Source organism: Aethalodelphis obliquidens, unplaced genomic scaffold, assembly GCF_003676395.1.
Source record: "Aethalodelphis obliquidens isolate GAN/ISIS:26980383/991018 unplaced genomic scaffold, ASM367639v1 scaffold78, whole genome shotgun sequence".
NCBI classification, from domain to species: Eukaryota; Metazoa; Chordata; class Mammalia; order Artiodactyla; family Delphinidae; genus Aethalodelphis; species Aethalodelphis obliquidens.
The window spans coordinates 7,927,771-8,060,071 of record NW_020838022.1 but is presented as its reverse complement, the minus strand read 5'-3'; the positions used below and the strand labels follow the sequence as shown (position 1 = coordinate 8,060,071).

The 132,301-nt window shown below is 43.5% G+C and overlaps 1 protein-coding gene across 1 annotated transcript; it reads right to left on the bottom strand.

Moving 5' to 3' along the window:
• Positions 1 to 11,218: 11,218 nt before the first annotated feature.
• Positions 11,219 to 121,251, bottom strand: GPC4 (glypican 4). The gene is made up of 9 exons (XM_027092422.1): positions 120,517 to 121,251; positions 48,483 to 48,641; positions 33,870 to 34,261; positions 21,014 to 21,179; positions 15,703 to 15,833; positions 15,463 to 15,609; positions 14,735 to 14,871; positions 13,898 to 14,073; positions 11,219 to 13,794 (listed from the first exon to the last, which is right to left on the bottom strand). The coding sequence occupies exons 1-9, from the start codon at positions 120,674 to 120,676 to the stop codon at positions 13,592 to 13,594; spliced, it is 1,671 nt and encodes a 556-aa protein (XP_026948223.1). The 5' UTR covers positions 120,677 to 121,251; the 3' UTR covers positions 11,219 to 13,591.
• Between the last annotated feature and the right edge of the window lie 11,050 nt (positions 121,252 to 132,301).

The window sequence follows — 132,301 nt, the reverse complement described above, 5'->3', positions numbered from 1 at the left end:
CACACACACACACACACACACACACACACACACACACACACACACACTGACCCCTCTCTCCATGGAAGAAGTTTCTGGAATGAATAAATAAACGCATCAAGGAATGCACCAACGAATCAACCCTACTTATGAAATACCTCCAATGCACTATAGTAAGCTTTGAGAGAACAGTCTGGAAAACCCTAGTCCGTACTGCTTGGTTGGCAGTTGCGTTACCTTCTACGTTTGTCATTTTCTGTGTATGTTATGCCTTGTACTAGCATGTCAGCTGCAGCTTTCTCTCTCCCATGTGCTTACATGATGCCTTGGACCAGCAGCCTTCATTTTTTCCCCTGCTCTTCATTGTGAGGCAAGGTCTGCAACTCAACGACAACCCCATATCCTTGTTGACCTTCAAGGAGCCCCCTTCAGAACAGAGGTTCAAGCAGGCCTCATCCTTAGCGGAGCTCCAAACCCACAACGGGCTGAGACTTTGGAGCCAGAAAAGCACTGTGGGCCTCAGACAATCCATTTTCGAGAGTAGGCAAAAACCCAAACACCACCTGTTTTCAATATGAGCGTCTCCATTACCAAACACACATTTTTACTTAGGTCTCAAATTAGGTGGACTGCTGAACCAGCCTCCAGTTCCCCAACAGCCCAGCCCTCTCCAGAGTAGGGATCCGCCTGTATAATCAGCTTGCCTGCGCCGTGGTGGTCTGTCTGGCATCCACTCATGGTGCCTTCCACCCTGAGTCGTCACTCAGCTTATCTGCAATCCACGTAGCCACCCGACAAGTTTGGCCGCATTGCCAGAGAGGCTCCTGCCTGTTATAAAAACAGTGAGTAGGATGGGCCCGGCCTTCCCTCGGGGAAGCAGCCGAAAGTATAGACTAAATGGAAACCATCTTCCTCTTGGCCAGTCATGACAAGGTTCTGGAGACCATCTTGGTGGCACGTTCTCTGGAGGATGTGAAACAGTCGAGTGGCTGGTGTTTTTCGGAGCTAATGAGTGATTTGGGAAACTTGGAAGCAGCCTCCCACGCCCTGCCCTTCCGCACCGCCCTCTCCTCAAATCCCTCAATGATGATGTCATTGCTTCGGCTGAAGACGTTGCTCCCTGTCAAACTGCAGATGCTCCAGGAGGGAAAGCACACCATCCGAGTCTCTAGGGTAGGAAGAGACTGCTACCTGGGAGGCTGAGGGGGCCCGGGACAAACCTGGCCTTCCTTAGTTTTTTTTTCCAGTTTCAGAATTTGTCTGTGAGAGATTGAGGCTCCGATGGGTCTGAGCACTGATCACGCCAGCGATGACGGCTGGAGAAGCAGGTCATGGGTGACAAGACGACAAAGGCCAATGTTGAAGGAAGCTGGATAAGACCACCAAGCTGATAGGACCTCCTGATGCAGCCTCACACCAGCCCACCATGAGTCCATGCAGTCATGAAATCGGTGACTTTTAACGACAGAGCAGGACTTGCAGTTCCAAGCATGCTGCTTCCTCCTCCCAAGTACGGATGTGAAGCACTGTTCACGTGACCTGCCTTCGGAAGCCACTTCTGAGTCGAGCGAGAAAATCTCTCTCCTTTCATAATCACATCTCATTTTCGAGCAAAATTACTTACCTTGAGACTGAGGGCACCCCACGAGAACCTGGCTTCCTTGGCATCTATGTAATATGCAGAAGGATCTGGTTAGTGACAGAACGCTGTGTCCAGTGCATCAGACTTGGCCTTTACTAACTTCTGGCTATTCAAAAAATTATATCCATCTTCAGAGTCAGGAGATGTGCCCCAAAGTGGGGGGGACTCCAAGTGTGCCACAGGCTGGGACAACACTCCCTACCGAGTAACAGGAGCAGTGAGTAGCTGACCTCTTGAGGGAACAGGAGACACCACTGGAAAAATGAGGGCACATCTGTTAAAGGAGAAGAATGGCCAAGTATGACTATTGGGAATTGGGAACAGTTTTCTGAAGGTTGGTTCCACAGGCTATGTCAGACTCTTGGCCACTGTTAGAGAAGAATGAATCTGCCTTAACCATATTTCCACAAAGCCAAAACCAAATCCAAAAGGGAGGAGTAGGGCTGCTGCAAGGATAGTGGCTTCAGGGTTGGTGGTGGAGGGAAGGAACATGAATCAGGAGGATGGTGAAAAGAGGGGGTAACATATAGATGGAATCAACTCTAATTTGAAAAGATACATGCAACCCAATGTTCATAGCAGCATTATTTACAATAGCCAAGACATGGAAACAACCTAAGTGTCCATCAACAGATGACTGGATAAAGATGTGGTACACACACACACACACACACACACACACACACACACACACACAGTGGAATACTACTAAGCCATGAAAAAGAATGGAATTTTGCCATTTGCAACAACATGGATAGACTGGGAGGGCATTATGCTAAGTGAAATAAGTCAGACAGAGAAAGACAAATACTGTATCTCACTTATATGTGAGATCTGAAAAATACTACAAACTAGTGAATATAATAAAAAAAGAAGAAGACTCACAGATACAGAGAACACACTAGTGGTGACCAGTGGGGTGAGGAAGGGGGGAGGGGCAAAAAACAGGTAGGGGATAAAGAGGTACAAACTATTAGGTATAAAATAAGCTACAAGGGCTTCCCTGGTGGTGTAGTCGTTGGGAGTCCGCCTGCCAATGCAGGGGACACGAGTTCGATCCCTGGTCCGGGAGGATCCCACGTGCCGCGGAGCGGCTGAGCCCGTGCGCCACAACTTCTGAGCCTGTGCTCGAGAGCCCGTGAGACACAACTATTGAGCCCGCGCACTTCGAAGCCACCGCGGCGAGAGGCCTGCGCACCGCAACGAAGAGTGGCCTCCGCTCGCCGCAGCCGGAGAGAGCCCGTGTGCAGCAACGAGGACCCAACACAGCCAAAAATAAATAAAACAAAATAAATAACTTTATTAAAAAAAAAAAAGCTACAAGTATATATTGCACAACATGGGGAATATAGCCAATATTTTATAATAACTATAAATGGAGTATAACTTTAAAAAATTGTAAACCACTATATTGTACACCTGTAACATAATATTACAGTACGTCAACTATACTTCAGTTCAAAAAAATGTGATATCATGTCTCTGACAATGCAAGCATATTTATGGGCAGTCTTCCCAGCTGGACATAGAGAAAATCTTTCCATAGCATCATACTGAGATTCGAGAACAATTGACTAGAATCCATTATTCTGGTGAGCCTGGACAACTACTTTTGGTCTGGTTAGGCAGTGGTGATCCATGTAGTCAGAGAAGAACAGTCACTGGGGGACAAAAGGTCCCTTAATCTCTACCCTAGACTCTCCCTGGGACATTGTCCCCAACCCCTACCCACTGCAGCCCAGCAATCAATGCTACCAAGCCCTTGAACTGTCATGGCCAAGGCGGGAGCCATTGTTATTCCCCATTCATCTGGATTCACGTGAACACAGCAAATACACCGCCCTACACTGCGTGAAGGTGGCGCCAATGGAAATGATCTCCTCTTCCCACAGGGACAACCAGTTCAGCTAGGCTTCTCCAATCTAACCTGGGAAGGAGCAATGTGGGACTCACATACAATGACTACTTTCAAAGCTAATGCTGCAATGCATTTCCTTAAAACATTTTCCCCCAAAATGTTAGTTATTAGGATATGCTATGGTCTAATCTCTTGTTAAAATTTAAACCAGTCAAACCCAAAATGGGTTTGAATTATGAAAAATATTTACAGATCTTAATGAAGACAAGCCAAAAATTTCCCAGAGTTATTTGGTTGTTTATTTTTTTAAGTATCTCTTGGCAACACATATGAAGTTGCAAGGAAATTTTAGTTAGAAACATCTGAAAACTTCCATTTCCAGTAAACACTGACAGCAAGCAACTTCAAAGGCTCTGTCACCTAATCACTGAGCAAACAGTACGTGTGTGGACACTTTGGAGTCGGCAGAAAACGCTTTCTAATATTTAGAGCTCCCTAGAGATAACATGGCTTGTTAAGTGGTGAGATCCCTGCCACTGGAGGTGTTCAAGCAGTGTTTGGGCAACCACTTGGCAGGACTACTGTAGAGGACAACCAATCACTAAAGATTCAAGATTGACCTGGATGTCCTTGAAGAGACCGTGGGAATTGAGTTGAGCTGGTATGTCCAGAAGGTGATGAATTTCTTTCTTTGTAGCTCTACACTCTGGAATCCCTGAAGCTCAATGAAGCTGTCTATCCCCGCCAAAGTTGCTGATGCCTAATGCACTTCCCCACCCCAGATGCATCAAGAGTGCCCTATAGGCCTACTGGTGTTGCCCTCTGGTAGTGCACAGGTGTAGTCAACCCAGTTGTTCACCTACCCAATAGATGTTCCTCCCTTCTTCCTTGCCGATCATCCCCTAATTTATTCAGGGTAGTGTTCATCCCCCTCCCTGTAGCCACGTCTTTCAGGTAAAACTGGCCTCCGACCAGGGCATGAATCTCGGTTAGCCTTCATACTCAACAGCTCAGGGCATGTGAGCTGATTCTAGGCAATGAGAGGTGAGGGGATGTCTGCTGGACGAGGGTATTAGCTCTTCAAAGGAGACTTGAGAATGAAAAAAAGAGTCTCATTGCTACCAGCAGGAAGTTGCGTGTGAAGATGTATTATTACTACAACTGTGACAGCTATCTTTTTTTTTCAGCTTTATTGAAGTTTTACAACCATCTTTCAACCATGAGCAAAGCTATCCAACATGCTGAAGTTGGCAAAGTTGAAAGATGGAAAGGCTCTGGATCCTTCATAATGACGTTGAGACGCAACCATCCCTGGAGCTTCCCTACATCGCGGCGTCTTGTTATGCGAGATGATAAATCCCTTGTTGTTTAAATCATTTTGAGTTGGATTTATCCTAACTTGTAGCCACGAGCGTCTTAACTAATACCACAATCTTCGATCGGATCTCGTCCTCTCAATGTCTTATAGAGATTTGGCGAAACCACTCTTTTAATCCATGTGGTCTGGGCCAGAAGATTACAGGAAAGACAGACAAGGGGATTACTCAGAATCACCCGTTCACTCCAATAATGGTCTTCCAAGACCACTTCGGATTCTTTGGGGAGATACAGGTGGGAATTTGATCCTGGGAAACACTTCTGCATAGCTTTCTCCTTTCTCCCTGGCAACTCTGGAATCAGAGGAGCCGGTGCAGCTTCCTTATGTGACCCGGAGAGAAAAACCTTTCTTTACAAAGCAGATGGCAACTCCCCAGGAACTCAGAGTCTGGCGGGAAATGTGGGAGAATGGTGGAGAGAGGTGGGGTGGGGATGGGTGGTCAAGAGGCTGAAGAGGTGCTCACCTGAGTGTCCTGCTTGCCTGCCTCCTGGGTAAAAGGCTTAGTGTGTGGAATTCTCCTCTAGGGGCTCTGGTAGAGACGAGTAGAAAGACGTGTATTTTAGGGATGGAGAACAGTGAAAGGTCAGGGTGGAGGGGTAAAGGGACCCTTTGGAGCTTCTCCTGTTTTGAACCCTCAAATCAGAATATGTCATCATTAGAGAGTTAGAATATTTTCTTGCCAGCAAGAAGCAGGTTTCACACTCCCATCTGCTCATTTTCTAGAAAACCTCACTCTTTGATGTAAATGCAGCTTTCCTGCTATCACTCGGCAATAGTCGGTGTCCAGGCTAGCTCCATTCTAAATGTGGACAGTTCCCAGCCCACAGAGAGGGCGCCAAGAGGGCAGATGGGGCCACGATCTTAGAGTCCCTGCAGCTGGAGCTCCTTCCTGTCCAGGCCCCAACCTGTTTCTCAGCTCCTGAAGTCTAAAAGAGAAAAGCCCAGCAAGAAGTCAAGCTTTGCAGTTTTCAAACTGTGATCACCCAAGGGGCAAAATGACACAAGCCACCTGGGACCGCAGGAGGCAAGCAGGCAGGGATTCTCCTTAACCTGATGGTTATTTGGCCCGTTCATCCCTCAAGCTGGCCGTCTAATGCTTGCAGAGGTTTCCCCACTCCCTTGCAATCCCAAGGTCCCTGCAGGACGGTGTCTGGGGAACCAGACTCCAAGGATCCTTCTCTGTGTTTCTCTGCAGAGCCAGGAGGCCAGAGCAGAAGGGTGTGGCCTAAGATGCCTTGGAGCTCTGGAGGGCCTGTGTGGGCAGAGGCATGCAGGTGAGCTGGAAGCAGTGCCCAAAGAAATGGAGATGTGTGCGTGTGCATGGCTGGCATGCAAGGGTGTGATGCGCTGGGAGGCCAGGAGGAGCGCTTTTAATGTGTCTGACTGCATTCTGAGTCTGGACGTCCAAAAAGTACTCCTTGGGTGGAACTGGGTTGTCTTCACCAGTAAGTTCCAAGTCAAGATCGTCTGGGAGAGGCTAGAGTGTACGGGGCTATGAAGGGAGCTGAGCCTTTAGGCTGTAGAGTAGTGTTGAGCACGTTGTCAAGCCCAAGGACGACCCCATACTTAGTTCATCTTCTTTATACACCCTGGGCATCAGGTCAAATCCTATTCAATTACTTGCGTTAGCTTGTGCCCCCCTTGAATTTTCAATTCCCTTGCCTGGTTTTTGAGAGCTTCGTATTGACCGCCCCCCCCCCCCGCCCCGCTTCCTTAGTCCCATACTAGCAAACGCATCGCCTCTGCATTTTACGCACATTTCCTTTCTGCCGCCTCACTACGCATACCTATCACACTACCATCCCCAGACCAGTTAGTCCCACATCCCCGTTTCTCCCCAGTGGCTTCCTGACGATAAGGACCCCATCTGACTTACATGCTCCCTCGTCCTCCCATCCTCCCTCGTCCTCCGCTGCAGAAACCAAGGCCAGACGTGTCATAGATCAGATTACTGCCCCAAATCCCATGTGATGTTGGAGGCCCACATATCCAGAGCCATTAGAGACCTCTGCTCACCAATAGCTGGCCTCTCTAGGTAGTTCATCTTTGGAGTCTGTTTCAATATGACAAGGACGTGCAAATTCGTTTGCTTGTACATTTCTCCAAATGGGAACTTAGCAGACAAATCACACAATGTGAGGCACAAAAGGATCCAGCGAGCCCTGACTTGTGTGGAGGCCAGTGGCCCAAGGGGCAAGTTGCAGAACACCAGTCCCTCACAGCAACCTCGGACGCTGCCTTCCTCCCCCATACCACCCTGATCCACCTCTTGGATCCAGGGATTTCTTTCATCATCAGCGTACAGCATCTTTGGTTTATCCAGTTATATAACTCACTACTCATTGAGTAAGGGAAGAAACCCTCTTTGTTCAAAATGGACCATTTACACATTCTAAGAAGGCAGTTGGCTAAACTTTAGTTATAGAAATTCACCCTTCCCACAACTCCCGATTCTAGAGGTGTGATTCTCCTCAGACTAGTGAGGCCAACACTTGCCTTTCATTTGGAGGCAAAGTCCTCAGTCCCTGCCGATCTTAAATTACATCTCTCTGGACCTTGTAACAAGGTCTGAATACCTCTAGTCAAGGACCTTGCAAATCTTTCTAGCACACACTGTCTGATGGGCATGCTAGGACATATGTTCAGGAAACAACCAACAAAAGCTCCAGGGTTCTCTCCCCTCCGCCCCCTTGTCCGAGGCAGGAAATGGCAAGTCAAACTCTCTTGACCCTAAAGCACACATTTTGTCTTCAGATGTTGTCCTTTCTAAGATGAACTGAGACCAGCCCAGCAGGAGGAACCTATTGTTACACTCCCCAGGCTAGAGCAGCCCCTGTTATCTCGGATCTTTGTGTCCAATCTCTGACCCAGGTGTAACTTTCAAGGTGGAATCTTGTCAAGGGCTCTTTAAGAAGCCCAGATACTATTCACTGGGCTCCATTTATCCCATCTGTTCTCACAAAGCTCCGGCTGATTAAGCAGGTGTGAACGTTCCCAACGTAAACCATGGTATTCTTCTCAACAGATCAAGGCAGCTGTCCGGGCACCCCCAGAGCCCATTCACACAGGGTCACGTGAGGCTGTCCTGCAGAGGACAGACAGGTTCACTTGACTTAATCCCAGTTCTTCAAGAACCAGCAAGTAGAGACCACATGGTCCCTTGCACTATCATCCGAGCTCTTTCTGTTTTGAAATCGGGCTGAGCAAAGAGCCACTGCCACTGCGGTTAGAAAACCTCGGCATCATCAAGATTTGTCTCCAGGTGGTCCTGGACTCCTTGCCCTGAACTCGGGTCAGCCAAGTCAACCAGTGTCTGCCATGACCCTTACCCTGGCCCTTCCACAGGACCAGGACAGCTCTACGTGCAGCAAGCCTGACAAGCCCCGTCCCCCTTCCTGATGATTCAGGGAGGTGGAATAAGGGGAAAAGGGTAATCAGAGGAAAAATACCACTTGAGATAAACAGGCTTTTGTGGCAGACCAACCTCGGTTCCAGACCTGGTTCTTGCATTTCTTACCTGTCACCCCTTGGACAAGTTACCCAGCTTCTTCCAGTCATTTGACACATCTGCAAAATGGAGGGATTTCTACTCTGCCGGATCGTGTGAGATCATTGCCGTGGCCCAGCTTTTGTGCCAGGCACACAGGTTCATCCCACCTCGCTGCTCAGTCGAGAGGTTACAGGTGAATTAACGGCAAGGAACTGCTTTCCCTTTTACAGTAAACATGCCCAAATAACTGTTCCTTGCTGCTGCCAGAGCTCGTTCCAAAGTACTCAGAACTCCAACAGAATAACAACAATTTTTCCTTACACTTGAGAGACATGAGAGCAGGGGCACTAAAGACCTTGAAAGGCAAATGTAGTGAAAGAGGATTGAGATCCTACTGCATGTTCAGAAAATCATCCACTGACCATGATTATTTCTTTCTGGCCAACCTGACACCAACTGCCCATGCCGTGAGCCACCAAGAACAGTGGGTTACAGGCAGCTTGAGGCTGTCCATGGTGATGCAGAAAAGCAAATCCCAGGCAGTGGTAAATCTAAGAAGTTCTATCTGGAATGCATTTTATATGTGCATGTGTGTATATATTTTTTTCTTGGCAGGAGACTTACCTTCCAAATTATGTTTCCCTTAGGCTATTATTAAAATAGTGTGCATTTCCCAAACACACACCACTACCAGCAGGGCAGCCCATAAGTGACCGGGATAGTCTAACTGGGTAGAGTCTAACTGGGATTAAGTGTTTGAAAATACACAAATACACCTCTGTGTGTAGATATGATTGTGTGTATACACACACAAACACACAGGACTTCCAACTCTGTCTGCTAAGAAACACAAGTGCAGAGAACTTTGATCAAAGTCCATAAGACCTTTAGAAAAGCATGTTGGGTCAACACACATGTGCTGTTTTTTCAATTCTTTAACCACACCTGTCACCTTTCATCAGCTTTAACCTGACAGGATTGACACATGAAAACCTTATTCTTTACAATGATCCCGTATTATTTTTTCAGAATTCCCAACATTTAAATGTCAAAAGTAGAGTAAAATGGGCATTTAATTCCGCACATGGACACTCATGCTGAGAAATGGATTTCTGTAGTTTTTACTGATTAATTCCGAATTTAGAAATCACTTCAAACATTGATGAGTAAAACTTTAATCTTACATGAAAACTGAATGTGGACATTTGCATATCCTAATGATTCCTCTACCGCCGGACGGATAAATCACGCAGTAACCCAGACGATCTAGTTACACGTTTTCCTAACACTCTCACCTCCATCCTGTGTGGCAGCTGATGGTGCTTCCAGGCATTTGGGCGTGAGGAAACATTAAGAGTACTTCATTCTATTAAATATGAGTCGATTCCAGAGCACATTTCATTTCTGAACCATTTCCAAGCATTGAGAGTGGTATTAATGTGCTGTGTTCTAAGAGGATCTTCCCAATCGCTTTTGCCAATGTCTTCTTCACTGGTGATGATATGGAAATAAAGCGCCAAAAATGAAGCTCAATGAACCACAGGCAGCATCCTAATTGTGCACTCCAGGATGATAGCACTACAACGCCCAACTGCTCCTCGTCAATTCCATGTTTGTTTCTTGAAAAATTACCTAAATTAATCTGGGCCAAAATGCAGTAAAAATCCCAACTGTGGTAGCATGGAGAAGCCATGCCTTTAGAACAGGAATCCATGATCTTTAGGGACCCCTCTTCCTCCTCTCAATACTTTTTAAAGTTAATCTAAAAAATATGAGATGATTGGGTATAATATGCTACCTTTCATGTAAAGAGGCAAAAAAGAAAAATCTATTCATATTTGCTTCTATTTGTATAAAGGAACTTCAATTAATAAGTTTATCTAATGTGTGGGAGGTAACTGGGCAGATGGATGCAGGAACAGGACAGAAACTTGCGCTTTGCACCTTTATAGTACGTGTTTTGGTTTTTAAACCCTGTCTATATATTACCTACGTAAAAACTAAATTAGACAAATAAATATTATATGGCATTTGCCTTACTGATGGACTCAAAACTCCTATGTTACCAGGTTATCTTTCAGGTATTTTGCACATATATAAAAAGGATTTTTACAAGAAAATAATAAGGAGTTTAAAAGTGGAAACTGAACTTTTAAAGTATAATGTATCACGGAATGCCGAATTATATTTTTCCCACTAAGCTTTAAGTTGGAAGAAACTTCTCAGTGCTTTTTTATTTCAAAAAAGAAAGTTGTATTTGGTAGTCTGGTATTTGCTTGAGAGTGAGTGCACACACACACACACACACACACACACACAGAGGCTTCCTGTAGTAGTTATTAACATACTACCTTTTAGCTATGCAAATGGACATAGTCTGCCAACACAAAAGGGCAAGTAGAATTTTGTGTAGCACCATCTATACCTATTTTTATTCTGGTCTGTCATCACACATGATACATTTTACTTCAAAAATTTAACTGTTAATTTTCGTAAAAAATTACCCGCAAACTGTTAGGTTTCTAACACTCAGGAACTAAAGTTCAAAAATTTAAGTCAATCGTTTGTATGGTTTTATCAAAATCATAGGTGCTAATTACTGACTTTTTGAAATAAAGTACAAATCTAAGTGTCGTAAAATGTTGTTTCTTAAGGTACAGATGAGAAACGACTTTGTAAAGCACGAACCCTTCACGTGCTATTAACTGAGGCTTTGGAAAAGTAAGGTCTCCTCACAAAGCTTTTTTTCTACCTCATATGCTAAACTCTTAGGTTTTAAAATATTCAACTTGCCTTTATTCCTGTTTTGGGGAGGGTGTGGGGGTGTGAGCCTGCCAGCTGGTTAGAAGCCAAGAGTTATCCAGTCAGACCTGAGTGGAAAAGTCTAGGATTTGTTTATTTCATATTCAAGTTCAAAAGCAAGAGACAATTTAAATAATAACAGAGTAACAGGAAAAGAAATGCAAAGAAAGAAAACAAATCAGTTAGACTCCAGAAGAACCTTCAAGAATATTTAATTCGGAAAATGTTATTGGTTTCGAGAACTTGACTGAAAGAAAACAGCTGGGCAGAGTTCAAGGTTTTAAATTAAAAAACAATCTAACAAAGTCTATGGGGATAACTCTTTGAGCCACATTTTGGAGACCAGATTCATTTCTACCAAGTAAAAATAATAGCAGTCTAAGCTAAAAAGGAAATTCCTCACAACTGAGGTAGTTACTAAGTATCAGCACATTTTCCAAGTTCTCACAAGGCAGCTTAGCTATTTACAATCAATTTTTCCTCATACATAAATGGAGCGCCTTTTCAATTTTATGTCTTCTGTGATTTGTTTAAAAAATAAAAGAACAAAACACTTATACACACCAGCCAGAATATGCCTATTTTATTAACATCATGCTTTAATAAATAACTGGCTACTTCTAATAAAATTAAGCCTCTGTTGACAACAGCCCCCAATATTCCATTTTGTCCATTCTACAGAATTTGGTGTAAAAAGTTGAAGGAAATGTAGACCCTGAGCTATCAAGTAATTATGTTTCAATATAAAAATAGAGAATTACTCTTACAACTGAAGATTAAACAATAACACAAACAACCTCTCTGTGGGTTTCAGCTTCCGTGGAATTGGTTGGGATCTTAATGGCCGTCTAAAGCAGGAAGAGACTTGCAGAGCGTGATTCTTTCTGAAGACTTCTGGGAACTCTTTTTAACGTGGTTTTGTTACGTTCTCATAGTTTTATGGGCTGTCATTTGGTAAGGACTCAAGGAGAGAAAGGGCTCCAAAGGGGCCAAGGCAGTGCTTACTTACTCTTTGGCCTGGGACAAGAGAGAATGGCCTTTGCCCGTTCACCCGAGCGGCTAAAGGTCATCACTAAGATGTGGTCTTCTCAGCTCTACCTACTCCGACTCCTTCCCCGCCCCCCGCCAAATCCTGCCAACACATGAAAAACAATCTGGACACTCAGATCTCCCCAAGTGGGCTGCTTGGCTCACAGGGTAGCACACAGCTGTGAACCATGCATGGCAAGACCCTTGCCTTTCCGATCAGACGGGGCTGGGAGAGAAAAAGACTCAAATAAGACATCTTAAATCTCTTTTAAAAAAAAAAACAACCCTGGGATCCAAAAACAAACACAAATACACCTGCTCGGACGAAAACGTTGCTTGAGTGTTGATAGTTACTCCCTGAGCCCAGGCTGTACCCCAGTTCTGGCTAGCCCCCAGACAGCTCCCTCTATATGACCGGGGTTGAAATCTGCAACAAGAAGGACCAAATGAGATTGTTGGGATATCAATTCAAGGAGGGTCAAGTGTGGACATGAAGACCAGCAAACGGTGGGCGTGCTCACTTGCCTGGATAAAAAAACCAAACCAAACCAAACCCACCCCCAAACTAAGTGTGAACAGGTGATAACTACGATATCCTGCATGCCTTATATCTTTCGAGGGAGAATGCAACAGGAATCTTCTAGATGGACTACACTTTAAGCGGCTTCAAGAAATGGACCTGTGATCTTAGTTTATACAATCCAACTCAACCAAAATGGGTAGTCTGCAGTCTCTTCCAGTCACCAGCTATAAATGAAGTATAACCTTCTTCTTGTACTGATGTTTGAATACAACCTGACAAGTGACTCAGAAGCCCCCTTGCGCCTTCACATTCTGTCCTAACTTAATAAACATTTTTAAAATGACCTCCTCTTCTCTCCAGATAAGGCAACTAAAAACAACAGGGATAAATGGCAATTTTACTGCTTGTTGGGCTTTTTCTTTTAATAAGGTAACATGATAAATAAAACCTGCTTCTGTACAGCTATTTAATATTTCAGAGATACGTACACGTTACATGCCAAGAAAGGACCCTGGTTTTCTTGTAAGAAACAAGGTGAGACCGTATTGAAGAAGAAAAAAAAAAACCCACAAACAAACAGAACAAAAACAAAAAAAAACAAACAAACAGAGTGATAAAAATCACAAATGCACAACTAACTACAGTTCTGTACCTACACTGTTAGCCACATTTAACATGATTCTGAGGAATCAGGACCGACCTTACGTACAAATCCCCTTTTCCCGCAGAACTGAATGAAAAAACAAAGTCAGCATCTTTTAAACCAGTGGCCACATAGTAAAAACTGTACATTGTTGTCCATTCATTTAAAAAGCAAAGTCACTAGGATGGTATAAAAGTGATAACCGGTGCCTTTTTGATGATGAACACTTCTTCTCTAAGGTTGAGAATTATCTCCATTCTCCCTGCATAACCAGGGACAAGATGCAGAAGACAGTGAGGAGGTAGGGCTGGGCCCCAGCGGGGACCCCAGCGCTGCTGGCTTTATCGCTGACGCTCTTCCCAGAGTGGTCAGTTGCGTTATACTCAAACTCCGAAGGGCACTGCTGATACTCACATCCGCTTCCACTTCCTTCTCCACTGCTCTCATCACCTATTTTTGAAAAAAAAAAAAAACAATGGAATAGAGATTTCACTCTGCTGCTTCTCATCACAAGGTATATAACAATTTGTCCTTTAGAAGCACAAATGCTTACTGATATCAAAGAAGTCCACATCATTCCCATTATAAGCATTCTTCATTTTACTGGTCATAACTCGAAGAGCCATGATTTGACGAAGGATCAGTATGTCCGGTTTGCTGGTGTCAACCTGGACCTCCGGATTATTGCCCTGGTTGGCTAATCCGTTTCCTGTCACTGCAAACAGGTACCTGCAATGAGGAATGACCCCATTCACATGATCAGTAAAACAAAAAGTTACAGAAGACAGTCAAAGATTCCTGCCTAGGTTCTAGCATTTTCCACGGAGTGCAATGAAATGCAAGTGCTTGCCTTTCGAATAACTTGAATCTCTCCTTTTCCTGGGTATACATTATGTTTCTCCAATCTGACTGTGACCTTTTTGAAAACTACCCATTTCGTGGAGGTTGGTGGGTCAGAGTGAAGTGGGTACTTGTCTAACTTACTGAGTATGTAGGGGAGGGACACAGAGCATCGTCAAGTAAGAGAATGAGACCCTTGGAGAACTGGTACTTTATGAGGCCAGGCCGTCAAGCACAGGACCACAGGTATAAAACATTAAAAATAATGACACTATTAAAACCGCTCAATCCCTCATTGCAGCTGTAACACCAGCTTATAACCACTGTCACAAACCTTTGACCCAGAACTCTTTGCAAGTAGCTGGGGGCCTTCCTGACACTTCTACAGCAGAGCCAATTCCTAAGAATGTCTAGAAGCCTTCCATGTTGTTGCCACCTACTTGTGAAATGCTTCATGCTGCCTCGACTAAACAACTGAGCAAACCTTCTCTGAAAGGTCTCCGGGCATCTAGGAAGGGAGAGATTGCACACCCGTTCGATGGAGGCTAACCTGCTTTTGCCTTTTCCATTCCAGCAGTCATCCTCATTGCCGTTTCCTGCAGCCATCCTCTCATCGTTGCAGACGTTACTAGGAAGAGAGGACCAGAACTTCTTGGCCTGCTTCAGTTTCTCCTTGACATCAGTAACCTCATTAAGAAAGAGAGAAAAAGAGACCTCTGTAAAACCCCAAAACCACCTCCACATGTGCCCTTTTCATCACTGTAAAGTATCTCAGAGTCTCTCCGTAGTCAGAGGAGAAAAATGCAGATCACACTGATATGTAAAATGTATAAAATCACCCAAAGAATTAACAGGTGAAATAGAAGCTCTGTGAAAACAATGTTGCCTAGTGCCTAGATCCACCGTCCATTCTCGCTCTCCATTAGAACCGCCATCTGAGGCCCACGGGGTCTCACACCCCGGAGATACACTGATACGACACAGTCTCTTCTCGCGGGCTTTTATAACTCAGGATCCAACCTATGTGTTACCCACACTGTGAAACAAAAGGCAGGTGTTCAGATATGCCTCGGCACACCCCATTTGTTAGCCTACGGATGAAATTTCTGAGCTAGGGAATCAAAGAGGCAGATTCACTGACATCCCTGTGCAAAGTTGCTGGAAAACTTTCACTTGAAAAGACCCAACAGTTGGAAGCGTCCCAAATAAAGATGCATTTGGAGCAAATGTTTTCAGTTCTTTGTCATTAAACACGGCCATTCCTGCCAAAGTGCTCACCAGTCGGTCCAAACTAGTGCCAGCTGCTGTGGTTGGGCGCTCCTCGGGGTGAAAGGGTCTGAAGCGGGCACTGAAGGCACTTTCAGAGATGGAACGGGAAATCCGACCAGCTGGGAGAGGCTTAGGGGGTCCACATCCCTGGAAAACCTGTATTGGCATAAGTGTCGTCATGTGATGGAAGTGACATCGCAGGCTGGAGCGGGCCCCGTCCTCTCCTTTCCAGGACCCGGCCTTCCTTACCTTCTGAGACACCTGCACGCTGTTCTCCTGCATGTTCATAATAGCATCCGAAATCTTCACATCGATGGGATCCATGACCGATTCAATGTTGAAAGGACCCTCTAACCTCTCGGCCACCATCAGCATAGCATCTAACATGAGGTTTGGGGCAGAACAATACAGCATACAAAGGAAATCATTAGCTTGGCCTTGAGTGATCAGTCTGATTACTTTACTGTCTTTGATTCCCTTGGGTGGGGTGGGGGGGGGGGGGGGGGGGGGAGGGCGAGGCATGATCATCATTAATTCATGCTTTTAGATCTATTTCTATGACACAGAACTTCATTCAGTCAGTATGTACCACTAGCTCTCTAGAGTGTGAAGTGACCAGACGAAGGCTTTATTCCACAGCAAGGAAACCCAATCGGGAACCTTCTAACACACTGATTATTCATCCCTCCACGTGTCAGTGGCTGTCGTTGTACGGCTCTGAGCTAGCTCCCAGCTGACAAACCTAAGGCTGGAAGCAGAATAACATTCCCGTTCTCCCAGAGACCTCCACGGATCTTCTCATTTCATGTTCCATTTACAAGCGTCAAAAACATAAATCAGTTTGAATCCCGGCATACCAATTCTTTTCATTTTTTAAATGAAACCCTCTCAGATCCTTGAGTGCACAGTTAGAAAATACAAATGAAAGTGCTCCTAGGAACTCTAATGATCTTTCAAATAATGACATTTTGAGAAATGCAATTTTTGTATTAAGATAAACTTCCCATTTCAAATACAAGGGCCTTGAGTTATTTTAAAGCAAAAACATGTACCTTTTTTTTTTTTTTTTTTTGGTGGTCGGCGGGCCGCTCCCCCTCTGCTGTGGCCTCTCCCGTTGCGGAACACAGGCTCCGGACGCGCAGGCTCAGCGGCCATGGCTCATGGGCCCAGCCTCTCCGTGGCATGTGGGATCCTCCCGGACCGGGGCACGAACCCGTGTCCCCTGCATCGGCAGGCGGACTCTCAACCACTGCGCCACCAGGGAAGCCCTGTACCTCTTTTTATTCAAATGAAAAGACAACCCAAGACAGGGCACAAAATCCATGTGTTCACAATACGAGTCTTCACTAATTACTCTGGAAATCACTTTTTCATTTTGGAGGAGTCTAGAATTTTTTAGGACACATTGAATCTCTTAAATGAAAAGCACTGTATGGGTTTTCTTGTCATCCATGGTTCTTGGGATTATGCGATTTAGTATTTTTCCCTGATACTTATTGTGTAAAATTAGAAGAAATTGGAAAGGTAATCTCCAAATGAGAAAAAGGATGCCTCATTCATGACACGCAGTGAACTTTTAAACTTGTTCTTTCCCCTTAAAGGAGAGTTAGGCTCACATTCTCCACAGCCTTCAGGTAGTCCAAGGACAGCTGCCAGAAAGAAGGGCGAGTTTCTAGAAGATGGTGTGTCTCTCTCAAAGCGCAGGCCACAGCTGAACTTCTACCCGAGCTCGCTGATGGAAAGGAGTTCTGGCATCAGCAGATCAGTGAACCCAAATCTGGTCAGCGACCTTTCCCCTTCCCCCGAGAACAAATGCAACCCAACATTTTAAAGCACGGGCTCATTTCTTTCAACTACAGTTCCGATGTCACAAACCACGAATAGATGTCCGTGCAATGCAATATTTTTGAAAGTCATAACAAATGAAGTTTCAGGTTGCATTGTGGCAAGCGCCAATAAACTGACACTTCCAACCTCTAAGGAAAGGCTGCCAGCATGAATATACCATTGTGCTCGAGGAGAGGAAAAATGCGTTTGATGTGCTAGCAAAAGGGGACTTTTGTAAACAAGTGGCGCACAACCTAACCGTGTTCATCGTTGTCGAAGCATCAGGGCTGCCACGTCCAGAGAGCACATGCCTTCAGAGCCGAGAAGGAGTTGCTGGCTCCAGAGAAAAATATTATGAAGGGACAGACTATAAACATCTCAAACACAGAGGTTTCAACAGGAAGGAAACGGCGCACCTCGTCACTACTTATTCCCCTAGTGGCAAGGAAAGGCCAGATCGTGAACGTGTTCACGTGTTTGTGAAAGGGAACATAAACCCCAATTCTTCTGGCTGTTTGGTGTCTTTGTCAACTTCAGGCCTGCCGGCTGTGCACAAGACCCTGGGAAGGGAGAGGGGCCGGGCCCTTGTCGCGCCGCTGCCATGGCGTTGCGTGTCCCCGAGACTGAAGAATGCGAGTGAGGCTGTGGTCCGCCTGGAGGCTGCAACCCGGGAGCCAAAGCCGCCCCTCAGCCCCAGGGCGAGTCCTGCCTGGCTATCCACGGGGCGCCTCCATAGAAGCGGACGGCCCTGATGAGAAGCCCCAAGAGGAGTCCCACGATGGCTGGTCCGGTGTTGTTGCTTCTGATGGATCTAGGCTGCAGGTCTCCCTTTGCGGGGTATCTGACCGGCTCCTGCCTCTTGCCAGGAACTGGCTGACGTCCCAGCCGGCAATCCCGACCCCCTCATACTAAATTCCCAGTGGCAGCAAACATGGGACGTTCATAAGGGTGGCTAGGAGCCAGATGAATGTTACCACGACGGCAGTATGCGACGGACAGCAAGTTGCACCTACCCGTAATTTATGATTTCCCAGAAACTGACTTTCGTGGTGGTGGTGGTGGTGGGAGTATTTTTCAAAAAGAAGGTTTCCTGTAACCAACCTCTTACGAAGCCAAGTCCAAGGTGTTTTGACTATTCGGATCCACCTTGATAAAGCTCGACGACAGTTTAATAGGTACAGTTCAAGAGAGGGACACGAGGGCTCGGCAGCAAGAAGGCAGAGTTGGAAAACTCATCCTTAGTCTCTTCAAAGGGTCTAGTCCAACTGCAGGAGTTTAGTGCTCAGGACACGCCCCCCGCCACCCGGGCAACAAAGCAGCCCCTTCTCACTAGGGAAAGTGATTCCTCTTGCACTGTGCCGCCGATAATCAGAAACCCAATCTTCAGCCTCGCGACCCGACTGGATGAACAAAAGGCAGTTTCCCGACTTAACCCCAACATCTGATGTAAAGAAGTGGGGAAAAAATCCCTTGCCCATTCATTAACTGCAGTCATTTTAAGGGGGGGGGGGGGAATTCCTTGCAAAGAAAAAAAAAAAGAACTTATGGTAAAGGTATGTAAATTGGGACTGAATTCTATAACCACAGAGCAAATTAAACCCTTGTGAAAATCCATGAAAAAGCACTGGAGATTAACAATGTCTATTACTCCTGGCCTTTTATATCAGCTTATTAGAAATAAATAATAAAACACCCATTAAAAATGAAGCTTAGATATAATTATATTCCTCCTCCCTCCAGAAAGCATCACTTAAAATAACTGAAGAAAATTGATTCCGAAATCCTACCAATTTCCACTTGGGTTGAATTTTTGTTTCATCAAAGATAACAAATGTAATTTGTAAAACACACAGCGAGAATAGTGGCAGCAAGGGAAGTCCTCCTTGATTCACAGTACCTGGTTGAAGACGTTAACTAAGCAAGCCAGAGTATGGTTTTAATATGGACCTGCAGACTCTCGGAAAAAATATGTAGAAGAATTTGTATTTTAAGACGAGTTTCTGAGTTATGGTTTCTGTCAGACACATTAGAAGAACAGACTAGTGTACCTCATTCCTGATGTGCCTGCAGAAAAGTTACCCAAACTAGATCATCGTCACCAGACACTGTTGCTACTGTATAGCAAACGCTACAGCTCTGCCCAGAGAACTAGTGCATTAGATGTTACAGGGGAAAGCGAAAAGGCAAACCATCTTGTTGTTTAAAAATGAATTTAGCAAAAGTGAGCTGCAAACTTGACATTTGGGGTGGGGGTGAGAGTGGGATTAAAAAAGAGAGGAAGAAAGAACTTTTCAACTTTAGATCTAGAAATGCCATGGGCTTTTATTTCCATGGGAAATATTTTCCAGCAACAATTTCTCCCATGGCTTCTTTCTGGGCGTGATGGGCCATTTGTGCGTGTGTGTGTTGACTGGTCTTATGCCTTCCCTTTCATGGGATTCGGCTTTTCTGTGTGTGGAAGATTTTTTCAGGTCTTCTAGCTTTGAGCTATTTAGGCTACAATTGTGCCGAAGCGTTTGATATTCACATCTTTTTTTTTCCCTTGTGTCAGTGTTCTCAAGAATCTGTTGGAGCCAATTTATTGATGCACTTTCAGAGTTAATATGGTAATCAGCTCTCATGCAGACTAAACAGCATTCCCCGGCTCCAATCCCCGCATTCCCCTCCCCCCAAAAACCCTCAGCAAATTGCGTACATGTTCCCATGATGTGGACAAGTAAGTGAAAAATAGGTGCTTACAAAGACACTCAAATTCTACAATTACGTAAATGTGGCTGGGTATGGGAGAAAAACCTGAGTTTGTTTTGGGGTGCTGATAGTATGTGGGTGAAGCCCCACCACCACTAGCAGCTTCAACAACTGCGACTAACATTCCGGGATTCCCATATGCATTAAGCAGGCATCGAGGGAGTCGATGACTGGATATTTCAATCATCCATAATTTGTCCCTTCCCACATAATTAACATTCTTAGAAACAGGCCACTTTACTTCCATTGGTGTCTGGGTTCCCAGTAATGGTTTTCTAAGTTTGAGGTGTAGATGAGAACACTGACCTCTAAAATTATCAGGACAAAAGTCCTTCCATTCTCACCAGAGCAGTCTGTGATTGTTAAATCTCTACAGAAACATAACCCTTACATTTCCACAATCAGATTGCACCTGATCCAAATACCCAATGGGTATCTGGCCATTTGCAGAAGATTTGGTTGCAATGTAACAGATATAACATTTGAAAAGCCGCTTTCACAGCTCAGTGATGGCTGTACTCCAGCATTTACATGGATACCAGCCTATGATGCAGAACTAAAACTGACCTTTAGGGGGAAAATGTCAAAAAATCACTTTCTTGTTATTAAAAGTTGGTATTCGCTGCGTCTAACGTCTGTCTAATGTCTTCGGAAATGCCACCATTAGTTCAAGGGAACATTTACCTGTAGAGTGGTGTGAACTTTGAGTACAGTTAGAACTCTGGCAAACACTACATAACGAACAGAAATTTCATCGCTGACAATTAAAACATTCCTTAGGGAATTCCCTGGCGGTCCGGTGGTTAGGACTCTGTGCTTTCATTGCCAGGGCCTGCGTTCAATCCCTGGTCGGGGAACTAAGATCCCGCAAGCCACGTGGCGTGGCCAAAAACAAAATTTTTTTAATTAAAAAATAAATAAAACATTCCTTGTGGCAGAAGCTTAGCAATCAATAGCAACAGAAATACATTAATCGCCTGCTCACCTATGAAATTGTTCCACTCGAAATCAAGATCCCCTTGGTTGGCCAAACAACCTCTCATGATGTTGGAGCAGTAGTTGTAACAGGGTTTCACAGTCACGAGACCTTGGCAGTGGGAGCAGTAGATCATCTTCAACAGGGCATGGGTACACTGGGCTGTGGGATTTACCTAATTGGGAGAAGAAAAAGACAACGGTGGGGCAAAGATAGACACAGCAATTGCAAGTCTATCAAGTTGACTTTGAAGGCTTGGCCATGAACTTCCCTTAAGAATGAGTCGTGATGGGTCACATTTAGCAGGCCTGGCTTGCTTCTTGAAGAGCAAAATTAGATAAAGAAAAGGGATATGCTGGGAAGAAGGTGGAGGTAGGGATGAACACTGAATTACCTTAAACAACAAAGTTGCATATCACACACAGACTCAACTACTCGCACTCATTTTAAACGGCTCAACGATTTCAAAGTCCTTTTACGAATAAATTTCCAGGATCACCGTAAGACGCAGTAGTAGAGGTGGTCTTTACCTGCCCGCCATCCATGGCCAGCTGTGGCCTCTCGCATCACCGTGTTTGCCTTCCCAGACTGGAACTCAAGCACATCTTCTCTTCAGACACATCGACTACAAGACTGCCCTTTCACACGTAAGCCCCCAGTCGTTTAGAAGGGTACCTCGTGTGTACTCCCTTCTGTGCCAATAGCTGCACAGAAGACAAAATTAATGTATCCTACAGGGAAGAATGTGAATAAATTTGAACCTGGGGTTCTGTGAAGGCCGTCCAAGGCTTGGGGGCAGTATAGCATAGAGTGCTCGGGGAACACTTGATGAAGAGGTGGGACTTCAGTTAAATTCTGAAGAAGGGGTTGGATTTATTTATTTATTTTTAAAATTTTTATTGAAGTAGAGTTGGTTTACAATGTTGTGTTTAATTTCTGCTGTACAGCAAAGTGACTCATATTTATATTCTTTTTCCTATTCTTTTCCATTATGATTTATCACAGGACATTGACTATAGTTCCCTGTGCTGTACAATAGGATCCTATTGCTTATCCATCCTACATATAATAGTTTGCATCCACTAATCAGAAGGGGTTGGATTTCAATGATCAAATGAAGGGAGAACATCGCAGTTAGGAAGAATGAAATGAACAAAAGCATACATGGTACTGAGCAGACCGTGGAATCTTAGAACGGGGTTGAGGAATTATGGGAAATAAGGTTGGCTGAGTACAGGAAGGGCTGTGTATGTGACCGGACAGTAAAGGGGATTGAAAACCAGGCAGAAATCAAGACACCATATGGCAGGACACAGGGAGCTACTGAAAGTTCATGAGCAAAGGAAGAGGCAAGGATGAAGGTGGCACCGAAGACGGATTGGGCTAGGCGTCCTCTATAGAGAAATGAGACTTGGTTTCATCTTTCTTCAATTGTTTGGCCTTTCAATTGCACTTCTATAGGGTGCAATTGTCTTGGGCATAGAAGAGCCGATCCCATCCTGTCACTCATTTCCATCAATGCTTAGAAAGGATCATGGCCAGGATCACAAGCTGGCAGCTCCCCAAGAGTTCCTGTGTTGTCATTCTCTCTGCGCCACCCTCCCCTTTTGGAGTCAATATCAGGGGATTAGTACATTCCTCTCTATCAGTACCAACCAGCTCTGCAAACAGAGACTTCTGAAAGCAGATACCACCGCAGGGAACAGATGCTGGGATGCAGGGCAGTCCAGCAGTGCACTTCACCTGCTCTGGAGCGTAACTTTGGATACCACTTATCAACAGTAGCCTTAGGGACAGGAATGGGAGATTAGCACCATCAGAAGAAAAACTTCACACTGTTAGGCTCCTATCTGATGTACACACACACACCCTCTTATCTCAAACAGAACTCTAGCCTAAAAGGGGGAGGTACATCCAACAGGACGGTAGTTGTATACACCGAAGTCAGGGTTCCCTGCGAACAATTAGGACTTTTCCACAGTTTTAACCAGTGCCAAATGTTTTCCTAGGCAGTAAATTAGTCCTTTTAACTATGTATTAACGTACAGTAAAATCTTGGCTAAACAATGCCCTGGAGGAATAGCCAATCTGGATAGCTAGGTTTCCTGGACAGCAACAAGAGCATGCCTTTAAAGTCACAGAGAGTTAGGACTTTGATACTTTCCCACCCCCTCACTGGACAGAGGAACAAACAGGCCTGGAGAGAGGAGGTGGCCAGACATTCATAGAAGTTGGAAGGGGCCCTAGAGATCACGGAGTACAGCTCTCACATTTGAGGGATGAGAAGACCAAGGCCAAAGAGAATAACTGACTTGTGGGCAGCCACCTCACTGCATGTGACTCCAGCACTGCACCTTAGCCAACACTGAAACGATTTCCCACATATATCATGTGTCCCAGCCTCTTTAAACTGAATTTATGAAACTCGAATCTTAAGCATCAGTAGTTTTCTGCTTTATCTTAAATAAAGCAGAGGTTCCACATTGGTGAGATTGCCAAAAATGGCTGGATTCTGGAGAGGTAAAGAGTTATTATGAAAATGCCTGTGAAAACCAGGTTAGCGCATGGCATTTTTTTATTATGATGCTTATCAGGAAACAATGACTCGTGCGAGAAAACAATGTAAAAAGTTAACATGTCAGCAAGCAGTTACTGAGCACCTACTATGTGCCAGGGATTATTCTGGAATGCATTTGTGATTAGGTAGCAAGGCAAGTAGGAATTTCTAGACTATGGGACCTGTCCTAGAAAACACAAAGAAATTTCCAAATGGTGTAGACCTTTTGGAAATAAGCAAAAATTTTAAACTCCACAATTGTGCTCGAGAAACACTTTTGGCCAAAGAAGTCCTTTCCCTTTCTTTCTCTTTTTTAACTCTACGATGGGGTTCACTACATCCTTGGTTCAACTGTAAGTCAAATCATTTATGCAGTAGGCCTTACAGGAGTATCCTAAAATAGGTTGCTGGAGCCTCAAGTTTTAAAAGAGAGACCAAACCAAATGACACAGTAGAGTTTTATTAAAGGAAGATTATGAAGCTGGGTTTGGCGGAGTTTTTCCATTTCATTCTTTGGCTAACTACGGGCTCATGTTCTGCACATGATTTGTTGTGTAACTACTAAAAATGATCACAAGGAACTCAGCAATAACATGCTATGGAAACACTAAATAATACCAGAACCGGGGAAGTTATAAGAAAACTGGGATGAGAAAGGACATATGAAATACCAAAGTTAGAGAAAATCTGTCTTTCGTCTCACAACCACTGATCAGACTACCATGCAGTGTTTTTTACATGAAGGGAATTCAGAACCTGGGAAATAAACCCCTTGTGTGGGATAAAGTAGAAAGACAAAGGCTTTTAAAACAGTCATGAGAACTAAAGAAATAGAGGTCCCCTGCAATGCTCACTCCCCCAGAAGAAGTGATGAGACTACCCCCCAGGTCTTGGGTCCCCATTCTCACTGACCTGACCAAGTTCAGGATGGTGAACACAGAGTACTAAGGCCCAGCTCTCCTTTCTGACTCTGGACTACCCCAGTGGGCAAACAAAATGGCTGTCTCTCTTTTGGAATCGTCTATGGCCTCTCGGTAAAGAGCAATGTAGGTTGGTCAACAAGCCAAAGGAACACTATTGCACTGGGAAGAAAAAGCCTAATAGTATACAGTACTTCAATTTAAATTCTCCTGTGGAGTTTCTGGTAAAATCTAGCATCTCCTTGATCCAGTGATGGCTCTCGCCGTCATGTCATGATATACCAGGCCCTCAAGGGTACTCCATTACAAGCTCTCAACGGTCTCTCCACCATGCCAGGGGCAAACCTTTCACCCGAAAGCAGATATAATAGTAGACGAAGTCATACTGTGTTCTGGGGATTTAATAATTTTGAATATAAATTCAACTTCACTCACATTCTACTCCCTTGTAACACTCAAAATCAATCACTTCTCTCAAGTCCCCAAATAACTTAGTTACTGAAATAATTTATACCAGAAGACCCAAGACTCAGTGGTAGATCATGCCACATGGGGATTAACAAAATGGGCAACCATGTTCTAAGATCTTGCTTTAATCCTCAGTTACGTACTGATTCTCTATGGCATGCCGTGCCACTTAAAATGATCAATCTGATTATTCCTTTGGGTCACAGGTCTTGACTAATGTTTGATATGTTTTCCTTTCATTTAGAAGGGTCTGTTGAGCCCAGATGTGACTTCCAGAATCCTTGGGGCTGGGGGAGGAGTCGGGTAGGGGTTAATTATGGTTGCTTTTATAAAAGGCAGATTTTTCGGACCTCACTTAGCAATTCAAAAGTTATTTCTCAAAATGATATTTAGAAAAGACAGGAAAAGGAAAACTGTACACACTTCCCTTCCTCCTTTGAACCACTGACATAAAGAATGGGTTAATGGTCTCAGACAGAAAATGCTTATTCAGTTTCTATGGTTTCATGATCATGAAGGTCATGATGTTAATACTGAAGAGAAAAATATTCTGTTCGATGTCAGAATTAATTTTCTACTGACAGCTTTTATTGGACTTTATTGCTTTATATGATATAGAGTACTTACTATGTGCCAGGCTCCGTTCTAAGTACTTTATATGTATTAAATCATTTAAGCTTCAAAATAATCATAGGAGATGAGTATTATTATTTTGTTTCACAGATGAGGAAACAGAGGCCTAAAGAGATTAAGGGACAAACACAACATCTTCCAGTAGATGGCCAAGATTTGAAATGGGGTAGTTTTGTCCTAGAGCAGGTACACTCAATTTCCTTGATGTATATCTTTTGAGTGCCAGACTATCGGAACCTTAAGGGCAGCACATGGGGCTGGTCCTCCTGCATAGCTCGCAGATCTAACATAGGGTATCCACACACAGTGAATACCTCAGCTCTGGGGTTGGATATTTTCTAGTGAGAATTTGCAGGTTTCAAATTTATTGACCAAATGAATCAGTTTTTATGTTGATGGGCAAGTTAGGATGCAACTCTTCTACATGGAATGATATCTGACTGGACAACTATGGATGAGATGACGGATTTTTAAATAATTTTTAATAATAATTTTAATAATTTTTAATAATGACTTATGCACTCAATGCACTCAGCCACAACTACTGAGCCTGTGTGCCACAAGTACTGAAACCCATGCTACAGGGATGAGAAAAAAAAATATTCACCAGAGGTAGACACAAAGAACTCAAAAGCTCAAGTAAACACTGCTGGACACGAAGAGAAAAGAGGTTACTGGAACAAAACAGGAAACTGTATATTTTGCCAAAGTTTTAACAGTTTGAAAAACTTGCAGCTAAATGTAGCAGAGATGATCAATTTCTACTAGAACGTGGCATATTATTTATATAAGGAAAAGGTTTTGACATTAATTACAGAAGAATGAGATGGCTTCATTTGTTTACTTTGGGGGACCAGTATGATAGAAAGGGAACATCGTCTGGACTCAATATTCCTTTATTAACTCAAATCAAAATCAATCTGAGTTATTGAGCATAATGACAATACATTAATAGTCAACTTCCAAGCCTTATGAAATCCTTCAAGACTGACTAAGGTGTTTCTAAATGGTAAGGTAACAAAGAATTTAGATCTTAGGAGCTAGTCTATGTTTCATGGTAAAAGTCAGTGGAGGGGGAGGGGTCCTCATTTCCTTTTTAACTTATTAAGACTCTTTTAAAAATACTCATTCCTGCGTTCCTCAGGGTATACATTTAACGTGACATCTGCACTCCATTTCTGCTATAAAATGCCTTTGCAGAAAAGTCCTTTTCTCTGCAAAGACTCTCTTAATATAGATTGGGACTTTCTACCAAATAACCTGCATTTTCCAAACACCACATTAAAAACTACTGCAAGCCGCCTGAAAAAAGAGAAATCCTGGAACAGAACTCTTCACACAGCCTGGATCTCATTTCAGTAATTCAGAATGAGCCTTCAGCCACATTACACAGTGATGGCAGTCAACATGCGGCACTCAAGTTAGAAACACGTTTCCTTCTAGTTTCTTCCAGTTCCTAACATACATTCACTACAACATTTTTCCCCTGCACTGCCAATAGTACCAAACAAACAGAAAGGGTCTAGATTTTTATCTGTTCTTGGTAACATAAGTACCCAACAAAAATAACAGGAAATTGTTCCCCAAATTATGGTCAAAGAAAGAGATAGGGGGACTATCAAAGAAAGAGATAGGGGACTTCCCTGGTGGTGCAGTGGTTAAGAATCCACCTGCCAATGCAGGGGACACAGGTTCGATCCCTGGTCTGGGAAGATCCCACATGCCGCAGAGCAACTAAGCCCGTGCACCACAACTACTGAGGCTGTGCTCTAGAGCCTGTGAGCCACAACTACTGAGCCTGTGTGCCACAACTACTGAAACCCATGCGCCTAGAGCCCGTGCTCTTCAACAAGAGAGGCCACCGCTCGCTGCAACCGGAGAAAGCCTGCGCACAGCAATGAAGACGCAACACGGCCAGAAATAAAGAAAATTTTAAAAAGAAAAAAAAAAAAAAAGAAAAATATAGGGAACCCAAACATGCTGTGAGATGTGAAGGGTTTATTCAACAACTTCCCAACTCGGTTTGATTTCAATACACAAACGTGCTAAGAAAGAAGGTGGAGATTCTCCTATGTCCCTGATAATAGGATTTTAAACACATAACAAAAGATATAAAATAAGCTAGGATTCATTCAGGAATATTTGGAGCCACACTGTAGCTGAAACTGCATAAATGCTTGAAAATAAGTCTTGTATTTTAAATTAGACTCAGTTATGATAAGTTGAAGCATCACTGTATCCGCCCCCTTGTAGAGGGCTCTATTATTGTTTTGAGAGTATTCAGTCCTTGACATTTCCCACACCCCTACCTTCCCCATGTCTCCACCCCTGTATGTATTATAGTGTACAGAATATATATATATACATACATATATATATATATATCCCACCTTCCTCTTTGCAATTCTAGTCTTTAAGGTTGTGTGTGAAAAAGAATATTAAATGTTGAATACATATCTACACTTAAAAGCTTTTTGTATTGCTCATTTTTAAAAATAGACATAATGATTTGGGGAAATGGTAAGCTAATTTGTGTAGTACTCTTGTAGGTGTCGGGGCATTGCGAATAGACAACAATGAAGGGGGATCAACGGAAATCGTTTTCAAGGCAGGACAGTCATTTAGACATCACAAGGCTAAGGCACCGATTTCTAATTACAGTCCCCGGAGTTTGGGGTTGGGGTATAGACACAGCCCCATTATGTCAGTGTTAATTGAAACCATGAGAATGCAACTCTCTTTGGCATAGGAGCTATTAATTTTCACGGTGCATGTAACCACTTGTGCATTTTTGAAAGACCACAACAGACTTCACCCTTCCAGGCAAAACTGCTGCTGCTAGCAGGTAAATAAGAAATGTATCATGAACCATGACAAGTAAAGATGGAATAAGTAATACAAAGATGTGTAGCACCAGGGTATTCGTGAACCATCTGTTCCTAATTAAAGGGACTTTTCTGAAGTTTGAATTGCAAAGCTCAATGGAGTAAGCTGAAATCACTGGATGTCTGCGCCCAGAAAAACTGAAGCAAGGCAAGCATACTTCAAGTAAGAAGCGAGTTTCTCCTGAAGTCAGTTAAGCTTGCTGGTGCTAATAGCCTTTAAAAGGTTTAGTGATAATCAAATCATTGCTCAGCAAATAACAGCAACCCTTTTGTTGCAAAAGTAAACTGGAGAAGCAGGGCATCTGCTCATGAAAAGAAAGTGTGAACATCTCTGAGTTAAGTATGCATAACTAGTCCCAAGACCACAATGGTTTTCATAGTTGACTTTAAAGCCTTCTTTGTAGATGAAGTGGGTGAGGTTCTCCACCCTGAAGGGTCTTTTTCAGGCCCAAGGTAATTAATTCTACTGGACACCAAAAGAAGGAATGTATTTCTTGGGTTGCTCCAGTTCCACCCGTCAACTACATTTGGCCAACAGTTCCTACATGAAAAAACATTGTTTGGGTCCCCACACTGTTAGAGCTTACTAATTTTTCTCAATCAGATGTAGATTATTTTCAACATGTTCAATTTGAAATATGCTTTTCATAGCCAGATCATTTACTGTCTTCCCCATACCACTATACCTTAAATTAAAATCTCTGTTGAGCTGGTACTCATACTCCAAAAACGAATGTAATGAATATTTTTTCAAAGGTGCAAGTATTCCTTTCCAGCCTTCTAAAAAGAAACATTACAGTGATGATAGATTTTTACATAATTTGTGCTTTGGCATCTTTAGAAACTGATTTGATGCTTGAGTGTCTTATTATTATGTAATTTAGATATAACTCAACCTAGTGGAAGGGTTTGATTTCAAGTCAGTCCTGAAGTCAAGAAGATGCTCAGTGGTAAAGCAAAACATTATTTTTTTTTTTTTTTTTTTTTTTTTTTGGCGGTACGTGGGCCTCTCACTGTTGTGGCCTCTCCCGTTGCGGAGCACAGGCTCCGGACGCGCAGGCTCAGCGGCCATGGCTCACGGGCCCAGCTGCTCCGCGGCATGTGGGATCTTCCCGGACCGGGGCACGATCCCGTGTCCCCTGCATCGGCAGGCGGACTCTCAACCACTGCGCCACCAGGGAAGCCCAAAACATTATTTTTTAAAGTTATCAATTACAAACACAACATTTAAAAGTCATATTTCTCCAAAAAAGATATACAGATGGCCAATAGGCACATGAAAAGATGCTCAACATCACTAATTATTAGAGAAATGCAAATCAAAACTACAATGAGGCATCACCTCACACAAGTCAGAATGGCCATCATTAGAAAGTCTACAAATAAAAAATGCTGGAGGGGGTGTGGAGAAAAGGGAACCCTCCTACACTGTTGGTGGGAATGTAAATTAGTGCAGCCACTATGGAAAACAGTATGGAGGTTCGTCAAAAAAAAAAAAAAACAACCTAAAAATAGTTACCATATGATCCAAAAATCCCACTCCTGGGCATATATCCAGAAAAACATTCTAATTCAAAAAGATACAGGCAACCCAATGTTCATAGCAGCACTATTTACAATAGCCGGGACGTGGAAGCAACCTAAATGTTCATCAACAGACAAATGGCTTAAGAACATGTGGTACGTATATACAATGGAACACTACTCAGCCATAAAAAGAGAATGAAATAATGCCATTTAGAGCAACATGGATGGACCTAGAGATTATCATATTAAGTCAAGTATGTCAGACAGAGAAAGACAAATAGCATATGATAGCATTTTTATACGTAATCTAAAAGATGACACAAATGAACTTATTTACAAAGCAGAAACAGACTCACAGACGTAGAAAACAAAATTATGGTTACCAAAGGGGAACGGGGTGGGGGAGGGATAAATTAGGGGTTTGGGATTAAAAGATACACACTACTATATGTAATATAGATAAATAACAAGGTCCTACTGTAGAGCACAGGGAACTATATTCAAATCCTGTGATAAACCATAATGGAAAAGAATATGAAAAAGTGTGTGTGTGGGTGTGTGTAACGAGAAACCGTACACGAGAAACTAACACAACATTGTAAATCAGCTATAATAAAAAAATTTAAGTCATAACAGTATTTTCCACTAAACAATTGGCAAGTAATGTTTTACTGAAAGTAAATTGAGCCCTACAGCTTGTATTCATTGTATTCTCATATAACGATGCTAACAACTCTTAGGCAGACATGAGAATACAATGAATATAGAATAGGGATCAATTCTCCAAAAATTTAGGGTCATATTTGGAAATTAACTTTCTCAAACAACTTGACAAAACTAAGGTACACAGAAATTTCTTTCTTGCTTTAAAAAAATTCATACCAGGGCTTCCCTGGTGACGCAGTGGTTCAGAGTCCGCCTGCCGATGCAGGGGACACGGGTTTGTGCCCCGGTCCGGGAAGATCCCACATGCCGCGGAGCGGCTGGGCCCGTGAGCCATGGCCGCTGAGCCTGCGCATCCGGAGCCTGTGCTCCGCAACGGGAGAGGCCACAACAGTGAGAGGCCCACGTACCGCAAAAAAAAAAAAAAAAAATTCATACCAAAAGCAACATTGGAAATTGTGATTATTTCCTTATGGGTCACATACTCTTTATTGCACAGGTAAGTAAGGGTGAACAGTCAATCTTATTGATTTCCCACCAATCTTATTGGTGGTGAACCAATCTTATTGGTTCTCAGTTAATTCTGGGAACCATGTCAAGAAGAATGCGATACTGGGAAGCCTCGAGTGTTTATTTACCCTGGGAGGTGGCATAACGTGGACTAGACTTCTAGCCCTCAATCTTTTAACCTGCTTCCTTGGTTCGACCACCACCTTCCCCCTCAAGTTAGGGGTTCTGGAATCTCAGTTCTCTAAAGGGGCCCCAACGGGGCTAAGGGAGGCTAACACCGTGGCAGGCTTGTGTCAGCCTGGTCCTTTTTCCCAGGAATCAACTCAGAGGGGGGATGGTTAATGTAAAGAAACCACTTTCAGACACTTGCAAAGCGTGTTCTAGTCCTTGCTTTTCTCTTTGGCACACACATGCACACGCACATAGACGTTCAAAACCACACGGCACGCATGGACTCCCCTGGTGGCGCAGCAGTTAAGAATCCGCCTGCCAATGCAGGGGACGTGGGTTTGATCCCTGGTCCGGGAAGATCCCACATGCCACGGAGCAACGAAGCCCGTGCACCAACAACTACTGAGCCTGCACTCTACAGCCTGTGAGCCACAACTGCTGAACCAGTGCGCCGCAACTACTGAAGCCTGTGCACCTAGAGCATGTGCTCCGCAACAAAGAAGCCACCGCAATGAGAAGCCCGTGCACTGCAACGAACAGTAGCCCCCGCTCGCCGCAACTAGAGAAAGCCCGCACGCATTAGCGAAGTCCCAATGCAGCTCCCCCGCCCCCGCCACCAAAAAAAGAAAAAGCAGCACCTTTCTGCCTATTCAGCTTAGGATAAATGCGAGGAATTGCTGAAGGAGGGCAGATGTGTTAGGGGAACTACAATGTAATTAACTTTGATCTGGATTAACTGTGCATTGTTTAGGGACTCTGACACGAGCATCTCCAAGATTAATAATGGTTGCAGAGGTGGGGGCAGCAGTTCAGGATTCCGACTATTCCTTTAATTATACCCATCACCTCCCTACTTGCTCCCACCCACCCCTCATATGCCCCAACAATTTTTTTTTGTTTTATTTTTTTGCAATTTATGATGAAAATATCAGGAGGAAAAGGAGTGAACAAAAACGTACTGTAATGAATTGTTTCCTGATGGCTTATGGCTGGGAAATGGGAACACACACACACAACTGTAATAATGGAATGCAACCAACAAACTAATACTAACATCTCCCAGTGAGACAGCCAATAAGCACCTAATTTTTAAAATACACAATTCTTTATCTTCACTCTGGTAAATGTAAGATTCCTCGCTAGGGGGACCATGAATCCTGGTCTGCCCATGTTATCTGGGCATAATTGTTTTTAAGCACCTCCTGGTTTGGACAATAAATTATACGGCTACCCTAAATCTGAATGAACTCTAAGAAGCCACTGGATTTATATTTTACTGTTAGCATCACTGTCTAGTTTGTATTTTGACCAGTCCTCCAGTCCTCAAAACAACCAAATGGGCTACAATTTGGCTTTTCCTTTGAGGGCCTAAAGGTAACAGCACTAAGATCAGTCCTGCAAAGATAACTTTGCTCCAGAATATTCTATTTCTTCACTGGCATTGAGTCACAGAGGGGAGAGGTGGAAAGGCCTTCAAAAGGTTTTCAAATTTCATCTTTTTTGGGGGGTGGGGGGAGTGAAGGGGCCATAGAATCTTTTCCCCCTTGAAATCATGTTCAAACCCTACTACATACAACTGAGGAAAGCAAAGCTTCCCTGGTGCAGCCAGGAGAGAAAGGCACAGATGCAGAGTCTCGTCCACTAGAAGAACCCTGTGTCTCCCTTATCTCTCCTCAAGGAGGCCCCGGAGGTACCTCCTTAGCTGGCTCCAAAGAACAGTCTGAAAAATACTGGTCTGGTCCAATTCCTCTAATTTACAAATGAGGAAAATGTGGCTCATTTCATTTGCTTTTTCCTGCTAGTACAATTCCATTCTCTTTCCTGGTAATTCTATAAACAAAGCCATTAAGTCAAGAGCAGGTGGTCCACATTAATGGTCATAGAAAGGTCTGTCTTCTAAAGGGCTCTGAGTATACCTTATAACAAGGAAACGTATAGTAATGGATGTGAAATTCTTTTCTAGACTGTATCTAGCAGGCTCAAACATAGTCACTCAAAACAACCAAATGTGGAGTCTATCTGTATATGTTTCTTTCTCTGAAGGAGAAGCAGAATAAGAGCTGAAAAGAATATGGAGGTATTAAATCCATTTTTTGAAAGGTTTTTTTGGCTTCACAGCATGTGGGATCTTAGTTCCAGTACCAGGAATCAACCCCTTACCCCCTGCAGTGGAAGCATGGAGTCTTAACCACTGTATGGCCAGGGTAGTCCCTAAATCCATTTTTAAAATTAAGGTTCCAAAGTGAACACGTATCCTGCTTCTAAGAATAGTTACCAAAGAAACCACAGGAAAGAATGATGTTGATACGTGAAGATGTTCATCGCTGTATTGTTTATAGCCACATGATGCACATGTATCAGGACGAAGTGTAGGAGAGAAGAGGGGAGAGAAAGATGAGAAAAGAACAGAAGAAAAAGACGATTGCTATTGAGACAATGGAGTTCTACTGACTTATTTTTCCACATCTCCCAAACTTTCTTTTAATGTGAAACAAAAGAAAACAATAACACAGAATGCAAACAGCACTTACCACCGAGACTTTGCTCACTACATCTCTTGCAACTGCTAAGCCCTGAGCAAAAGTGCGGGCTGCTACAAATGCACGAGTGACCTGGAGCTTCAGTTTCCGAGGGACATCTCCAAAGGGCTTCAGCTGCTCCGTGTACTTGCTCACGCACTCCAGATAGTCGTCTGTGAAGTGGTACTGGGAGTTCACTAGGCGGAACATCCGCTCCAGGAGGCGGGCCCAGAAGTCATTCAGCATTTCTTCCAGGTTCACATTTCCTGCCACATAGTAGCGCTTCAACTCTTCGAAGAGATCTTTAAATAGCTCGGAATTTTGCATGTACAAGTGACCATATGTCTTCACAAACATGTCATTCAGGGATTTCTCCGCATTTTCAAGTAGTTCTTTGAAGAATTCTAAAAACAAAACCAAAAAAGAAAGGAAAAAAGAAAGAGTTCTCAGTAATTCAATAACAGAGTGCTTGCTTTTCAGGTAAATCTGAAAACTGGAAAAAAAATCCTGAAATTAAATTGGAAAACATGCTTGTATATAAGGTGGATTTCTTTGGGGGGATTTGGCATCCTCTGATCGTTTGTCAATGAAAGGAAACCTGTGTCACAAAGTCACGTGTGTCTATGTCTAAGAGGGAAAAAAATGAAACTTTAAACGGACAACTTCTCAGGACTCCCTCCCTCCCTCCTTTTCCTTATTTAATCACAAGGTAAATAAAGAACTGGATAAAAATGGATACATAAAGTCTAAAACGTGAGGTTTCCTAGAACTTTTTACTATAAGAATCTAAACCAGGGCTTCCCTAGTGGCGCAGTGGTTGAGAGTCCGCCTGCCGATGCAGGGGACACGGGTTCGTGCCCCAGTCCGGGAAGATCCCACATGCCGCGGAGCGGCTGAGCCCGTGAGCCATGGCCGCTGAGCCTGCGCGTCCGGAGCCTGTGATCCGCAGCGGGAGAGGCCACAACAGTGAGAGGCCCCCGTACCGCAAAAAAAAAAAAAGAATCTAAACCAAAGTGGATAATGCCTCCTCATTGTAACCTGACACCAGGACAGGTGTTTTCAAGACATGCTGTTTACTTAGACATGATTATTTTTTCCTTTTCTCCTCCTTACATCTACATGTCGTATAAGAAAACTGCCTGGGAAATGCTTGAGGCGAAGAAACAGAATGAAACAGCACACATAAGCAGGAAAAGAGCTTCTCAGGTGTTCCCTGTGACACTAGTATAAACTGGGATATCCAAGGTGACCTCGGGCTGCTAAACGATTCATACAGTAAAACCATGAGATTAAGATAACATGGAAAAATAACTGGGAAAAAAAAGAATACCTGTGTTTTTGGGGGTTTTTTCAGATTTACTTTTTGGGCGCCGCATACCCACACAGCCTAAATGTTAAAGACTTTAATCTCTTAAGTACAAATGTCAAATTAATTTCTCCTGAAGCTTTTCTCAGGGAGTTCCCTGAAGAGAGGAGCTAACAGTCTATCTGCAACATTAATCATTCTTAAAGACTCTATGTCTGGTATAAAAATAAACACCTCATGGTATCAAGTTTATAAGCAGGAAATGTAATAAATACCAAAGCAAAATATAAGGACCACATCAAGAAAGAAACTGCCTCCAAGTGAACATGGAACAGAAAGGAAAGAAGACAACTCCTTCAAAGCCAGAAGAACATTAAGTGATCTTCTCAAAATGCAATAGCGCTACAAAACCATTCTCTACCGTTTGCCTTTTATTTCCTGGGTTTTCTTCAGCGAGAGAAAGGGAAATCCCCATTACAACTGCACAGCCTGGCATTTTTACCAAAGTTCTCTCCCTGGAAGGAGGCCAGAAAGTACATAAGGAGCTAGGGGAATGATAATGAAAAGAGTTACTCAAATCAGGTAGCCGGGAAGGCCTCCGATTCTCTCCAAACCCCAAGTGGTTCTCGAGTGTGCTTCCATGGGCACACACCATCACCACTGGGACACAAGTTCTTGGACCCCACCTTAAACCTACTGGATCAGAAACTCTGGAGGGTGGGACCCAGCCATCTGGCACTCTGCTATACCCCAAAGTTTGAGAAGCAAGACTCTAGCCAATGAAACTTCTCCCATTTTGCCTCTCACTAGCAATCAGCACCAACCTGGCAACTGTGCTGAACGTGGAGCATTCAGGGTAAGGGTAATGTTTTAATTGGAGGAAAATATATTTCCAATAAATTGGGTTTAAAATTTTTTGTTGCATTCTTGGGTGTCATTTCTTAAAGAGGTTTTGGGGATGAATTTTCTTGTGTGGAAGTATCTCTCAACTAAGAGTCGAGATGCAGGCAGCACTTTTCTAGGCTTCAAAGTTGTGGAATCTTAGGGCGAGAAAAGACTTAAATGTCATCTGGTCCACTTCCCGTACCGTCCTTGAATCACTAGCGTCCTTGCCAAGTGGTGCTGGCTTTCACATACTGGAAAAATAAAGCCTGGTTATTGAGATCAGCATGGAAGCCTTGTGTCAATCCAGTGCTACTAATATTTCACCATCCAAAAGAGCACATTCCAAAGGCAACCATAGGTCCTTCCTTAGATGGGATTTTTACTATATTGCTCATAAAATTGGCACACATCATTTAGTGTAGAAACAGGATGTTGAGAATTATTTGACTTGTGCTTTCATGACTCATTAAATAAGTAATTCTGAATACTCACTTGCATTTCTAATGAATGCTGGTTTTAAGGGTTGGGGCAGAGTGGCATGTCGAGCTCAGTTTTAACTGAAAAACACTATGAAATGTCACTATTTTTTTAGGCTTAAAAGTGTTCCAGGTCAAAGAAACGCTAAGACACTGAACATTTTATGGAAAAAACAAAACATTCTTAGAGATCCTCATTCAGGTCAACAGCCTATGGGTTGGTGTAGTTATATATAATACAGCTACTTCAAAGTACAAGAGCAATGATCCAACGAAGAACAGGACTGATTCTAACCCAGCATGCCCTCTGTGCAATACCACAATGGACATTACTTTATTTCCTGGGACTCAAATTCTGCTAGGAAGGTTGTGTGTGTGTGCGTGTGTGTGTGCGTGTGTGTGTGTGTGTGTGTGTGTGTGTGTGTGTGTGTGATGTTAGCTTATATTTTCAGAGTTTAGTTTGGTGCTGTATACATATTAAACTCTAATTCATTTAATCATTCAGAAAATTCATTTCCTTTCCTTCACATTTTAAAAGATTCTTTAGTGTGGCCGTATAAGTTGCAAATATAATTCCACTGAGTGGATTATATATAGAAATTCTACAAAACTGATATAAGGAGTTAAAATCTGCTAATTTGATCTCTCCAAATAGCTATGTAATTTGACAACTATGTACTAAGTGGTTGGTATGGGCTCAAATCAAAGCACACAGCTTTGCCATGCATCTTAACCTTCCTGCCCAAAGAGACTGTAATGAAAATTTCTAGAAAGATGAATTTTCTCCATCCAAATCACCTTTACTATACCCGCCACGTTCCACGCATGGTTTCATGGAGGCACCAGAGACTTTTAAACTATCTATAAGATCCTTAATCTTTCATTTCATACAGCAAGTTTTTTTTTTTTTTAATATTCATCTATTTCACCTGCAAAGTCAACAGTACAAAAGTCAAGCGAACCAAAAGACCCAAACTCATTTCTCCTTAGACGTGTTCTTACTGGTCCTGGTAAATGGGACTATTCTACCTATGCTTTTTGTCTCAAAGAGATCTTTTAAGGATGGCAGGCATAATTTAAATCTAAAATCCATACCAATTAGGTACAATATCAAAGCGTAATAATTTGCTGTAAGAAAAAAGGGGGGAAAAAACTTTTACATCTATTTCTCCTATCAAGCTAGCCGCTCTCATATGTTCTTGTAGATTCCTTAACCTCCCCACCTTTCTTCCCACATTTCCTTCTACAATGGGGGATAGAACACAAATTAGACATTCAGGACCTGGTCCCCAGCCACCAAGAGCAACTTCATTCATCGCTGCCAAGCTCATCTCCACTTTCCCCCCCATTATTTAGAACTCAGAATCAGATCTTAACTGCTGAAGAAAAACTGTGCAGGTCTGAGACAACGAGCAATCATCCCATTGTAAACATTATGCCTGAAGCCAATTATAAGACACTTGGTGGCTAAGAGAGAACCAGCCAGGACCAGTGTAAACCAGAGTTCCACCAGGATCAGAAGCTGACTTAACTGGAATTCAGATCTCCCTTGCAGCAAATGCTTGTATTCATGAAAAATGCTGCTCAGAGAGTCTGAAAGGAGAGTGAGAGAGGAGACAGTTTATAAGCATTTTAAATGTGGTGTCTGTGAGCAGGGTTTATTTCTCCTTCAATTTTCAGTTTGGGGGCTTAAGGATTTATGTTCCAAGGATGAAGCAACTGCTATGCCTAGGGCTCATGAATGACCACAACATAGGAATGGAAATAAACACTTTAATGTGCTAGGACCTAAAGCAGTAGGACACAGGAGGAAAAGCATGGGCCCTCTCATTTATGAGCTGTGTGACCTTGACGGGACAGAAGATCTAAACTCTGAGCCTCTGTTGCTTCTTCTTCCATAAAATGGGGCTATTACTGCTCACCTCATATGGATAATGGCTAGCACACAATAGCTGCTCAGTGAGTGGACACTATTCATAATATGTGAAATAATGTTACTGTCACCTTCAGAGTTTCTTTATATCTACAATTATTGAAAAAGAAAAAAAACCTTTCAAGGCTGGTTTTTATCTTTCTTGGCAGAGTCAAATATTAGCCATCTGGGGGGGATATAAATTAAGCCAAAGCTGCTGGAGAATGGTTAAGAAGACCCAAGGCCTTATAAAACTGGGAACAATTCAGCCAAAGGAAATGCTTAATGGCTCTAGCTTCCAATTCTGTGAAACATCCCAGACATCTACGAGGGTGGAGCAACTCCTGAGTGAAAAACACAGGGATGAAGAAATCCAGGGAAGAGATTTTACATGATATTACCACACAGAGTATCATGCATAGCACGCGTATATACAAAAAGATCGAGGCAAAGAATCAGGGAAAGGAAAACTGAGAATTAAGCGGCAGGTCAATGCCCCACCCTCCCCATGTATATTTCATCTGCATCGTACCAGAAGCACCTCAATGCAACGGTTGAGCTAGGAGACTGGGAGAGTGGGAGTGTTTTCCGGCTCTAACATCTGATTATTCTTAATGTCACTAGTACCAATTTAACATGGGAGAAACTACTAGAGAGAAAAGGCAAAACCTTTCCATATAAAAGTTTTCTATGTAAATATCCTGTCTTTTACAAAAAGAAGAACATCACGTACTTCTGGAACTTCTTCTATCCCCCCGCCACTTGTCTTGCATCAAATAAACATTCAAAATTCTTGAAACAGGTCAAAAGCCCCTCAGTTCTGCTATTAAATGCCATTAGCTACTACTTTATAAACAGTCGATTGGCTATTGATTAATGTGCTAGGATGCATTCTAGAATTAACCTGTGGTCTGAAGAGACTGGAAGCCCTTTCTATTCAATCCATTTGCTTGGTGCTATAAATTACCCCCTTGTATTTATATTATTAGGAAGCTGCCTTTTACATATAAGGATTAATTTCCTCTTTAATGTAAAGGCTGTATTTCACAGCCCTGGTGTGGGTGCAAACAGTAAGTTACCACATCCACAAAATTCCTAAGAAAGAAGTCTCCTGGTACATGCTACAAATCATACTTCTCACACTGTTAAGAAAACTCAGAGTTATAGCCATCCATTCTTTCACCCAAGATCAAGTACTTGATGAAGAACAGCTAACATAAGCACCTACAAATGGAAGGGGGGAAAAAAGGAAACTAAGCAAGCATTTTACTGACTGAAACCAAAGACTATCTCCTCCTCTGTCTTGCTTTTTTGGTCAAGTCTGTGTTAAGTTTCTAACAGGCACTTTCCTCGGGAGTGCCTGCTAGGGAGGGCACGGTGTACTAAAAGCAGGGGTACCTGACTAACAATCAACAGCTGTAGCTCAACAATGGTCTTCTCCTAGGAGGAGAAGGCCATTGCCAGCTGAGGCCCTTATTAGGGGCTCTTAGCATATGAAAGGGGGCTGGAGGACCCTGCCACTGTAGGAGCAGCCCTTTCTTCCCAAGGTTACTTTTAGTAGTTAATGCATTTTGAATGCTAATTCTCTCTCCGGGCTAACTTGGCCAGGGACACACGGTCAGTACGGTAAGGTCCCTTCCCCTGGACCACATTCCATTTCTAGCAATGGTACTCGCAGCACCAGCTAGCCAAGTCTCTTTAGCACAGCCGGATTCCTTCTCACTGAGAAGGGCCCATGAGGGCATGTTTAAGAAAGCTCTGAGGGGACTTTCCTGGTGGTCCAGTGGTTCAGACTCCACGCTTCCACCTCAGGGGGCATGGGTGCTATCCCTAATCTGGGAACTAAGATCCCATATGCTGCGTGGTCAGCCAAAAAAACTGAAGAAGAAAAGAATGCTCCAAGGCTGAAGCACTGGTTCCAAGTGCTCCATATACTAACCTCCACGTGGACCTATTATATGACCTCATACACAAACCTCATAAGACAGTCTATCTGCTCATGATCTAATATCAAGAGAAAACTCAGGACACAAAATAGCACAATCGGCGATGATTCTGATTTGTATGTATGTATATACGTTGTCTACCTGACCAAAGAAAGACGAGGCGCGTACAGTGGTGTTGGATGGGTGTTAGGGAATCGGCGTGGTTTTTTTCAATGTTTCTCAATTTAGTTCACCCCAATTTTGCAGCGACACAATAGGAAAAGTAATCTATCTCATGCTTTCAAAAATGACTTATTTCCCTCTATTCTATTCATCCGACTTAAATGCTGGAGCCTGACACATGTTTTTCTGCTTCTTCCAAACTGTCTACAGTGAGCACTGTAATACTGGAAAAAAAAAAACCCAAACATGGCAAAACACCACCAAAGCAGTTTACATTTTTCGTTTAAAAATACCGTTTTTTCCTATAAAGTATTCCTTTCAAATTGCAGCAATTTGAAAAATATGGCAAGGTATGAAGAAAACAAAAATTCCCATAATCCCACCATTAAGAGAACAACAATGGTTTATTGAATTGCTTTCCTGCTTTTTCTATGAAGGTATGTATTGTCACATGGTTGAGGTCATCCTGTATTTATACCCTGTTCTCATGGAACACTGTATGCTTAGCAGTTCCGATGTGATTAAAAAGCCTTCAGAAACATCAGTTTTAACAACTGCATACTATGACACCATACGAACAGATCATAATGTAATCATTATGGGACATTGAGGATAATTTCCTATTTTTCATTATTACAAGTAATACTGTGATGAACATTCTTGTACATAAATCTGTATGCAGATCTTTCTTTCCTTGAGATCAAAACCTAGAAGTACAGTTACTGAGTCAAAGGGTATGAAGGAAGCTATTTGAAACCTCTGATAACACTGCCAAACTGACCTCCAGAGAAGGTATGCCCATGTAGCATTCCCCGCTCCAGTCTTCTCTATTGTGAAGAGCTTCAGATTCTTGAGGGAATGGGGGGAGGGGGAGGGGGAGGGGAGGGGAGGGAGAGAAAGAGAGAGAGAGAGACCACGTGCTTTGCGCGCAATAGAGATGGGCCAGGAGAATGAACAAGAAAGGCCTGACTGGCTTGGGAATTCTCTCAGTCAGAGTCACTGCTAGATCAAATAAGCCCTTTTCTTTGCTGGGACAGACAGACGCACGGAAAAAGGGTGAGCAGAGATGATCAACAAGGCTCTCAACTCCCAGGCTCAAAGTACAATGAACCAAAAAATAGATAAAAGCAATTCGGCTGAAGCTCTTCTGTGTATTTATTTACTCGCCTCCAAACAGATCGGCTGCTTCTTGCTGACACCACGCCTTCTTTAAGAAGCCACAGCTAATAGCAGAGGCCCAAAGAGAGTGTGCTCAGGGCTCCCTGGAAGCTGCACAAGCATTTTCAATGAGACGGCCAATGCTAGAGCCACAACTGGCCACACCTGAGATAACAACTCAAAAGGCAGAAAACCTTTGTCAATACAGAAAAGTGTGTGTTTTATCTGAGCTCTTGATTTGATTCCAGGAAGCTGGCAGCGGCTCCTTCTCATCGCGTTTCACAGAGATTATCAAAGAATTAGCAAAATTACCCAGTGTTTTAGTCTCTTTTGCATGGAAAGAAAAAAAAAAGAAGGAAAATAGAATTGTAAAGCACAGAGTAGCAGTGCTTTCCAACCAAATCAAACACCCATAGTATGATCTGGAAGGAACACTGCGTTTGCAGGAAGGTCAGAGGCCTCATGTCTTTTTCTGTACTTTCGTGGCTACGCATCCTGATTGCCGCACTGTAGCAGAGGTTTAAAAAAGCAACAAATTTTAAAAAGACATCTTAATGAATGAAATCTGAGGTAAGGATTAAAAAACAGCCGTATGTTGTATGTACGTCACACATTTCTATGACACATTTATCTTGAGGATGTCGAAGACTTAAACTAAAGACCCGGGAGGTCTGTACGAAGTCAGTATGGCCGTGCAAAGGACAATAAGAAAACCGTGCAGTTGAAAAATACTTGCAGTCAGGGGGTCAGGAAAATTCCAAAAACTTCAGCTTAGCCAAAAGCCATGAAGCTTAGTTGGCTATATTTGTCTTTCATGGGCATGGGAATTCAAATGCCTTCAACTTGCTGCGTCTCCGACACTGCTGAGCCTGCTGGCCTAATGAGGTAATGGCCAGGATGAACCATGGAAAACTTTTAGTCACTGATTAAAACAGAAATTTGGCTCAATATGAAGAGTGGCCACCCTTTCCCCTAAGCTCTCCAGCCCCCTTGTTTTCTATCATTTCACAAAGGCAGGACATGAAGCACTCTTCAGATAGATGGGACAATTATTTCTTTTATGTGCGTTTTAAGCTAATTCAGAACATTTCTACTATTATTCGAGTTAACAAGCTTCAGGCTCATGGGAGGGTTTTCAAAGACCCAGTGAAAGTAGCGGAGGGTTAAGAAATGATAGGAGGAAAATAGAGGGGACCATGCAGACGCCTAATTAACATCTTGTAAGACCTTTCACTGAAGCAGCTGGTCTAGTCACATGTTGAGAAGATTCACAGAATTTGTAGAATTGAAAGGGTCTTTAGAGAGCATCCAGCTCAACCCCTTGATTTTATGGATGGGAAAACTGAGACCAGTTAATTGCCCCAGGTCACAGTGGGTTCACAGCAGAAACAGGCTGACAACCGGGAGGGCTCTGCCTCCTGGGCAAAGTTGCTACATTTGCTCCTACAATGGCAAATGAAAGTACTATTCCCAATGGGCTAGCATCAGACAACGTCACTATTTTCTTAAAATTTCTTTTACACCATGCAAAAACACCTAGCAAATAATTTGATTCGGGGAGTTTGCAAGCAATAACCTATCTTTGTAGTTGTTAACATCATTTTTACTATGTAATTCTGAAATATATTTAACATGGCAGCTCTAATCTTAATCTATTTGGGTTGTTTGATTTCGCTCTGATTCTTTGAAAAACAACTAGTCTCTCACTAAATGCGACATTTGGGGGCGGGTTTTTATGTTGTGGTCCCCAAACACGGATTATGCCGCACTTCTATTATTTCTATTCCTTTTGCCAAGCAATTCTTTCAAAGTCCCCTGAACGGAGGATCTGATTAGCATATTCATGAGACAACCGATTCAGCTATGTTAATTAGCAGTTCTACTTCAAAAAAAAGAAAAATTCCCAAAACTGGCCAACAGGGGGAGCAGCTAGCTCTGTCATTAAAGTTTTCTGACTCTATGTCTCTAGCCCAGGATAGTCGATTTCTGATATTGAATATTCTAAGTCAAAGATTAGATGAAGAAGATTAACGTGTAAGAAAATAAAGAGGTGAGTCCTTAAACTCAGAGGCGCAGGTTTAAAATATGGGAAATCTGAGAACTGGGAGGGGGGGAGGTGCTGCCTAAGGAAGTTCTTCTGTACTTCAGCCAGGTGTGCAAACACACACACGTGCACAGAGTTTACAACTTCAAAACTGGTTTATACACTGTATAGTCTCTTTAGAGGTACAAACAATAGAAAATTACATGTGTAGAACAAAAAAGGACCTTAGAGATAAGTGGACTGACTCCAAAATGCCAACGCTAGCGCTCACACTGACCAGAGCTCATGGAGGCAGAATGATAATGGGATGCTTTCTGGTAAAAGAAGGCTAATTCCCTAAAAGCCTCGAAACCTTATTTTTATTTGAAAGTTTATTTAAAAAAAAAAAAAAAACCTCGTTCCTGCCTTAGAAAGAAGTGGTATCTCATAAACATGACTGAAGTTTTGATGACAGATGAAGTTGCCTGAGCTCAGGATCACCACTTCAACGTTATACCGTAGGGCCTCCCTGGTGACGCAGTGGTTGAGAGTCCGCCTGCCAATGCAGGGGACACGGGTTCGTGCCCCGGTCTGGGGAGATCCCATATGCCGCGGAGCGGCTGGGCCCGTGAGCCATGGCCGCTGAGCCTGCGCGTCCGGAGCCTGTGCTCCGCAACGGGAGAGGCCACAGTGGTGAGAGGCCCGCGTACCGCAAAAAAAAAAAAAAAAAAAAAAAGTTATACTGTAAGCTTGGAGATGGCAAAAGATGCTCCTCTGAAGTACTTTGACCTCCTATGTTCCCACGTGTCCTTTGCTATTTCCTCAGTACTTATCCCCAGCCTTCCTTATGCCACCTTGCTGCCCCATTTTGGTTCTCCAGTCGCCATCTTGTTACTCTGCCAAACTTCCTCCCTTCCGTTCACATCAGTAACCCAGGGTTTGACTTTTATAAAAACTTAGACAATTCTTTGACCAAAGCACTCTACTCTTGAATTTCTAAGAGTCACCATAGCCCCTACACAATTTCACTCAACATCGTCTTTAGGCCTTGTGGACTATTGGCAGGTCATAATTGCCAACCTTAGAAATGGACTTGAGGGTATGGGGAGGGGGAAGGGTAAGCTGTGACAAAGCGAGAGAGGCATGGACATATATACACTACCAAATGTAAAATAGATAGCTCGAGGGATAGCACAGGGAGATCAGCTCCGTGCTTTGTGACCGCCTGCAGGGGTGGGGTAGGGAGGGTGGGAGGGAGGGAGACGCAAGAGGGAAGAGATATAGGAACATATGTATATGTATAACTGATTCGCTTTGTTGTAAAGCAGAAACTAACACACCATTGTGAAGCGATTATACTCGAATAAAGATGTAAAAAAAAAATCAATCAATAAATGCAGCACCCACTTGAGGATTACGGTTTGTTGGATACCAATCAACTGAGATTTCACCATATAAAAGCAGTTAATTGTCTCAGAAAGCCTAGCTTGGAGGAAATATGCAAAGTATCCCAGCTCTGTTCTGATCTCCAGGCCAAACACATTGAGGCTACAACTCCTTCAAAAAAATTTAAATCTATGCTCCCTACCTTTATTGTCTGTGCCATAGTCTAATTTGAAGTCAGAAGAAACAAACTGGGGTTTCATCATCATTTTTCATGGGCAGTTTTGAAACTGATAAAGAAACAGCGTTAAACACATTTATTGGAGGTGAAGGCTGGTAGGGAAGGGCAAGAGAAACTTTTTCTGTCCTTTTTTTTCCTCCCTCTCTCGGTACGCGGGCCTCTCCCGTTGCAGAGCACAGGCTCCGGACGCGCAGGCTCAGCGGCCATGGCTCACGGGCCAGCCACTCCGCGGCATGTAGGATCTTCCCGGACCGAGGCACGAACCCGTGTCCCCTGCATCGGCAGGCGGACTCTCAACCACTGCGCCACCAGGGAAGCCCCCCCCGTTTTTTAATTTTATTTTTTGGCTGCACTGGGTCTTCTTTGCTGCACGCGGGCTTTCTCTAGTTGTGGCGATTGGGGGCTACTCTTGGTTGTGGTGTGCGGACTTCTCATTGCAGTGGCTTCTCTTGCAGCGGAGCACGGGCTCTAGGCGCACGGGCTCTAGGCGCACGGGCTTCAGTAGCTGTGGCGCACGGGCTCAGTTGCTCCGCAGCATGTGCGATCTTCCCGGACCAGGGCTCGAACCCGTGTCCCCTGCATTGGCAGGCAGGTTCTTAAGCACTGCAACAACAGGGAAGCCCCTTTCTGTCCTTTTTTAAAAAAACATGTTAATACTTACTGATAAAATTTCTCTGTGTGGCTTTTTAAAAAGTACACACTGGAATCACATGAGTAATGCTATAAAACCATGGGGAGTGAGAAGGGGAAAGAATAGTGAAACTACCAGGCCCACTGGGAAGAGAAATCACTAAATGTCTGTGCACTCCACACCTGGAGGAGACACGTCTAAGAAGAAATGGGGTGATTTGGAGGCAGTGACCTTGGAGGTTGGAAACTGCCTCATCTCCACTGTATCTTGCTACTGACACGCTAGCCATTTCTCAAGAGCAGGAATTTTCCCTTCTAAGTCCCATTATTAAACCCCCAAGTGGTAATTTTTAAATATCAGCATCTCAAGTTTTCAAAGATGACTGTCTGATTATCTCTCTAAGTTTTCTCCTCAAAGGAAAAAGAATTGCTTCAGTTACTGTCTTGAATGAGAAACGCCATAGTCAAGAGAATACCATTCTTTTCAATAATCATACTGATAACTTAGTGACCAAGAGACAGAGGTGGTCTAAGATGTCTTTTGCCAATAACACTCATCTTCACGTGGTGTTAACATACTTAACAGCCTGTGCATTGGGGATTATAGAATAATAAACAGGATATATGGATACATAAATTATTTCCATCCATCCAGGGAAAGGAGATAAAGACTAAACACAACTCCACATACAAAGCATTGGGGGAAATGGGCACAATAAATGGTACACTACCTGGAAAATTTTAGTTCAACTGCATTACAAATTAAATATGCTTTTGTCGGGGCTTCCCTGGTGGCACAGTGATTAAGAATCCACCTGCCAATGCAGGGGACACGGGTTCGATCCCTGGTCTGGGAAGATCCCACATGCCGCGGAGCAACTAAGCCCGCATGCCACAACTACTGAGCCTGCACTCTAGAGCCCGCGAGCCACAACTACTGAGCCCACGTGCCACAACTACTGAAGCCCGTGCGCCTAGAGCCTGTGTTCCACAACAAGAGAAGCCACTGCAAGAAGCCCATGCACCGCAACAAAGAGTAGGTAGCCTCCTCTCGCCGCAAGCAGAGAAAAGCCCGCGCACAGCAACGAAGACCCAACGCAGCCAAAAATAAAATAATAAAAATAAATAAATTTATAAAAAACATATATATATATATATATATATATATATATATATATGCTTTTGTCGTCCAGCCTGGGAACCGACTAACACTTATTAAATCAGTTATCAGTTTCAAATAACGAATCTCAAAGGCAACATTTGAAATACAACCTGTTCTTTAGCTGGGAGCTGCCTTATCAGCTAGATCAAATCTAATTTAATCCCGCTTCTCACCATGGTAATGAGCCCTTTGCAGAAATGCTCAAAGACATTTCACGTCTCAAAAATTTGCCTTGTACTTCTTCACCACAGAATGTCAGGAAAAGCATGCTTCAAAGGTACTATGTAATTAGAATGGCCTTTACAACAGGTACAAAGGAAATCATCCCTATTAAAATTAAATCTACTTCATAACGACCTGCAAACTGAGTGAACAGCACCAGAGAAAGGAATCCTGAGGTGTTTGGACCCCATACTTTCATTTTGAAAGTCTGTCATCTATTACATTGCTTCAGATACGATTGAAGTACCTCTCTTCTGGCTCAGATTGTCTATTTCTTCACTCTGAAAACAAAGTGTGCACGTGAAAATCTGTGTTTGGCACAGGGGACTGAAATAGGTTTTCTTGTGGCTCTAACGTGGATTGACCAAAGCTTCAGCTAAAATGAGGCCAGGAATGGTGCTGAACTTAATGAAGACTGGAGCCCAGCAGCTACCTCTGGGTCACTGCCGCGTGGTCACTGCTGCATGAGCATTAATCCTGTGTTCTACAGGGCTTCTAGGAATTCTAGTTGGCTTTGAGGGATCCATTTTGAAATTTAATTTGAAGTCCAGCATCTGCAGAATCTCTGTGGTTATTTTGACTAAGTTTTCAGATGCCTGCTTTTTATTAGGAAGATTTTTCTTTAGTGACTTGTGTCAACAACACTATTGTGTGTTCACCCAAGAAAATAAATGAAAGCATTTAAATTAAACTACTTTAATCTCTTTTTTGGCTCCTTGTGACCATATTTCCATAATGGCTACCATACCGTACAGATTCTAGTGTATCTGGAAGGATTCTACAATAAAGCTGTAAGGCTAACTTGCCCCTGGGGTCCAGCCAGGAGAGCCTCTTGGGAGAAAACTTGAACACTGAGAGAAGAAAGGCACTTGGGAAAAGCAACTGTACGAACTTCACTGGCAGCTCGTAGATCTGACTTGACTAAAAGGTATAAGATGAATTCAAGGGAGTTCCCTGGCGGTCCAGTGGTCAGGACTCAGCGCTTTCACTGCTGTGGCCCAGGTTCAATCTCTGGTCAGGGAACTAAGATCCTGCTAGCCGCATGGCAAAAAGAAAGAAAAAGAATTCAAGAACAAAGCAAATATCTACACTTACGTAGACCAAAGTTCCAATACATACCATCAAACTTCTTGTAACGGGACGCAAAGACAGCTTGCAAATGATTGCACTGCTCACTGACCACACTTTTGAAATCATCCTTACTTTGCAGGCTGTACTTCTCCTCCATCTCTTGGGAGCAGCAGGTATAACCCTGGGGACAAATCTTCAAATGATCACCTGGAAGATAAAAGGTAGGACAATCAATCTCCGTCATCATTCATCAAGTCCAAAACGGAAGAGTCTGATTTAGGTGCACACGCTTGGCTTCATTTCTCTCCGTGATGTTCCTGCAAAGGCCCAGGCATTATGCATTATCTAAAAAGTTTCATTATACTGAAACTATTGATTTCCTTCTCGGAAAAATAAGATAACGAAGCCATCTCCAAAAGGCAAAAGAACTTTCCAATCAGGAAGATTGTTATCATACGGGAAAAATCGGTGTGGCCAGTCTTTACTGTATCATTCAATATGAACGGAAGGCTCGCATAAATTCTTCGAGATTTTATGCTACATACTGTGCAAGTCATGCAAATGAGACAGTTTTTCTAGCTTTGAGAGTTTACACTGCAAGAGAGGGTACCGTTAATGAAGAATGATTTGTAAAATATGTGACAACAACCAAAAGCTGAGCAAATATATAAGCAATTGATGTGGCGAACAAAGCTTGAAATGAGTGCATTGCAAGGAGCCGTCAGCCAACAGGAAGGGATGAGTGCATTGCAAGGAGCCGTCAGCCAACAGGAAGGGATGAGTGCATTGCAAGGAGCCGTCAGCCAACAGGAAGGAATGGAGTCCACGCTGGGATTTGAGTCGATGGTAAGTCACAAAGGGGGACGTTAAATGATTCTTGGTTTTAAGATTTTCTTGTCCAGCATCTTCTGTACAGATGTTAGACACTATAATATTGACCTTTATGATCGTGTGCGGTGTAGCCACTTGTCCAAATACAGATGAATGGCTTCCAGTAAATGTCGCCTTTAGGTAGCCCTAAGGGCCAAGAAAATGTCAAAGACATGCAGACCATCTGCCTCCCCTACACCAACGGCATTCTGTTTGTGGTTTGGACCTGAGAGTTTGGAGAGCTTCTGCCCTGTTCCTCCTCTGTCAAAGACCAAAAATTGTGCTTTGAACAGACCACGCCTCTCCCTCATAATGACCAAGAGATACGGCGTCACTCAAAACTAACCCCACCAGGTACTATCACGTTAGTCACACCAATACAATACCAATTCACCTTCACTGTTCCTTCTATCATTGCAGTTCATGTTCCATGACAGACAAAAGGGGTCTGAAAAGACCTAAGGTCTCAGGAACTCAGGAAGGCGTATACAAAAGACATATGAACCTATCAATGGTAAGTGTGTATAATAGATCAAGGGAGGAGGAATGAAGAGCAAAATCTTTTTAACAACACTAATCATGGACATGGACTGGGCCAGGAGCAGACGGCCATCGCTGCTTCTTGGCTGTGGGCGCTTAGAGGAAATAAGCCTTCACTTCGGACAGATACCAAAGTAGTTTTGCGGAAGGGGTGGATTTCAAATAACATGGTGTTGGCAATTTATTTGACGAACACTAGTACCGTCAACTGCACAGATGCAAATAATTACATAATCAGATATATTCCTGATCGTTCTTCCTTCCTGGCAATTCAAAAGTAGGGAGAGTGTCATTGCCAGACAAAAATGGATACGTAGCATTAAAGGACTTTTAAAGAAGGGGAGAAGGGAAACATTCTTCAAATAACTTCCTCATCCAGAAACTGCTCAATGCTTCATTTGGCATTTTTGAAACCCTTGGTCAACCGATAATTCTAACAAAGGCGGTGGGGCTGGGGGGAGGCACAGGGAAGAATGTGAAGGAGTTTAGAGCTGTGAGGTTGCCGAACATCTTAGATCTCATTAGTGGAAGAAGCTTAGTTTTCTGGAAACACCTTGTTACAACCAAAACCAGAACTGCCTCTTGACTGGATTAACACGTTCACAACAGGCCTTTGGTACTGGGACACCTAATGAACAAAGAGATATCCAGGTGTCTCCTGGTTTCAGGGTTGAGGATCTCCCCAAACACAATCTTAATACATAAAGTAATACAAAGGACCCCCAACTAGTACAGTACTTGACGTAGCTGTATTAAAGAGTCCATATCACTCTCACACACCACGAAGAAAATTAACTGAAATGCTCACAATGAGAACTTAGGACATACAGAACTAGGTACATGAATTATAATAAGAGAGCAGCTACTTTTTTAAGATTTTCACAGGCTAAAATTAATCACAGGCTGGTTTTCAAGCCCCTGCAAAGATTCGATTGTGGTAATGCACTGAATTTCCAAGGCAAAACAGTTCAGAGTCTGGAAGCGAATCTATATTCACCTAATCTTAACATGGTTCACACATACAATAAACGAAAGGGTCATTCGTTGGATCTTATCAAAATAGGCATCTATGACCAAGGAAAAAAGCACCCTTCTTTGCACCTCCAGTGCACATACGCACAGACACACACACAGAACCTAAAGCCAGAAAATTCGAAGAGACAAAAGGAAAGAATACTTTTCTACATATAAGAAGGTGCTAGATGTTGAGAGTTTAAAATTTGGGCACTGAACAAACACCCTTCAAAAATGGGTCACAGCAATTAAAGTTTTACTGGTGACCGACTGAACTAGCCAGCAGCTAAACAAAAGGCCCGTGCACTCCACCCACCACCTACCCACCAGGGGCCCTCAGCAGGACCTTCGGGAGACCTGCTGATATCTGAACACTGAAGCACATTTATTTGTTTTGGCAAAAACTAAGGAAAAAGAGTCCACTTCCATGTTACAGATAAGATCTTTACAGGAAGACTCTGTCTAATGGTAAAGGCTTGCCTTGTGGAAAGGGTGACAACGGGGTAGATACCTGGGTACTGTTTCTGCTGGCAAAGTCGTCTTCCCCTGAGTGCAAACAAGCCACACCAACGGGCCACTTCTGCCCATTTGAGCCTTGCAGACACCACGTATTCTGTCTGTGTTTCTAAAAAGCATTCCTTGAAAATGTAATCTGGCATTCTTGCCAAAGGCCCTGTCCAAGACACACTTATGAATTAAATCCCAAGCCACACATGGGCCAGTGGGGATTCAGTGCCATAACCAGTTTCCGCTGATGAGAAGTTACTAGGAAGGAAAAGGGGACAAGTGCATCTGAAAATGAAACTACAGCTCTGCACTGTACTAAGAACTGGAGCAACTCATCTGATTTTTAAAACCTGAATATTTCTACTGTAACACCAAAAATGATTTCTATGTTTAAAAGCCAGGGCATACGTATCAATGGAAAGACATTCCATTTTGCCTGTTGGAGACTGCTTCTAAAATGCTGTGTCTGAATGAGACATGCTTTTTTTTCTCTGCAGATCACCCCTCAACCTGGTGATCCTGTATACTTCTTATTTAAGAAGGATGTCACAATTTGTTCTTTAGGCTGAAAGCGTTGAGCACAGGGACGACAGGATCCAATGTGGGACAGGAAGATGACAGCCACTGCAGGGGAAGAGGTGAGCTCATGCATTTAAAAAAGGGGGGCGGGGTGGCCCTAGAGGATTCTGATACATACCCTACCTGAAGAATTCTAGTTTGAAAGGCTGAAGCATTAGAGCCACAGAAGAACGGGGAATCGAAGTTCATCCAATGGTTTGAGTCAACAGTGGGTTATGATCTACAACCATCATTTGCCTCCTCTATTTCGCTAACTCAACCTCCTGCTTCCGGGACCTTCCGTGTTCTTCTCCATGGCCCTCTTCCGTCTGCTTTCCACTCTCTTTTCACTCTGCTCATCCTGTTCTCTCTCACCACACTCCACCTCTTCTAACTGCACATAATGTGAAACCGAAGGACTTTTTTGTTTGTTATACTTGTTGAGAGTTCCCTGTTCTTAGTTTTAAAAGCAGGTGAATTGAAGGCTTTATGGGTTTCTAAGAAAGCACCTAAATTAAGTTGCTTTTTGTACATGGCCCTCGATTAGGGTTTTTCTTTGTGGGTCAGTGGCCCTCAAAAGAAAAAAGGTCCCTTAGCCTTGTCCTCGGAGGCTTGGATGAGAGTCAATGAAGCGTGCTTTTAAAGCTTAACTCTGTGGCATTAAAAACAAAAAAATCACTCGAAAGAGCCAAACTTTTTTCAGTCACACCAGCTCTGTGTAATTTCCCTTTAGTCTTAATATCAATGCCTTCGTTTTTCAAAGCTGAACAAAGACAATCACAATAAATTACTACTCAATCCTGCTGAGTGTGTGGATTGGTTCCTTTTTTTTTGAAGCACTTCAACTCAATAGTTAAAGAAGCAGGCATTGCCTATGAGGAATCTAGTCCATCCTTTAACAGGGCTCTGCGGCGGGCAATCTGTAGAACTGTGCTTTCTCATTTTATTTCATTTCTTCCTCTCACCAAAGGCTGGCTGTGATGTACAGATGGGGTGCAGATAATGTCCATTTATTTCCAGTTACTCATAACCCACCTGCCCATAGAAAATGTTATAAATGGTGGTTACATTCTCAGGCCAGCCTATTTACTATCAACGTAACTACTTCTAACTGTAACTTCATTTTTTTTTTCAGCTTAGTTTCATATTTTATTGAAGATGCATTTAAAATAACATCCAGATTCATGTCTTTTTTACATAACAGGACATTTTCTGTCACTGTCATATAAAAGACGAGTAAAGGGACATTATTAACGTATTTTATAATAAGATGCTCCCTGATACACCACTATACCCAATATATTTTTCAGTAATATTTCCACATTTTACGTTTATTAAAGCATACATGTACTTTGGTTTTTTATACAGCAGGTTCTTATTAATTATCCATTTTATACATATTAGTGTATATATGTCAATCCCAATCTCCCAATTTATCTGTAACTTCATTTTGAAGTCCAAGTAGAAGCCAAGAGAATGTCTCTCAGATTCTCACACATTTTGGGGGAGATGATGATAGAGGAAGACTTGTAGTTACCACTAGGGTGTCAGCTTTCTATACCTGTAGGATATAAAGTAAATGTCTTCAGGATTACTCCTCCAGAGTCCTAAATGGAGGAAACAGCAGCCAGAAAGTTTTATGGGACAATGCAGAAAACCCAGGCATGCCTGCACCAGCACGATTTGGACAGCAAACATTCTCCGTAGCCCAACTCATTTTACCAAAAATGCAACCAAATGCCTTTGGTAAAGAAGAGACACACAAACTGCACCCTAAGGGTGGGGGCTGCAGTGAGGGACATTTGAGAATAACAGACTGGAAAGCGCTTAGGAAAACTGCCAATGTAAGAGATTCGATTTTGCGATGGCCTTTCATACAGAAAGGGATTTGGAGAAAACTTAGCTCCTTTTTTGTGTGTGTTTTTTAAAATTTTATTTTCTTGAAGTAGAGTTGATTTACAATGTTGTGTTTAGTTTCTGCTGTACAGCAGTAACTCAGTTTATATATATATATAATATATATATACACACACACACACACACACACATATATATATTTTTTCATATTCTTTTCCATTATGGTTTATCACAGGATATTGAATATATAGTTCCCTGTGCTATAGAGTAGGACCTTGTTGTTTATCCATTCTATATATATAATAGTTTGCATCTGCTAATCCCAAACTCCCAATCCTTCCTTCCCCCTTGGCAACCACAAGTTTGTTCTCCACATCTGTGAGTCTGTTTTTGTTTCACAAATAGGTTCATTTGTGTCATCTTTTAGATTCTACATATAAGTGATATCATATGGTATTTATCCTTCTCTTTCTTACTTTACTTCGCTTAGTATGATAATCTCTAGGCCCATCCATGTTTGCTGCAAATGGCATTATTTCATTCTTTTTAATGGCTGAGTAACAGTCCATTATCTATATCCACCACATCTTCTTAAGCCAGTCGTCTGTTGATGGACACTTGAATTTCTTCCATGTCTTATCTATTGTAAATAGTGCTGCAATGAACACTGCGGTGCAGGTATCTTTTTGAATTAGAGTTTTCGTCTTTTTCTGGATATATGCCCAGGTGTGGGATTGCTGGATCACATGGAAACTCTATTTTTAGTTCTTTGAGGCACCTCCATACTGTTTGCCATAGTGGCTGCACCAATTTACATTCCCACCAATAGTGCAGGAGAGTTTCCTTTTCTCCACACCATCTCCAGCATTTATTATCTGTAGACTTTTTAATGATGGCCATTCTGACTGGTATGAGGTGGTACCTCGTTGTAGTTTTCATTTGCATTTCTCTAATAATTAGATATGATGAGCAGCTTTTCATGTGCCTGCTGGCCATCTGTATGTCTTCTTAGGAGAAATGTCTATTTAGGTCTTCTGCCTATTTTTAATTGGGTTGTTTGGTTTTGTTATTAAATTGTAGGACCTGTTTTTATATTTTGGAAATTAAGCCTTTGTTGGTTGCATCATTTGCAAATATTATCTCCCAGTCTTTTCATCCTGTTTATGGTTTCCTTTGCTGTGCAAAAGCTTTTAAGTGTCATTAGGCTCCATTTGTTTATTTTTGCTTTTATTTCTGTTGCCGTGGGAGACTGACCTAAGAAAACATTGGTACGATTTATGTCAGACAATGTTTTGCTGTTCTCTTCTAGGAGTTTTATGGTGTCTCATCATTTTGAGTTTATTTTTGTGTATGGTGTGAGGCTGTGTTCTAGCTTTGATTTGCATGTGGTTGTCCAACTTTCCCAACACCACTTGCTGAAGAGAATGTATTTTCCCCATTGTGTATTCTTGCTTCCTTTGTCGAAGATTAATTGTCCATAGGTGTGTGGGTTTATTTCTGGGCTCTCTAGTCTGTTCCATTGATCTGCATGTCTGTTTTTGTGCCAACACCATGCTGTTTTGATTACCGTAGCTTTGTAGTATTGTTTAAAGTCTGGTAGGGTTATGCCTCCAGCTTTGTTCTTTTTCCTCAGGATTGCTTTGGCAATTCTGGGTCTTTTATGGTTCCATATAAATTTTAGGATTATTTGTTCTAGTTCTATGGAAAATGTCATGGGTAATTTGATAGGGATTGCATTAAATCTGTAGATTGCTTTGGATATATGGCCATTTTAACAATATAATTCTTCCAATCCAAGAGCATGGGACATCTTTCTATTTCTTTGAATCATCTTCGATGCGTTTATTAATGTTTTGTAGTTCTGAGCATATAATTCTTTTACCTCCTTGGTGAAGTTTATGGATACTTAGCTCTTGACAAGGGGTTTTAAAGAAGTGAATTTAAAAAGATTCCAAATACTTGATACTATCTGTGTCTTTTATTCTGTAGGTCTAATGGTAGTCTGGGGAGAAGAAGACTGATCTGGGGAGCAAGAAATATGGGTTTGAGTCCCAGCTCTACATGATTCACTGTAGGCTCTTAAAGAAGCCCTTTGTAGAGAAGGAAGCATTATGAATACAGTGCAATTACAAAACCAAGACAAAAATGAAGAGCATCTATTATACTGATAAGCTACTGAATGAAGTTCTCCAGAAAGAGACTTTTCTGATGACTTGTACTAGGAGAGGCAGAGGGGCCAGGAGAGCAGCACCTTCTTTCTTCCAGCTACTTCAGGGAAATTTCTTATTGGAGGCAGAATTTAGGAGAATAAAGATAGCCAGAAAAGACAGCATTATCAATTAGGAGTTCAGTGGCATGCATAAGTGATGGGGAACTGATGACAAGTAAGTACAGACATTTATTTAAAGGGCCTTCAAAAGAAAAGCCTTGGGAGCCTAAGGAGACATGATGACGAGACATAATGTGGTACCCTGGCTGGGATCCTGGAACAGAAAAAGACATTAGGGGAAAATGAAGGAAATCACACAAAAACTTACATGCAAATGTTCACAGCAGCATTATTCAAAATAGCCAAATGTCCAACAATGGATGGATAAACAAAATGAGGTGTATCTGAACAATGAAATGTTATTCAGCCATAAGAAGGAATGAACTTCTGAAACGTGTTCCAACATGGTGAAATCTGGAAAATACTATGTTAAGTAAGGAGCCACTCACAAAAGTCCACATATTGTATGATACCATTTACATGAAATGTCCAGCCTTGGTCAATCTATAGAGACAGAAGGTGGATTAGTGGGTGCCTGGGGCTGAGAGGGGAGGGTGGTGGGCAGGGGGATGGGAAGTAAGGGAGGGGTTACAGCTAAAAGGTATGAGCTTTCTTTCTGGGATAATGAAACTGTTCTAAAATTGATTTTGGTGATAAATGCACAATTCTGTGAGTATATTAAAAGCCACTGTATACTTTAAATGGGTGACTTGTTTGGGATATGAATCATACGTCAATGAAACTGTTAGTAAAAAAAAAAGCTAAGGAAATCGGAATAAGATATAGACTTTAGTTAACAATAATGCATCAATATTGGTTTATCAATTGTGACAATGTACCACAGAAATGTAAGGTGTTAATAATAGGGGAAACTGGGTTTGGGGTATAGGAAACCTCTGGGCTATCCTCACAAATTCTGTAAATCTAACCCTTCTAAGATAAATTTTATTTTTTCTTTTTTTTTAAAAAGCAAGCTTTGGATTTCCCTGGTGGCGCAGTGGTTAAGAATCCGCCTGCCAATGCAGGGGACATGGGTTCAAGCCCTGGTCCGGGAAGATCCCACATGCCCCGGAGCAACTAAGCCCGTGTGCCACACTACTGAGCCCGCGCTCTAGAGCCCACGAGCCACAACTTCTGAGCCCACGAGCCACAACTACTGAAGCCCGAGTGCCTAGAGCCCGTACTCTGCAACGAGAAGCCACCACAATGAGAAGACCCTGCTGGCCGCAACTAGAGAAAGCCCACGCAGCAACGAAGAACCAACGCAGAAAAAAAAAAAAAAAAAAAAAAATTAAACTTAAAAAAAAAAAGCAAGCTTCAGTTTTCAAAGTAAAAAGGATCAATACGTTGGGGGGGGGGCTTTCATCAGTATTACATCAAACACTTGATGTAATTCTAATATTGGGAGCAACATCAAACTATTACTTGCTGCAGTAATTTTCCTAATCCCTCGATTGCTACTTTACTCTTTTCCTAATTTTTATTTGTTCTGAAGGTAAAACAATTCCTTGCCGTTGGTCTAAAGAGTTACCAAAATAGTTTCTGTTCACTTTCTAGATCTAAATTCATGTAGCCACAAAATGAGCTAAAATGCAGGTTGCTGTATAACTCCATCCCCTCCAAGCTATCTAAGAACCCCAGGAGGAATATACAATGCTCTGCTTCATGGGAACAAAGAAAGAAAATCTCTAAAGGTTTTTAATAATCCCAGGGGGATGAGGGAATGTATACATTAATCCATCCTTCCTCCCTTGCAAAACAGCAGTGAAATGACTGCATGTAATGGGCTATGCACATCCAAAGCCTGAAGCCTTTTGACCTAAACCGTAATAATAAAGCACATAAATTACAGTCATTATGGAGATGTATGATTTGAGATCACCTACCAATCAGTAGGGGAAATGCAGCCAGTTAGCATTTTGCAAAACCTTTCCGAAATACAGCTCTGGAGGGCTTTGCTACTGATTATTTTTAGGTCCACTAATCCTGCAAGGTAGGCTAGAAGGCCAATCAGAAACACATACATTTCAAAAATCAGCTCTATTATATTTTCCTAAGAATACTTCGTTTAAGTGTAGTTGGAAGAGTTAGGGCTGCTACTTTCAAACCCCACACTTCATTTCAGTGAGCTTGCAACAGCTTTAAAATCCACCTGAGATAGAAATCAAGCAGGGCTTTTTATTGCTTTATACTGATAAGCAAATTATGAACCAAAGTTTTTATCTGACAATCTTCAATCTCCATTTTAACTGTACCAAAGGTTCACTGAAGAAAGGCACATCAACCAAACTGAGTGAATGACCTGAAATGCATACTCTGACCTTATGTTACCATCACTTTAGAGCACGTAGAACAACTGCATCTATTCTGCACATTTCCAACCACTTCGTCCAGGTCCAGGACTCAACAGGAATAATAATACTGGCGATTAACCCAAATCTCTTCAACAATTCTGAGGATCCAGTAAATACTACCTAAGCTAATAAAAGGCTCCCGGAAATGTGTTGGTGACTTGGGGGCGGGGGCCCCCGACAGGGGCAAGCAGGAAAAGAAGGAGCTCTGTTACTTGTTTTACAAATAATGAAGATCTTTCCTGTCAGTGATTCAGGTGCACATACCTGGAGTAGCATCATTTGAGTTTACTAGTTTACGATCTCCATTGAGCTCGTCATTTAACAGAATGCCCGAGTCCAAATACGCCTGTTTCAAATTCAGCTACAAATAAAATGTAGCCTAGAGAGGAAACACCACTGGCTAGGACATTTTTTTTCTTTGGTGCCCAACGGTACTTCTTTCTGGAACCTATGTACCCAAGCCAAGCGTCCTAATTACTGGTAGAGGCGAGGCCTCGTGAGGGCCATCTCTAAGACAGTGAAGAGACCAGGCTCAGAGGGTCACGGGGATTCCTGGGATGGGAGGGATGCTGGCCCCCAGCATCTTGTCCTTTCTCTGCACCCCTAGCGTACACTCTTACAATGATCCCGTGAGCAGTCTCCTGCGGGCAACCACATCAGACCTCAGAGAAAGTGCAGGAGGAAGGCATCCTCAGAAAAACACTGGAGACACTCCTGTCCCCCTCTCCCAGGGGTCTGACGGAACACCAGACTTCCAACAGGGAGCGATTTTCCTGATTATCTCCTAATCATCTCTAAAGAAACCCCGAGGAGCCCCATTCTAAGATAACCTGCCACAGCCATTTAGGTTTCACAGCAAGATTGGAAAGGGTCAACAGCTGGGTACCAAGTCTATTCCAAGTGTAGGAGAAAATGCAGTAGGTGGGTGGGGAGGCGCTAATACAAACATTAATTAATGCCTTTCGTTTTATATGCGTGTCACGGGTCGTGGGGGTCATGAACATTTTTAACATTGTTTTCTCTTTTTTTATGCCTTTTTTCAGCTTGGGTAACTAGAAAAATAAAAACCCTCCTTAACTTCTCTTTACTCCCCCTTTCATGACATACCTAAAATTCCTCCCTCCAGAATACAGTATGAGAATAGGTTTTTAATAAATCTACTTTCTAGGAAAAATATACCTAAATAACAACATAGTCATTCATTAGGAATTCTCCCACAGATATTTTTCCAAATGGCTACTTAGAATGCCTTTACCCTAAGTGATAACAAAGTTCACTGCCTCACGTAAAGAAAAATGATTCTCTAACAACAGATTTCAAGCCACATGAACCATTCTTTAAAATTCTAGCCAGGTATCAATGAAACGGCGAAGGGGAAAGAAAAGTTACTTTTTCAAAGTCTGTACTTAATTAAAACCCACTTGCACAAAATTCTTGTTAAAGGTCACAGTAAGTTACAGCTGACTCTAATACAGATTTGCATTTAAGGACTCTTAATTTAATTAGTCTCCCTTCCCGTGGACATGGGCCACAGTTGAACAGGGGTTAATTTTTATAGCATGAGATAAAAGTGTTATGCAACCTTAGCGCAGGCAGATGGAGGAAAGGCAGAGCCCTCATTTTGCAAGGCTGAGTTTCCCCAACCCTCAAAAAAGCTCCTCTTCACCATTATCTAGTATCCTAACACTTGGGCCTGCCACCCTTGGGGCAGACACCCTAGAATTCAGTCCCATTTTTGTTGCCAAAAGTAAAGTTTTCAACGTACATTTCCTCTTTTAGGCCATTTACAAGAGTTTCAAGCAAAATTTGTCTCCATCTTAATTTTGGAGAGAATGCCACTGTTAATGTGGCTATACAGAGGCTTGACTTATTTATCGCTAACCCTTTGCTTCCTGCCTCAAAGCCAATCATAGTATCGGATGAAACAGCCCCACAATTCTGTGGTGATGCCAGTTATTTTAAGTTTCCTTGGCTTGCTGTGCAATCCCACGAAGAGCTTTTTGAAAGCCCAGATAGATCACATTCACTGGTTTCCCTCTGTCCACATATGCTTTAGTCCCTTGAAAAACACAAGGTCATTAATCAAGCACAGATTCCACTTATAGAAATGATGTTGCCCTTCCTAGAAGATTATGTTTGCTTAACTTTCCAGTGTTCCCATTCTCTATCATACATTCTACCTGCTTGCCTTTATAAGGGAGGCATCCCAGGTCTGACTGGCATTTATTTTAATGGCCATCTCCCTATTTATTCTAATGACCGTCTCCTTGGCGCCATTCAATTCCCCAATCTCACCTTTCAGAATCTCTCCTTTAGGATCAGACCTGTTGATTAATTACATTTGATTTGTTCATGAGGATTAAAAAATTGAGTACATTTACTACTTCAACCATTCCACCTCAAGAGATTATCTGCAAATGGAACCCTGTCCTAAAATTTTCTCCAACTCTGTATCAAAGTATTGGTTCACTTCTCCCAAACTAACCTTTGGCCCAATTTGACAACACAAAAAAAATTGTTGGTGCTTAATGCAGTATTTACCCAGTGCCTCTTACGTGCTACATGCCATTCCTCGGTGCAGAAAAGGCAAAAGGCTTGGTCTCCACCCTCTTGAAAATTACAAGATGAACAGAAGTGGATTTTATTGTTGCTCTATAGGCTTCTTCTCTCTCCCTCTTAATGTATATATTCTGAATCACGCCACTCCTCCACCCTCCCCCAACCAAAGATCTCTGAGGTCTTCTGATCTCATCTAGAAACAACTCAAGTTCGAAAGACAGGAGAGGGGACACTATCCCAGGCAAATCCACCCAGCCCATGCTTCTTACACTGCGGGCATCAACAGATGTGCCTTAGGAGGTGCCTTTGGACAAACTGGGAGAGATTCATCTACTCAAATATAATCTATACGTTGCCAGATATGCCGTGGCCATTTTTTGAGTCATCCAAAACTAACAGAAGGTACTAGCTTGGACTCAAAGCAAAATCTTGCAATGAGCAAATTCCTTGGGCATCTAGTTCCGCTGCCTTTCTTGGTCAATAAAGCAAAATCCACAAAGGAAAAACTTCACACAAATGCTTTACTTATTTGGCTTGACAAATCAGGTCACTGAACACGCAAATTAATTTAAAAATGCCATCTCTCAGACGATGTTCATGCTTCAATTTTTTAAACGTCTCTAGATCTAAATCTGGTCCCTTGATGATGAGCTTCCCGAACCTTATATTCCAATAGTCAATAAATCACTGGCGTGACACCCCATCCAACTCCTGCAACTGAGGTCAGAGGAGAGGAGCTTCTATGCCCTCAAGTGACTGACAAACCAAAGAGCAAAGGAATTGAGAGACTTCATAATTCCTCTCTACCATGCTAGGAATAATCCCTGTTTGTTCTGGGCTCTGAAACTGATGAAAAGGTACTTAGGGCTCCCCTGGTGGCGCAGCGGTTGAGAGTCCGCCTGCCGATGCAGGGGACGTGGGTTCGTGACCCGGTCCGGGAGGATACCACGTGCCGCGGAGCGGCTGGGCCCGTGAGCCATGGCCGCTGAGCCTGCGCGTCCGGAGCCTGTGCTCCGCAACGGGAGAGGCCGCAACTGTGAGAGGCCCGCGTACCACAAAAAAAAAAAAAAAAAAAAAAAAAAAAAAAGGTACTTAAAGTTAAATGTAAGGTATCAATTAGCAAATTCTTCGGCTGGGCTGTCATGCCAGCCATCTACCATTTTCCTCTGGTTTAAGAGAAGGGAAAAATAAGGGCAGATCTTGGGCACTAAACAGATTAATGTGATTACTTATTTATGACACACAAAAAAATTTACTTCGTTACAGAAGAAGATGGAAAAGTGATTGACCTTGCCAACAAGTGACGAGGAAAAGAGAGAAACCAGTCGTTCGCTCTGCATTCAAGCCCCCACTGGCCTATTTAATTCCTGACCATCCTCAGATATAGGCTGGCCAGATCAGAGTCCTCTTAGTCACCCCAGAGCCACAGAGATAGATATGAATGTTCCAGAAAGCAACTAGTGCATCAGAGGTACCCTGGCCCTGTTTCCTGCAGAACTGTCAGAAAACTAAGAATAAAGGGGTTGCGTGTTCCCGTGTTTTGCTTTGGGTGGGGATGAAAGGAGAGAGGCCATTCTGCTTTGAGCCTCGAAGAAGACAGGAAGGTTGCTGCCATAGGGCTGACACTGGAATCACTATAGAATGGTGTCTGTCACAGGACCTAAGAGAAGTACCAGAGCATCAGAGTCTGGCCAGGAGATAGTCTGGAGGCCTCATGTTCACAAATTCCAAACATCAGACAGCTTTCAAAGGCCTGGAGCAATGGGAGAGTAAGTACCTGTTTCATTATTTCAATATCCAATTGCTTTCCATAAATCTTTTGGGTCATGGGCCAACTACTCGTAAAGCAACTGATTTGGTCAAATATCTGATCCCAAAGAAGTTCCAATTACTCCTCCAGTCTGGGAATGTGAGTCTGCATCAAGACCCATCAGCTAATTTAGGATGAGCAACAACCATGGGGGATGGGGAGGTTCAGGCTGCAGGGGTAGGGGAGGGAGAGAGAAAGAACTGAAGAGAAATGGGCCCAGGGGAAGGGAAAGAAAAGGAAGCTGGTATGAGACCCAGGGCCGAGTAGTGGCAGGGCCACCTAAAGCTGATGCTAGTGGCAATCTGGCACCAGGGCCTCAAGTTCACGGTAACTCCCATCAAGCAGAGGGACACGTTTTTCTATCCAGTTTCCACTACACAGAGCCTGCAGATGGCACACAGCATTGCTACTGCAATTATTGACTATAATTATTGTGAAAAGTCTTTGATGTGAGAGCAAAAATTATTAAAATGGCCCTTCTTAGAAAAGAAGGGCAGTAAATACAGCCTCCTTTGGAAAATTCAAGGACCCAATTTCATACCAGGACTTTTTGCCAGAAAAGAATAAGTCACTTTAATATACTTGTTTTCGGCTCCTCTCCTTGAAGACGTTTTATCCTATGTGAAAAATGAATAATGGTATGTGGTTTAGGATGTATTTTAAGAATATACTTAAAGGTACTTCAAAGGAAAGTAAAAACTAAAGTAACTTTCTCCTTGCAGACACACACATCTATATTTTGCACAAGCTCCTAGTCTTTCCAGATCCCACAGTAACCCACGAGAGGCAATTTGTTAAACTGTCTTGGAGGATGAGAACAAACAAGCGACATTAAATGTCTGTCTTGTTTTAAAAATAACACTGGGCGGTGCTGTGCTTACCTGTTTGAATTAGTAAACATTTTATTGTACTTCAATGAGCATTGGTAACTAGAAATATGAAAGAACGGAGAATAGCTTACTTTGTCCTCTTTGCCTTTCATAGGATCATAAACCGTGCAAGGTCACATTTTTAAAAAACATCTACCTAATCTTATGTTTTAACTCTGAGCCAAGGTGGCATGATCCCAAATAAGAGCCAATGTTACAGAAGCATAGGCATTACCATGGTGAAAGATTTTCAATCACATTCTGGAATCAGTTTCAATGTAGTAGGGAAAGGCCATTCCAAAAGCTGAATGTCCAGCATTATAAGCCCTGGTTTTTGCAAATGAACAGCTTAAGTTAGAATGAGTTCGACCGGGTGATCTGAAAAAAATACTTATGTTTTTGCCCATGGGCGTTTCTAGGTTGACTATATTACAATGGATACAGCCCAATACAAAAAGACCAACTAATCATATCGAAGTTTAACCCTACTATGGTATGATAAGTTCAATCATAGAATATGATTCTGAGACCATAATTAAGTAAGCTTGGGAAAGAACCACAGCTCAATCTCAAGTTTCATAAACATACACGCCAAGAGGTGCTCAGTGACACAAGTCTGACTTTCTGGGTTTCCATTTGGCCTGATGACTGAGTGGGTATGGGTAAATGGTGGGTATCCTCTTATAAAAAGGCATTGTTCCATTATTGTGAGATGAACCTCTGTGCTACCATGATCTGTGGCCGCAAATGTAAACAGAAATTATCTAAGGGATTATTACAAAATGAGCCTACGGAAAAAAAATAATGAGCCTATGTTTTAAAAAAAAAAAACATGATGCATTATTGGCTAAAACTCTTATAATAGTGTCGACAAATGTGGTAGCCCGGGAATAGCATACAGAACTCAAGCTTCTTTTCATCTCACAGTGAACAGCAACTTGGAACAGGAAGGATCAGGCTCTGAATGAACCTAGAGCTTCAGCTTATTTTATTCCCCATCACCAAGGTTCCTCAGTCAGAACAGTTCATTACAAAACAAATGAGTAAAGTCACAACAAGCAGGAAACTCAAACAAAGGAAACTGAAAAGCTTCCTACACACAGTACTTGCTCTGAGTCTTTGAGGCAGGAAGGCACCATGTTATACGGAAGGAATCAAGGCTTTGGAGTTACACAGACCTGAGTTTGCACCGAATTCTGTCGCTTACTAATTGTGCAACTTTGGGTTGATCTCTTTACTTCTAGACCACTTCTTTCGTAGAACAGGGACAAAAACAGAACCTACTTCATAGATTCGTTGAAAGCGTTATCGTTGAAAGCATTAAACTATATAAGTGTCAAACTATATATAATATATATACAATACAAGCATTAAACTATATAGGGCCTCACTCAATAGTAGCTATTATTATAAATATTGACATCAAAAGATGCTATACAGACATCTCTCTGTATCCAGAGGTTCCACATCTGTGGATTCGACCAACCGTGAATAGAAAATATGTATTTTTTTTAAATTCTAGGGACTTCCCTGGTGGTCCGGTAGTTAAGACTCCGTGCTCCCAATGCAGGGGGCCCGGGTTCAATCCCTGGTCAGGGAACTAGACCCCACATGCCGCAACTAAAAAAAAGATCCCGCATGCCGCAACTAAGACCCAGCGCAGCCAAATAAATAAATTAGGTAAGTATTTTTAAAAATAAATAAAATAAAATTCCAGAAAAGTCCCAAAAGGCAAAACTTGAATGTCATGTACCAGCAACCACTTACATAACATTTACATTGTATGAGGTATTATAAGTAATCTAGAGATGATTTAAAGCATATGGAACGATGTACTAGGTCATATAAGGGACTTGAGCATCTATGGATTTTGGTATGCCTGCGGGGGCGGGGTCCTGGAACCAACCCCCCACCCCAATCCCGAGGAATGGCTGTATATTCCTCAGAAGGGAGGTCCTTTCTATGCTTCAGGGTTCAGCTATATTTAATCAAGGGAAGAGTGTTGTTTTCCTGTTGTGATTATTACTACTATTATTAGTAGTCTTAAGAAGCATTGCTTCTAAAAATTACAGAAATAACCAGCAATTTAGCTTTATTTAGCCCAAACACAAAACTGTCCCTTGGTAAAACTTCAGGCTATAGCAATATCACTTTGGGATTACAGACTAGAGGATCTTTTCTTTAGTTTTGAAATGGCTCTGTTATAAAGTTGGAGATTAACAAAAAAAATAAAATAATAAAGGTTGATTCATATGAAGTTGCCATTATTTCAGGTCAAAAGGGTGAAATATCAACAATTTCACATAGCCCAGCCTAATATTTTGAGGAATCAACTTTGCATCAACATCCAAGTATCTCTACAAATAAACTATGAATCATTTGCATTCTAGAACTCCTGCACTCATGAATACAAAAGACTGAAATAAGACACTCCTATTTACTTACTTAAATATGCAACTTACTTTTTAAAAAAATGCATGTGCCTGGAGTACATACTATGTTAACTGCACTATCCTGACCAATGATCAGTTCTTAATAGCCAATCACTTTGTTGAAAGAACACTCTGCTCTATAAAATAAAGGTGGATGATTCAGAAATATAGAGTATCTAAGGATAAATGTGTATCAAATAAAAACAAACAAAAACACTGACCCCCAGATGAAGGGAGTTTTTGTTCCCTATCACATCAAAGAAAGGGAGAACAAAGATGGAAATGACAGCTGCCCTGCACAATTGTGATGCATTTAAGTGCTGATTTTTTGACGTTGCTGATGAGAGTATATCGACCTCAGAGCGTCTGTCAGTTTATCATCTGATCACCTCCTTTTACTCTCTTTATTTCTTTAATATTTCTGTCAAATAGGTCTTTCTCTACTAGGTTTTAGACTGGGGCCATACATTTCCCTGCATTTCCCCTTCACAATTGTGCATATAATTTACAGACATGAGTGAGAAAAGGAAAACTCATCAACATAATACTCACCTGCCAGGATGTGAAGGCAGGGTTTGGAAAGATGAAAAGTGCTTCCTGAACAAATGTTTCCATAGGGTGGGGGTGTGCAGGGAGGGAGGGGAGGACGGGGGCCTGAGATACCCTGGCCTTGGTCCTGAGTAGTATATAGAAGTTAGTTAGGCACCAAAGAACTGGATAAACAGTGCGTAGTGGGGATCCCAGCACTATGAAACTCAACAACGCCATGGGAGAGGAAAAGAAAAGTTCAAAATTACATGGCCCATTTTAGAGTAAGAAGCTCTGACAGAACCAGGCATTACTGAGGGAGAGAAAAAAAGGGTTCAAAAAGTAAACAACAAGCGAGATGCCTGGAGACTGGCTTGAAAATACGGGGTTGGGCGGGGGGGACCTTTCCTTATTGTTACTTCAGAGTAAGTGCTCCCAAGCACTTCGATTTTGAGGAGAGGGCTGGAGAGAGAGAGAAGAGAACCTTCATCATGGCTAAAAGGCCAGAGTAAAAAGAAGTAAAGGTATCATCGATGAAATAAAAAGCTAGTCCCAGACTGGGTACGGAGAAAAGCCCCAAAGGCATAGAAGGTTAGACACAAAATAAAAATTAGGCAGGAGCCACTTGCAAGAGATTGCAAAGCCAACAGAGTAAGAGAGGAAGCCATTTAGAGCATCCGAGGACCCACTTAATCACAGTCACAGGCTAAAAAGGAGATGCTCAAGAGACTGAATGAACTCTTTGTCTTGGAAAGAGATTCGCATTCCCAAACCAGAACACTGAACTCAGCAGGTCAGAGGTACTAGATCAAATAGTGGTAAACACGATGCTCTGCATCTAATCACAAACCAGGAGTAGATAAATCACTGGGACCAGATGGTATCCACCAGCCAGTTCTGAAGTCACTCAAGGGTGAAATTGTTTTGGCCAACATGTGTCGGCCGTCATTACAAACAGCCACTGTGCCCAAGAGATTGGTGCTTGTCAACGCGATTCCTATTCATAAGAAGGGTTCCAGAGGGGACCCTGGGAAGTAGAAACCAGTAAGACTCATTTCCATATCAAGTAGGCCGGCCAACTTTACAATAAAGGTGAAATCAGTGCATATTTACAAAAATAAAGGCTGGGAGGAGACAGAACACCAAATATTTTGGCAAAGGAGAAAAATCCCGTTCATCTAATAAACTAGAGCTTGTGGGGTTGGTGAGGCAAGGAGAATATGCATTTGAATAAAGGGGACCCTGAATATACAAGTTACGGAGGGTGCTAAAAACATAACAGAAAGCATTACCATGCACCTGTGCTCCTGTGTACTGGCACTGAACCTTAAAAGATACAAAGGAGATAAGTAAAATTCCGAAGGTAGATAAAAAGAAGTTAAGGGAGTTGGAGGAGATGAAGGAAAATAAATTAAGGTTTGGTGTGGAAAGATGGGAATATTACTTTTTTTTAATTACACATATGGAGAGGTTTTAAAAGTATTTTTTATGGACTACCGATATAGTACACTCATTCCGTAAACAACCCTAGAAGCATAGCAATCGCTCACACATTGCCTCAACCTCTGAGACAACCCAATGAGCAAGGGAAGTTGAGGTTTAACAACAACAAAAAGAGGAAAACAGAAACAGTCAAAGTCTGTGAAATTTACTGCAGAATATTGGAGCCACCCTCTGGGACGCCGCCTTTATTTTGCACACAAATATTCCAGTTGCATATGTGACCAACTCTGTTGTCTGATTTCTAGACCTTCAGTTCTGCCCTGGGTGAAAAACGACAAAGAGTGAACCCAATCAAGGACAGCTCAAGTGACAGCTGAAAACGGAGGCAGAAGCAACACACGCAGAACCTTCTAGGGCCATTTAGCTTAGGGGCAAATAGCTCCTCATACTTCAAAAACCCCTAAGGACATTACTGCGTTAGAGTATCATTTATTATATGATTTCCCTGCTGACCCTGGGTCTTCTTTAATTAGTTATGGTTTTATCGTTCTGTGTAATTAGGCAGGAGAATAAATATTTCAGAAATATTTTCACTGAGATGTTTAGAACATCTTTAAAAGTTTGTTTGATGTGTAAAAGAACAGTTATCTAGAAAAATCTGTTACTCCAAATATTTCCTTTTCAGATGAAGCAAGACAACTAACACATAATATTTGACTGCCACAAGTGTAAGGTCAACAGTTGTCCGAGGATACAACTCAAGAGCTTCACAAAAGTTCTAGATGTATTCAGAGAGAGATCAATGGAGTGATTTATTAACGAAAACTGGTTTGTTTTGTATACATTTAGATCCTTAGATTTTGTTCCAAAAAAGAACATTCTTTGTCCTTCCACCTGAGTGTGGTGTCCTTGCCAGAGACACAACTGACCAGAGAGCTGACCCAGGTCATAATGCTGTTTTTTCTTTCAAAGGGCTTCAAACAGCTGATTCATATTACCAAAAATGTTAATCCTAAAAGATTTAAAAGAAAAAAGTTAAGTAAACATGAAAATAAATTTATTTCTCAGAATGGGCTTGTTTATTTCTACAAACACATATTTTCCTACTTGGGAAGAGAGACTCTGCTGTCTGCACTTCAGACCATTCTTAATTTCTCTCAAGACAACTAGGTCTTAGTGAAGTAAACAGATCTGAAACATCCAAGAAGAAAGCAAAAATAAGATGCTTAAGGAGAGCCATTTCTGAAACCATATGCCTTAGAATACGCCACTGCGCACGCCAGAAGAACACCATAGCTGTCTGAAGTGCTCCAGGGAAATAAAATGTTAGAAAGCCTGGGTAATATCAAAGGCCAAAATAACCAAAGTTTCTGGAACACCAAATTGCATAAATTCTATCATTCATTCATTTTAGAGTACCCCAATGCAAAAATTGCTCATCTCTCACCAAAGAGAACAAGTGACAAGGCAGGACGCTCAGTAAGGAAAAGACCCCCCCAAACAAATTACATATGATAATGGAAACAAGAACCTTGAAGGAAAAGGACAGAGAAGGGAAGAAGCAGGAGAAAACAGTAGCTCACTATTTCTCGTTCTAAAAGTGCCAGTGTACCAAATGTTACCTGCCACATCTGCACCCTATGTGTAACATAAACACAATACAAGTTAGAACGGTTTTACAATTTTAAATGGACCTGATTTGGAGACAACTTTGATATAAAACCATCATGGCTCCCAGTGTCATAGGGCATTTTATAAATGGACATGTGTGTGGTCATAGATGGTGCTTAGCACTGATATTCAGATCATTTCTTTAGAACAAGGCCCTCTTAACATTTCCTACTTCTTTAGCAGGATCAGACACTAAAAGCACCAGACTGATGCCTTGCTAAAGACGGCATGAAAAGCTTACACACTGCCAGCATTTCTGGGGGGAACGAACAAACATCCCCTGTGAGGGATGTCCTGAAAACAGCCCTCTGTGATGGCTCACACAATCTTTATTTCCGGAAAACCCACACAACGATGACTTTTCACAAAGCTTGTAAACTCCTTGTTTCCTCTCAGAGCGATGATGAATGGGTGCTGCGGTGGATCTGGACCCCCTCCACCTCCCACCCATTGCAGAGCTGTCTCCCACCACAAAGAACAGGTAAGTCAGCTCAGGCGAGCCAGGCTAAGGGTAGAAGGGGAGGGCAGGGCAGAGACGATGTTACTTTTGGTAAAACAAATGCTGGTGATGGATTTCGGTTCTGACAGAAAGCTGAGGCATGAGGAGAGCTGGGATTTCCATGGCAGAGAGGCCAAAGGGTGCCTGGGTAAATCATTGTCAAGGCCCAGCCTGGATCAGTAATAGGAATTAACCCCACATGCATTCCCTCGCCCAATAGTCTGAGAAATCAGATTTGGTTTTTAACCATATAGCTCTGCTATAGACTGAATGTTTGTATACCTCCACCCCCCAAACTCATATGTTGAAACCTAATCCCCATTGTCATAGTATCCGGAGGTGGAGCCTTTGGTCATGAGGGTGGAGCCCTCGTGAATGGGATTAGGGACCTTACAAAAGATACCCCAGAGGCTCCCACCGGACACTGACTCTGCTGGCACCTTGATCTTGGACTTCACAGCCTCCGGAACTGTTAGAAATAAATTTCTGTTAAGTCACCCAATCTATGATATTTTTGTTATAGCAGCCCAAAGTGACTAAGCAAGCTCCTTTTCTTCCCCCCTTCCCCAGATACCCTCAATTCTTTTATTATGAAAAGGATACGCTATTTTTCCCACGGCTCAACTCCCAACATCACCCTTCATTCTCTGGGGATGGAGAACAGTGAAATAAGGTTGCACGTAAGTAAATGCCATCAAAGTTTCCAACTACTAAGAACTGGAAGGGACTTATGATCTCGAGATCACACTTCCTCAGTCTATAGAATGGGAAATGAAGTTCCCTGCAAATGTGGATGAACTTGTCCAAGGTGGGACAGTATCAGCTTATTTGGTTAGGGCTAGAACCCTGGTCTCCTGTGGTCCAGCTTGTAATTCTTCCATCCCATCAGTCAGGTGAACCCCGACATTAGCCATTTGAGAACTGGACATCGGAAACGATGCTAACATGCTGCTTTCCACTCCCACCCTGCAACTTCTAAAAATCCTAATATAATTCACATACCATACACTTTGCCCACTTAAAGTGTACAATACAGTGGGTTTTCGTATGTTTAGAGTTTTGCAACCATCACCACTATCTAATTCCAAAACATTTTCCTCACCCCCAAAAGAAATTTCATACATATTAGTAGTCACCATCATTCTCTCCCCTCCAACTGCACACACACATCAGCCCAAGGCAACCAGTGATCTACTGTCTGGTTCTATGGATTTGTCTCTTCTGGACATTTCATATAAAAGGAATCATACAATATATATTCTCTCTGTACTGGCTTTTCTCACAAACCATAAAGTCTTCAAGGTTCATCTGTGTTATAGCATGTATCACTGCTTCATTCTTCTTTGTGGCTGTATAATATTTCATTGTATGGCTATACCTTAGGGGTATACCTCAGAAATATTGCAGGTTTCGTTCCAGACCACCACAATGAAGTGAATATCACAACAAAGCAAGTCACGTGAATTTTCTGCTTTCCTGGTGCATACAAATGTTATGTTTACACTACACTATGCCTTAATTTTACATGCCTTCTTTAGTAGGGACCTTAATTTTAAAATACTTTATTATTAAAAATGCCAAAACAATTACGATAGTAACGCCAAAGACCACTGATCACAGATCACCATAACAAATATAATGGAAGTCTGAAATATAGTGAGAATTACCAAAATGTGACTGAGACATGAACATGCAGGATTGCCACAAGCCTTCAATTTGTTTAACAAAACAAAACAAAACCACGCAATATCTGTGAAGTGCAATGAAGTGAAGCACAATAAAACGATGTAGGCCTGTACTTTATCCATTCATCTGTTGATGGACACTTAGGTTGTTTCCACCTTGTGACAACTGTGGATAATGTTGTGACAAACATACTTACATTATTTATTAGAGTATCAGATTTTTATTTTGATACTGGATACAAACATTAATAGGAAACCAGTTTTACAGCACTAAAATCTCAGTAATCCCCAAATTTACAGTTTTGTTTTTCTTTTTTCTGCCCAAAGGGTTTCAATTCTCTTAGGTATGTACCTAGGAGTGGAATTACTCAGTCAGGCCAAAAAGTATGTTGAATGCCATCCACAGACGTTTTACAGTTAAGAATCTCATCTGAAATGACCTCGCATACAAGCTTAACACAAGTTATTGGTCTCCACAAGCTCCTCTGGCCACCAGAAAACAACAACTCCATTTAAATTGGGAGTGATGGCCAAAACAAAACAAACTCGAAAACATGGGTTTTAATCCCTCAACTAAGAAAACACTTAAATATAGTCACTACTTCCTGTTTTCATCCTAAAATTTAGCCAGGGCATTCAGAACTTCAAATACACACACACACAACTGTAAAACTGGAATGAAATAGTAAATAAGAATCAGATAACTTTAATAACTCTCATGTGAATTACATCTTTCAGAAATAGTAAAAGGAAAACATAATCAACTTTCCAGGTCAGAACACAACAAATTATCCCAAAGATATCCAGATATGAATGCTGTTGAAAATCTAAGAATAGCCACTGTTTCTAACACAGCTGAAAACTCAGTAAGAAATTTAAGACAGTCTCGTTCTCTAACAAGAGATCCTACTAATGCAAACATTATCAATTCATTTTAGGAGAATGGCTTGGGTGGGTAAAATGTCATTCTTGTCAAAGATGGTGGGAGGCCACAATTGGCCAGTCACAGAGCTTGTTGATTTATTTTCTTCTGAAAAGTCTTTTTATTCATTACTCAGGCTGCCGGGCAGAGCATTCTCCCTGATGACAGCTGCAGAATTTTAGCCCCAAAGCCAAATAAGTAATTTTTTACAACCTCCCCCAATTTGTTTTTAATGTTTCATTCTGTTTCAACTATAGTTTTGGTGGCTGCCTGTAGACACCCCCTGTGGTTTTCACCTAATTTTTAAAACTTGTGCTTTTTCATCCCAATTTCATTAGTCTTTCACCACTACCATGCTTGCTCTACCTATATCTCCACCAGTTTTCTGTCTCTAGTCACTCAAGTATTGTGCCAGGTGATGAGGATAAAAAATGATCACACTCTCTGCCCTAAAGGAGCTCGGGGTCTAGTATGCATTATTCCACCAACCCACCCCTACCCATTTCCATTCCATCCCAGTTATGACAACATCCTACCAAGCTTCCATGTCAAACCATCTATTTGAGAGCCTGCTGGATTTGAGATCTGTTCCCAGAAGACCCTCTGACTTACTGCTCTACCACACTCAAATTATTCCATTTTTATTCTGATGCTGAATACCAACATTGACAGGGAAATCTCTTCAAGAACAAGAAAGTCTGAAGAATTTCCAGCCCCATTTCATAAACGAAAGTCAGAATGATTTTATTGTCTGAGGTCTTCCAAACCTACAGGCTGTGATTTTTCTCATTTATTTTTTGTTAGAAAAGGAAACAACCCTGTTAAAACCTGCAAACATGCACTATTTTCTGCATTACTCATCTTTCCTAAATACTTGCAGCTGTTTCACATGCTTTTCTCTGCAAAAAGACGGAGCAACATCCTGTACTAGATGTTAGGTTAGAGGGCACACGTTTTAGACAGTAAGATCAGAAATGGCAAATGATTGGCTGATAAAATGTTAATAAGCAATCCCTCAAGAGCTGGACAGCGAGGATATAATACTATAGCAGGACATTTATCAGTCCAAGTGTTTACATGCCATCAGAACGGCCTTCTCAAGTCCTTATCAGCTTCATGCATTTCAGGTCAAAAGAATGTAATGAAGGCATAGATCACGTATGCACTGAGATGACTCAAGTTTAAAAGCATTTCAGATCATAACATCAAGTTCCAAGACCAAAGCTCCAAATGTTATCATTACATGAAGGCGCACACACGTGTTTTCAATGGTTCAGTTCAGTGGTTCTCAACCTGTGGGTCTTAGCGATATTGCCAAACATCTATGGATTTACAGGTCTGCCAAGTACTTTCTGCACACTGAATACTGCCCCACTTACAGAACGCACTATGGTTTTCTCAGACTACAAAAGGTTGGGATCCACTGCAGCCTACCCTGAGCACTACTGCGCGTCCCTCAGAGAACGCAGCCAGTGAGCTGGTGCACCAGAGACAAATGATCAAAATGATTTAGGAAAGGATGGTGAACCATTCTCACTCTGTACTCAGCAAAAAATGGTCACCATGGATGACACCAAACCAATATTCTGTTAAGCCCAAAGAGAGAGAGAGAGAGAGTACCACAGTAATGATGAAGGACTTCCCTGGTGGCGCAGTGGTTAAGAACCCGCCTGCCAATGCAGGGGACATGGGTTTGAGCCCTGGTCCAGGAAGATCCCACATGCCACGGAGCAACTAAACCCATGTGCCACAACTACTGAACCTGCGCTCTAGAGCCCGCGAGCCCCAACTACTGAGCCCAAGTGCCACAACTACTAACGCCCGCGCACCTAGAGCCCGTGCTCCACAACAAGAGAAGCCACGCAATGAGAAGCCCACACACTGCAACGAAGAGTAGCCCCTGCTCGCTGCAACTAGAGGAAGGCTGGGTGCACCAACGAAGACCCAATGCAGCCATAGATAGATAGATGGATAGATAGATAGATAGATAGATAGATAGATAGGTTGATTGATTTTTTAAAAGAGCAATGATGAAGAAGATAAGAAGCCTTGGTCCTCAAACTGACTCTGCCACAAGCCAGCTTGGTGATGTGGGTCAAGTATGACAGGTGATGTGACACCTCTCTGGGTGTCGGTGACCTCATCTGTTAAATGACTTCTGACCCCCGCTCTAGCTCCAACATTCATAGGAGCTCTAAGATCTTACTATGCTCCCATGATTCTGTTCCTCAGGGGCACCCAGGGACCTCCTGTGGAGGGCAGAGCTAAGGAGCACTGGCCCCCCGAATGAGCTCCTAGACTGGGTGCTCCTCTAGCAGCCAATGGTTTCTTTTATTCACCTGAGCGTCCTCAGAGCTGCAGTACCTGGTTGAGTTGTTCTCAGTAAATACTTGGATGAATAGGAAGGCTGGAAAGGGCCTTCAGACCAAACCTCTCATTTCTTAGTCAACGGAGGTCCTTAGAGGTTCTTAGGAAGATCGGATCATTTCGGATTCCTTCTGCAGTGTACTTTCTCTTCCCCAACCCTGCCTCTCTGTGTTCAACGGCAACTTCTACATTCTACATTTAGTAGCAGGCCAAATAGAGTAGCTGTATGTTTGTAAGTTATGAGACTACAGTTACGTCTACCTCTGTGGGATGGTCCAGTTGGTACGTTCCAGTGTATGAATGCCAAAAGCTGGCAACCAGCAGACTTTTCGGTCCATTACGTCTGCAAGGCTGGAGGCCTGCCAAGGCTAATGGGGGGACATTTCTACAGAAATAAACGGACTTTGCAGACTTATCCTTTGGAAATCAATTTTAAACTTATACCACCGACAAACAGAATATGATTCTGATTCTATCAAAGGGTAAAGGACTGAAAAGCAGCAATGAATTAAACGGTAATAAACTAAAGCAAAACATTCTTCCCATGGCCACTGCCAGCCTAACCTACTCCCAGTGCCAGCCTAGCACGACAGAGGTTAAGTCCCTAGGCCCAACTTCATAAATTGTATCCAAGCAAAGTACTTAACCTTTGGGGGTCTCAGTTTCCCCTGTACGCTAGCCCCAAGTCTAATGTACTATGGTCTTTCTCTATTTAATTTTTCATTTAAAAGAATCCAAGAAAAATCACTTGCAATTGATTAAGGTAAGAAAATCCTAAGAAATAAGTGTTCTAATCACCACTGAAACTGAAAGTCAGCAAGATTAACATAACTTGTTCCCATGACCATAAAGGTGCACACGTGAAGCTCTCTGACAATGAACTCCAAGGGCACAGGGCTCCATGGAAAGCAGGCGGAGGTGGTCCGAGTCTGGCCTTATGAGCTAAGGTACTTTCAAAACATGGGGAGCCATGTGTTCTATCCTTGCTACTTTGCCCTATTCCCTCTGTCATGGTCTCTCTGAACCAGATGGCGAAAAGAAGCACTTCCCAACTGCTCCAAGGTAATCCAGTTTTCTCAACTGAGATATTCTCCTGGTAAGTAACATGTAACTGCCCTATCCACTGTTGCCCAAATAACTCAGTTTTCTTATCATCAGCCAGGGATGGACTGGGACCCGATCCTGGCCCAATTTAAAGCTTCCCCAGAGGGGCCTGCCACTCACGGCTCCAGTTTAAAACACTGCCCTGGAAAAGGAGTTGACCCACCCTAGTGCCCCAGAACTAAAAATAGTCCTGCAGGCCTGTGGGCGGGCCAGTTCCAGGCCTTCTTACCTCCTGCTACACTTAGGTTGCACATTCCTGTCCGGGAACTCTATGCATTCTGAATCTCATCCTGCTCGGGGCAAGGGTTAGAGCTGAAGGCGCTTGTCAAGCCCTCCGTGACCTCTCCTGTTTTAGCAAGCGAGACACAAGGGTGGGTGAGTGAATGTGTCTCCTGTAAGCAAGCAATTCACTCCTTTAACCCCAGAAGAGTATTTCCGTAGCTTTGTTAAGCCTGGAAGAGTAGAAAAGGGACCTAAAGCACAGAGGGATTAAGTGACTTATCCAAGGTCATCCCATATAGCCTGGGAATCAATCACCCTGCTCCAGGTCCACTAAACCACGTCATAATAATAAACACATAAATCTGATTCGAAAACACCTCTTCTGCACTATTTGGACATTTCTATCCAACTTGGGTATTATGGTGTTCCCTAGGCTGAGGAGATTTGATCACCAGGCACAAAACCATAATTCATAGTTTCGCCCTATAGCACTGGAAGCAGTTTAAAAAAATGCACAAATAAAACAGCAAAGCGCGCTTCTTGGCTGCTCTTTGTTGTTCCCTGGAAAGAGGTTCACAAAAGAAAAGATTGTCTTTATCGGTGATTTCAAAAACACAAACACTGGCAGGCCCTGGAGGAAGGCAGTTGCATATACTGCATCCAACTCTCAGGCAGAAGCCTGTGGAGGGAAGCAGATACTTGAGAGCCCACAAAACTCCTCCCAGCGCATGCGAGTCCTGAGCCCCCACTCTTACTGTGCCTGCGTGCGCAGCCAGGGTCAGGAGAGGGGCTGTTCATAATGGGGGCCCTGGAGTGCCATCGGAATAGGCCTCAATTCTATTCTAAGTGATTCTTTTTAGACACCGTCTAGATGGCTTTCTTGTGTCTTTGAAAAGTGCTCTTCCAACATACACAGAACCTGCTCCTCCAGGACATCAACCTGCTGCTAACTCAGGCTACCTCACATCTAGCAAATATTTGCAAGTTCACGTACCCATTTTTTTGGAGCAAGACTCTTTTAAATCATATTTAATTATCGAGTTCTTTTTGTGAATATACCGATTCCTGTCCTTAGGGTGACCGTAAATTACAGTCCACCCCAGGACACGTTTGAGAGTGAAAGGAGGCGGTATTAACAATTATGCTGGGATGACAGGTTGAGAACCTGGACTGTGCTGGGCAAACTGGAACAATGAGCCCCTCCCTCACCTATAATATTTCAAGTAAAGTATCTATTTGCTGAGATTTTCAAATAAAAGGGTAAAATAAAATGCATAGTGGTTCAAGTCCATGCCATCTATCTTCCAACTGTGAATCATCTTGAAACCGTACTGGAGATGAAATGGATACGCTATTATTTTTCCTGGCAGCGTATGAAGTCTTAATTTAATCCCAATTATCTGCATGGCCAATCTAGGCCCTTCAATAACGATGCAGGCCTCCCTGAACAAGACACCCCGGGGCCGGCGAGGGAGCATATTTTACAGAACTCCCAATGTCCAAGCTGAAAACACCGCCTTCTTTCCCTCCTCCACACCAAGGTCTAAGGGGATGTTTTCATTTCACAAAAGCTCTGTTAATAAAATTAATCACCTTTCGACGTCTTTTGTACTCTCATGACTTACCATCTAAAAGACTGTGGATTCACTTAGAGCTTCACGCTCAATATTTTTAAGAGCATGGTAATTTTATCATCTAAGAAAATACTGACATTACTTCAATATAAAGGGATACAAGGATGACACATCTTTAGACTTTGACCTGGCTTCTTGATTTTGTTCATATATCCAAGTGTAAATCCTACTTATACATAAACGTATACATGCAACACGTCATAAAATACAGTACAGACGGTCCCTGACTTAACAAAGGTTCAACTTATGATTTTTCGACTTTAGGAAAGTGCGAAAGTGATTCACAATCAATAGAAACCGCACTTCGAATTTTGAATGTCAGTCTTTTCCTGGGCTAGGGGGTATGTGGTAGGAGACTCTGGTGATGCTGGGGCAGCGACAGCCACGCATTCACGAGGAAAAACCATCGATAAATTTACAACCATTCTGTACCCAAACGACCATTCTGTTTTCCACCTTCAGGACAGTATTCAATAAATTACATGAGGGCTTCCCTGGTGGCGCAGTGGTTCAGAGTCCACCTGCCGATGCAGGGGACATGGGTTCGTGCTCCGGTCCGGGAGGATCCCACATGCCGCGGAGCGGCTGGGCCCGCGAGCCATGGCCGCTGAGCCTGTGCGTCCGGAGCCTGTGCTCCGCAACGGGAGAGGCCACAACAGTGAGAGGCCTGCGTACCGCAAAATAAATAAATAAATAACATGAGATTTTTAACACTTTATCATAAGATAGGCTTTGTGTTAGATGACTTTGCCCAGCTGTAAGCTAATGTAAGTGTTCGGAGCAAGTTTAAGGTAGGCTAGGCTAAGCTATGATGCTCTGTAGGTTAGGTGCATTAAATGCATTTTTGACTTATTGTAAGTTGAGGAAGAGCTGTACCTTTTTGATATGCAAAACCAGGACATTTTTATCCTACTTATAATTAAGTAATTTTATATAAAACCACATCCTTTTATCTCCCCCCAAAGCAGGACATACAATTGATTTAATCTTTATTACTGCTATATGTTTGCTTTCAGTCCTGTTACTACATTCCTTCATGTAATAAAGTGCTCTATAAAAACTAGCATATCAGTCAAGTTTGCCTTCTCTGAGAAAGGTTATGATCCTTTCATACCCTGGCGGGCCTCTGACCCTAGTTCCTGTTTTTCTTATATTTCTGTGAAGCTATAGTTCTCACAGAACCACTGTCACTTATATGAGATAACCAGAGTCTGTCTTAAATGATATTAAACTTGTACACATTAGATAGTGTGAGCTAAGCAAAGAAACCTAATATATTATGATGCACTTGATAAAGAATGGCATGAAACCTAGTCAAGAACGTCAAAATATTTTTCAAATCCTTCGTTTGCACAGTGAGTTATAATGCAGTCACTCAATCCATGGTACTAGTCTCTTCAAAATGAATTTAAATTGAATTAAACACCCAGTATTTACAAAGGTTTCCTTCCAGGACACATAATTCTTTCTGAATATGATATGAACATTGAAATGAGGAATTCTTGAACGGCAAGTAACTAGTTAGAGGTACAGTACTGAGCATTTAATTATCCTAAGGCACTGGGGGAAGACAGAGGTCAAGAATTAGGCTTTAAATAAATCATTTTCATCAGAAAATTGTTTAGTGACCTATGAAACAGTCAACCAAGGAATCTGGACTCAAGCACTCACAGCCCAGCTGTGACTAATATTACTATTAACAACCCACCATTCAAGAGGCAGATCAAAATAATTAACACTCGACTTGATAAAAAAAAAAAGAGGCCAAATTACTCCCATATGATTGCTTTTAAAATAAGCAAGTTATGTCAACTAGTTGATTACTTAGTTAAAAATGAAAGCTGACAAGGTGGATTGAGCGGAGGTGGGAGGTCAGGGCTCTCAAGCCAGTACACATGAAAATAAAATTTCAAAGTTAAGTGTCTTCTTACCAAACGCTTTAAAACAAAAACAGAAGAGCACCTCAAAACCCACCCACATCGCTCCCAAAATAAGTGCTTTTGCCCTGAGAATACGGGACATGCAATCTGAGGTTTTTGTTCACCTCAGCGGCAGCCACAGCAGCAAAATCTGTCCCCCAAATTTTCTGGTAAAGTCAACAATCTGTTTTGTCTTTTACTGTCAACCCAAAACCAACCATGGGTGGAAGGGGGGGAGGAAGAAGCTATTTTGCAAGAGCTGGTTAAGAGTTCCAGGTTGGTTTATTTGATGGAGAAAAGCATTTTTCTAGAGAACCACTTGACATAAAGAAGCCAACAAGCAGACGTGGATCACTGGGAAACCTCATCATTTGGACTCATCTGCATCAATTCATAGTTCCTATACCTAAGTTCTTCAGGGATTTTTGGAGACTGGAGATTCCTATTTTCATACCTTCGTTGTTCCAGGGGGACAGTTCCATCATCTCTACTTTTCGACCTGGATCAAATTTCCAGTCTTACCCAAGAGATGCTTTAAATGCTCCAGCTGTAATAAGCCATTTTTTCCTCTTTGGATGTTATTCAGCCGCCAGAAGCCACTTAGAGATTTTACTAATTTCCCTGCCAAGGACTGAATGACCACTAGCTCTATAACTATTTAAGACCTAGTCCTACATTCAGAAAAATTCCATAGAATTGCTAACCAAAAGAGATATTCTTTTAAGACTGTAGCTCTTGGGGGGGTGGGGGGAGCTCAAGTAAAAAGGAAGTTTCAATTACCTTGTGAAATGAAGCAGAAAAATCAAGTGAGATCCAAGCAAACTTTATTAGCTATGACAAGCAGTCCTTAATGCTTTTGTTTCATGAGTGCTCTGAAACCTTTCCTAAAATATTTGAAAAATTCATCAAGCTGTGGCTTCCCAATTTACTGCTCTGTGTGTGTGTGTGTGTGTGTACACATATATGAAACCAGTCTTTAAGTAAGTTCCCCTTCAGTGTGTTTTATGAGCATCACTTTTCTTAAAGTCCTAAGCCTTCTTCCTGTTCAAATATAAACATAATTGGAAACTACGGCAAATTTTAAAACTATTAATTAAAAGTCTACTTTTTTCTTGACTTCTAGGCCTAAATAAGACAGGGCAGAACTACAAATCGCTAAGAAGCAACTCATACTCAGAGATAGTGATATTTTTAAGGCAAATACACAGTCCGTTGAAACACGGTGTTCGTTATTTTAAATTACTTTTAGTTTCAGGACTAAAAACTCACATACACACAATATGTGTGTACATATTACTACCAACTCTTTTGCTTTACTCAAATCACTTTGTCTTTTGGGGGAAGTGTCAGTAACCTCCCTTCCCCAATGCTGAAACATGCTCAGGTTTTGGAATCTAAACAAACTCATCAAAGAAAAGCCTGCAGCTAGGGCTTCCCTGGTGGTGCAGTGGTTGAGAATCCACCTGCCAATGCAGGGGACAGGGTTTGAGCCCTGGTCCAGGAAGATCCCACGTGCCACGGAACAATTAAGCCTGTGTGCCACAACTACTGAGCCTGTGCTCTAGAGCCCGTGAGCCACAACTACTGAAGCCCTCGCGCCTAGAGCCCGTGCTCCGCAACAAGTGAAGCCACGACAATGAGAAGCCCGCGCACTGAAACGAAGAGTATAGCCCCCGCTCGCCGCAACTAGAGAAAGCCTGCGCACAGGAACGAAGACCCAACACAGTCAAAAATAAAAACATGTTAATTAATGTTTTCAAAAGCCTGCAGCTATCATTTCTAAATATAAATAAAGCTATCTTTATACACGAAGCTTGTCCTTAATGGACATAGGATTTCTTTCACAGAAAAAAAAAAAAAAATGCTCGAGTTGATTTCTCTTCTTCCAAACTGATCAATATAAATCTAACAAACCTTAGGCCATTATATGAGTTACAAGGTTTCTCACAGAGAGGCAATTCACAGAAACGGAGGCCCCAAGGTAAGTAATTTACTTTCCAGGACATTCTAAAAGTCATTCTAAAATTGAGCCCAAAGGGCTACAGGTAATTTCATAGCAATGAGTGTGGCCCCCTATCCCAACACCAAGCGGCTCCACCCAGACCCTGGCTCAACAGCTCGAAGGAGGCTCCATGAAGCCCAAATTTTGCTTTTCAACTCCAGAATGTTTTTTTGTTTTGTAAGGAGGCCCCAAGGGTATAAATTAAGGGTAATCAAAACATGCGGGTGTTCATTTTCTAGAATGAAATCTCCTGACCCACTCCCAAGCTTAACCCTCGGACCCCTCTCTCCAGAGTCATCTAACCCTACGTGGAAAGATCCCCCCCAGCCAGTCAGCTTCAGGACTACTGACAACTCTTAGATGTTCACGGAGAAAACACCATTAAATGCAGTTTCTGGTTCAATATGAACACCTACTTACTAGTTCCTTCAGAATTCTTTCCGTTTCTTACATTTTCTGGAAATGATTAAAAATCGAGACACATGGTATAAAGGGGAATGTGTCTCACACACACACACACACCACTCCAAAAAAACCAAATTATAACATTTTCCTAAATGCCAAAATACAGTAAAAGATTTTTATCCCCCTGCCATATGTTAGAGAAAAACAGCTGTGGTCTCCATTTACTGATAAACACTATCCCTTCATCCTTCCCGAGGAAGATGGAATTATTTCAAAATAATGGTTGCTGACGATTGTATCTACAAAGTTGTAGATACTTTGCATCTCTGAAAATATTCTTCTGACCCACTCTTCTACCATCTACTTAGAAGCTTCACAATTGACTTTAGGACACGGGGAGGGGGAAGGGTAAGCTGGGACGAAGTGAGAGAGTGGCGTGGACATATATACACTACCAAATGTAAAACAGATAGCTAGTGGGAAGCAGCTGCATAGCACAGGGAGATCAGCTCAGTGCTTTGTGGCCACCTAGAGGGGAGGGATAGGGAGGGTGGGAGGGAGACGCCAAGAGGGAGGAGATATGGGGACATATGTATATGTATAACTGATTCACTTTGTTATACAGCAGCAACTAACACAACATTGTAAAGCAATTATACTCCAGTAAAGATCTATTAAAAATAAAATAATAGGGCTTCCCTGGTGGCGCAGTGGTTGCGAGTCCGCCTGCCGATGCAGGGGACACGGGTTCGTGCCCCGGTTCGGGAGGATCCCGCGTGCCGCGGAGCGGCTGGGCCCGTGAGCCATGGCCGCTGGGCCTGCGCGTCCGGAGCCTGTGCTCCACAACGGGAGAGGCCACAACAGTGAGAGGCCCGCGTACCGCAAAAAAAATAAATAAATAAAATAAAATAAAATAATAAAAGCTTCTCAAGCAATACAGATCCTAATTCTAGGAAAGCCAGTCATTACTTCAAGGTCACAGACAGCCAGATAGGCATCACTTATTTTCCTAACGCGGAATTTGTCTTCCGGACTGTTAAAAAGTCTTTAATAAGAATGAACAAACAATTTCTTTAAAAAGGCTTTATTCCTAGCAGTATCATGGCTAAATGGGGCCTGAGGGTGGGAGCGCCAACATCCAAAGCTTAACACAAAGCCAAGTTTTCACTGATGGGGTTAACGTTGTTACTAATAGGTTACTGTGCCCGGTGGGGACAGTGGTCTTGGAGGGAAAGTTGTGGCAGCTCGGAAAAGAGGATCCTCTCAAATTCCCTCCCCTTTGCTTCCCAATTCCTCTTCCACTCGTCCATGGTCCACCTGCCTTGACAACGAGAAAGTAGCATGAAATGCTCATTCCCCAACCCCTACCCCACGCCTCAGAGGTTAAGCTCAACTAATTCTCGTAACTGCCAAACGGGAAGTTTTGCCAAGGCCTTTGATAAGGTCTCTGGTACAAATTAAGAGCATTTGAGGCGTTTGCTTAAGAGCAAGCACATGTCTTTGGAACTGCTGCATTCCTGCTTCTCACATTTTGAAGGTTGCTGGGACAGTTGAGATAGCAAGCTTTGCAAGTTCAAAGCAATTTTCAATATTGCGCTCCTTAGTGTGTGGCTTTTAATATCCTATTGTGGGACAACATTAAAACCAAATGACCCTACAGGTTTCACTTTGGAATCTTCACTGATACCAGAGGGATGTGAATACGTGCTGAGCTTCAAAATGCCCTGAACTCCTGGAGTCTCCCCATTAACATTTTATTGACACTTTCTCAACTTTGACACCAAGCCCGCTGTTCCGGCAATCAGCGATATCTCAGATAGAATGTCTCACTCCCACTTGTTTTCTGACTGCACGACAGGCATGTCCTCAATGGCAAGTAAAAGCATTCCTTACCAGATGCTCATCCTCATATAAATGAGAAAAATGCTAAAAAGAACCAAAGCAGCTACCTGGAGAACTGATGTCTATAGCATTAGTCCTACTACGTCCTCTAAACCGTCTCCTTTTTTCCCCTGAAAATAAACAGAGCATCATGTTGTTTTCTCCTCGATAGGGACCAAACTCACAAGAAACAAAAGGTTGAGAGGAAAGCATATGTCTCATTAATACACAAAATGAGATACATCCCGAATTTGTTCTGACAACAGCTTTACATGCTATTTTTAAAATGATTCCATAGTTGGGTTATTTAAAGAAAACACACACGTACACAACAGCATAAATGAACTCAGTTAACAGTGACAGGTATGTCTCAAAATGCTAGGGTAATTTAATCTTCATTAATATCAGTGCGTAAGCTCACTCATTCAGTGAATACTGAGCATCTCCTATGCCACAGGCAGGCACTGGGCTCAGAGCTGGGGTTTCACAGTCCCTGCCTTGAGCAGGCTTCCAGTCTTGGGCTTTTCTATCACCAGGGTTCAAGGGGCATCCGACAAACAACGAGGCTGCAGGAAGTCAGACATCAGAAAGGGAGTTCAACACAGAGGCTCTCCAAGGTCCTATCCCGGAACCTGTAGAATAGGAATTGGAGTGCAGGGCACACTTGTCTCCAAGCTTACTGGACTAAAGAAGTTAGTGTCAAGCTAGTGAGGAAAAATGGGCAAAACTCAGGAAGGCCACTGTCAAGGTGGGGAAGCGAGTAGCCACACGGCTTCTCTTATCACAGGGAAGGGACCATACGCTGGGCCCTCAGGATGTCACTCTGTACACAGAAAACAGATTTGTGGTTGCCTAGGACTGAGGCGGGGTGGGGGGGGGGATATGGGGAGACTGACTGCTAGAGGGGTTTCTTTGTGGGAGGGAGACAAAAATGTTCTAAAATAGACTGTTAAGTGATGGTTGCACAACTCTGTGACTATATTACAAACCACTGAACTGTACACCTTAACACGGTAAGTTTCATAGCATGCCTTATAGAGCTGGGGGAGGGGGGAATACTCCAGTCCATGAGAGACCAAAACCAACACTCCCCCCGCAGCAACCAAAGGAAAAAGAAAGGCCTACTCTTTTTTTTTTTTTTTTTGCGGTATGCGGGCCTCTCACTGTTGTGGCCTCTCCCGTTGCGGAGCACAGGCTCTGGACGCGCAGGCTCAGCGGCCATGCCTCACGGGCCCAGCCACTCCGCGGCATGTGGGATCTTCCCAAACCGGGGCACGAACCCACATCCCCTGCATTGGCAGGCGGACTCCCAACCACTGCGCCACCAGGGAAGCCCACTCTTTATACAAACCAAAGGGTAACTCACTTGTGCCTGGAATATCGTCTGCTATTCTAAAACACATGAACACTACCAAGAGACTTTCTGCAGAAGGGCAACAATAACAATAAAATGAAAGGGACAGGAAGGGAGAAGGCCAGTGGGAGAAACAGACAACCAGTGGAAGGTGGGTGGAGGAAAGAAAAGAGAGATGTGCAAAATCACAAAGAGCATGGCCAGGGTGAGCAGAGACCTTCTTTGATTATAGAAACCTTTAAAATGTATCCAATAGGGGGAGTGGGGGAAAGGGCAAAAGCAACCTATATCCAGTCTGTTACACATGTTGAGAGGAAGCGAGGCTGACTCGGTCTGACTCTATGACCTTGAGAACAAATCAGTGACCCTTCTTGGGCTTCCACTTCCAGTCTTCAAACGCAATGTGATTCCTAATTATGCTCAAATCCTCTCCCATTAATCAAGCAGAGCCCTTAAAGAACCAGGAGCTCCTTGTAGCAGGGCTATCGTATTCCATCTGAGCTCACAATACAGAAACTGACTAAGAAAGTCATTCAGCAGGTATGTGGATGACATAGAAACGGACCAACATTTCACAGCAGATATTGAAAACCCATCCATAGGGTTTAAGACCTTGGCAAAACCTTTGACAAAACCTTGTTGGTTTAGGCTGTGAAAACTCCCCAGGAACCTTCAGGTTTGTTACGAGATTGTTGCAGCCTATTAGGAGACTGTATTTTTTTGCTGCCCAGTTGGCCAGTATAGTCTAAAACAAGAAATATAAACACTTCCACTTTCACATACTGCACAATAAAGCAACTTCAAAGTTTCGGACCATTTCAGACCTCCATTTGTAAATATCAGCTAGCATGCATGACAAAGTAGCTCACAGGATTAATACAATCACGGAAATTCTGCCAACATTTGTATATTGTGGGATTACAGAAACCGAACCAAGCACCCTGGTATGTGTATATGTAGACATCTACAGCTTTCTGATTTGTTAATGTGTCCCCCTGGAAATAATTCTAATGGAAGCAGCTCACAGTTAAGTTCTCCCCAAGATACCAAAAGAAACATGGTAACAAGACGGATAGAGGCACTTATCGTATATACCAAAGGGCAGTGTACAGAAAATGGAAAAAATCTGTCTCTTTTAATAATCAGATTCTCAAAACACAATTTATTCATAGTCATGGAATAAATAGCATTTTTTAAAAGCTAAAAGCCGTTGACACTAATAAAAGAAAGTTTAATACGAAACCACTTTACAACCGAGGCAATTTCCATTTCTTAACAATATTAAACTGGGGAAAGTACAAGCAGTTACACATTCTGGAAAATGGCCCACTTGTACTTGGGAATACCATAGCCTTTGGCCGTTTAGCTGGCCGGTTCTCAAGTTCTGTTCAGGGGAGCAAAGCCTCCCTTCTTTCTTTTTCCCTCCAAGGCAGTGAAAAGCAGACTTTTTTTTTTTTTTTTAAAGAATGAGAAATGCTAACCCAGGAAAACAAGCACAGGCTCTAACTGGTCCAACCATTAAAAACAAGCGCCTAGATTTGAACTTTCCTTCTTATTGTCCATTTCAACGGTCCTTACCATATTTTATTGGTCCAGATACTGGTCTAATCCCCTCCATAGCTGCGGAATCACAAAAGTACACGAGGGGATTATGCTGTAGGGTTTGCAACAGTAAAAACCCGTTTAGGAAAGGAGAGAAGAATGTCACTTGAAATAAGACAGAGAGAAATGGCCCCTCTTCAAATTTCCCAGCACAGCTTTGAGAGCTGTCCTATAGCCAAGTCTCCCCGGGGTTCTCCTAATCCTCGGCAGCCACTGAAGAGAGCCAGGATGAAACTTTTTTCTGAACAAAGAGAACTGAAAAGGGCCAAGTCTCAAAGTCACAGGTTCCCAGCTCGCCACTGGCTCGAAGCCAAGGAGCAGCCCACGTGCTCAGGCTGGCAGTCCCACAGCTGACGGGCAGACAGCAGGCTGAAGAGGGGTGGGCGAGCAGGCAGGGAGAAGCTGCACATCAGAGCCCAGGCCCCTTCCTGCTGCCCACGACCACCCCCTCCCCTGCCCCGGGCAACAGGGCTGCACGCTCCAGGCCCCGGTCCTTGCCAATGGCATTTCACACTTGCCAGCCTCCTGGCAAGGATATCCCCATATCTGCCACGATGGCCCAGGCATGCGCTAGGCCACAGAGTGTGCGTGTGCGGCTTCGGCTGGCAGAGGCATCCCTACCCCCATGATGGAATCCAGCACAGATACCCTCACAGAAGCAGACACCAGCGCTGAACAGTCTCTCAGTGACAAATCACTCAGCGGGTCGATAGCCCAGGGTGTTCCCGGCCGTAAAACACGATCAGTCCACGCAGGACACCGGCTTATGGAAAGGAAGTGCAGAGACGGCAGGAAAGCACTCTGTGAACCTAAACCTTTAACCATATTGCCTCGCTAGGCACTTTACACGCTCGGTTTACAGCCTGCCCATTGGACTCGAGAGCATGTTCTCTGGACATGATCCTCAGTCCCTTTATGTGTTTGCTTTGAGTCTGTCTCCTCAAATACTGGGGGGAGGGAGGCTGTCTTTGCTCTTGTGTGCCCCTCAAGTGGGACATCGTCCCATGCCTGGAGGCTGCAAGTTGGAACACAGACAAGGGCTTGACTCTCTGGAGGGCCTTCAGCCTGAGAGCAACTGGACCAGCGCAGCAGCTCGGCGTTTTGTTCTGCTTTCTTTTCACTCACAGATCCCTGTCTTTTAGGCTCCTGCCTTCCATCCCATCCCAGCTTTTTCCTCCGTTGCTCTAGAAAAGCTGCTGGTTCCTTTGCTAGCATGAGCACCTACCTCCAAGTTCCTGGGTATGGGAGGCATTAGGCAAAGAGAGAGGAAAACATATCCAAGGGAGCTAATCTACACCAGGACTCCTCCAACTGTGGGATCATGACCTCCAAAGAAACCGGAGAGAATTTCAAGGGGGTCAGAGACCCTGGAGCCCAGAGCCCAAGACCTCCCAACATCTGTTGTCAGTGAAGGGCAGAGCAGCCTTTTTAATACAATTTCCTCTCCCACATCAGCACCAATATTCTTTTTCTAGCCCTTAGGTCTCTACCCAACGCCCCCTGCCACATGACCTCATCTCCCATTACTATCCGAATTATTGCCTCATTATGCTGTCCTGTATCACTCACTGCCCTCGGCAGCAGGGTTGAACTAAGAATTCAAATTGTAAGAGGAATTCCACCTACTTCCTGTCTTCACTGTCCCATCATGAACACCATCTATCAGTTGGATCTTCAAAAACTATTTTATGATGCTAATATTAATAGTTACCAGCATGCAATGACCACTGGTTATGTGTCAGACACCATGCCAAGCACTATATTATCTATATTAGCCCCTTTGATCTTCACAACTCTATGAGGTAGGTATAACCTATTATTTTACCATCTTTTACACATATGAACCCTGGAGCAGAAGTCACTAAGGAACTTGTCCAAGGTCAGAGCTAATAAGCAGCAGTAAGACTCTAGAGCCGACCTTGATTTTTAACGCTTTAGTGACATACAGTATTCACCCATTTAAAGTACACCACACAGGGACTTCCCCGGCGGTCCAGTGGTTAGGACTCTGCACTCTCACTGCCAGGGGCCTGGGTTCAATCCCTGGTTGGGGAACTAAGATCCTACAAGCCGCGCGGTGTGGCCAAAAAAAAAAAAAAAAAAAGAACTGTATACCACACGATAGTTTTTAGTATATTCAGTGCACCATCACCACAGCCAATATTAGAACATTTTCATGACCCCTAAAAAGAAACTCCATACCGTAGTTATCACTGCCTAAGGCCTAGGCAGTCACTGACCCGACTATCTACAGATTTGCCTATTCTGGCTATTTCTTAGAATTGGAATCATACAGTATTTGCTTCTAGAGCCTACCCTCTTCACCACTACCTGACACCGAGGAAGAGGAGATGGCCACTGACAAATTGCAAACACCTGTTCTTTCCCCCAAGCCGAAGTCGTATTACCACCAACTTCCCCTCGAAACACGAGACATGCTGAAACGTGCTTCTGTTGTTGGCTGGAGGAGAGACTTGGCAGGGGGCTGCTGGAGCCTTTGCGGAGTTATTAGGAGACGGTATGGCCTAAGAAAATGAGCACAGCCTCTGGTGTCAGAAAGACCTGCGTTCACCTCACACCTGCTGATGGCGGTGTGAAATAGTGCAGCCACCGTGGAAGACAGTTTGGCACCTCCTCAAAACACGAAACACAGGGCTTCCCTGGTGGCGCAGTGGTTGAGAGTCCGCCTGCCGATGCAGGGGACACAGGTTCGTGTCCCGGTCCGGGAAGATCCCACATGCCGCGGAGCGGCTGGGCCCGTGAGCCATGGCCGCTGAGCCTGCGCGTCCGGAGCCTGTGCTCCGCAACGGGAGAGGCCACAACACTGGGAGGCCCACGTACCGCCAAAAAAAAAAAAAAAAATGAAACACAGAATTACCATATGTCCCGGCAACTCCACTCCTAGGCATATACTCAAGAAAACTGAAACAGGTGTTGCAGGCAAAAACGTGTACATGAATGTTCATAGTAGCACTACTGAAATAGCCAAAAGGTAGAAACAACCCACAGGCCATCCATCAAATGAGGAATGGACTAAAAACGTGGTATGTCCATACAATGGACTATTATTCGGCCATAAAAAGAATAAAATGCCAATAGATGCAACCATGGGGATAAACCGTGCTAAGTAAAAGAAGCCAGGCACAATAGGTCCAATACTGTATGATTCCATTTATATGAAATATCAGAATAGGCAAGATGCTTACAGACAGAAAGCAGATTAATGATTGCCGGGGGGGGAGGGGGGCAGCAGATGAAGAATGGTGGCTTAACAGGTACAGGATTTTACTTTTGACATGAAAATATTCTAGAATTAGAATGCTGACTGTTAAACAATATTATGGAATGTACTAAATGCCACTGAACTGTACACTTTAAAATGGTTAAAATAGGGAATTCCCTGGTGGTCCAGTGGTTAGAACTCCGCGCTTTCACTGCTGAGGGCACGGGTTTGATCCGTGCTTGGCGAACTAAGATCCCACAAGCCATGCGGTACAGCCAAAAAAAATAAAGAAAAGGGTTAAAATGGTAGATTTTCTATGTGAAATCTACCACAATGAAAAAAAATAAGAGTTAAAAAAAGAAAGTCTTGGGTTCAAATTGCATGCTGCTTGATCCTGTGCAAGAGACTTAGATAAGTCTCAGTTCCCTTAAGTGGAAAACGGGGGAGGGGGGAGTAATTTTACAATGTTTTGCAAGAATGAAAGGAGGTGACACACGAAAATCAGTGCTGAAACAGTGGAGTTTTCCATAGATAAGAGAGTGGTCCTAAATAGGAAATAGTAACAGAGAAATATGGGGCTCCAGGAAAACTAGATGGCTTTGACCCGGAGATGGGACAGTTCCGAGTTTTCTTCACAAAACCTTGACCTTTTTACAATGTCAGCTCCTAATTCCAAGGACCCATTCCCAATCAAGCACAGCAGCCCCATAAATTTGATGTAGCTCCCAGATAGCAAGAAGTTTTAAGGCTAAGGATCTGTCTCAGCCAATCTACAGAAAAACCCAAAGGTTCCCAAGAATAACAGAGCCAAAGCATGTTTAGTGAGGGGAATTATAGGAAATAATACACATAGAGCAGAGCATCTGTATTTTGTGGAGAATCCCTCCCTCCAAAGTGAAAATAATGTATTTGTTCTCCAGAAGGGCAGCATCTTGCTGCTGTTGTTAGAGCACTTGTCTATATACTTATATGCAATGTGAATGTCTATATTTGAAAATAAGTTCCTCTCTAAGGCGGTGTTTTCCCTTTGAAAACGAGGTTTTGACATGATTGAAAGTTTCCCTAGTAAAAGTTGGTTTCTTTAATCCATCAAGGGAAAAGTGCACAGAAAAGAGACACAACTGAATCCAGTCCTCTTACGATCCATGCCAGAGACTGGAAAGAAGACCAGAGTCTAATATGCTTTTAATTACTCTAGGACGACAGTCCATTTGAGGGCTCAAATATACAGCCAGCCTTAGTTAGACCAGCTCCAGGGAAGCCTTCTTGCCACTCATTGCTGGCCAATGCCTCATCCACACCAGCAATTATGAGTAAGCCAGAGGTCTTAACACAGCATTCTCCCATCAATATAAAACCAGAAGTCACTCTTCGCATGCTAACCGGCCCTCCCAGGCAGCACAAGAGGCCCCTTGTGGAGGGACTGACTGGTGATGAGAGCCCTGGTCAGTGGACCCTCAAGAGGAGCACTTCTGAGCAGCACATACAAAGGAGGTCACATGTGAGCAGCTACTACCCACCGCCACTCAAGAAATCAACAAAGGATATTAACTATAGTCCACTTGGCTACAATGCTTATTTTGAAAATGTAAATTTCTTCCAATGCCATTGATAAATCAGGAAGCAATTTGGGCATAATTGTGAATTTCACAGCTCACTTGTGGTTCCCTCACTGGTGATTTCATCTTCAAGAAACACTAGGTAGAAGCAGAGGACTCCAACCAGCTGAAACAAACCAAGTAGGAATCTACACATAAACACACAAACATCTACCAGCTCTGTCAGTTCACCTGTTGAGTCACACCCATTCACATTTATTAACTTCCCATCTGACTTCAGATAACATCCTTCTACCACTTCCAGGACTCACAGTCTGCAACCCTTCTGACCACCCCCCACCCCCGTGACCACAAGCAAACTTCAGGTGTTCTTTAAGGTAAAGTGTCATATTTATTGTAGTTTTTATATATTTCTTAACCATGTGCAAAAGTAGGCTATTGTTTTTCTTAGGTTTCCTGCTTTTAAAATGTGCCACTGGTGAAGTTTTTTTTTTAATTGTTGGACCCTAACCCCAATATTCCCAATAAGCCCTGTGGTTTCACTGCATGATTTTACATAGCAGAGTGACTTTTAGGAATGAATAAGTTGTGTTATAGCAGAACTAACTGGATTTTCTGACATGGTTTATACATTCAATAGGTTAATTGGCAGCTGCACACTTAATTGATCACTAACTTTTACCTGCCCTTTCACCGGAGTCATGTTCATAAAAGTGAATCCTTCAGCAAGCCCGGGGGAACATATACCAAGCATGATCTGCCTTAAACCCTACATATCTTAGGTGAGATATGTAACCAAAATTAAACTGTCTAGCTGCCAGTTGGAAGAGAACAAATGAACATCTGTCATAGGATGAAAAAATATTAATAAGAAAATGAACAACCTGATTAAAAACATGAGGCAAAGACCTGAGTAGGCATCTCACCAAAGATACGCAGATGGCAAAAAAAGCATTTGAAAAAATGTTCCACATCATCACTAGAGAATTGCAAATTAAAACAATAATGAGATACCACTACACACCTATTAGAATGGCTAAAATCCAAAACACTGACAACGCCAAATGCTGGTGAGGCTGTGGAACAGGAACTCTCATTCGTTGCTGGGGGGGAATGCAAAATGGTACAGCCACTCTGGAAGGCAGTTTGGAAGTTCCTTACAAAACTAAACATACTCATTTATCCAAAGGAGCTGAAAAGTATATCCACTCAAAAACCTGCACACAGATGTTTATAGATTTATTCATAATTACCAAAATCTGGAAGCAGCCAATATATCCTTTAGTAGGTGAATGGATAAATAAACTGTGGTACATCCAGACAATGAAATATTACTCAGTGCTAAAAAGAAATGAGCTATCAAGCCATGAACAGACATGAAGGAAACTTAAATGCATGTTACTAACTGAAAGAGGCCAATCTGAAAAGACTACACACTGTCTGATGCCAACTATAGGACATTCTGGAAAAGGCAAAACTACGGAAACAGTAGAAAGATCAGTGGTGGCCAGGGGTTGGGGGCAGGGAGAGAGGGAAGGATGAATAGGCAGAGCACAGAGGATTTTTCGGGCAGTGACACTATTCTGTGTGATACTGTAATGGTGCATACATGTCATTATACATTTGTCAAAAACCCACAGAATGTGTCACACTAAGAGAGAATCCTAATGTAAAGGGTGGACTCTGGGTGATAACGTAGGGTCACTGATGTAACTCTGTAGGCTCAGACTGTAACAGATGCACCACTCTGGTGCAGGATGTTTATAGCAGGGGAGGCTGTGCATGTGGGGAGGCCTAGGGTACATGGGAACTCTTTGTACTTTCTGCTCAAATTTGCTGTGAACCTAAAAGTGCTCTAAAAAATAAAGTCCATTAAAAAATATTAAAAGTTGCTCTTAAAGTTAAAAAGCCCTTTCAAAAACATTTATGCTTATTATTGTGATAATGCAACGTGAAAAGTTTCTTCAGAGCACTAAAATTGCACAAAGAATTGCACTTTAATGTGTCCATAGGAACCCACTACCCAGAGCAAATGGCCATGCACAAAATAAAAAAGCCCTAACTAATTGTGACAACTTTGACTCCTTTATGAAAAGAAGCCATACAATCTTTTTCTTTTTTCCTGGAAGGAATCGTGCTATCTGTTCTTTAAAAGTTAATAAGTCTCAAGGATCTCTGTCAAACAAAGCCACGTCCTTCAGCTGAAGCTGGGAGCAGGGCCATACATACGATGTTGTTAAATCTGCAGTGAATTAAATGCATTTCTTAAAAACCCACACACACACACCCCGGACCTCAAAGCTCAAACTTTGAAAGGGGAAAGTGAGAAGAGATGAGAGGAACTTTAGGGTTGCTATAAATGTCTCAGTCTTCAGTTTGAAAGGTTACATAAGGATGCACAATTACCTGAGTAGGAGGGAGAACCCAGGCCAAAAGCAGACTCGGGGCCTTGTCTTTGGCACATGTAAAGTGTTTCCGGAAGGCTTCAGAAGGCTTCAGACGTTGGGCTACATGTACAAGCAGGAACCTCGAAAGGTCCCAGGTCAGACGTCACTCCCCAAGGGTGTCAGCAAAGACCTTCAGAGTAACCAGGAACCCTAAGAAGCTACCAGCACAGATGTCACATCTCAGGCACATGCATACAGCCCTGACACCCCCGCCCCCCCGCAGCAAATCTCTTACTAGCCAGCATTCCCCTTTCTGACCTGCCGCCCACTCCCCACAGAACAGGAAGGGTATCTGGACCCAGCTTGAAAACTAAGGCCTGCCCTCTCTAGTCTGTAACACCCTGCTGGGAGGCACTGCCCTTCAGGATCCCCTCAGCAGCCCTTTTGAACTCAAGAGGGGACTCAGATCAGGGCCAGAGAACCCTAAGCCAGGACTCATAATGAATGCACATCTGTTGGCATAAAAATATCAAAATGTATCTCAGTACAGGTAACTGATGACTCCAAGAGCCTAGTACTACTTCCTTACCAAGTCCCTGCACCTTTCCAACTTGTGAGTAAATAAAGAAAATGTATTTAGGGGCAACACAGCCTCTGCCTCACAGGAACGTGTCCTTTTTGACTTTGTAGTAGAGCATTTCGTTCAAGGACGCGGTGTTGCTCGCAAACAGGGTGACCTGCAGTGGCATTTACAAATCATTTTTTATGGGGTGGCAGGTTGGGGAAAAGGAGTCTAAAAATGTTTGTAATCGAAGTGGTCTTCGAAGAAACGTCAGAAACACTAAAAAATTCTGTTGTTAACATCAGGAACAGTCAAAAGACTGGGCTCATTGGTTTTGATTTTTACTTGAAAGTACCTATGTATAACCAGAACAAAAGTAGCTGTCTTAATAATGCTGCCTCACGTGGTTCATACGGCTCTTGAAGCATCTTCCCATATATTACTTTCTTTTGTCAAAGGTAGTATCCTGTTTTACAGTCAGAAAAACTGAGGCTCAGTTTCTGATCAGAAAAATGAAGAAATAAAATCCTCTTCCAAGATGCTTGTGAAGTTGATATATCGATAAGATTCCTTGAAGCTTATCCCAGAATAGGCCCTCTGTACTAGTTACAATACAGGTCATCTAACTGCTGAGCTCCTTTTGCTGTTCCCACCTACATCCCAAAAAGCAAGGGAGCCAAAACTCATGTTTGATTTGTGGATGGCTTATCTATGTGTATGTGCTATTAAGCTAACGCTAAAATTAAGGGACATTCCTAAACTACTGATAATAGTAGTTTGGCAGAGGGATAGGACTGGGGTTTCAGCTTTGCTGAGGGTACTGATGCTGTTCTTTATGCAGCAGCTTTTTGATACAGGGGCCTCGTAGCTGTGAAATAGCATTAAGGGCACCGGCGTCCATTTTATTTGGTTTGGGGAGGTATTTTTGTTCTTTGGGGTTTTTTTGGTTTGGTTTGGTTTGGTTTAGTTTTGTTTTTAAATCTACGCAGTTCCTTCAGAGGACTGTACCAGGGACACAAATGGAATTGGAAAACGTTTAAACAAAGAATACATATTTGCTTGTTTAAATGAAAATTACTTCTAGGCACATTAATCAAGAAACTTTATCTGGAAAAGTAATTGGGCAAAGCGCCAGGGCCCTTAATTCTAACACGTAGTGTTTCAGAGAGAATGAAAGGGACATGATTTTATTCCCTTTCAAAGAACAGCAATAAAGAATGCTGATGGTCCTGTATTACACATGATATGCGGCTCTTAATGACGTGAATGGAAATGAGAGGCAGGTGCACATGCTCAGAGCCTAAAGAACAACCTGAGAAGTGGCTGTTAAGTCAGAGATCCGTCTATTCAGATCCCCCCTTGCCTCCCTTGTTTTAAGGACCGGCTCAATAACTAGCAGAGTTGTGAAAGCATTAATAGTCCTAATTCACTCTGGCACACTTAAAGTAAAAGTACCTATTCTCTGAGTACAAAGGACTCCCCCCCACCCCCCGCCTCCAGTTTCTAGTCCGTTTAGTTTATGTTTTTGAGATGAGAACTCCTTTTAGGCAGAATTTGATTTTAGAATTTGATTTTAGAAAAAAACTCACACCCAGTGCTTCTGGACCCCAAGCTAATTATGGCCATTAGAGACCAGATTCTGTGGGAAGACTTGAGGGGGACAGCAGCCAGAAGCCTTCAGTCCCTCCCTCTGAGGCGTCCATCATGCAACCCAGCCCATTGGAGGTAGCAGATGTTGGGGTCTGCAGCCCATGAAGAAGGATACCTGTGCTATGGGCCAATGGGCCGTTCAGATCCTCACTGTGACCGCTGATCAGCTGTGTCCTGACAGGAGCCTGTTTTCACAGATGTCCACTAAATCTTACTTGGCCATAACACACCGGCCTCAGTTCACAAGGGCAAAGTGGCTTTATGGGAGAAGGCGTCCGGTTATCCTTGGGGTGAGCCGAGAGTCTCTCCTTTGGTCTCCCAGTATTTTCTGTTATTGTAGTCATGCGGCATGAAAACAGCAGTGGGTTTCAATTACATGCTGCGAATAACTGTCCCGAAGCATTTTGTAGTGATATTAATTCCTTGTTATTTATAGTTGTCTGCCAGAGTAGAAACAGCAGAGAATTGGAAGCATTTCTGGGGAGTAAAGGTTAATTTTTGAACATTTTAAATAAATAAATAAATAAGCCAGCCAGCAAGCACAGAAGACTAAATGAGATTTCCAACTTGTTAGTGAACTATAGCTTATGGGTTTAAAATATTATTTCTCAAATTCTTTCCTGAAAGGTTTAGGAATAATTATATAGCACTTAAAGGACAGGCCTTGCTAGATAAACCTAGTAAGTCTATAATTTGTACTAGAGGCAGGGTTTCCTGTAAATGAGAGCTGGATTTAATTTTATCATCATACTTCGAAAGGTTTGTTGATAATTAATCACATGATATGTAGGACCTGTGAGGTTGCAGCCCTTCATTTTCCTAACTCTCAGTGCAGTGCTGATGGTTGAATCAAAGGGCTTAAATACTTGAATTCCCCCAGTAAGTTCTTCAATTTCTAACTCTGAACACCCATTTACACTCAGCGTAATAAATTATCCCTAGCTATATTATTTTCACACTAGACTCAAGAACTAGATAATTAGAAGTTGTTTTCTCCAACACCACTGTGTGGTCTAAAAGCCTTATTCTTCCTGAAACAATTCTTCTGCTAGGCTTTTCTACAGCTGAGTAGACGGCATCGAATCTTTTCAATAGATGCACATATTTGTAGCTAAAAGCACTCTATCAACTCTGGGCATAACAAGATAGGTGGCAGGCTGGAACGTGCACTTATCCAGAAGTACAAGTGGGCAGAAGTCCTTATTTTGGAGGCTTCACAGTAAAAAGAAGACCCTTCCTGTACCTGGCTGGCAGCGACTGGTCTTAACCCTTTGTGTTTTTAGTCCACTTGATGTTGAGGGAAGTGTGTGCTTCAAAGACTAACACGCCTGCTGTTGTTAGATCAAAGCACCACGCCAACGACGACGCTTTGGAAAGGGCTTTTGGGAACGTATGCCCTTTTTTTTTTTCATGGGCAAAAGTTGAGTGTTTTTCAAATCAAGCTAATAAACACTTATGGAGCTCCTGTACTGTGCTGCGAGGCATGATGGGGGATTATAGAGCTGAGCAAGACATCAGGATGCCTGAATTCAAGGAGCTTCCAAACCTGGAGAGGTAATAAAACCAATAGCCAATTTTAATAGGAGATGAGGATTATTTCCTTGAGGACTGAGACACGATCTGTCTTTTTATATCCCTAGTAACTGCCACTTAGTTGGGCACATAGAAGATGTTGTATAAATGCTTACAGAATCAGTGAATGAATAGTTCATTCTAATTCTAATGTCCATTCATTCGTCCATCTATTCCTTCCTAGCAAAATGCTAGGGGCAAGAAGGGGAGATGTTCAACCATGGGTATCAGAGAAAATGAATGCAAAGGTTTGTGAGAGACGCAGAATATTCAATGGGCAGAAGTAGGTAGGGGCAAGTTTAGGCAGAAGGAAGAACACGTGTGCCACGGCTGGTGGGGAGGGGACCTGACAGTCCTGCTGTTCTTGGCGAATGAGTAGTCTGGCTTTTTACTTGGCAAGGTTTATCCGCCTGGATTGTGGGCTATGTACTGCTATTGGCCTCATGGCCAGAGAGACTATTCTGAACGTAATGATGAATCATTTCACTTCTGCTGTCTCATGCAGGAGCCACTGAAAGAAAATTCAGAAAAAGGAAGCCTATTGGGATGTTAATGCCTTGCCAAGGAACTTTCTGGAGCGTTGGCTTGATTGAAGTTCCCACTCTGGGACTACGTCCTGAGTCACAGGGAGCAAGCAGCGTGTCTGTAGCTTTTCAGAAGCTCGAGTGCAACATTCCGGGCACCAGGCAGACAAGCGAATCCTAAACATACACACACTGGCCCAGGCAGCACCCTACTTCAAGCAGAGAGGCCCGCCCGGGCCGGGTTTAGAATCCAAGCCACGGCTCCTTAGCCTAGCTCTTCACTCCCAACCACTTTTCTGATCCTTTACAAAACGAGGCATCTTCTGATGCATGTCTAGCCATCTGGCTACACCTTGGGATACACACCGAGTCCCCGGCCCCTTCCCGGTCTCAGTGCCTCCGCACCTCCTCTCATCCACCGACTGTGACTAATTAGCTTAGAGAAGAAATGTGCTTATTAACTACACTAATGTCTAGCCTGAGACAAACAGGGATAGAGTGACACATGGCCTATCTGGAACCTAAAAATAAGCCCCAAAAAGCTCTGATCAACCGAAGTCCACGGGCTGGGGTCATAGGCGAGGCCCTCCCAGCAGCTTCTCTCCACTTACTTGGCACAGAGTTCTGGTAAGCCTAATGCTACGGTTTCTAAGAACACAAGGGAAGCAGCCAAGAAGGGGGGACAGGAGTTGCTAAAAGCCGGCATGCTGACAGCGATACAGAATGACAGCTGACAGCGAGGAAGGAGACAAAAACCATTCAGAAAGCTCAGTTACCCAGAACTGCTCATTTCAAGGTTTTATTGTATTCGAGAATACATATGCAATGAGGAAAGGGCTTTCCTTCTATTCCTCTCATCTTTCCAGATCATCTCATCAGCTCTCAACACATTTGCAGTGAAATACAGAATATCAGAGCTGGAAAGGATCTTAGTGATAATCTAGTGCAACGCCCTCCTTTAATGAACACCAGGAACCAGGCCCTGATATGATGACTTACTGAATGCCCATCACCCCCGCTGGTCAGGGGCCGAGCAGGGAGCAGAACCCAGGCTTCCTGACTCACAGGCCATCCAAGGAAGGCTCTCTCCTGCCTGCCAGTGATGTTTCCGTGCTTATGTTACAGCTTGTGTCTGCTTACGGGAAAAACCAAACCGAACCAAACCAAACAAATCAGCTTAAAGTCGAATGTAAATATTCTAATCAAACGGCATAGTGGAGTAGCTTAGAACTTCTGAAAAGGTCAGCAAAAGGAATTAAGAGCTGTGCATATTGTCAAGTTTCTCGAAACCCCTCCCTAAAAAAAACTTTAATTATTATTTGCTGTTACTGCTAGCATCTGCCTTCACTTAGGACACTGAGCCACTTTCTTTAATATCAAGGGTCTCTAATTTACAGTGAATTTCCTAAAACCCCATGCAAGAAGCATCCCCCTTCATGGCAGACAGAAAGCTTTCCCTGCCTCAGCAGATGGCCCTCTTTCCAAGAGGCCTTTGTTACCACAGTGTTCTAGTACAAAAGACAATGTGGACCGATTTCTGCTCCCTGCTTTCACCGTTACTGATCACTCAGTTTCCTCCCCAAGAGGCCACTTGGAAGCCAGGATTGGGCTTGAGCAAGAAAAGAGGGTCTGGAAAAGAGCCTCCTGGATCCCCAATCCTTTCAGTTATGTATTGTCTTAGCTTCACTTGTTTTACTGGTTAATTCTTTAGACCCGTTTAAACCTTACATCTTGTTCTTAATTATTAACAGGGCTTAATCTGTTAAATGTACTGTAGTCGACAACACCAAAAAAAACTGTCCCCGAACGTAGGGAGGGGATGGGAGTCAGAAAACACTCTCCTACCTCTCTTCCAACCACCTGGAATATTCTTGTATAATGCTGGGCTGTGCAAATGAAACAAGCCGTAACCTGAATTGAAGGCTCAGGAGACAGAAACTGGAATGATGAAAAGTCAGCGGTAGAATGGGATGGGGAGAGAGGGCAGTCTGGTACCGGAGAGAAGATGTAAAGGGATACATATGTATTCTAACTCTTAGGACATCATAAAGGCCCATTAACCCTAGAAGTGACAATCTCAGGAAGCTACCAATAACCAAAGGTTAAAAGACCTGGGGAGTTGCTTCAGTTATAACAAAGAAGCACTAACTTATCCAGCAGGCAGTCGACAGTCAATTTGCCATCCCCAGGAGTGGTATAAACTAACGCAAGCATGGCTAAAAGCAACTCAGGACGATTGGAAGATATCCCTGAACACCAGGGTCGCTGAGACCAACGGAGATAGCACGCTGGCCTGGCCTCTGGGGCTGATCCAAAGCTACAGCTCCCCCAAATAAAGACACCTAGCTTTTGAATGACTTATCACTACTGTTCACCATCACCAGAAATTAATCTACACAGTTGCATCCTCTCCAGATTCCAATTCTGCTCCCAGTAAAAGGCAAAGACCCCGAAACGGTCCTAAAAAGGGTACAGCTGTCTTCCAACTGGAGGCCTTGTCAGCAAACTCCTCTCAAGACCCCGTTGAGGAGAAAGAGCACAATAATCACTCGCCCTGTGTCAGAAAGCCCCAGAAGCAGCAGCTAACCTCTCTCCTCTCTCTGCACTGAGATGCCCCTCCTCCTTTACCCCACCCTGTAAGCACCTCTTTCACCAGCCACCTGTCAAAATAAAGCAAACCATGGATCTTTCAAAAACTGACACTGGAAAGAAGCCGTTGGACGATTTCTTTCCAGGACCTGTTGAAAGATAAAAGATGAAGCGGACAATTTAAAAGGCGAGACTGTACCCTCCCGTCCACAAAGCTGAAAGCAGACAAACCGTGGAAGTCAATGACAGAGGAAACGCCCTTTGACCAGAGACAGACACTAGGCATAGCAAAGTTATTTTCCATAGAGAATAAGAAGCTGAATTAAGCCATTTCACTACTAATAGTCATAAAATCTTCTCATTGTCAAAAACCGGGGGAGGAGTGAGAAGGAGGGTTATTACAAGCCCCTCCTTTGAGAAAAAAATGACACTGCTTTCTAGGAAGTTCTGTTTAAATGACAAATGTTTTTAGGAAGGGTTTTGTTTGGGGTTTTCCCCTTTGTTTTGTTTTAAGTGGGACACACAGACATGTGGGAAACCCTCCTCCAATCAAAGGGCAGAAGAACAAGAGAAAAAGGCATTGCCCTGCAAGCAGCTAATTCATACTCGCCTTCAGGTTTAATCCCCCCTCCCAACAACCAACATTTGAGCTGTTTCTGGGATTATTGCTGAACTAGGTTTTTAGGGACCAAAGTACATGTAGGTTCCTGGCAAGAGCTGAGAGAGGGTGCATCTGGGAAATGCTGGAAAAAACAACTGAACTCTTAGAGCTGACCAAGTCCCTGGGTTAAACCTCAGATTTCCTCTCCTCTCTCTTCCCTGCACACCTGAACAGAGGAGGCTGGAGTGTGCCGCCAGCACGCTTGAGACACCAGGGGAACGTTTCCTTTTTTTTTTTTAAGCTTTCTGAAATTAAAAAAAAAAAAGAGATTTACATAAAATTTAACTTAAGGAAGTTCTTCAACAGAAGCCAAACACATAGGGATGAAGATGATCACCGTTGTGCTCAATGTAAAACCCAACACACACATCTACAAACCACCAGAAATAACTAAACAGCCGTATGGGGTACGTAAAGTAGATTCTGGTACATCAACTTCCGGGACTACCATACAGTTATTAGAAAATTTGAATTCGACAGAACTACAGAAGCATTTTTCATGTTATGTTAAAAATAGCAGATACAGGAGAAATTGGATGAAGGTGGTCAAAAGGTACAAATGTCCAGTTATAAGATAAATAAGTACTAGGGATGTAATGTACAGCATGATCAATAGAATTAACACTGCTGTATGTTATATATGAAAGTTGTTAAAAGAGGAAATCCTAAGAGTTCTCATCAAAAGAAAAAATTTTTTTTCTATTTTTTTAATTTTCTATCTATACAAGACGATGAATGTTCAATTAAACTTGTGATGATCACTTCATGGTATATGTAAATCACATCATTATGCTGTATGCCAACTATATCTCAATCAAACTGGAAAAATAGCAGATACACCAAGTACTATAATTTAAGCCACATAGAAACGTGTACATGTGAATAGGGATTGGGCTGTGATGTGCAAAGGATATAAAAGTTACTCATTATTATTACTGTTATATCACCTTTTCAATTGGAAAATATGTAACCTACCATAAACAGCAATCTCTGGAGGCCAAATGACACTCTAACAATTCTGAGTGCCAGGTACAAAGTCCTGAGAGCAGAGTTAGGACAGGGAGAAGAAAAATGGCTGAAGAATCAAAGATGCTGTCCAGCTCCCCAAAATGGTTTCAATCCCTAGATCTAAAGTGGCTTCAGCCCACAGGCTCTCACTTCCCCTGGTATGTAACTCTTTCTGGTTTTCTGGACATTGCAGGTGGCTGTACTTGCTGATATCATGGGGTTGTTACAGGAGAGCTCTGACTCAGAGACCAAGAGATATGAATTCATACACAAAAAGGAAGCAGTTACCCAGAAAGGTAGAAGAGGTGAATTCTTTAGACTGAAGATAATACCATGGATCTGAAAGCCAGACTGAATTTCTCAAATGTTGTTTCTTGGGGTTTTTATGGGAGATCAGTACAATAAATGACATCATATTGATGACACTGATTATTACACTGTTTGATGTCTTTTACGTAAAACCCTATATAATAAATTCGTTGCAGGTTTAGTAACAACAAGAAAGTGTCCTGCCTGAAGAACTGTCAGGTTTCTTTTTCTCAGATAAATGCTACCTGGAAAGCCTACTGGCATAGCCCATTCACTGGCATAAGCCTTGCTTTTACAATTCCTCATTCCCTTCTCCTTCCATCGTGTCTTTTTATTTTCTGTTTATATAAAATGGGTTACTCTACATAATGCTTTCCAAACAGACCCATAATGAGTGCTCAGTACATACTATCTATTGTAACTAAAATAATGATGATCACTATGATTGTAGGAATCTTACTGAATATGGATTAAATAATCTTAAGTAGGTAGGGTTTATATTACAGTTAAATTTTTAAAACCTTGGAAGAAAATGACATGACTTCTCAAAGTTTCAGGCCCTGCCAGATTTTTAAAAATTAAAGACATATGGTTGAAGAACCGGTCACCAGCACCCTCGCTCTTGAACGGACCAACAGGTTTCCATTAATAAAGCAATTAGAGGGCTAATGAAATCACGTTAGCCTCTTCTTGTTGTTGTTGTTTTTTTTAATATTTATTTATATGGCTGCGCTGAGTCTTGGTTTTGGCATGCAGGATCTTTGGTTATGGCATGCGGGAACTAGTTCCCCGACCATGTATTGGACCTGGGCCCCCTGCATTGGGAGTGCTGAAGGCCCAGCCACTGGACCACCAGGGAAGTCCCTCTTGGTTGTTTTTTTAAAATGGAAAAAATGTATCAATATTGACTGATTAAACAAAACAAATATTAGGAAAGGAAGAGAAGAGAAAGGAGATGAGAAAGGCCTGGTCAAGGTTACAATAAATTGTTTAGAAAAGAACAAAAGCACAAAAGTCAACTACTTCAGTGGACAGAATTCAGTACAACCAAGAAACGTACTGAAGTGATGTGGTATTTGAAGAAATCTCCAACATTTTACGTTTAGCTGGAGTAAAATGTCCTGCTATTCTTCCTGGGGTTTTGTTTTGTTTTTTTATTTTGGCTGTGCCACACAGCATGTGGGATCTGTTCCCCCACCAGGAATCGAACCCGTGCCCCCTGCAGTGGAAGCTTGGAGTCCTAACCACTGGATGGCCAAGGAAGTACCTATTCTTCCTTTTTTTTTCTTTTTAATATTCCCTCCAATTAAGAGGGAGTAACTCCTTTTTTTAACATAAGTTCATTCATTCGTTCATTTTTGGCTGCACTGGGTCTTCGTTGCTGTGTGTGGGCTTTCTCAAGTTGTGGTAAGCGGGGGCTACTCATTGCGGTGGCAACATACGGGCGCTAGGCGCGCGGGCTTGTTGCAAAGCACAGGCTCTAGGCGCGCAGGCTTCAGTAGTTGTGGCACGCGGGCTCAGTAGTTGTGGTGCACGGGCTTAGTTGCTCCGCAGCATGTGGGATCTTCCCGGACCAGGGATCAAACCCGTGTCCCCTGCATTAGCAGCGGATTCTCAACCACTGCGCCACCAGGGAAGCCCTATTCTTCCTTTTTTAAATTAAGGATCAAAATTGTCCTTCATTTCCAAGAATGACTATACAAGTGAAATACTTTAAGGACATTTTAATGGTCCCTTGGAAGCTGTCTGCAGTTGGGGTTCTGCTTTCTCCCACAAGAGCGTACACTACTAAATATACACTATTATGAAGATTTAAGGTTTGATCACACATCAAGTAACTCGAAAATGGTGAAAAATTCCTTTACAACCAATTTTTAAGAAAAACACTTAATACTGAGGCAATTCATATTTGGCAAAATACAGGATCTAAATCTTACATTTCTTAAGTGTCACCCCAGGAAGCCACAAAGCATTGGCATAACGCTCCGGCATATAGCACAGATTCAAAGACATTTCTGAAATTAATAACTGCGCCAATGCAGTCATTTCCCTTTATTCTTAGTGATCAGCTTGCATTCCTCTCACATGAAAAACACATCTCAATTTTTCGGGTTGTTTTTCCCTTCTGAAAACTCTGAGGATACAACAGCTGCTGGGACTTCAAGAAGGAAAACATATCCTGCCCTAACAGCAGAACTGCCATTAGTTGCTCATGTTGCTATGGTCAATTACAGAAATGCCTTCTATAAATTTGACTAATTGGAGGGAATATGAGTTGAATTATACAATATTTTAAAGAAACACAGGTTTATCACTTTTAAACCCAAAGTGACTTCTCCCCACTCTCCCACCATAGTAACTTAGAGACCCTACTTCAATAAACAGAGAGATACTTGTAATTAACACAATGGTTTCAATTAAAATGGCTGTTCCTGAGGTGTTCGGAGATCCTCGCTTCCCCTATGCAGGTGTCAAACATCTCCTAAGATCTTATTTACACCATTCATTTGCCTAGGAAACCCTTTTATTACAGATCCAGCAGAGATAAACAAGCTTAGCCTCAGCCTCCATTATCCCAGAATCTCACTGTATTTTACTTCATTCTCGAGCTTCGGAGCAACGAAGAAAATCTCTGGGCTCTAAGAGAAACACTAAGAGGTTATTGGAAAAAATGCTCCATGCTGTGTCTGTTTTAAAAATAAAACCAGAGACAATTCATCACTTCTCCCTAAACTTAAAGCTATGTTTAGATAGCTAAGGACTGGTTTGCCCCAGCATGAACCCACACATCTTAGTCCAAACCATGAGTACTTCATAGCATATGGACCATTTGCTTGATTGGACAACAAGAAACAAAATGCTTATTTCCATTTTTAATCAGGCAACTTATCCTTATATATTGATAGTGCCAGCCTATTGTATTTAAAATAGGGCATATGCCAAAATCTTCATATTTAAATCCATATATAAAATAGGGAACACCTTAATCTGCATATCTACGCAAGACTTGGCCCTTGCATACAAACATACGCACCCATTTACTACAGATACAGCCAGTTCACTACGTTAAACCAAGAGCTTGGGGCTTCAGCCTTCATCACTGCAATACAGACTGTCCTTGCTGTAAAAGGAGGGGGTCTGGATTAGAAGATGGTGAAAACCACTGGTTTGTAACCGGGAAACACTGGGAGTACTGGGATCTCATGACTACTTGTGCACTGGTAGGTAAAACTGTCAAGCACGCAAGGTGGTGCCTATACATAGTTCAGCCTCAGGGTTCCTCATTAGAGCTTGGAATTTCCGAACATACTAACAAAAATAAGGCCCTACTTTCATCCAGAGTACTCATCTAAAATTCTGAAAACCATCAATCCTATTTCAATTTAAAAATATATATATAATAAAATTCTGAAATACACTCCTTCTTGAAATGGGGACAACCCTGTTCCGAGGGGCTCAATGTACGGCAGGGAATGCTCCTTCCCATCCTGTTCCGATGATAACTGCTAGAACACTTATCACTTGGGCTGCATTTCCTTACAATCCTATCTCCCTGGCCAGCCTCTGCACTCATCGCACAGCCAGGGTCCCCCTGTCTTGGAGACCTGCACACTTGGTTGCCATTCATAAAGGCTTGGAGAGGGAAGGAATCCTGCTACCAACTGACAAGAGCATCTGGCCCATTTCTGCTGACCCAGAATTCTACTGGAATAGTCACTGAGGGGCCAGAGGGCTTCATGCTGAGCCACGCACTGGTCAAAAAAACTAGCATTTCAATTATTAGAGACATGCAAATCAAAAACAACAATGAGGTACCACCGCACACCAGTCAGAATGGCCATCATTTAAAAGTCTACAAAACAAAACAAAACAAAAAATAAAAGTCTACAAATAATAAATGCTGGAGAGGATGTGGAGAAAAGGGAACCCTCTTGCACTGTTGGTGGGAATGTAAATTAGTGCAGCCACTATGGAAAACAGTACGGAGGTTCCTTAAACTGAAAACAGAGTTGCCATATGATCCTGCAATCCCACTCCTGGGCATATACCCAGACAAAAGTATAATTTGAAAAGATACACGCTATATAAATGTTCATAGCAGCACCATTTACAATAGCCAAGACACGGAAACAACCTAAATGTCCCTCGACAAATGAATGGATAAAGAAGATGTGGTGTACATACATACATACATGTATATATACACATACACGTGTGTATATAAAATACACATATGTATGTATACATATACATATGTATATACACAGAATATTAGTCAACCATTAAAAAGAATGAAATAATGCCATTTGCAGCAAACATGGGTGGACCTAGAGATTATCATACTAAGTGAAGTAAGTAGACAGAGAGAGACAAATACCACATGATATCACTTACATGTGGAATCTAAAATACGACACAAATGAACATACCTACGAATCAAAAACAGTCTCACAGATATAGAGAACAGACTTGTAGTTGCCAAGGGGGAGGGGTGGGGGAGGGAAGGATTGGGAGTTTGGGATTAGCAGATGCAAACTATTATATACAGGATAGATAAACAACAAGGTCCTACTGTACAGCACAGGGCACTATATTCAGTATCCTGTGATAAACCATAATGGAAAAGAATATGAAAAAGAATATATATGTATAACTGAATCACTTTGCTTCAAAGTAGAAATTAAACACAACATTGTAAATCAACTATACTTCAATAAAATATTTTCTAAAAACTAGCATTTCTGTGGTCTCTGTGGGGCTAAGAGTGGACGCTGACCTTTCACAGAAACCTGGAGGCTTCAGTACTCATGGTACCTGGTGGTTCCTCCACGGAGCACCCCGAGAACAGAAGACAACTGTGCAAAGGTGACACAAGAGTTCACCGTGCACTTTCTGGTGCCCACGTAAGCCCCATCTCTAAAATGATGGCCAAGAGATAAAACCAGAGAAGAGTGCTCCGTGTAAGCCTCGCTAACTTAGGTCCATCTCCCCTGTGCTGTTCCAAGTACTCCGGCCTTCGCCTCAGGACCCACTGGCAGTAACAGACCCTGCCATTCAAGTTGCAGGGGCGGTGGTTGTGATGGTGTAAAACGCACATCTCCTAGGAAGTGAGGAAAGCCCCACGGGCCTAAATGGGGGGTCGAAAGTTCCAGCACACTGTGCTCCACTCCGGTCATGTGCAGTATGCACTCAAGACTACTTCTCCTTCAAAGTAGTTATCAGAACTGTCACTAAATACTGATTTGGAGAATTACCAAGTCACTATGCGTCTCGCCGTTTAGACCGTGACGCCATGCATGCGAAGCCTGTGTCCTCTTTGGTCGCTGACTCACCCTCAGTGCCCCATCAATTCAGAGGTACTCGAAAGTAGTTGCTGAATGAACCTAGGCACCCTCTTTCTACAGATGGATGGTCAGATGTGTAGCCTCACGCTCACAATAGGATGCTCTTAGTCAGGAAAAAGCTTTCGGACGGTTAAGAGCACGCTACTTGCCAGGAGGAATCGCTCATGCATTCATTCAAGAAACATCCGAGTGCAAGCAACACACTAGACACTAGGTGTAGGGCAGTGAGTAAAAGAGGCAAAGTCCCTGCCCTTAGGTCAGATTGTGAGAACTGAACAAAGCAGTGGGGGAGAGGGACAAAGTGTCTGTGCGAGGCATTCTAGCTTACACAGAGGTCAGGAAAGGCTCCTCCATGAAGGGGATAGGTAAGCAAAGCCCAGAACCCTGTGAGGGAGCCAGCCCTGCTGAGGAAGACAGACCAGTATATGGGGGAAAATTATAAAAAGCGCAGGCTGGCATGGGAGGGGGCCAGAGGCAGACCCTGTAAGGCCTCCTAAGCGTCTGGCTTTCGGTCTGGGTGGCAATGGGAGTCACTGGAGCACTTTGAGCACAAGTGATAAGGTCAGAGTGAGGTTTAACAGAATAGGATCACACTGGCTAATGTGCTGGGAACACACTGGTGGGGAAGAGGCTGGAGCAAGAGCCAGAGCAGAGAGACTCGTCAGAGGCAGCTGTGATCATCCAGGGAAGAGGTGATGGGAGATGAGATCAGGACAGTAGTTACCGAGGTGGTAGAGAAGAGGACAGATTCTTGGATCCATATTGAAAGCAGAGCTCAAAGGCAGAGATTCTGAGAGAGCATCTAAACAGAAACATTGCCCACCCAGTCACCTAAACCTTGGTTCTGATCCCAAGAAAACGAACTGTCTCTTATCTTGGAAGGTTCTGATTTCTTCATTTGCCCTCCAACCTGAAAGACACAAGACCATCTTCTCCCATCGCCACACTGCTTAATGATCAACCCACCTCCCACCAGTAAAGCCTTCTTCCCAGAATGAATCCAGGCTTGTGGGACCTGAAGAGGCAGGGGAAAAAGAAAGTTACTTCCAAACTGGGGATAAACAAGGCAGAATATTAACCAACCAGCCAGCTGGGGGTAGTTAGTTAGGATTCGGTTTAAAGTGAACCCACTGCACTCCTCCCCTTAAAAAAAAAAATTCTCCCCATAAAAACAAAAAACTATTCTTCATCATAGCCTCTGACATCCTAGTCAGAGAGTGATTTTTAAGGACTATTTCTGAAGTACACCAGTGAAAAGTTGTCTTGCGTTGCTTTTTAAAATCTTAGCATAGGGAAATATTCCATAATTAAGGCAATTTTAACAATAGTAGATAATAATTTGACTATAAATTGTAAGGAATGCAATGACTGCTTATTCTGGCACCAAAGAAGCAGGACTTTCTGTGAAGTGACTGCCAAGAAAAATGATACTCCCACTCAGGCTGGACCATTGCAAGTAGTAACTGTTAACCACATGCTTCACACTGCAGTTTGCAAGGACACAGTTCTTTGTTTTCATCTCTAACCAAACACCAGACTGAAAACTCAACGGAGACAAACCCGGCTGGTGGAATAGAAACAATAACTGAAGGGAAAATTTTTTTCTGCGGCTTGATGCTTGCTGGGATGCCGACGTCAAGGGTTTGGAGAACTAAGGAAACCTCTGCAGTCCAAAAGAAACCACTTCCCAGTCTGCTCCTGTAGACAGAAGCCCAACATCAAGAAAGAAGCCAGGCTTAAAGAGGCTTGCGAAAGCCAACGGACAAAGTAGCTGGGAGGAGAAAGGACTGGCATGAAAAGATGGCTGGGATGAAGTGGGGACCAGGTGACCTTGAGCTAGACTAGACAAAGAGGGCAACCCTGTCTGGGGCCCAACCTGAACTGCCTGGGGAAGGGGAGGGATGCGAACACCTGGCTGAGAGTCTAAAGAAAGGAACAGGAGCAAAGGCTATTTTTTCTAGAAGTACCTCTGCAGGTACAGCAGAGTTCCTATTAATGTCTGGAACAGACAATGTAAGAAGCAGCAACCATTTGTCTACCAGGATTAAAACAAACTACATGAAATACTTAGCTCCCACCTCTGAGCAAGCTGAGAAATAACACTACATTCTAAGTAAAAAAAAAAAAAAAAAAAAAAAAGATTCTCTTTCTCACTTAGGCATCTAGGACTAAACGTATTCGAAATTTTAAAATAAATAGCTAAAAATAAGTTAATTGAATTAAAAGGGATGGATGAATAGAAATATTCATTCCCAGAATGAATACAAAAGTCACAAATCATGCTTGAACTTCTTTGTGAACCACAAACATTTCTCTAACACCTACCATGTGCCGGGCAGTGTGATAAGAGCTGGAGCTACATGGCCGTGACCGGGCAGCAACAGCTTCTTTTCCTTTAAAGGTTCCAACAGCCACCTCATCAGAGACAAGGACCCTCAAATGTGTCCTCATTCTTAATACAGTACTCCCGTCCTTAACTTCTAGTGTTTCTTTAAATATGATTATCCATTTACTTAGTTTGGTAAATGTATAAAAGGGAAACCAATATTCACATATTTAAACCTGTCACCTCTAACTCAAAACCAACTCTTGCCTTTAGTGGCTTCAGGTCAGCATGTCAGTTTCCCAAGCTGAGCACAGCAGGTGGTAACAGCAGTATCTGACATTCTAAGGGGATTAGAAGACAAGGTGCAGAGGAACAAAATCACCAACCAAAAGCTCTGAAGTGAGTAAACCACTGAATTAGTAATACTCAGTGGTATTAATATTAATATTAAAATACTTTTTTTTCCAGAAAAGGACAAAGTGACACACAGAATTTACTCCTTATTGACCCAGCACTGTTGGGAAACTAGGTGCTCTAAAAAGGTAATGTGCTTTCAAGAGCAATTTTTTGTATTTAGAAGATGTCCACTCTTTCTAAAATATACTTTCTGGGAATTCCCTGGCGGTCCAGTGGTTAAGACTCTGCGCTTTCACTGTTGAGGGCCCAGGTTCAATCCCTGGTGGGGGAACTAAGATCCCACAAGCTACATGGTGCAGAAAAAGAAAAAAAAAAAACCTTCGGAACTTTTAAATCAGAATATACAATTATTTAATACTGCCCTGAGGGACTTCCCTGGCAGTCCAGTGGTTGCCTGCCTCCAAACCCATCCCTTCCTCTGATGGGTCCACAACCCAACCAGCACTACGTGCTACTCCTAATCAGGTAAGGAGTAGCAAGTAGTGCTGGGAAGCCAGGTAACCTAAACTTTCTATCTTCCCACATTTAAACCCTATCTACCTAATTCGAATGTAAGTGCCTCAAAAAAGCTTGATTCTGGTTTTAAAGGAACTCTTTGAATCCCCAGCACCTAGCATTCTGCTCTTGATAGAAGAGCTATTCAATCAATGATCGCGGGGCTTCCCTGGTGGCGCAGTGGTTGGGGGTCCGCCTGCCGATGCAGGGGACACGGGTTCGTGCCCCGGTCTGGGAGGATCCCACATGCCGCGGAGCGGCTGGGCCCGTGAGCCATGGCCGCTGAGCCTGCGCGTCCGGAGCCTGTGCTCCGCAACTGGAGAGACCACAACAGTGAGAGGCCCGCGTACCGGAAAAAAAAAAAAATCAATGATTGCGGATGACAAATTTCTGAAGGCCTTTTCTCCAAGTAGAATGCATGGGCTTTATGACAGCTGTTTCCATCATTTAGCTTTTCTGCTTACTTCCACATTCCCAGCTGTGTTCTGGATGGTTGTGCCGACCAGAAGCCTAGGGATTTACTGTACTTCTATTTCTTGATAAGATACTTGAAGAGAATAAACACATGGCAAAGAGGACATTAAAGTAAGGGATAAAGAGATTTCTTTTATTTTACCAATAAAGAGAGGGGAAGAAGTATCACCTAGCACACTGACAATCAATAAACAACAGCAAGGCTGGATTCCTGTCTAATTCTCTCCAAAGTACTCTCAATGTCCTAGTCTTATTTCTCCACCCTCAGCAAAGCATCACTGGTTATGGCATATACTTGCGTCTTGATTAAAAAATATTTTTCCCAAGTTTAACAGACGTTCCTGGACTTCCCTGGTGGCGCAGTGGTTAAGAATCCTCCTGCCAATGCAGGGGACAAAGGTTTGAGCCCTGGTCCGGGAAGATCCCACATGCTGCGGACCAACTAAGCCCATGCGCCACGCCACAACTACTGAGCCTGTGCTCTAGAGCCCACGAGCCACAACTACTGAAGCCCGCGTGCCTAGAGACCGTGCTCTGCAACGAGAAGCCACTGCAATGAGAAGACCGTGCCCCGCAACTGAAGAGTAGTCTCCGCTCGCCGCAACTAGAGAAAGCCCGCGTGCAGCAACGAAGACCTAACACAGCCAAAAATAAATAAAACAAATAAATTTTTAAATAAATAAACCAGACATTCCTCTTAAATCCAAGTTAGCCAAAATTGAAACAAGCATGCACTGGGTCTAAATCAAAGCTCTCTTCTGAGATAACACTTTGTGATGAATTTCATTGGAAAATTCAGAATCACAGAATCTCAGAGATGGAAGGGAACTCACAGATCATCTAGGGCACTGGTTCTCAACCATGGCCGCTCATTAGAGCCACTGAGGAGCTTTTAAAAAGTTACCAAGACCTAGCCCCACTGCCAGAAAGTATGATTTAATTGGTCTGGGGTGATGCCCAGGCACTAGTGGATTTTAAAAGCTCTCCAAGGGCTTCCCTGGTGGCGCAGTGGTTAAGAATCCACCTGCCAATGCAGGGGACATGGGTTCGATCCCTGGTCCGGGAAGATCCCACGTGCCGCAGAGCAACTAAGCCCATGCGCCACAACTACTGAAGCCCATGTGCCTAGAGCCCGTGCTCCGCAACAAGAGAAGCCACCGCAATGAGAAGCCCGTGCACCGCAATGAAGAATAGCACCGGCTCATCTCAACTAAGCCCGCACACAGCAACGAAGGCCCAACACAGCCAAAAATAAATAAATAAATAATTTTTTTTTTTTTTTAAAAAAAAGCTCTCCAGGTGCTTTAAAGCGTTGCCAGGGTTGAGAATCACTGATGTAATCCAGTATTCTAACAACCCCACTCCCATTTTTCAAATCGAGGAGAAAGAACCTCACCAAAGGTATCAGACAACTGATTTGTCACAGAGCTAGGCTAGAACTGCTCTTTTCAAGAAACCATGGCCTTTCCATGTAAACTACTCCACCTAGGACAGTGGGGTTTCTTCCCTCTTCCCCCGCCCTTCCTCCATTATTTCCTCTTTTCAATAACCCAATGTCCTCACCTATCCCAAAGTAAATGCATTTTCTGAATATACTCCGTCTTGGAATCCCATTGCATAATTCTTGACAATCTAAACTAGGTCTGTTTCCCTGTATCCACCCACTTGCTTCTTTCAAAGATCTCTGGGAGGTTAATCAGGCATGGCTGCCCCTTAAAGAAGCCATATTGCTTTTCCTCTAAGAGGCTGGACTCAGCCCACCCTTTTCACCATTATCATCACATGGGCCCTTTTTCAAATCCCTGGCAAGGCTCATCTCTGATTCTTTCAGCTCACTTAATTTCTAGTTTGTACCTGCCCTGCCATACCTCGTGGACTTCCCTCTTCTGCTGGCTTAAACTTTCCATTTTGTGAAAGATGCCTTTTTCCCTGAAGCACCTCTTTCACTCTGCCAGTTAGTCATGCCGGGTTCTTTTTTTCTTCCCCCAAGCAGCTGGTCTTTTTGATGTCTGGCACACATTTATCTGGGCTTCCAATAAGATGTTTTTACATAGTTTCCAGGCTTCCTGGAGGTTATTGACTTTTTTTTTTAACTCTTCCATTCAATTTTTTTCCTAATTTCTAACATTTGTTAGAGTTTCTTTTTCAAAGGTTGAATACCTGGTTGATGGAGCGCTTTGACTTTTCTCTCCCACCAGATTGCTGAATTAAATGCATCAGAACTTAAATATATTTCAAATTACCTCCAAGATGGAATTGCTTCATGAATTTTCTGCACTTTCATGTTCTCTATAGTAAGCAACAGATGTTTAGCCAAGTGGAATTGAAAATGCTAGTTTTTACCTGTTCGTATTTTAGTGTCTGCTTTTTTTTTTTTTTTTGGCCACACCACACGGCTTGTGGGTTCTTAGTTCCCCGACCAGGGCGTAGGAGGTGAAAGCGCGGAGCCCTAACTACTGGACCGCCAGGGAATTCCCCCGCTTATATAAACTATTGATATCCTTAAGCCTGTGTTCTTCACCTTGGTAAAAACAACAAATTTAAGATTTTATTTTTTTAAAGGTAATTGACGTGCATCAGACAGCTCTATATGCTGGATCTAAGGTGTTAAATTACTCTTCTCCATTTGTTCTAAATTGCCTCATCACAAGTCTCAACTGTTTGTTTCTTAAAAGAAGTATATCTCAAGGCGGAAAGAAAAACAGAATTCCGAATGCTTCTGAAAAATGCCTATGACACTCGGTTATTAATGAAGTGGTGAAGATGAGTACACTCCCAAAAGAATAAAAACATTCTCCAAGTTATAACAACATTTCTAGGAGACTTACTCTAAATTTATTTCACTTCAGAATGTTTAGACCCAAAAGCTTCCCAGGAGAGCAAGAGACCATGGGATGATGGTCTATCACCAAGGCAGTATAATCCCATGATAGCACCGGTGTCCGGCCAGACAAGGCGATACAATTATCTGTCATCCCCCTACCTGTTTAACAAATACTGCACCGCACTCGCGCACCTGGTACCATTGGGCACACAAAATGCCAGGAGCTGCCATCTGTCCTCAGGTTACTTACAGTTGAGCCAAGAAGACACACGTGTGCCTGCACACACGATGAACTAGGAAACAAGACAGCTGTGTGCAAAGACCATGGATCCGATGTAACAGACAAGAGGCAGTTAAGAACTATTTAAAACGGCCTCCCAACAGCTCTCCCTGCTTTCCCCTTGCCTCACCAACCCTGAACTCTGCAGTGCCACTAGTTATCTTCCTGAAACAGCCTGACTAACGAAATTCCCCTCCTCAGAAGCTATCGTGGGCTCCCCATGACCCAGGAAATACAATTTACAGTCCTTCTACTGTTAACATTAGATTGTCTCTGTCTGGGTACAACACTTTGCCTGCAGAGGACACGACTGGATCTCTCTACTAGAGCATCAGCATAGTGCTGTGATGATGGTCTTTTACCAGTTAGTTGCTGGTCCTCTCATAGCTTATGTTTCTAAGACCAGCCCCCTATGGGAGTTGGGAAGGTACTTTCTTATTATCTGTACAACACAGCATAGACTATACTTTGGGTCAGATAAGACCTAGGGTTCAAATCCCACCTCCAACATTAACTAGCTGTAAGACTGCGAATAGATTTCTAAATCCCTCTGAATCTGTTTGTCTGTAAAATGGGGATGATGAATATAATCATCATTCTGATTTTATATGGTTGCTGTGGACTTTAAATGAGACGATCTTGTTTAGGACCAGGCCCAGGGAAAGCACTTAATAGCCACCAGCTCTTTTCATCTTTTCATTGAAGCCAAAATGCATTTTTGGTGAACATATATGGCAACCACCTCAGGGCTAAAACAGATGTTATTGGGGAGCCACAGACCCCTTCCCAACTGACTTAGATAATCACTGATGTTTCCCTTGCTGAGACAACAAAAAACCTTCCTTTTTCATTCCTCGGTCTACTCTCCAGCTAATCCTGAAATTGCGTGCAACCCAACGTGAGTCAAACAAAAAAGGAAAATAGTAATTATGCTGAATCAAACATTTTATATTTGTATGTTCTAACTAGAGATTGAGCTGCATAAGCCGGAACTTTTACCAAGTTCTTTTTTGAGCATGTCCAGGAGATAGTCCCTGTACTACTTGGGACAATTTCTATACTGACAGGTGAGAAAAATCACAAGTTCTCTGCAAAATCCAACTCATCTACTTAAAGTAGGTAAGAGGGAATACAATTCTTGAAGACATATGCTGTGTGTCTTACATGGAATAATCAACGCAGTATCAGAAAGTATTCCTGGGGCTTCCCTGGTGGCGCAGTGGTTGAGAGTCCACCTGCCGATGCAGGGGACGTGGGTTCGTGCCCCGGTCCGGGAAGATCCCACATGCCGCGGAGCGGCTGGGCCCGTGAGCCACGGCTGCTGAGCCTGTGCGTCCGGAGCCTGTGCTCCGCAACGAGAGGCCACAGCAGTGAGAGGCCCCGCAAAAAAAAAAAAAAAAAAAAGAAAGAAAAAAAAAAAAGTATTCCTACTTCTCCAGCACATGTTTTCCCATGTAATCCTAACATACCTTATGTGATTCCCTCAGAGGTACACATGTGAGCATGCGTGCACACTCACAGGTGCACTGGTCATGAGCGTAAATGGGAACAGGAAAATAAAAACTCCCAAATCACACCTGTGATGCAAAGTTCTCCTTGGTATCATTCGATGTCACTGTGGAAGGGACCTTTGGCAAGGTGAAGTAGGTTTCTAACCAACTGCCTCACTCTTCAAGACAATTACAAGCAAAGATTAGATTAGTAATAAATGCCAATTGTTGCATATCCTTTATCCTGTCCTTACGGAGGGAGGTGCAATGAGAATGGTAAGATTTTACAATTCCTTGTTATAAATACTATTTTTTTTTTTTTTTTACTATTGAACTACCATTAGTAAGTTAATATCCTAGTCCCAAATCCCTTCTCCCTTGAACTCCCCGGGTACTCCTTTCTCATCTGTACCACTCATATGGTCCTTATTGCACACCATGTTGTATTCCAATCGTGTGTGTGCAAGGTTATCTCCCTATTACCTGGGAAGGTCCTGGTAGCAGAGGCCCTCCCGTCCTTCTTGCTGCCCCCATGATGCTAAGCACAGAATATCGCACACAGTAGGTCCTCCAAAAGATATGCCCATTGAAGCTGAACAAAAACCCATCCTTTGTGTTAAAGATCCCTTTTGATCATGGCATCTGGGCTACACATTATTTGGTTAAGTTCAGGGGTCAAGTGGATAGGCAATGCAGGACCTAGGTCGGAGCCCTGTCAGCATGGTGTACTCCCCGACACCCTTGTGAGCACATCAAATTATCTTAATTATAATCTAAAAAGACTGAACCGTTCCTTAAGAACGTGGAGTATTCTCAAAACCTCTTCAAACCTCTAGAAGGCAAGTGCAAGGCCATCAAGAATCAAACCTTAAACTTGGGGCTAGGCACCCAGACACTGTGACCCTTTGCCTGGAAAACAATCCTGGACTTTTTGCACTTAAGAAAACATACGCACACACCCCCAACCAAAGAAAGTGCCTGGCAACTAATTCATTCAAGTCGCTACGTTGAGTATGCTCTCCCAAATGACCAAAATTATCTGAGTGGAGCCCAGGGAAGACAACGACAATGTATGCAGCTGGAGAGGCCAGGGTGATGGTAAAGATTACCCCGTTTCTATACTGGCCGTCTAAAGGTATTTACTTGGGTCTGTCTGTGTTGTGACAGTGTCCTAGACTCAAATGAATGCCTCTAACACTCCACATTTTTGAGCCATTCAGTCATGCATTTTTGTTATTGTTGAAAGTGGTGCGAAATTGCACTGCATGAGCTAAAGTCCTTGGTGGTCTTCCAAGGATTCCAGCTAAAAAGGCACTTCCTTTGTTCCTCGGGAGAATGCAGTCCAGTAGGTCATTCAAAAGGGGAAATAAAAGCAGCAGCCCTGGGAGGGAGATGAAGGACAAGACAAAAAGAATAAAATGTTTTGGGTGTGAGCACATTAGCTTCCATTTCCTGCTGCTGGTCACTAATAACGCTCTTATCTTTAGGGGGAATATGTCCAGAGAAATATTTATGCAAAAACATTCCTCAGGTGTTTTCTGGGGACCATGACAATCAAAGGGAACACCTAGCACTGTCCTTGGGCACCCTTCAAACTTCATTTTTCCTGAGATGCTGGCGGGGGAAGATGTCCTGCCCTTGCAAGCCTGCACAGAACACAGCTGGAGAAAGTGGGGAGGACAATTTCACAGCCCACTCCCCGAACGCCTCCAGTCCACCTCAAAGGCACATATTGTTTTGCATGAGCAGAAGATGAAAACTTGTCACGTTCCCATTAAGTGCATCGCTGCATCTATCCCTTCAAAATGTGGGAATGACAACTGTAACCTTCACGCCAATCATCTCCACTGGGCCCCGGGCCCAAACCGTGCAGGGCACAAAGACCCCAGGTCTGACCTGTGGAGCCCCCAAGCTTCAGTGGCTACTGGCTCAACTTTACTTTTTCGAGCGGGGCGGAAGGGAGAGGGGAAAGAAAGAGGGCTTCTTGGGGCTCTACAACCAATAAAATCGTGCCGCTGTGAAGACAGACGTGAGCTCCCCAAAAAACAAGCAGCTCAAGGGCAAACAGTCTCTAATCAGTAACGTGCGAGGTACTTGATACCTCCCAAGGTGCGTGGGGTCCTAGGCTGCTCCAACCATTTCTTAGGTTCTATTTCTAGATAGATGCCGGTCACACAAGAAAAGTGCCCAGCAACTTCCCTCAACTACCTTTGTAATTTTTATGTAATTGATGACTGCACTTAATCTCCAAGGTTATTAATAGCCCTTCCCAAATAATGACCCCCAAGTCTTCCTAAGCCTTTGGAAGCGCCTGGTTGAAATTACAGTATTTCCTTTGCTGGCTGCCGGCCCCCTGCCCGCCCCACCCGGGTGACCAACACCGCGAGGCAAAGGCGCGCTCTGCTCACTTCCATGAAAGGTTTGGAATGGAGGCTTGGCCCCCGGGGCTCGAATCGCTCACTTCTCCGTTAGGTTAAGCTGGCCATCAGCCAGCTAGATTCGTGGTTCTTTCCGAACCCTCGGGGCGAAGAGGCTACCTGCGCGGCCCCTGGCCCCAGCGCGGCCCGCGGGACTTCGCGCAACAGTTGGCCTCTGCGAATGAGTGCCACCCAGAGGGGATCGGCCCGGCCACAGCCGCCAGCCTGGCGAGGAGGGGCGAAGGGCACCCGCCGCAAAGCTGCCTCCCCAGCGCTGCAAGAAGGGCTTTCACAAACACCCCACGCACCCCCAGCGCCGAAACCCGGTGAACTTTTTCACAGGCTAAGTGGTCTCTATTTGCATAACCATCTCCCAACTGAGATTCAGGCTTCCAGTAATCAGTCCTTTCAAAGATTTGTAATTTAAAGTGCAATTAACCCTTAAAATGAGGTGAGAAATAAAGAAAAAGGGGAAAATACCCTTCTCGTCCAACACGTTCCGGAAAGCAGGAGAGTCCCCAAAAGTCAGGGTTTGGAGGGGTGGAGAGTCGTTTGCTTTTTAAAGGCCACTTCGAAAGCCGCTGTAGCTACTAAAACTCCTAATCCGTGTCAGCGGTGGAAGAGAGGCGGGGAGTGGGTTTTTAAAGAACATCAATGAAACATCAAGTTCCACGTTTTGCGCCCCCCGGAACCTGGCAACCTCCACCCTCCCCGACCTCTCGTCACCCACACAACAAAGCGGGGAGCCCAGTAAGGAGTTCAACCCGGAAAAGGCGAGGGAGCCGGTGACACGCACTTTGCGGGCCAGAGTCCTCTGGGGCTTCCTGGGACCAGGGAGACCGCGGGAGGGGGGGTGGGGGAAGGAAGCTGAGCGCGGGAGTGCCGCCGGGTAACTCGGCGGCGCCCCTCCGCCTGCTGCGCACCCGGGGCCCCGGCGTCCGCAGCGAACGCTCTGCGTCGGGGCTCGCTCCGGCGCGCCTGCCCATTTCTCCGTCTCGGCTACCTGCGTCCGGCGCGAGGGGCGGCGGGGCGAGGGGGCTTCTGCGGCCCCTTCTCCCGTCTCTGCGCTCGCCTCCCGGGGGCTCCCACCTACCGTTGATCTCGTGCGTGGGGGCATCGTTCTTGTCGAAGCCTTTGGACACGTAGAGACGTCGCACTTCCGAGCAACTTTTCGACTTGAGCTCGGCAGCCAGCAGCGCGGCGCTGAGCGCGGCCAGGGTGCAGAGCAGCGCGGGCAAGACGAACCGTGCCATGGTGCCGGCCGGGGCGGACGCGCTCCCACCTTCGGGGCGGGACGGAAAGTGGCGGGCGGGCGCGGAGTCGGGGGCTCGCGAGCGGAGTCTGAGGGCGAGGGGAGTTGGAGGAGGAGGAGGAGAGCAGGAGGAGGAGACGCGGGGCGAAAAGTGGAGCTGGGCCTCGCGCGTCAGGCAACGGTCCCCGGTGCCAGGCGCCCAGCCCGGGGAGGAGGAGGAGGGCGTGGAGGCGGTGCGCGGCCCAGGGGAGCGGAGGCGCGGGCCGGTGACCTCCCGGCTCCGCGGGGGCAGCGATCGGGGCGGGCTGGCCGGAGGCGGGACAGGGGCGCGGGGAAGGAGGGGAAGGTGGCAGGCGCCGCGGGGGCCGAGGAGGGCGTGAGGGGCGGCGGCGGGCGCTCGCGGCGCGCGGCTCGGGCTGCCCGGCGCTGGTCCGCCCTGCTAGCTCGGCTCGGCTCGGCTCGCTCTGCCCTCGGCCGCACGGCTGTGCCCTCTTCAGCTCTGCCGCTGATTGACTGGCCGGCGTGCGCGGCGACGCTCGACAAACTTGGCCCAGCGGGCGGCACTCAGGGGGAGGGGGCGGGCGGCGGGGGGGCCGGAGACGGGCGGGAGCAAGCAGGGCCGGGACGGGAGAAAACCTGGAAGCGGGGTTGGATCCGGAGCGTCCAAATCCACTTCCTAGGGGGCCCGCACCGGGCGCGCAACGCGCCCTCGCGCGACACGCCCTCGCGCGACACGCCCCGCGGGACTCCTCCCTCCTTCCCTCCTCCCGGGAGGCGGGGAGCCTGCCCGCCGCCCCCAACCCGGGGAGGACAGGCTGACTTCTCCGGGGTGAAGGGCCCAAGTCCCAGGGGACCGAGAGCCTGGGGACTTGAAACCCACGTCCGAGTCCTAGGCCTTCTGCGCGCGGCCACCTGACCCGCTGCCCGCGGGCCAAAGCCGGACGGAGCCCTCCGGCCTCGATACCTAACCACCAGCACCCCTCCGCCGCTGCTACAGCCCCGCAGCCTGGAGGACGCCCGTAACCGCCCAGCTCCTGGGCTAGGAGTGGAAAGCGCTGGCATTAATCTCATTGTTTGAAGCGGGCACCAGAGGGACTTGGGACTCCGAGCTGGCCCTAGAGCCTCACCTGGCCTCCTCAGACCTGCTTTCCGTCAGACGGTGCTCATGGAGCACCGACCTGTTCGGAAACCTGGCAGGCATTCTCAGCACCCCCAGCCCCCAGTCTGGTTCTGCTACAGGTCTAATCAAACCCTGAAGCGGGAGAACCGCTGCCCTGCCAACCGCAGAGCAAATTCAGGGTTGACCTTGGAAACCTTCTGGCCCAAACCCCCCTTCACGAAGGGAAACTGGGGCCCAGAGAAGAGAAGCGACTTGCTGATAGCATGTAGCTGGCGCGGGGAGGGGGGGTGTCCAGAACCCGGGACTTGACTCCCAGGTCACATGGAATAAAGGTAGCCCAGGAACCCCCTTCCCCTCTGCCCTTAAGCCTCTTAACAGAGTCTCACACCTCTCTGGGTCCCTGTCTCCACTTAGCCACCTGAAAACTGGAAATGGGTGAGTCTTCCCACCTTCTAAGCTTTGTCACATTCCATTAATGAGTGTTTTTGAAGCTTCTAGGGCTCCTTTAATGAAGGGAACTGTGCAGATTGAGAACTTGTCATTACGGTTGTTATTGTTACAATCTGCTGTAAGAGGTTAGGGTGAGAAGCGCCTCAGACACCTCGGGAGTGTGCTGGGAACTGGGCAGATAAAAGGGGCTGGAACTTATTATTTGGCTAGACTCTCAATTCCCATAAAACTACATAGGGTGAAGATATGAACCATCATTACAATTATCACCCTCATGGGGTTTGTTGAGACTTCCTCCACTGTTGTTTGCGAACCTCCTTGACATGGTTGGCTGTGAGGAGCTGTAGAAAGTAGCTAGCTGTTGTTTTGAAAGCCCACTGCAGACTCTTCTACATTTTATTAACTCTTGGAGATCATCAGCAGAAACAGACAGACTGTGACCCGTCTATAAGTGGAACTTAAATTTCCAGTTTCGGTGGGTTGGCATAACATTTAACTCTGCAGCTAGGAGAGGAGTCTTTCTAAATAAGCAAACTCAGCTACAGATGAATTTCCTGCCATTTTCGAGGGACTTTCAAATGGTCCAGGTTTTCCTTAAACGGATAACCGTCAGGTCCTCAAGGCATTGCTAGGGCTTAGCCCAGAGCACTTTTAACTTTCATTGATTGATGCATTTACTCAAAGATGTTCTTTACCAAAAAGAATACGATCTGAGATGCAACCAACATTAATAATAAAATGAAACCCAGCCACTGTAAGCGGGAAAAAGATACTCCCAAACTATGAAGCCCAAATCAGAGAAAGCTTCCTTTCATACCAAGTCCAGGGGGAACTCATTCCTTGCCCCCCAGTTTACTCGGCTCTTCCTGTTCGTGTATTATTAACCAAAACTTAAGCCTTTTCCACCAGAAACAGTAACCTCTGGCTAGAAACGGATCTGGACAAGTCTGAACTTTACCACGCAAGCCAGGAACCCCAAGCCCTGCTTAGAGGCGGCTCCCACTTCAAAGCCTCCTTTCATGTAAATACAAACAGGGTGAACAACTGGCAATCTATGAAACAAATACCATCCAGCTTCCCTTTTCTGATGGCCCGAAGCTCCTCCTTCCCTCCCCCCACTCCCATTCCAGTTTTCCTGTGCTCCTTAGTAGAGGTGTATCTACTCTGTAAGTTCTCTGAATGCCAAAAAATGGATTGGGGTCTGCAGGTAGAGTGCAAGAATCAACAACTCCTCAGGATGATTAACCTTCATAGAGCCCTTTTGGGGGGCTTTTTAAAAACTGAGATAAAATACATTAACAGGGAATTCCCTGGTGGTCCAGTGGTTAGCACTCGCGCTTTCACTCCCAGGGTCTGGGTTCGATCCCTGGTCAGGGAAATAGGATCTCGCAAGCTGCCCAGTGCGGTCAAAAAAATAAAAGTACAATTTGGTGGCATTTAGTACGTTCACCATGGTGCACAACCATCACCGCTATCTAGTTCCAGAATATTTGCAGCATCTCAAAAGAAAACACATTAAGTCCATTCCCTCCTCTCCCCAACCCCTGGCAACCACTAATCTGCTTTCTGTCGCTATAGATTTGCCAATTCTGGACATTTCATATAAAAGGAATCATGTCACATGTGGCCTTTTGCATCTCGCTGCCTTCACTTAGCATCATGTTTTTAAGACCTATCCATGTGGTGGCATGTGTCAGCACTTCCTTTTTATGGCTGAATAGTATTCCATTTTATGGACACACCACTTTTGGTCATATAGTACTTTAGAGTTTGCAAAGTGCTTCCAGGCACACTCCCATACTGATTTTTAAAATAGATCAGCAGGGACTTCCCTGGTGGTCCAGTGGTTAAGACTTTGTGTTTCCAATGCAGGGGGTGCGGGTTTGATCTCTGGTCAGGGAACTAGGATCCCACATGACATGCGGCGTGGCCAAAAATTAATAATAATAATAATAATAAATCAACAAACTGAGTCGCACTGAAGTTATGTGGCTTGTCCACAGCCACAGAGCTCTTGAGTGGCTGAACCAAGACTGAAAAAAATGTAAGGCCTTCGACTGAATCTCATATGAGTGTCCCTATTTCAGATTAATAAATGTTTATTGAGCACCTACTATGTGCCAGATGCTGCCCAGCCCTAGAGAGAGGGGAGATATACAAGCCGAAAGGAGTTCACGGTTTACTGTATTTGTGGTACAGTTGGTCTTCCCAGGTGAGGCATTTCTCCTGATGCAGCACTGGGGTATGTTCGCTGGTGGGCAGAGGGAACAAAGTATGTACTCGCTGCTGCTGTCCTTAAGAATTAGTTGAGTTAGGTCCATTCTCTCAGCTTTGGGGGCCCTTCTCTTGGCCTGCTGGGAAACTGCTTTGGTTGCCAAATAGGCGGACAAAGAGTAGGATGTGGCTTCCTCCCTTAGGATAGGTCTCGTGGGCCTCTAGTCTCTCCGCCTACCATACCCAGCCCTCCCACAGCCATCAGAGTGAGCCTTTGACATCACTTGAACAATGTCCCTCCCCTGCTTAACCCTGCCCCTCTCCCCCATGGTACCCTATTGCTTTCCAGGTCAATTGCCAAGTCATTCAGCAGCTCTGGATCTTTGCTATTGGGCCATAGTCTACATTACCAAGTTTCTCACTGGGCCTCCCCAACCCTGTATCATTCTCCATCATGCCTGCATCCTCACCCTGCCCCTGCTGGGAATACCTTTTCATTCCCCTCCATTCTTTGGACAAGTCCTTCATACTCATCCATCAAAACTCAGCTGAGATAGTACCTCTTCTTGGAAAGCCTTCATAGATCCCCCCAAGCAGAGCTAATGGCTCCTGCTTCTAGGCCTCCAGAGCACTGTCTTTATAAAATGACTACCACATTTGTGCCTTAGCAGAGGTCCTGATTTCTCTGAGGATTCCTCGACCCCCAGCCTCCAAAAGGCTTTTTAGGCTTTTTGTGTAAATGCCTGTTGCCTGCAAGGGTACAGGTTCACCTGTTGGGCAGTATCCCAGGGGAAAACAAAGACCTAGAATTGTATCTGAAATCTCCTGATTTGGGGTTTTTTTTTGGCCAGGCAGCACAGCTTGCAGGATCTCAGTTCCCCAACCAGGGATTGAACCCGAGCCACTGCAGTGAAAGCAGCAAATCCTAACCGCTAGACCACCAGGGAACTCCCTGAAATCTCCTGATTTTTAAATTAGTTACTACTTCAGAACTCTTAAAAGCTTCCTGGACAAACTCAGCCTGTCTTCAGCCTAGATCTCACCAAGTAACTTTCCTCCCTCGCTCCACACCTCTCCTTTTCAAGCAACCAAGCAAGTAGTGTCTTCTTACCACTTCCTGTGAACAAAAGTTGGTTCTGCGAAGGCCCTAGAAACTTGAAAGACCAGAGGCCTTTGAGGAGCTGGCATCTTGCCTGGGGAGGTAAGATCCATATCTACATGGAGAAAGACACTGGCGAAGAAAGCAGAAGGCAATGCACGTCCCTCAGGACACTCATCCCAATTTGCTGTTTGTTTCATGGTGGCCCCTCTCCTCTTGGTCCCTCTGGAAATTTACAGAAGTACCAGTAATTGAAGGATCAGCCACTTTGAAGAAGTTGATGTGTGTGGTCTGTTCCTGTCTCCTTACTCCTGACCTCCCTTCAGTATTCTCTCTCTAGTGCCTGAAGCTTGCCTTACTTTTCCTTCTCTCTCAGAGAGCTCATCTGTGTTTACAGCTTTAATCACCAACTCCAGGTACCTAGCCACCATACTTTCCTGTTTGTGTCAGGGTTGCCCCCAGTTTTCCCCAGGCCATAGGTGCCACACTCCCTCTCTCTGTATTAAAAACTTGGACTGAGTCTTCCTTTCCACTCAACAGCCATCAACCTTTGTCCAAGTTCTATTACCTTTTGTCTGGACTGGTAGAGCCAACACCTAACAGATCTCCAACTTCTCCCTCCATCCATCCACCCAGGGGCTGTCACAGAATCAACTTCCAATAACATGATTTCCAAGTGTCACACTCTTTGGTGAAAAAAGAATTCCATAGGAAGACAATCTCACAATAATAACACATTTGTTTAGTGCGGCAGAGTTTAGGTATTGCTTCCACATGTATTATCTGTGAAGCATGTATTATTTTCCATAACTTACGGGTGAGGAAACTGGCTCGGAGTCTTAAATTGAGGTCCTCTGAGTCCAAGTTCAATGATGTAGTCACTTCTCACTATGTTCCAAGCCCAGAATATACCCAGGAAAACTTTGAGGACAGTGCAAGGCTGATGTGTAAAGGAGTGGAGAAGGTAGGTCTCCTTTTGGACCATGAAGGATGGGGAAGAATCACTAGGCAGCGAGGATTGGGGATTATGAGGCCAGTGAAGACACCATCTTGACCAAGTACAGGTTCATCCGGGTGACTATCACGAAATACGGTGCCAGATAAGGGGGACACATTACCCTGGGAGGATGGTGCCATCTTGATCCTATCAACACTGAAGATTTATAAGCGGAGAGTGAAAAGATACAAGTAGTCCGTTCGAAAGAATGAAGTGAGGAGGCGTAGGACAGACTGAAAAGAGGCAAGTTAGGCCATGGCAGTCTTCTCAGCCAAGTGATAAAGCCCCAACGATTCCTTATCCGGGGATTCTTTATGAAGAGCAGAAAATAAACACAAGACATGGGCTTCCCTGGTGGCGCAGTGGTTGAGAGTCCGCCTGCCGATGCAGGGGACACGGGTTCGTGCCCCGGTCCGGGAAGATCCCACATGCCGCGGAGCGGCTGGGCCCGGGAGCCATGGCCACTGAGCCTGTGCATCTGGAGCGTGTGCTCCGCAACGGGAGAGGCCACAACGGTGAGAGGCCCGCGTACCGCAAAAAAAAAAAAAGAAAAAGAAAATAAATAGAAGACAGAAGAAAGGTAGTGTTGCCCAGTGAAAGAGGCGAGGCTATAGGGTCAGGCAGACCAAGAGCTGAATCCTGGTTCTGCTACTTCCTGTCTGTGTGTCCCTAGATAAGTAACTTACCCTCCCTGAGCCTCCCTTTCCTCATGTGTCATGCCTACCCTGTGAAGATTACAAGAGAAAACATATGAAAAGAATTCCTCTTGGCCTGGAGCATGTCAAATTCCTTTATGTGCCCTCAGCACCGAGTATGGAGGAGAAAATATCTATTCATTGAAATAATCGGAAAGCACTTACCATACAGCCTGGTACAAAGCATCCATTTATTTATCCATTCACTCATTCCTTCATTCAACACATATTTAGAAGATCAGTACTCTTTCAGGCTTTGGGAATATATTCATGAATAAAACAATGTCTCTTCTCTCACGGAGCCTAAAATTTGGGACTCAATCAATATGAGCCAATACTATTGTTATTATGGTTATTATAAATTCCATCTACTTCACAGTTTGTGCAGATCCAGCCCTGTCAGCATTGAATGCTATTTAGCGGGATAATAAATTGGTCTGATAATTTTGTATTGGGATACATGAATTACCTCTGTATTGGTCCATAATTAGCATTGAATTATACAAGTTGTAGAGCAGAGAGGGATCTGAGTTACTTTCATACAGTATGGCTCTGTCACTACAGGGAAGGTGTTTCTTATTATCCCCATTTTCCTGATGAGATAACTGAGGCCCAGAGAGTAACGTGGACATTTTTATGCAATAATCACATATCTACTGGTATTGATATTTTCTCATACTTTATTACTGGGGCAAAAGTTTCATGAAGTATGTAGTTTGTAAAAATTCCGACTCATGTCTCATGCTTGTAGGAGAACAAAAACCAAAGGTGGTATGGGAAGAGATCTTTTGTCTCTGGTCTTGGTCTTCTGTACACCTAAGCTCTTATTTATAGTCTAATTTATAGAGAGGATTTCTAATTAATGGGAAAAACAAACCACTTTTCAGTGGGCACACTTCCATGTGATGGCAAAACTCTAGCTGTTGGCTGTAATTTGCCTTACAGCTTTAGATATAAAATGTGTATTTCAATATAATTGGGAGAGAGTTCCTTCTGTAATTTACCCAGGGGACATAAATGGTTCATTGATGGAAAGAAAATTATTTCTTCATATCCTTCTGATTAAATAAAAGTACTAAGTGTTTGGCATTTAGGTTGTGAAGGCGCTTCTGGAACATTCATTTTTCAAAATTGTTTATGTAACTCTTCCACATCTCGCCTAGCTGATGAGAAAATCGCACAGGCAAAAAGGTAGCATGGAGGCAGGAAACCGAGCATGGTCTGAGTAGAGGCTACTAGAATGGGCGATCTGGAAGGGACCTTGGCATTTGTCTAGTCAGTCCACCTGAAACCTGACCTTTCCTTTTTTGTTTGAAATTTCAAGCCAGGGAAAGACTGTCAGAGGCAAAACATGGGTTCTGTCTAGAACAGTGGCCATATTAATGGTGTTTGTTTAACCTGGCTGCTTCTACCCAGGATTTTACCTGAGAACGCAGGCTCCTAGGTATCGGGCACACTGTGGCTCAAGGTGGCGAAGGACACCCAGGGACACATGGCACTGCCTAGTGCATTTTATATTTATTCTCTGCTTTGTTTAGATAAACAGACAAGCCGTCTGGTGGCAGCTTCACACTTGCAGGGCTCCAAGAAGCTGAAGGGCGCCCTCCCCAACACGGGCCCTGAACATTTTGAAACCAGTTCCTCTGTGAGCATCAGGATACTGAGCTACCGCAGAACCAAGCCCCCTTTAGAAAGCACCAGAATGTTTTAAAGGAAGTTCTTAATGAAGTGCCAATTTAGCCCTTTTATTTATTTATTTTTTCCCCCGTCTTCTCCTCCTCTTCTTTTTCTTCTTTTTCCCTAGCTCCATCATCCCTGCTTTTATGTGAAGAGACAATGTGCATTTTTAAGAAGTCCCAGCAGGGAGCAGGCCTTATTATTCCAAAGAGATACCACAGATAAAAAGAACTGAAGAGAGTCAGGGTCAGACATAGTTTGACATTGTCATTTTCTAACCAGTGCTGGGTAATGTCTACAGAACGGCTGCTCTTGCTGCCGCTCGAACAATAACACATTCAAATGAGCAAGGAAACCATTAAACCTGGACACACATTCCGGGCCTCTCGCGGAATCCAGGCTCCACACGCAGCACAGGGGTTTGGCCTTGCCCATGTCCCTCTCTGCTGACATACACGAGTTTCCCTTACCCAGACTGACTTTCCAGAATTCGAACTGCCATTTTCTTAATTTTCCGAGTACACAGCATGCACGTGGCTTGGGGGGAAGGGGGAGGATGCACACGAGTTGGCAGAAATGAGAAAGAGGCTCTTCCCCACTCTTCCACTTCCACCACCTCTAAGAGAACCCTGACTGCTCTACCCTGACTTCTCAGGGGCAAGGGAAGGAGGCAGCCACAAAATGCATCAAGAGAAATTTGTTTTCATAAGTCAAATTTCCGATTTAAATGCTCTCATGTCTCTGACACCTAACTTTATTTCTTCTGAAGTATAGATTCGTGTCAGGTTGTCCACCTTTAATAAATATGTACAAATGATATGATTTTTTAAATTTGCTGGTGTTAGGCAATATTTATGAAAAAAGGAATTCAAGAAAACCTTCTAGGGTGTTAGAATGTTCTATATCTTGTAACCACCTCGTGGTGATTACATGAGTGTGTACATATGTAAAAATTCATCAGTCTATACATTGCAGATTCATGCACTTTATGTATGCTATACAAAAGAAGGGGATACAAGAAACCACAACTATAATTTTTTTCAGTAGAAGGGTTGAGGGGTGTGTGTGTGTGTGTGTGTGTGTGTCTACACATAAAATTTGGAAACTTTTCTGTATCTTACAGTAAAAACGTGGGATTTTTACAGTCTCGAAAACAATAAACATATATATATTTATTGAAGTGTAGTTAATTCACAATGTGTTAGTTTCAGGTGTACAGCAAAGTGATTCAGTTATACATATACATATGTGTGTGTGTGTATATATATATATATATATATATATATATATATTCTTTTTCAGATTCTTTTCCATTCTATTCCATACAGGATATTGAATATAGTTCCCTGTGCTATACAGTAGGTCCTTGCTGGTTATCTATTTTATATATAGTAGTTTGTATCTGCTAATCCCAAACTCCTAATTTATCCCTTCCCCCCCTTTCCTGTTTGGTAAGTTTGAATAAACATATATAAATTTTTTTTTCTTTTTTTTTTTTTTTTTATTACGCAGGCCTCTCACTGTTTTGGCCTCTCCCGTTGAGGATCACAGGCTCCGGACGCGCAGGCTCAGCGGCCATGGCTCACGGGCCCAGCCGCTCCGCGGCATATGGGATCTTCCCGGACCAGGGCACGAACCCGTGTCCCCTGCATCAGCAGGCGGACTCTCAACCACTGCGCCACCAGGGAAGCCCTGAATAAACATATATTTTTAAAATGAGCATCACTGTCCTGGTGAAGAGAAGCTCTCATTTTCCTTACTTGCTCTTTTCTTTCCTCTCTAATGCTCCCAGTCTGTTAGTTACATTATACCTCGGCTCACTTAAACAAAAGTCTTCTTTCTTCCTGCATTATTCTCAAGCATTTACCAAGCAGCTACTCTGGAAATCTCACACCTCAAGGCTCTCAGGTGGGCATGTGTGTGGGTGATGATTAGAATGCAATGCTGAGTTATCTAGGCAAAGCTTGCCCAGGATGCTCAAAAGCTGACAAGCTGGAAAAATGAATGAACCAAGTCCTGGAGGGAGATCTGAGGATGAAGAATAAGTGACCGTTATAGACACAAGCATCCCAGGGCTGAAATGGTGGCATTACCAACTATAGCGCTGAAAGTGGAAAACCAGGTAGAAACTACATAAGTGAGAACTTGGTTGGAAACTAGGGAGAAAGTCAACAGTACAAGCTACAGGGAGACTTCCCTGGTGGTCCGGTGGTAAAGAATCCGCATTCCAATGCAGGGGATGCGGGTTGGATCCCTAGTCAGGGACTAACTCTGGAACCCACGCACCACAACTACAGAGCCCACACACGACAACTACAAAGCCCACGCATCCTGGAGCCTGTGCGCCACAGCTAGAGAAGAGAAAACCCACATGTCACAACTAGAGAAGAGAAAACCCTCACGCCACAACTAGATAGAAGCCTGCGAGCCGCAACGAAAGATCCCGCGTGCCGCAACTAAGGCCCAATGCAGCCAAAATAAAATAAAATAAAATAAAGAGTACAAGCTACAAATTCTATTGAGGAGCACAGTCTATCTTATTAGTCAGGGGAACCTGAGTTCCTGGCTGTCCAACTGCTTCAAGGTAATAGGGTGCGACAGTCACATCCCCTGAGCTGAATACTGTTAGATGTTGCACTTTTAAGGTCCAATACTCATTTGGCTCCTTTGTTGTTTCTTTCAGGCTGGTGGAAGAGGTTGCTGCCCTACCCTTGATAACAGCTACTATTTATTGATTTCTTCTCATCTATACACCTTCCCTCAAAATATTATTTACCACCTTTTGAGCACCTGCTATATGTTATTTAATCTCTGTGGCAGCTCCATGAGGTAGGGTCTGAATCCCCATTTTACAGGAAACTGAGGAAACTGAGGCTCAGGGCGATTAAATCACTTGCCTGAGGGCACCCAGATGACCAGTAGCAGAGCTGAGAACTGTGCCTGATTCTGATACTAAAGCCCTGCTCTTGACTGCCAGGCTGGTCTCATAACACTCTTTGTGTCCCAGTGAGACCACGTGGGACGCTGGGGCAGCCAGCAGTCAGATACGGCCTAGACCTATGAGCTAAGATGCTGACACGCTTTTTTTCCTTCTTTTTTTTTTTAATTGACTTGGAATTCACATAACATAAAATTAACCATCTTAAAGTGAACAATTGCATGGCATTTCGTGCATTCACAGGGTTGTACAACGACCACCTCTAATTATGTCCAAACCTTTTCACCACCCCAAAAAGAAACTCTATACCCATTAAGTAATAACTCCTCCTTTCCTCCTTCCTCTCTCTATTAATCTTCCTATTCTGGACATTTCATATACGTGGTATCATACAATATTGGTCCTTTTGTCTGGCTCATTTCACTTGGCATAATTT

Coding starts and splice junctions, on each gene's coding strand:
- GPC4 (XM_027092422.1), bottom strand. CDS start 120,676: ATGGCACGGTTCGTCTTGCCCGCGCTGCTCTGCACCCTGGCCGCGCTC. Junction 21,180..33,869: donor TAGTGAGCAAAGTCTCGGTG/GTAAGTGCTGTT, acceptor TCTCCCAATTAG/GTAAATCCCACAGCCCAGTG. Junction 14,074..14,734: donor AATGGAAAAGGCAAAAGCAG/GTTAGCCTCCAT, acceptor TCCTCATTGCAG/GTACCTGTTTGCAGTGACAG.